This window comes from Cuculus canorus, chromosome 37 (genome assembly GCF_017976375.1).
Source record: "Cuculus canorus isolate bCucCan1 chromosome 37, bCucCan1.pri, whole genome shotgun sequence".
Lineage (NCBI taxonomy): Eukaryota > Metazoa > Chordata > Aves > Cuculiformes > Cuculidae > Cuculus > Cuculus canorus.
In genome coordinates this window covers 371899-507530 of record NC_071437.1, presented here as the reverse complement: position 1 = coordinate 507530, position 135632 = coordinate 371899, and the positions used below count along the sequence as shown (strand labels likewise).

Sequence of the window (135632 nt, the reverse complement as noted above, 5' to 3'; positions counted from 1 at the left end):
CCCAGCCAAGGAATTCTGGGATTCTCCCTCCACACCAGGGACCTCGTCCGTCCCGGCAAAGCCGCGGCACCTCCACCGAAAGCCTGGTGAGATGTTCCTCACCGACACCGCGTGGCGCAAACCCCCCAACGCTGCTCCGACCACAGAGGAAATCGGCGTTTCCCAACTTCCTCACGGAGCTCTGCAAGAAACTGGATGGAGAAACCCCAACGGAGCGGCTTCTCCCACGGCTTCTCCGGCATTTCCACCTTCTCGAAGCCGGAGGATTGCGTATCAGCTCTCAAAACTCATGGATTTGGACACAGAGTTGGTCCAAACCATCTCCAGCCCCGAGAGGGTGGGTGGGAAAACGCCGATGGAGAAGGAAACCCAACCCTGGGAAGGTTCCAAATGCTCCGATGGCCGGAGGAGCGATCCGGAGCGTGGGAAGATGGGATAAAGGTGGGATTTGGTGTCTCCACCCATCAGCCAACGCCAAAGAAGAGTGGAACCACCTCTCCGCTCACCTTCGGGATGGAAAATCCATCCCAAGAGGTGTGGGATCAGCCAAAGGTTATGGAGCTCCCATTCCAGAGGGGTGGAATTCCATGAGGGAAAAGAGAGGAAGCCCACCAGCCGCCACCCCGGTCGCTCACCTGGCTCCGCGCCGGTGCCGCCGCGTTTGCCGGAACCGAGGAGGCGGCATCGAAGGGTTTATGGGGAGGAAAAGAGGAAGCGAGGCCGGAAAAGGAGGGGAAGAGGCGGAAATGAAGAAGGAGACGGGTGCGGAGCTGAGCTGAGAATGTTCCGGATTGGGGTGATCAAAGCCAGAAGAGACGCAACCGCTCCGGATCCGGGAGATCGGAGCAAAACCGCTCCAGAGCGGAGAGATCGGAGTTGGAAACTCCTTCCCGGCACCAAAAAGAGTTGGAAAATGGAGGATCAAAAGGGCATTATTGGGAGTGGAATCAGATTCACTCTGGATCCAGGAGTTCAGAGCCAAGACCGCTCCAGATCCAGGAGATCGGAGTTGGAAACTCCTTCCCGGCACCAAAAAGAGTTGGAAAATGGAGGATCAGCCGCCAAAAGGGTATTATTGGGAGTGGAATCAGATTCGCTCCGGATCTGGGAAATCGGAGTTGGAAAATGTGGGCTCAGCCCCCAAAATGGCCCGATTAGGAGTGGAATCGGATTCACTCCGGATCAGGGGCGGTGACGGGAGAGCCTGGAGAAGGGGGAAGAGGAAACACCAGTCCCAAAGCCGCTTTGGATCTTTATTTTCCACAGATCCGATGGGATTTGGGAGCCCGAGGGTTGGTTGGGATGGAAACAAGACCTCCACCTTCCTCCGAATTCCAAAGGGTGGGAAGAAGGGGACCCTAAAATTCCCTTCTCCGCTTCCAAGCGTCCCACGGCTCCTTCCCACCAGCACAGAGGGAATTCTGGGACTCCCCCAGGACAGAATTCCCAGGTTCCCACCCCATTAAGGGCAGAATTCCCAGATTTCCACCCTCCCCTGCCTTCTCCCGGGCTCAGTCCCGGCTCACAGTCTCTAGGAAGTGGAATTCACGGTGGGAATGCCTCAGGATCCGATCCGGAATGGTGGGATGCCTGTGGGAAGGAGAAAAAAAGGAGGCAGCGTCATAGCAGTCATCGGAAAAAACTTGGGAATACCGTGAATCTGATCCTAGCGGTGCGGCCTGTGGAGCCGCACGGAGCCAGAGCTTCGCTTCCCGCCTTTTTCCCCCAATTCCGAGTGTTTTCCCAGCTCGGTGAGCGGGATTCCCAGGAAAAACAAGGCCCTCGGATCACTTGGGATGGGTTTAATCCTGGCTGGACAGACGGCATCCGGAATTCCGAAGGCAGAAGCGCAAGCAGAGCGACTCCGGAATGGAGAGTCAGTCTGGAAGCGGGAAGTCTTGGAGCCGGGAAGGACAGACGGACAAGAACCCGGAGCGTGCGGCATTCCCAGCTTAGCCGGATGATTGGGACGGGAATCGGTTCATCCAGGACGGACAGACGACTATTGAAGCCCCAACCAACCAAGTCGGAATTCCGAAGGCGGAAGCACAAGCGTAGCGAACGCGGAATGTTTCGGAAGTAGAGTCAGTCCGGTAGCAGGAAGCGGAAAGGACAGACAGACGGACAAAAAGCCCGGGGCATTCCCAGCTTAACGAGCCGCCGGGGAAGGCGAATTCTTACGGAAACGCACCCGCTGGAAGTCCGTGATCTCCACAGCGTCGGGAGCGGGCGCTTCCGCTGGGAACGCCGCGGCTCCTGGGAGAAGGGAGGCGGAGAAAACAGAGCGTAAGCGCTGCCAAGCTCGCGGGAGACGGATTCCCGCTCCGGATTTCCCCCTTCCTCACCTTGCATCCCATTTTCTGCCGGATTTTCCACCGCTTCCAAATGTGGATCTGCGTCTGGAATTGCTTCTTCCCGGGGTGGGGATCCCTCCGGATGCGCCGGGCTCAGCCCTGGGGGGAAAAGAGAGTGTGGTCAAATCCTGCTCGGAGTCTTCGCTCCTGCTTTTCCGGCTCCACAACCCAAATCCCAAGTTTAGGGCCCTAATTTGGGAATAGTTTCCCCTCCGTTTTACCTGGAATCTCGCCGGAAGCCCCTCCCGACTTGGGAAAAACGGGCCCTGGAAGGGGATTGTCCCCTACGCTGCTGCGGGGAGAGGTCAGTTCCATCTCCTCGCCCCAATCCGAGATGGGCCGGCGATATTCCAAGTGGGAAAAGGGGCTCGGGGGGGAGCCACCCCCTTGGATTGGGGCTGGGGGAACGCGCGGAGCGGGAGCCGCATCCTGCCCGGATACGGGAGACGCACTGCGAGGTGCTTCCTCCTCCTCCTCCTCCTCCTCCTCTTCCTCGCTCAATGATCCCGGACTTCCGTCTTCATCCTCGCTGACGTCTTCCCACTGATCCTCATCCTCTTCGGGATTCTGGGAAGCAGGAGGATCGGAAAGGGCTCCACTTGATGCTTCCTCCGCCTGCGGGGATGGGAAGAGCAGGATCGGACAACGGGAATGGCACCAGAGCGCAGCCAAAATCCCATCGGATCAAGAATTCCACCTTCTGGGTCTCGGATTCCTCTGTTGGTGGCGGCGGCTCCTTCTCTTCCCAACGGTTGTCGTGCATGCTGGAAGGGAAAAGGAGAGGATGACGCCAGGATGAGGGGTGGAGCTGCCACAGAGGAAGGACGGGATGTCATCCAGAGGGACCTGGTGGAGGAGTGGGGTTGGAGAACCTCCGGAGGTTCAACAAAGCCAAGAGGGGCCTGGATGAGGCGAGGAAGTGGGGCTGGAGAACCTCAGGAGGTTCCACCAGGCCAAGAGGGACCTGGATGAGGTGGAGAAGTGGGGTTGGAGAACCTCAGGAGGTTAAACCAGGCCAGGAGGGACCTGGATGAGGTGGAGAAGTGGGGCTGGAGAACCTCAGGAGGTTCCACCAGGCCAAGAGGGACCTGGATGAGGTGGAGAAGTGGGGTTGGAGAACCTCAGGAGGTTAAACCAGGCCAAGAGGGACCTGGATGAGGTGGAGAAGTGGGGCTGGAGAACCTCCTGAGGTTCAACCAGGCCAGGAGGGACCTGGATGAGGTGGAGAAGTGGGGTTGGAGAACCTCAGGAGGTTCAACAAATCCAAGAGGGACCTGGATGAGGTGGAGAAGTGGGGTTGGAGAACCTCCTGAGGTTCCACCAGGCCAAGGGTGAGGTCCTACCCCTGGGTGGGGGCAATCCCCGGTCCCAATCCAGACTGGGGATGATGGAGAGCAGCCCTGAGGAGAAGGACTTGGGGCGCTGGGGGAGAAGAACCTCGAAAGGAGCCGTCAATGAGCACTCACAGCCCAGAAACCAACCGCGTCCTCGGCTGCGGCAGAAGAAGCACCGAACTTCTCGTGGTTATGGGGAGTTTGTGAGGGGATTCGGGATGAAAGTCGTGTTTTTGGAGTATTTGTGAGGGGATTCGGGGTGAAAGTTGCATTTTCGGGGAGTTTGTGAGGAAAAATTTGAGGTAAAAATCACATTTTTAGGAGACCGTGAGGGGATTTGGGAGGAAAAAAAAAAAAAAATCACATTTTTGCGGAGTTTGAGGGGAAATTTGAGAAGGTTTGAAGTGAAAGTTGTAATTATGGAGAGTCTGTGAGGGGATTTGGGGTGAAAGTCGCATTTTTGAGGTATTTGTGTGGGGATTTGGGGCAAAAGTCGCATTTTTGAGGTATTTGTGTGGGGATTTGGGGCAAAAGTCGCATTTTTGAGGTATTTGTGAGGGGATTTGGGGCAAAAGTCGCGTTTTTGAGGTATTTGTGAGGGGATTTGGGGCAAAAGTCGCATTTTTGAGGTGTTTGTGAGGTGATTTGGGGCAAAAGTCGCATTTTGGAAGTGTTTGTGAGGGGAGTTGTGGCAAAAGTCATATTTTTGAGGTGTTTGTGAGAGGATTTGGGGCAAATGTTGCATTTTTGAGGTGTTTGTGAGGCATTTTGGGGTGAAAGTCTTGGTTTTGCGGTGTTTGTGAGGGGATTTGGGGCGGAAGTTGCATTTCTGGGAACGTTGGGAGGAGAGATTTGAAGTAAAAGTCACTTTTTTTGGCAACTGTGAGGGGATTTGGGGTAAAAGTCACATTTTTGCCCAGGGAAGTTATGGCTGCCCCATCCCTGGAGGGGTTCCAGGCCAGGTTGGACGGAGTTTGGGCTCCGTGACCTGGTGGGATGTCCCGGCCCATCGCAGGGGGCGGAATTGGATCATCTTTAAGGTCTCTTCCAACCCAAACTATTCTACGATTCTATAATTCCCAACAGTTCGGAAGGAAAGAGAATATTCCCAGTGGTTCTAAAGAGGAAAGATGATTCCCAACAGCTCCGAAGGAGAAAGGGAAGATTCCCAAAGGCCTCAGTGAACACAATCCATGGAAAACCAGGCTCAGAGAAGAGCACTGAGCTAAATCCAGGCTGGAACACAATCCCACCCACCTGTAGGCCTTGGTCCCTGCTCCCTGGCGGCGTTCCCGGCCTTTTTTCCGCCGCTGAGTCCGATGCGGAGTCAGGAATTCTCCGAAGGTTGGAGGTTTGGGAAGAGGACGCTTGGATTCCTCCCCGCCACTCGCTTCCAAGCCAGCAGCCACCGGTGAGCCCTCTTTGAACCTAAAACCAGGAAGAAGTGACCCCGGGAACACCGGGAAAACTGCAATCCTGACAGATTCACCTCGTTTACGTACATGCTCTCCGATTTTTCCGCATCCCATTCCCGACGCCACTGCCCGGTGGGTTTCCGATGCCGGGCCAAGCGCTCCTGGTCGATTTGATCCCGTTCCTTTTTCCAACGGACGTATTCTGCTCGCTCCCGCCCCGTCATGGAGAGCGTCATGTCCAGCGGCGTCCCAGATTTTGGGCTGGAATGCCGTCCCTGAGGAAAAATCTGGATCAAGGCCAGTCCAGCCACTCATCCCAACCCAATTTCTAAACCACCATTCCCAGATTTCAAGAAAATATGGCTCCAACCCTGTCCCAGCCGCTCAATCCCAACCCCAAACCACCCCAGAATTCCTAGTATTCCCAAAATAACCCAAACTCACCGGGCTTTTTCCGCCTCCTTTCCAGCTCTTTTCCCTTTCCATTCCCGTTTTGACCCGGTCGAAGTCGGTTCCGCCCCAATTTCGGACGTGGCGCCGACTTCCTTCCTTCCGATCAGAATCTTGGAATGGGCCACTCCGGCGTGGATCATCCAGGAAATTCCGCACCGGATTCTTCTCGTGGAGCCCATCCTGAGAGGGGGAAAAGCAGGAACAGTGTCACTTCCAGGGGGGTAAAACCAGGATCATTCCCCCCCGATTCGGATCCTGTTTCTCCCCGCACCCGCTGGTTCCGCTCATATTCCGCGATCTTTTCCATCTCCTCATTCATCTTCTCGATGTTCTGCCGTCTGCGCTCTTCCCATTCCTGGAAAAGAGGAATTAGTGGGATGCACCCCAAGAAAACACCAGGAATTTGCCCCAACACCGTGGGAATCAGCCCCAAAACACCCCAAAATGTCCCAAATTCCATCCTGACTCCCAAATTCCACCCCTAGATCCCAACTTCCCACCCCAAAATGTCCCACATTCCACCCTGGCTCCCAAATTCCACCCCTAGATCCCAATTTCCCACCCCAAAATGTCCCACATTCCACCCTGACTCCCAAATTCCACCCCTAGATCCCAACTTCCCACCCCAAAATGTCCCACATTCCACCCTGACTCCCAAATTCCACCCCTAGATCCCAATTTCCCACCCCAAAATGTCGCACATTCCACCCTGGCTCCCAAATTCCACCCCTAGATCCCAACTTCCCACCCCAAAATGTCCCACATTCCATTCTGGCTCCCAAATTCCAGCCCTAGATGCCAATTTCTCTCACCTTAGACTTCCGATTGGATCCGGTGTCGCCCCCCATTCCCATCCCGGCCACGCCATGGCCCCGTGAGCGCCTATTCCGACTCCCTCGCTCCGCTGGGATGGCATCTCCTCCTCCTCCTCCTTCCCAGAGTGCTTCACTGTGATATTCCCGATGCCCGTAATGCCGTACGCTGGAACGTCCGGATCCACGGGATCCACGGGAAGCGGCACCGCGTCCTGATTTAGCCATTCCCGACACCTTCCTGTCCTTCCCAATTCGCTTCTCCTACAGCGGAGGACACGGATTCAGCGCCGTTCCCAACGGATATCCCACTATTCATGGAATGGGTTGGGTTGGGAGGGTCCTCAAAGACGATCCAAGGATACCTTCCACCGGATCCAGTTGCTCCAAGCCCCACCCAACCCATCTCGAATCCCCTTCGAGCTCTCCAAAACCACGACTTTCACCCCAAATCCTCTCAGAAAGGGGTCAAAACCATGACCTTCGCCCCAAATTCCCTCACAAATGCCCCCAAAACACGACTTTAAGCCCAAATCCCCTCCCAAAATACCCCAAAAAGCAAAATTACACCTCAAATCGTCTCAAATTTCCACTCAAACGCCACAAAAATGTGATTTTTATATTTTTTTACCCCAAATCCCCTCACAAATTCCCCCCAAAAATGCATCTTTCACTCCAAATCTCTAAACAGCCCTCCTCAAACTCTCCAAAACCACGACTTTTCACCTAAAATCTCCTCATCAACTCCCCAAAACCAAGACCATCACCTCAAATCTTCTCAAATTGCCCCACGAACTCCCCAAAAATGTGGGGTTTACCCCAAATCCCCTCATGGTCTTCCAAAAATGCGATTTTTACCTCAAGTCTCTCCTCAAAAACTCACCAAAAACGCAACTTTCATCTTGAATCCCCCCACAAATACTCCAAAACCGCAACTTTCATCCCAAATCCCCTCACAAATACTCCAAAAACGCAATTTTCACCCCAAATCCCCTCACAAATACCCCAAAAACACAATTTTCACCCCAAATCCCCTCACAAATACTCCAAAAACGCAACTTTCACCCCAAATCCCCTCACAAATACTCCAAAAACGCAATTTTCACCCCAAATCCCCTCACAAATACTCCAAAACCGCAACTTTCACCCCAAATCCCCTCACAAATACTCCAAAAACGCAATTTTAACCCCAAATCCCCTCACAAATACTCCAAAAATGCAACTTTCATCCAAAATCCCCTCACAAATACCCCAAAAACGCAACTTTCACCCCAAATCCCCTCACAAATCTCCAAAAATGCAACTTTCACCCCAAATCCCCTCACAAATACTCCAACAACGCAATTTTCACCCCAAATCCCCTCACAAATACTCCAAAAACGCAACTTTCACCCCAAATCCCCTCACAAATACTCCAAAACCGCAACTTTCACCCCAAATCCCCTCACAAATACTCCAAAAACGCAATTTTAACCCCAAATCCCCTCACAAATACTCCAAAACCGCAACTTTCATCCCAAATCCCCTCACAAATACTCCAAAAACGCAACTTTCACCCCAAATCCCCTCACAAATCTCCAAAAATGCAACTTTCACCCCAAATCCCCTCACAAATACTCCAACAACGCAATTTTCACCCCAAATCCCCTCACAAATACTCCAAAAACGCAACTTTCACCCCAAATCCCCTCACAAATACTCCAAAAACGCAACTTTCACCCCAAATCCCCTCACAAATACCCCAAAAACGCAACTTTCACCCCAAATCCCCTCACAAATACTCCAACAACGCAATTTTCACCCCAAATCCCCTCACAAATACTCCAAAACCGCAACTTTCACCCCAAATCCCCTCACAAATACTCCAAAAACGCAATTTTCACCCCAAATCCCCTCACAAATACCCCAAAAATGCAACTTTCACCCCAAATCCCCCCAAATACTCCAAAAATGCAACTTTCACCTCAAATCCCCTCACAAATACTCCAGCAACGCAACGTTCACCGCAAATCCCCTCACAAATACTGCAACAACACAACTTTCACTCCAAATCCCCTCACAAATACTCCAAAAATGCAACTTTCACCCCAAATCCCCTCACAAATACTCCAAAAACGCGACTTTCACCCCAAATCCCTCCACAAACTCCCCATAACCACAACTTTCATCTCAAATTTCCCCTCAAACACGTGACTTTTTTTTGCCCCAGATCCCCTCAGAGCCTCGTGTGGAGCTTCTCCTCCGCCATCCGCCCAAATCTTTCTCCTCACGGATCCATTTCCCACTCAGCCTGGATTTGGGATTGTTCCCACCCAGGTGGAGGCCTTTGCCTTTGGCTTCGCTGAACCTCATCAAGTTCTCATGGTCCCACCTCTCCGTTCTCTCCAGGTCCTTCCTGTTGCCATCCCATCCCTCCAGATCCGTCCTATCCCTTTCCTCCCGATCCACCCATCCCTTCCGATCTCTCTGGATCCATCCCATCCCAATCCCTCCAGACCTCTCCTATCCCTTTCAAACCCTCCAACCCCATCCTATCCCTTCCAATCCCTCTGGATCCATCCCTTCCCATCCCTCCAGATCTGTCCCGTCCCATCCAATCCCTCTGATTCCATCCTATCTCTTCCCTCTGGATCCACCCCTTCCCATCCCTCTGGATCTGTCCCTTTCCTTCCCATTCCTCCAGATCCATCCCTCCGGATCCATCCCTCCGGATCCGTCCCTTCCCATCCCATCCCTCCAGATCTGTCCTTTCCCATCCAATCCCTCTGGATCCATCCTATCTCTTCCCTCTGGATCCACCCCTTCCCACCCCTCTGGATCCATCCCTTCCCTTCCAATCCCTTCAGATCTGCCCCATCCCTCTGGATCTGTCCCATCCTTTCCCATCCCTCCGGATCCACCCTGTCCCTTCCAATTCCTCTGGATCCATCCCCTCCGGAACCATCCCCTCCAATCATGGATGACAACATTAAAGCAGCACTGGTCCCAGTATGGATCCCTGAAGGACATTCCCGTTATTCCTGGAATTCCGGACTCACTCCAGGAGCGACAGCGACCTGGACGGTTACGGACAAATCCTTCTCCACCCATCGCCGTTCCCATTCGGAATCACGCGCCTTCCGGAACGCCGTCACCGCAATTCCTTCCTGTTCCGCTTTCTTCCGATCCTCTTCAATCTCCTGTTGGGATTTTGGGAATTCTGGGATCAATCCCAGATGGATTTGGGGGGGGGAGCAGGATGGGGGCACACCCTTCGCACAACACCACTGCATCCCTGCATTAGGTTGAGCGCTGGGAAACGGAGGGATAAACTGGGATGAATGGACTGGGAATGGTGGTGGGATGAAGAGGGGGAATATTATGGAGATTTGGGGGCTTGTGGGGATCCTGAGGGGTTTGGGGGTTCAGGGGGGACCCCCAAACCTGGTAGCGCTTGATGAGGGCCTCGTTCTTCTTCCGAAGCGCCTCGATCCGTTTATCCAGCTCCGCATCCTTGTCCTCCTTGGAGCGTAGATCCAGGGCGGCCGACTACGGATAAGAGGTGGGGGGCGCATGGGAATTGGGGTCCCCCTCCAAAGCTGCACCCCAAAACCAACCCCACCGCACCCCAAATCGCCCCCTGCGCCCCCAAAACCACCCCAACCTCCTCCTGACCCCCAAAAACATCTCTAAATCACTCCCTACAGCCCAAAAATCTCTTCCTGCACCCCCAAAAACACCCCATGGGACCCCCAAAACTCCCCTATAGGAAACCAACACCTCCCAAACCCCAAACTCACCCATGGGACCCCAACCCCCCCCCCAAAGGGCCCCAAACTCCACCTGTGGGAGCCCAAAACCCCCGTATGGGTCAAAACCCACCATAGAGCCCCAAAATCAACCTATGTGACCTCAAAATCCATCATAGGGCCCCCCCTTCTCCTGCAGGACCTCAAAACTTACTATAGAGCCCCCAAAATGCCCCTATGGGTCCCCAAAATCCCCCTATAGGACACCAAATCCCTCCTATGTGACCCCTAACCTCCCTATAGGGCCGCTAAACCCCCTTACGAGGCCTCAGACTACCCCTACGGGACCCCAAACCCCCCTGTGGGACCTCAAAATCTACTGTAAGGCCCCCCCAAACCCCCGTATGGGATCGCTAAATCCACTACAGGACCCCAAAATCCACTCTTGGGCCCCAAACCCTCCCCACGGGACCCCCAAATCCACCTATAGGGTCACAATCCCCCCCCCCCTCCACCCCCCGGACTTCAAACCCCTTCTGTGGGACCCCAAAACCAGCCATAGCGCCCCAAAATCCACTTCTGGGGCCCCAAACGCCGCCTATAAAGGCCAACACGCCCCCCCCCCTCCGCCTCACCATGGCGGCAAAGCCCCGGGTACCGGTTCCTCCTGCCCTTCAGGGCCACTTCCGCTTCCGGTGGCTGAGGGAGGGATGGGGGGGAGGGGGAATTAGCCTTAAAAGGGCGATGGCGGCGGGTGCGTCCCACAGGGGCTGTCAGCGTGTCTCGCTGTCCCCTCGTCCCCCGTGTCCCTCTGTCTCCGCGTCCCCTGTCCGTGGGTCACCATGACCCCCTGTCCCTGGGTCCCAGTGTCCCCTCCATCGCCTCGTGACCCCCTCACCCCACCCGCCCCCCCATTTTGTCCGCCTTTTCCTCCCCGTTCCTTCCCCGCGCGGTGGGCGTGGCCTGAGCCCCCAGCGGGCGTGAGCATGCGCGGGTGGGCGTGGCCCGAGTAGTGGTGGGCGTGGTTCGTGGGTGAGCGCTCGCGGTTAAGGGCGAGAGTGGGCGTGGCCTCGTTATGGCCCCGCCCCTCGGCTGTCTCCATGGCAGCTGCGGCTCTGGCCGCGGCGCCGCGAGGTGATTGGCTGAGCGGGGGCGGGGGGCGGGGCCTGAGGGGGCGGGGCGCTGGGACTGAGAGGGGACCTGGGCGGGGGGGGGAGTGAGGAGTTGGGGGGGGTATAGGGGCTATGAGGGGCCTATAGGAGCTATGGGGGAGCTATAGGGGGGCTCTGGGGGAGCTATAGGTGACTATGAGGGGCTATAGGGGTCTACAGGGGGGCTCTGGGGGAGCTATAGGGGTCTACAGGTGAGCTATAGGGGCTATGGGGGAGCTATAGGGGACTGTGAGGGGCTATAGGGGTCTACAGGGGGGGTATGGGGGAGCTATAGGGGTCTACAGGGGACTATGAGGGGCTATAGGGGAGCTATAGGGGACTATGAGGGGCTGTAGGGGTCTACAGGTGGGCTACGGGGGAGCTATAGGGGACTATGAGGGGCTATAGGGGAGCTATAGGGGACTATGAGGGGCTATAGGGGTCTACAGGGGGGCTATGGGGAGCTATAGGGGTTTGTATAGGCAGATATACAGGGAGCTATGGGGTACTATGAGACTATAAGAGAGATGGGGGCTGGGGGGAGCTATGGGGGCTATAGGGGGCTATGGGGGTTTATATAGGCGGAGCTATGGGGCTATAGGGGAAGCTATGGGGGAGCTATAAGGGACTATGGGGGCTATATAAGCAGATATAGAGTGAGATATGGGGTGCTGTGGGGCTATAGGGGAGCAATAGGGGCTATGGGGGCAATAAGGGAGCTATAGGGGGCTTATGGGGGTCGATATAGGCTGATATAAAGGGACATATGGAGTGCTGTGGGGCTATATGGGAGCGATGGGGGATATGGAGGGCTATATAGGTGGATATAGAGAGAGCTATAGGGTGCTATGAAGTTATAGAGGAGTTATAGAGGCTGTGGGAGCTATAGGGGGCTATGAGAGCTGTAGGGGACTATGGGAGTTTATATAGGCAGATATAAGACAAGCTATGGGGGAGCTATATAGGCAGATATAATGGAAGTTATGGGGTGTTATGGGGCTATATGGGAGCTATGGGGGGCTCAGGGGGCTATAGGGGAGCTATAAGGAGACCTGTAGAGGGGTGTATAGGGGCATCTACAGCAGGCTGCGGCTATGGATACAGCTATAAGTGGTACACATGGCTGTAGCTCTACATCCCCTATAGCTGCCCCCTACACCCTCACAGTCACACGGTACCTATAGCTGCCCCTATGGATGCCCTGATGTCCTTATGGCTCTAATGATACCCCTATTGATCCCCCCACGTTGCTATGCATACCCCTGTATCCCTATGGATGCCCCTATGGAAGCCCCTGCACCCCTGTGGACACTCCTATGGCCCCGTATCCCTATGGATGCCCCTATACCGCCAAACCCTGCGGATCCCCCCCGCCGTGGATGCTCATATACATCCTAACCCTATTGATGCCCCCGTGTCCCTATGGATGCCCCTATAACCCCTAACTGTGTGGATACCCCATAACCCTCGGGATGCTCCTGTATCCTTATAGACACCCCTATGTCCCCATATCCCCCTGGATGCGCCTGTACCCCATGGACTCCCCTGTACCCCTATAGACATCCCTAACCTATGGATGCCCCTATACCCCTATAGACACCCCTATGTCCCCATACCTCCCTGGATGCCCCTGTACTCCTCTGGATGCTCCTGTACCCCTATAGACATCCCTATGTCCCCATACCCCTATGGATGCCTCTGTGCCCCTATAGACCCCCCTATGTCCCCATACCCCTATGGATGCCTCTGTGCCCCTACAGACCCCCCTATGTCCCCATACCCCTATGGATGTCCCCATACCCCTATGGACGCCCCTATGTCCCCATCCCCCCCCGGATGCCGGTGTCTCCTTGCAGACCCCCCTGTGTCCTCATACCCTATGGATGCCCCTATAGACCCCCCCCCCCGCCCCGGGTTCCCGCGCGCTCCGCTGGAGACAGCGAGGCGGTCGCCGCCGATTGGCTGCGGGGCGCGCTCCCCCCCCCTCCCCGACAGCCAATGGGAGCGTCCGGCGGGGCTGGCGCGCGCTCCCCCCACCCCCCCACCCCCCTCCTCGACAGCCAATGGGAACGCCCGGCGGGGCTGGGGGCGCGCGCGCGGGAAAACCATAAAGGGGGGGGGGGGGGGGGAGAAACACCGGAGGGGAAAGGGGGGAAACCGGTGTTTGGGGGCGAGGGGGGGGGTAAGGGTTAAGAGATCATAAAGGGGGGGAGCCCGGAGGGTCCCGTGAGGAAGCGGGTGGGGCGTCGAAAGCGCCTGGTTGGCCCCTTCCCCGCTGTTACCGGGGAGGCGGCAGCGCTCAAACCTTCCCCTGGAAACGGGCGGGAGGCTCCTCATTGGCTGCGGCGCCGCAGAGGCGTTTCCCCATTGGCTGAGCGCTCGAGGGGTCCCGCCTTGGACACGCCCCCTCAGGGTTTAGCCCCGCCCACCCCGCACGGGGATCCCCGGCCGTACAAGCCCGAACTTGCCCGAGGAGGGGCGTGGCTTAATCCCCAAAGAGGCGTGTCTCATGACGTCACGCGAGGGGGCGTGGTCGGGAAGCTCAGAGCGCGGCAGCAACCGGTGCCGAACGCGACGCGCCCGCCCCGCACGGTTCATGCAGCGGCAGTGAGTGAGGGGGGGCGAAGGGAGGGAGGGAGACCCCCCAAAGTGTGGGGTGGGGGGAGCCGTGGCACCCCCAAAATGTGTGTCTGTGGGGAGATCTATGGGGTGGGGGGGGGCAGGTGGGGCGTGGGACCCCCCCCTAGTGTGGGGGGGGTGTATGTGGAGGGGGAATGGGGGACCCCTAAAATGGGGAGGGTGGGGAGGGGACTGGGGGCGCCGTGGGAACCCCAAAAAGTGTGGGGTGAGGGGGATATATGGGGTGTGGGGGGAGCGAGGGACCCCTCAAATATAGGGGGGGCATGTGGAAGGGGGGCTCGTTGGGGCGTGGGAGCACCCCAGAATGTGTGCGGGGATCTGTGGGGCGTGGGACCCCTAAAATGTAGGGGGAGCACGTGGAGGGAGGACTCGGTGGGGCGTGGGACCCCCCAAAATGGGGGGGGCACGTGGAGGGGGGGGCTCGGTGGGGAGGGCCCCCCCCCAAAGTGTGGGGTGGGGAGTGAGGGCGCTGTGGGAACCGCAAAATGGGAGGGGGGCAGGTGGGGCGTGGGACCCCTAAAATGTAGGGGGAGTACGTGGAGGGAGGACTCGGTGGGGCATAGGACCCCCAAAATGGGGGAGTGGAGGACACGGTGGGGGGGGCTCGGTGGGGCATGGGACCCCCCCAAAGTGTGGGGTGGGATCCGGGGGCGGGGGGGAGGGAGTGTGGGTGCCGTGGGAACCCCCCAAAGTGTGGGTGTGGGGGGATCTGTGGGGCGTGGGACCCCCAAACTCGGGAGGGGGGGGCAGGTGGGGGGGGACTGGGGGTGCTGTGGGGTGTGGGGACCCCCATAGTGTGTGGGGGGTATCCCTGAGGCGTGGGAACCCCCAAAGTGTGGGGTGGAGGACCCCCCCATAGTGTGTGGGAGGGGATCCCTGAGGCGTGGGACCCCCCAAAGTGGGGGGGGGGATCCTTGGGGGGGGGGGGAATGTGGGCGTTGTGGGGCGTGGGGACCCCCCAGAGTGTGTGTGTGAATCTCAGGGACCCCCAAAATGGGGGGGGAGGGCAGGTGGGGCAGGAACTGGGGGTGCTGTGGGGCGTGGGACCCCCCTCAAAGTGGGAGGAAAGGGGCTCGTTGGAGTATGAGAAACCCCCCCCAAAATGTGGGGTGGGGAAAAAATAGAGGGGGGGGGCCTCCGTGGGGCATGGGACACCCCCAAAATGTGGAGGGGAAATGTGGGGTGTGGGACCCCCAAAATGGGAGAGTCCCCCGTGTGTCCGCGGGGGGGTTGAATAGTGAGGATCCCCCCCCTACTTGTGGGGTAAGAGGGATTGACGGGGGTCCTATGCAGATCTGTGGGGTGGATATTGGGGGGTGCCCCCCTAGAAGCAGCCCCCCCCACACACACACACTTCTGGGGTCCCCCGCGTGTCCGTGAGAGGGGTTTGTTTACAAACAGCGCCCCCTCCCGAGCCCCCCCTGGCGGCCACGGGGGGGAAGAACATAAAGGTGGGGGCAATTTGGGGGGGGTGGGGGGGTGACCCCCAGTTTGTTGCTCCCCTTTCTCACCCCACGCGTGGTTTTGCACCCCCCCCCGCAGGGCCCCCCCGTTGCGATGGCGAAGCCGCTGCGGGAAGGGAGTCCCCCCCGCCGCCTGCACCCCCGCCTGAGCTGCCGCATCTATGGCTGCGGGGCCCCCCCCCGCCCACGGTGAGTTGGACTGGGAGAACTGGGAATACTGGCGGGAACTGGGACTACTGGGGGGACTGAATGGACTGGGGAGCAGAACTGGGAACACTGGGTGGCACTGGGAACACTGGGCGGAAACTGAGGAGACTGTGGGGGAGAACTGGGAATACTGGGAGGCACTGGGACTACTGGGGGGACTGAATGGACTGGTGGGGGGGGAACTGGGAGGCACTGGGGGGAACTGAGGGGACTGGGGAGGAGAACTGGGAACACTGGGTGGCACTGGGAGGGAACTGGGACTACTGGGGGGACTGAATGGACTGGTGGGGGGGAACTGGGAGGCACTGGGGGGCAACTGAGGGGACTGGGGAGGAGAACTGGGAACACTGGGTGGCACTGGGATGGAACTGGGCGGAAACTGGGGGGAGAACTGGGAATACTGGGAGGCACGGGGCGGGGTGGGGGTGTGCTGAGGAGAACTGGGAATACTGGGAGGGGTTGGCACAAACAAAGGGGGGGGTCTGATAACGGAGGTCTGATAACTGGGAGGGGGGGGCATGATTATGGAGGAGATGTCTTAATTAGAGGGGAGGTCCTAATAACGGGGGGGGGGTGTCCTGATAAGGGGGGGCATCATGATAAGGAGGTATCATGATAAGGGGGGGGTGTCCTAATAGCTGGGGGGGTGCTTTTGGGGTCCCACAAGCTGCACAGCTCCCCCCCGATTAAACTCCCCTTCTCCCCCCCCCCCGCAGGTGATTTCCCCCCCCCAGAAGCCGGGGAGCCCCCCCAGAGCGAGGGGGGGTCTCTGGGAAGTGGGGGTGACGCTGTCACTGTCCCCAATGGCCACGGGCCCCCCCCCAGCGCCGAACGCGAGTTGGGCGCCCGTCTGCGCCGCCTCGGAGACGCCTTCCAGCGCAGCCACGAGCAGGTGCGGGGGGGGCACCCCAAAATGGGGAGGGGTCCAAAGGGGGGGCACCCCAAAATGGGGAGGGGTCCAAGAGGGAGAAGAATGTGGGAGACACCATCCAGCACAGCCATGAGCTTGAGGGGGGGGCGCACCCCAAAATGGGGAGGTGACTAAAGTGCGGGGGGGGGGAAACAAAAATAGCAAGAAGGACCCCAAAAATGGGAGGAACACCCAAAACTTTGGGCTTCCCAAAGTGGGGGGGGGGTGTGCACCCAAAATCCACTCCCTGTGCTGTTCACACACGCTCACAACGGGTCTTTTGGGAGTGGGGGGGGTGGTCCAACACCCCTAAACTCTCTCCTAATTATTTTCCTCCTGCTAATTAACCCCCCCATTAATTGCAGCAACAACAGCAGCGTGGGCTCTTTTGGGGTCCCCTCTATCGCCTGGTCTCGCAGCTCCTTGGAGCCGTTCCCGTCCTGCCTGCAGCGAGGGGGGGGATCTGATAACCCCCCCCAAAAAATCCTATTTATTTAACTTATTTTGGGGGTGGGGAACACCCCTAGGGCCCCCCCCCCCCAGGTTCTGTATATAATGTATATTGGGGTGTATAGAGGAAATGTATGGGGGGGTTGTAAATAAGGGGGGGGGGCTGCATATAGGGCTGTAAATATTGGGGGGGGCTGTAAATGGGGACTGTGAATAAGGGGGGGCTGTAAATTCGGGGGGGCAGCGGCTGTAAATGATCAGTGATTTGGTTTTTGTACGTTTGTTTGCAATAAAATGGATTTTAATTGTTGAGGGGCAGGATTTTGGGGGGGGGTACAGGGTTTGATGGTGAAAAGGACTGGGGTGCAAGGGGGGGTTGGGGGTGTCCATGGTGTCTGGGGGATCCATTGTTTGGTGGGGGGGGGGCGCAGTTTGGGGAGATCTAGGGGTCCATTTGGTCTGAGAGGCAGTTTGGGGGGGTGTCCATAGGGTCTGGGGGGTGAAATTTGGGGGGTCCTTTAGGTCTGGGGGGGGGGGCAGTTTGGGGAGATCGAGGAGTTCTTTTGGGGGGGGGGGGGGGGGGGGGCTTCCATCGGGTCTGGGGGGTGAAATTTGGGGGGTCCTTTGGGTCTGGGGGGACACAGTTTGGGGAGATATAGGGGTTCATTGGGTCTGGGAGGCAGTTTTGGGGGGGGGGGGGCGTGTGCAGGGGGGTGAAGTTTGGGGTGTCCTTTGGGTCTGTGGGGGGCAGTTTGGGGAGATCGAGGGGGTCCATGGGGTCTGGGGGGTGAAATTTGGGGGGTCCTTTGGGTCTGGGGGGGCAGTTTGGGGGTCCATGGGGCCTGGGGGGCAGTTTGGGTGAGGGTTTGCTCCCCCCTTCCAAGAAAGCACATTGTACAAATTCACTTTTATTAACCCAAATCGCCCCCCGAAGGGGGTGGGGGCCGGCCTCACCCCCCCCTCGCCCCATTCCTGACCCCATTCCCCGCCCCCCCCATTCCCAATCCCAATCCCGCCCCCATTCCCGCTTTATCCTGGCCCCAATCGCTCCACGATTCCATTTCCTTTGATGCCATCGAAGAAGAAGAAGTTGTTGTGAGGGGGATCCCGCTGGGAAAGGGCCTGGAATTTGGGGGGTGGGAGGGGAGGGGGGAAATGGGAATTCCATTAGGGCTGGGAAAATCCCAGATGCAGGCAGGATTCCCAGTGGGATTTTGGGAAACAAAGCCCACCCGGAGCCCCAAGTCCCAAACTCTGGTACCTTGACCACCTCTTGGCCCAGGACGCCTCCCACCACGGCGCAGACCGGAGCCATTTCGGAGAAGCAGTAGCTGGAAAAGAGAAAAAACGGGAATTTTAATGGAAAAGCTGAAGTTTCTGCATAATAAAACACTAAAATCCCAAGTTTTCAACCCAAAAGGAGCCAGTTGGGACATGGGTTTCATCCTTTCCGGCTAAAATAAGCACATTCCCAGCGTTTCCGGTGGGCAGCGATCCATCCAGGATTGCTCCTGATCTGGATTGCTGTGGATTTGGATCCACAACTGGAGTTGCTCCAGATCCAGAACGTGGCTGGGATTGCTCTGGATCTGGATCCACAACCAGAGTTGATCCGGATCCAGAACGTGGTTGGGATTGCTCAGGATCTGGAAAGGATCCAGAATGGATTGCTCCGGAGCCAGAATGCATCCGAGATCGCTCCAGATCTGGAATTGCTCCGGATCCATAATCCCAAACCCAGAGCACAAAAGGCCTCACAGATGATCCGGATGCAAAGCATGGAGCCACGACGGCTCTGGTCTGCTTGAAAATGAGGTCGGGACATGCCGGAAGCTTCTCTGGCTCCGGTTAATCCATCGGGATCCGTACCTGACAAACTCCTCTGGGAGGATCTCGGTGCTCACGCCCAGAGCGTCAAGGACGTCGTGGCGGATCTGGAGCAGCAGCTCTGAATCCTCAGCAAAGCGTGGTGGGGATGGATCCCGCCCGTTATCCGTCCGGAATTTCAGAAGCACTGGGAAAAGAAAGGATTTATCCGGCTGCCGGCACTGGGATTTCCTTGGGAAGAGCCATCGCGGAGCCAAAAGCAAATGGAAAGTGGAGCAAACAGAGCCACATGGCGCTTCCATCCACGTTCCTGGACTTCCCAGGAATTCTGAGCTTCCTGTTTTTCCAGCTGGGAAAAGCAGGAATGAGGAGGATTTACCTTGGAGAAGGAAATAATCCGGAGTTGTGCGTTTCAGTGCCGTCTTCGCCTTCTCCGCCCTCCAATTGACTTCCAGGGCTTCCTTCAGCTGACAGAACCCCACGTGCTGTTGAAGAGACGGAACGCCCGGAATGAGGGGCAGGATTCCCACCAGGATGTAAATCCCTTGGGATTGTGCTCCTGCAAAGCTTATCCCAATGAGAACTGGCCTTGGAAATGCGCTCTCCTAATTAAAAGGTTGGAATTGTGGGCGGGATGGGCGTCGCTCAGCTTGGGAAAAGTGGGAATCTCCGAGGGGTCAAACATGGCAGTGGGAAATTCAGAGAATGGGGTGGAAGGACCCAAAAATGTAACTTTGACCTCAACTCTCTCCTCACAGCGTTCCCAGAAATGCAACTTTCACCCCAAATCCCCTCACAAACACCTCAAAAACGCGACTTTCACCCCAAATCCCCTCACAGACTCCTCAAAAACACAACTTTCACCCCAAATCCCCTCACAGACTCCCCATAACCACAACTTTCACCTCAAACCTTCTCAAATTTCCCTTCAAACTCCCCAAATATGTGATTTTTTTTTCTCCCAAATCCCCTCACGGTCTCCTAAAAATGTGATTTTTACCTCAAATTTTTCCTCACTAACTCCCCGAAAATGCAACTTTCACCCCGAATCCCCTCACAAATACTCCAAAACCGCGACTTTCACCCCGAATCCCCTCACAAATACTCCAAAACCGCGACTTTCACCCCAAATCCCCTCACAAATACTCCAAAACCGCGACTTTCGCCCCGAATCCCCTCACAAACTCCCCATAACCACGAGAAGTTCAGTGCTTCTTCTGCCGCAGCCGAGGACACTGTTGGTTTCTGGGCTGTGAGCGCTCGTTGATGGCTCCTTTCGAGGTTCTCCTCCCCCAGCGCCCCAAGTCCTTCTCCTCAGGGCTGCTCTCCATCATCCCCAGTCTGGATTGGGACCGGGGATTGCCCCCACCCAGGGGTAGGACCTCGCCCTTGGCCTGGTGGAACCTCCGGAGGTTCTCCAGCCCCACTTCTCCACCTCATCCAGGTCCCTCTTGGCTTTGTTGAACCTCCTGAGGTTCTCCAGCCCCACTTCTCCACCTCATCCAGGTCCCTCTTGGCTTTGTTGAACCTCCTGAGGTTCTCCAGCCCCACTTCTCCACCTCATCCAGGTCCCTCTTGGCCTGGTGGAACCTCCTGAGATTCTCCAGCCCCACTTCTCCACCTCATCCAGGTCCCTCCTGGCCTGGTTGAACCTCCTGAGATTCTCCAGCCCCTTTTCCACCCCATCCAGGTCCCTCCTGGCCTTGTTGAACCTCCTGAGGTTCTCCACCCTGTCCAGGTCCCTCTGGATGACAATTCCAACGGGAATCCCGCCTGCACCAGCAGGCAGACAGGAAAAGGCTTGGCCTCTCTCGGCATGTGAGCTCCGGCATTCCAGAAATGGCTCCAAAGGAATCCGCCACGCGCTCGGAATCGCTGCCCTCCCTCAGGGTGGCAGCTGGCTTGGATCGGAATGCCGGGAATATTCCCAGCCCTTCCGAGGGGAAGCGAGATGAAAAGGGTGAAAGGGTCACAAAAGGGCGTTATCCCACCAGATCAGCTCTGGGGGTTTCCACTCCTCCGTCAAAATTCCAGCTGGGAAGCAGAAACGCCCAGGACGGAGGCATCAGAATGGGAAAAGGTTTTGCTTCGGAGCAGATTTTGCCCCTTAAAGACATGGAAAATATTCCCACTCAGAACCGGAGCAGCTTTATGGATACATAAAAAGCTGGAGCTTCCCAGTTCTGGCTTGCCCAATTCTCCTTCTCCCAGTAAAACCAGTATAAACCACTTTCCACCACTATAGCTTCCGGGGAAAGAAAAGGCAGGGAGGTGGGAACACCAAGAATTCTGGAGAGAGGGAAGTGTATCCCTCCAAAAAATCCCCTTCTGGGATGAGGAAGCTTCTTGCTCCTCAAGGAGGAGGGATCAGCGGCTGGGAAGAGGCCACAATCCCACCCGGAAGCCGATGGGATTGTGGAGCACCAGGGAATCTCCAGAGGGTTTTCCCACTCACCTTTTTCACCATGGTGGTCTCCGAGGAATCCACTTTGGCTTTCTTGGTGTCTGGTCCATCTTCCACACCCGGATTGACCTTGGCGACCTTGGGTTTCTCCCTGCCGAGGGAAAACCAGAGCGCACGTTGGGAAAGCGCCATTCCCACTTGTGCTGGTGGTGGAAAATCCCAAAATCCCAAAGTGTGGGGCCCATGCGAGCGGGAAAAGGCAGCCGGAACCCTGAACCTTTTCTCCCACTCACAGTTCTCTTCCCATTCTCCTGCTCCTGGTACTCCTCCTGCTCTTCATTCTCTTCCCATCTTCCCAGTTCTCCTCCTACTTCCCATGATCCTGGTTCTCTTCCCGCTCCCAGTTCTCCTTCTGGTTTCCTGCTCCCTGTTCTCCTGCTCCTGGTTCTCCTCTCACTTTCCACGATGCTGATTCTCCTTCTGTTCTCCCAGTCCTGGTTCTCCTCCTCCTTCCCGTGCTCCCTGTTCTCCTGCTCCTGGTTCTCCCGCTTCCCACGCTCCCAGATCTCCTTCTGTTCTCCCCACTCCCAGTTCTCCCCCTGCTTCCCATGCTCCCTGTTCTCCTTCTGCTCCCGGTTCTCCTTCTGTTCTCCCAGTCCTGGTTCTCCTGTTCTCCCGCTCCCGGTTCTCCTGTTCTCCCGCTCCCGGTTCTCCCGACTCACTCCACGAACTCGTGTTCCCCGAGGTCGGCAAACATGTAGCCGTGGTATCCAAAAACATCTCCCGTGAAGAACTTGATGCTGTTCCGGTGGCAAATCTGGTCAATCCGCACCATCACATCCCGGGAACAGCACGTCAGGCAGACCTGCAGGTGGAGAGCGGGAACGTTCAAGTCTGCTTCCCTCCTCCGGTGATTTTTGGGAAGGAAGGAATACTCCTGGTTTTCCTGGGGCAGCGGGAGCTTTGCTGTTTCATTCCTGGCGACGCACAGCATTCCGGGTAATTATCCCAGCCTAACTCCAGCAACTTGGATCATTAGGAGGTGAGGGGACCCCATTCTTGGATAATTCCAGTGGGAACTGGGGCAAAAATTGGATTTTCCACCCTCCACCCAGAACCCAAGTTGGGAAGTGGCACTGGAGGCAATTCCAACCCCAGAATTCCCAAAAAAACAGTTCCTACCCCTGCCAGCCCCAGTATTCCCCCCAAAAAACAGCTCTCATCCTAATCCCCGTTCTCTAAGACCTGGATGCGTTCCTCCTCCCCTCACTTCCCAAAGAATTCCACCCTCCATCCAGAATGCCAAGTTGGGAAGCGGCGTCAGATGCAATTCCAATCCCTGCCGGCCTCAGAATTCCCAAAAAAATCCAGTTCCTACTCCTGCATTCCCCAAAAAAAGCCTTACACACCCTCTGGAGATGGTTGGAAAGGGAACTAATGCTGTTTGGGAACAGCCAGAAAGCTCAACACAGAATGAAGAAGGAATTAAGGCGGAAGCTTGGGAAAAAGTCATCCAACGCTTTCTTTTCCTACTTTTCTCTCCCATTTCTGTACATACGGCATCAAACTGGGTGAAGAAATCCTCGGATTTGCTCTCCACACTCTCCGGATCCGCTTTGACATCCACCATGGGATTGAGGTTCTGCGCCCGCTCCAGCGAAGCTTCCGCTCGGTTCCGGCCTAAGGATCCCACGGGAATGAGGAACTGAGCACGCGTGTCCTCTTGGGAAACCTGGAATGGGAGGAAAACAGAGAGTTGTTTTCCCACGGAAACAAGAAGAGCCCCCAGGGGAGAATCCCAAGCGGGAATTCCAGCCTGGAAGGGAAAAGCACACAGGAAAATTCATCCAGAGAAAACCAGAGGGGAAAAGGCTCCAGGTATTCCATGCTTTTATTGGGAATTTGTAGAGCGCTTTTCCCAGCTCCGGAGGGAATTCCCACCCTCTCATGGGAATTCCAGCTCTGAGAGGGATAGGAACGGCAACCAAAGCCACTTCCCAAGTTGACATCCCAGCCAGAACGTGGGAAATGTCTGGAAGTGAGGAAGGAGGAAGACAACTTGGTTCTGGAAAAGCAGGATTGGGGATTGGAGATGTTTTTTTTGGGAATGCCAGGGCTGACAGGGGTCTGTTTTGGGGATTGTGGGATCCACGAGGAAAAGGAGATGGACAAAGACAGGGTGAGCTAAGGCCAAATCCACGGGATCTGGAGGCTTCTCAGAGCCGGATGCAGCACCTGGAACGCAACGGGGAAAGGCCGTGCTTTGGGTCCAGGGTGGAAAAACACAACCTGGAATTCTGCTGCCAAGGAAATAACTGGGAAACGCAGCTGGAATGGAAAAACTTCAGCCGAAACGGAGCTTTTATCCCCCAAAAAAATGAGCGATTGGGAAGGTGCGGAAGGGCCTCACCCGCTCGTGGTCCAGCATGGTCAAAGCTTTGACTCCCGCCAGGATGAGGTTCTTGGCTACTTCCGCTCCGAGTCCTTTCATTCCCACCAGGAGCACCCGGGACGCACGCAGCCTGCGCAAGAGGCGGGATGAGGGGGGGCTCCTATAGGCACCCCCAGGCCCCCTATAGCACCCTCACAAGCCCCTATAGCCCCTGCGCCCCATATTTCAGGCCCCCATAAGCCTCTGTGGGGTTCCTACAGCTCTTATAGGACACCAGAAGCTCCTATAGGACCCCTCCAAGCTCCCATAGGGCACTCATAAGGTCCTATAGGGGCCCCTGAAAGCCCCTGTAGGGCTTCTGAAGCTTCTGTAAGGTCCCTGCAACCTCCTATAGAGCTCCACAAGCTCCTATAGCTCCCCCACAAGCTCCTATAGGGGCTCCTAAGTTTCTATAGGGTTCCCATAAGCCCTTACGGAGTCCCTCAAGTTCCTATAGGGGACCCACAAGCTCCATAGGGCTCCATAAGCTTCTAAAGGGCCCCATAAGTCCCTATGGGGTCCCTCCAAGATTTTACAGAGCTCCATTACCTCCTATAGAGCCCCCTCCAAACTCCGTTAAGGGCCCCATAAGCTCCTATAGGGCTTCATAAGCTTCTGTGGGGTCCCTCCAAGCTCCTATAGGGCTTCATTAGTTTCTATAAGGTCCCTGCAAGCTCCTATAGAGCCCCACAAGCTCCTTTAGGGACCCATAAGCCCCTATAGGGGTCCACAAGCTCCTACAGTGCCCCCACAAGCTTCTACAGGCGCTCATAAGTTCCCACAGGGATTCCATAAGCCCCTATGGGGTCCCTCCAAGCTGCTATAGGGGCCTCATAAGGCTCTATAAGGGGCCCACAAGCTCCATAGGACTCTATAACCTCCTATAGAGCCCCTCTCAGCTCCTGTAGGGGCCTCAGAAGCTCCTAGAGGGCTTCATAATCTTCTGTGGAGTCCCTCCAAGCTCCTATAGAGCCCCACAAGCTCCTATAGGGGCTCATAAGTTCCTATAGGGGCTCCACAAGCCCCTACAGGGGTTCAGAAGCTCCCATAGGGGCCCCACTACCCCTATAGGGCTTCTGCATGCCCTAGAGGGGCCCTATAAGCTCCTATAGGGCTTCTGCACGCCCCTACAAGGGTCCCATAAGCTCCTATAGAGCCCCACAAGCCCCTACAGGGGATCATAAGTTCCTACAGGGCCTCTGCATGCCCCTATAGGGGCCCCACAAACTCCTATAGGAGTCCCATAAGCCTCTATAGGGCCTTACAAGCTTATACAGGGGCTCATAAGCTCCTACAGGGCCCCCACAGGCCCCTATAGGTGCTTATAAGTTCCTATTGGGACCCCATAAGTTCCTACTAGGACCCCATAAGCTCCTATAGGGGCCCCACAAGCTCCTATAGGGGCCCCACAAGCCCCTCATATGCCGCCCCCCGCCCTTTCCCTCCCCTCCCGCAGCCCCCGTTCCCCCCCAGACCGTTTCTGGGCCTCCAGCCCCCAGAGCCGGATCTGTCGGTCATACTGCGCCGCCTCCTCCTCGCTGATGCCGCCAGGGCCGCCTTCCTCCTTCTCCACCATCGCCGCCTCCGCCTCCTCCTCCTCCTCCTCAGAGCCGGCGCCCCCTGCGCCCGCGCAAACGCCCGGCACCAACCAAGTCCTCCCGGAGGGGGAGGATCCACCCGTGGTACTGTGGGGTCTCTTACCCCTACTACCTCTCCCCAGCGGCAAAACCACCCGAATTCATTCCTTCGCACCATTTTATCGCCTCACAGGTCGGTCGCATTGCCTTTTTCAGCCTCAGAAGCTCCCCATAAGCTTTCAATGACGCCCCCTCTCCCCCCCCGAGCCCTCAAATGGACTCGTCCCCCCCTCCGCTCTTCGGCCCTTCCCGCCTTCTCTCCTTTCGGCAACTTCCGCCGCCGGTCGCTGGGAGGCGCTCGGGTATTTCCGTCCTCGCTCGGGTCTTTCCGCCCACGTTCGTGCTTTCCCGTTCCCGTTCGGGTCTTTCCAGTCACCGCTCGGGTGTTTACGCCCAACTTCGGGTCCTTCCGTGCATTTCCGGCCGCTTCCGGAGCCGCCTTCGGCTCTTTCCACCGCCGCGCTCGGCTCCGCCCGTCACCCTTCGTGCGTCTTCGCCTCCCCTTCGTGTATTTCCGCCTCCCCTTCGGGTATTTCCGCCTCCCCTTCGGGTGTCTCCGCCTATCTTCGTGCCTCTCCGCCCTCGGTGCCGGGGCGCTGCCTCGGCGCGTCTGCGTGCCGCCGGGCGCCATTTTGTGTGCCTGCCCGTAGAGAACGCTGGGGCGGGCGGGCGGAGAAACCGACCCCCCTACGCTGTGAACAGTGACTGTGCCTCACTCCTTATTCACCCCACCGACCCCTCGGCCCTTTCTTTCTCTCCCCCCGACACCCCTTAATCCCCACAATGGCCGTGGAGAGCCCGAGTGTCCCCCCCGCCGCCGCTGCTTCCCCCCCAAGCCCGCACTGCACCCCCCAATCTCCGTCCTGCCACGACAGCGGCAGCTGCAACCTCCCCCGGCTCCAACACCACCATCACGGCCCGGACGAAAGGTCCAGTAACCGCCTCTTCCCGAGAGCCTCTCTGTCTGTCTTGTGTCTGTCTGTCCGGCTCGCCGGACCAGGTTTGGGGAGGGGGGGGAGGACTGGGGAGGGGGGGAGAGGAGGAGGAGGGGGTTTGGGGTGGAAAAAGGGGGTGTTGGGAGAGAGGAGGTGGAGGACGGCGGGGGGGGGGGGTGAAATGGGAGCCCAGGAGGTTTTGGGGTGAAAAAAAGGGGGTTTTGGGGAGTGAGGAGGTGAAGGAGGAGGGGGGAGAGATGATGAAGAGGAGGAGAAGGGGGGGAGAGATGAAGGGGAGGGGAGAGGAGGAGGGGGAGAGGAGGAGGGGGGGGGGGTTTGGGGTGGAAAAAGGGGGTTTTGGGAGTGAGGAGGGCGAGGAGGGAGGAAGAGGAGAGTGGAGGAAAAGGAGGAGGGGGGAAAGAAGAAGAGGAGGAGAGAGGAAGAGGAGAGGGTTTGGGGTGGAAAAGGGGGGGTTTGGGGAGTGGGGGGGCGGGGGGGGAGAGGAAGAGGAGGAGGGGGTGAAATGGGAGCCAAGGGGGTTTGAAGTGGAAAAAAGGGGGATTTTGGGAGCGAGGAGGTGGAGGTTTGGGGTGGGGAAAAAGGGGGATTTGGGGAGCGAGGAAGGGGAAGGAAGAGGAGGAGGAGGGGTGAAGGGAGCCCGGGGGGGGGGGTTGGGGTGAAAAAGGGGGTTTGGGGAGCGAAGGAGAGGGGAAAAGAAGAAGAAAAAGGGGGGAATGAGGAGGAGGAGAAAGAGGTGCCTGGGGTAGACGGGGAGCCTAGGGGGTTTGGGGGGAAAAAATGGGGTTTTGGGGGCGAGGGGCGGGCGACTGGTTGTGAAGGGGGGGGTTGTGTGGAGGAAACGGTTTCTGGGGTGAAAGAGGAGCCCAGGGGGGTTTGAGGTGAAAAAAGGGGGTTTTGGGAGTGAGGAGGAGGAGGAGGTAGGGCTATTGGGGGGGGCTAAAAGGAATGAAGGCTTGGAGGAGGTGGGGGGGGGGGTTGGGGGTCCCCTCAGCTGTTTTTTATGGGGGGAGGGTCCTTAATGAGGTCTTAATTAACGCTGGGCTTGCTTAATGTCCCGATTTTGCCTTCATTAATGCCCCCTTTTGCCTTCCTGCTGCTTCCTTGGCGCAGGAAAGGGTGAGGTACGGGGGGGTTTTGGGGTGCCACAACCTCCTTTTCCCCCTTTTGGCCAAGAAAAACTCAGCTCCAGGTACTAAAAAGTGTAAAAAAAAGTGTAAAATCTATATATTTATATCTCCAGAACCCTTTATATTCTCTCTAAAGCACCTTCTCCCCCCCCCCACCATAACCATAGCCGTTTCCTTCCTTAGCGCTTCGTTTTCATAGTTGAAACCCTAAAAGCCAGGAAATATCAGCAAAAATATACAGTTAAGGGGGGAAAAAAAGGCAAAAAATAAGAGATTTTGGTGCCTTTTCCTCTCTCCAAGAGGGTAAATGTGCGGCAAAGCCGCTCTGCGGGCCTCGGTCTCTGAGGAGTTTTGTTTGCCAGGGTTGGGTTGGTAAGTAAGTTTGTTTATTGAATAATTAAATTATGCCTTTTCCTGCCTTTTTTTCCCACCACCAACCGAATCCCGAAGCCACCGGCAGGGTCTCTTGTGCATAAGCAGGGCTCCAAGATAAGTTCTTCCCCCTTTTAACCCCGATGTGAGTGTCTAAAAGACAAAAGCAGTCACAAAAGCACACAGTTTACCCCCTACCCTCCCAAAAAAAAATATCTGTTGTGATGTTTCCTACCTTTGTCCGGCAAAACTTCATCCTCATCCCATTCCGGTGAGCAGAAAAACCCGGCTGCCCGCCGGGTTTAACGAAAAGATGTTTAAAAGTCTTCTTAAATCACTCCGAATGTGTCAAAAAAGAAAAAAAAAGTGAAAAAATCAGGTGGCAAAAAGCACCGATTCCCAAATATCATCACACATTCCCCCCCGGCCCATCCCAGTGTACGGATAATTAGAGAAACAGAATTAACGATGTACAGTTTAAGCACCCAGTTCTGAACAAACCTCCTTAGCCTCCTCGCTTTTCCGTCCCCCTTTTCCCATTCCCTCGCGGCTCAGGTTGGGAAAAGCTCCGGTTTCACACACTGTCCAAGTAAAAAACACCACGTGCAGTGTTGGTTCTTCCCTTCCTCATCCCAAAAATGGGAATTTCTTGGGATTAAATGTTCGCAGAGACCCAAACCCACACACTATCGCCCTGTTTTAGCCGCTCGATGTCATTCCCAGGTGGAAAATCCTGCACTGTTCCCACTAAGCACACTGAAACTGTGGTGGGTTCTTCCCCTCTTTGTTTTTATTCCCTAAAAAAAAAAGAAGGAAAAAGGTGTAAAATCAGGCAAGCACTCAGAATAGCAAATTAGAGGCCTCCTCATTAGGGAGTTCATCGCATTCCCAAAGGGTTTTCTGCAGGAAACAATTCCCACTGATGTCTTTTAGCCCTGTTCTTAAGTGGTTGTGATGGGACCTGAACCTCCTGTGGCTTCAATTTGGCCACGGAAGCATAAAACCGGGATATTTCCCCCCCCAAGAAAACCATAAACCCGGGATATTTTCCCCCCAAAACCCCATAAATCGGAGATATTTTCTCCCAAACCCCATAAAACTGGGGTATTTTTCCAAAAAAAAACCATAAACCCGGGATATTTCCCCCCCACAACCCCATAAACCTGAGATATTTTCCTCCCAAATCCCATAAAACCGGGATATTTTTCCAAAAAAACCCATAAACCTGGGATATTTTCTCCCAAACCCCATAAACCCGGGATATTCCCCCCAAAAAACCCATAGAACTGGGATATTTTTCCCAAAAAAACATAAAGTGAGGATATTTTTTGCCTCAAATCCATAATACTGTGGTATTTTTCCCCTGGAGTAACACATAAATAATAATGTAAACTTCTATTTTTCCCTCAAAACCATAAAACTGGGATATTTTCCCCAAAAACCATAAAGCTGGGAATATTATCCATGTTAAGCTTTATCTCCCTCCGAATCCTGGAAAATTCCATTCTGTATGGCTTAAATGAGTTTTTTTTTTCTATACCCACGTGTTTGTTCATTCCCTCCCTTTTGGGGATGGGAAGAACCAGGAATTCTTGGAGCATTTGAAGTTTTAGGGATATTGTGGCTGGATTTGCCGGAGTTGAGTGGTTCCGTTAAGCGAATAGGGAATTTTTGCTCCCCGAAGTTGGACTCAGACTTCTTTTCCTTGCGTTTTACTCCCCATTTTTCATGGGAATCAACCCCAGCACTCACTTTTTTCCATAGGGAATGACCTCTTCCATAGGGAATGACCTTTTCCATCCTGCAAATTCGCATTAAACAGCCCGGAAAACTGGAGTAACTCCCAATAGCAACAGGCCCAACCAGGATTCGCTTTGGAATGTTCTTTTCCAAGGGTGGAATTGTTCCTTGGGTCTTGTTTAAAGCAAATCTCAGACTCCAGTTTGGTTTTCCGGGCTTTGGGATGTTTCCTGTTGCTGCGGCCTTGAGGATGTTGGGATTTCAAGGAGTGGGAAGATTTGGGATTAGCATTCCCAGAAAAATCTTGAGCTGTGACCACAAGCTTCATCCTTCCTTAAAAAAATGGAATTTTAGGGAGGCGAAAGCCCAGTGATGGGCTAACGGGATCGTTTTCCTACTTTTTTCTTCCCGTGGTGGCAAAATCCAACGTCAATTATGGCAAAGGTCGAAAAAGCCGATTCATTCCCATGACTTTTGCCCCATTCCGCACGGCTGGAATGAGGCCCCGCTGCTTTTAAAGCCGAGCTGCCTTTATTTCTTGATTGATGGCTTCGGAATCAAACACGAGGAGGGCTGGAGAACTCCTTTCCCTTGGGATTAATCCGGAACGATCCGTATTGTGGGAGAAAGACCAGGGATCACGGGAATTGGCATCTCTGGGGTGATGCTGGGGTAGGATCCAGCTCCTCTGAGCAAGATCTTAGCCCTAAACTTCTCCCGGGATGTTAAATCCAGGTTGGATCCCCTTGAGCTGGAAAAACCTCGCCTTGGGTTTTCCGTGGAAAGGCAGCGAATGCGAAAAAATGACATTTCTGCCCTAAAAGGAGCAGAATTCCGCTTAACTCAGCACCATAGGGGTTTAAATCCTGCTGGGAAAGAGGTCATGGAAGGTTGTTTCCTGCTGGGATGAGTGACTCCTGCCTGAATTTCACTCCAAATCCACCTTTTCTGGGTGTTTTGTGGTTAATTTTCCTTTTAAAGTTGATTTTTCTACCTTTTTGCCCTCTGCTCATTCCCTCCATCCCTAAAATTCCACTTAAAACTCTTGTGTTCACCCACTTTTGAGGCAGAGAGTGTAAATCCCAAAGATCTTCACACGTGGTTTCCATTCCTATGATACATATTCCTCAAAATCCCATAAAACTCCCAAGTCAGCGTTTGTTTTCCTGGGATTAAATCCCAATCCAGAGCTTTTGCGCTTGAATTTGCTGCATAAAAAGGCCTTTTCACCCCTCCACAATCCAAAAACCAACCCTCTCCCTTCTCTCAGCATACACGGATCCGCTCCGGCATCCCGGCTCGCGTTCCGGGGTGGCGGATTTCACGGTCGGCTGCACCCCTTGTGCCAAAAACCCTTAGATTTTCACACAGGTCAAGGCTTAAATCCATTTTTTTTAGAGGAAAAAGGGACTCCCTGGGTTGCGTCTCCGGATGCAGAGCGTCCAAAACCTCCTTTTATCCCTAAAAATGGGAAAATCCACCTGTTTTCCTGCGTAGTGGCTTCGTTTTGCCAGAGTTTCTTCCCAAGGAATGATTAATACCTTGATTAACAGCTCCAAGTGCTGGTAAAGCAGCTCATTCGTCCCTTCCTTGTGCTCATTCCCAAACTGAAGCTGTAAAAAGTGGGATTATTTCTTTCCAGAGAATATTCTGCCCCCAAATCCCTCTGGAATTCTCTCACCCCTCCTTTTTCCTCCCTAGCAACGCATCCCTGTGGTCTGAACAGCGGGATAACCATCAGGAAAGAAGGGTTTTCCATGCCAAGCATCGTTGCGGCCGCCTTTTATCATTCCCACTGCCTCATCCCATCATTCCCATGCCTATATCCTGTCATTCCTGTGGTCCTGAGGCCACACAAGCTGCTTCCGGGAGGATTCCAGCTCTAGCAATAGGCCGGATTGTTTATTAAAGTATTTATTGGAGTGGAATCACCATGATTTCTTGGGAACGTTGAGCACCGGAATGTTGGATTCGTTGTTTCCATCTTGGCTTCTTTGCCATCTTTAACTCCAGGTTGAACCAATTCCAGAATAGGATAAGTGAAACTGGGAATCTGGGAGCCGAGGAGTGGAGCAAGTAGGGATTCTTTTGCTTTTTTCTTGGAATAATGGGAATTTACGGATGTTGTCTGCTTTACAGGGAGGATGGAGAGCTGGAAGAAGGCGAGCTGGAAGACGATGGAGGAGAGGAGGTGCAGGATCCTTCTGAATCCCAGGAGCGAGGTCGGAAGGAGAAAGCGGAAAAGCACCACAGCGATTCCGACGAGGAGAAAGCCCATCGGCGGATGAAACGGAAACGTCGGAAAGAGCGGGAGAAGGAGAAGAGGAGATCCAAGAAGAAAAGAAAATCCAAGCACAAGGTGAGGCTTCCAGCTCTTCTGCCATCAGGCATATCCCAGGAATTCCTCCTCCAATTCCAGGGAGTTGGAGACTCTTCCTCCGAGGATAATTCCGAGTTTTCTTGGGATTTGGCTCCTTAAAGTCTTCCTCCGAGCCGACTCCAAGGTCCACGGGTCGGATAAAAACCTGGATGAGCTTGCTTATCTGTCTGAAAGGAGCGGGAAGACAACAGGTCCCAAGTTAGGGAATGGCTTTGGAGTTAGGGAATTCATTTGGAGTTAGGGAATGGCTTTGGAGTTGGGAAATGGAGTTAGGGAACGTCTTTGGAGTTGGGGAACGGCTTTGGAGACAGGGAGTTAATTTGGAGTTAGGGAACGGCTTTGGAGTTTGGTGTTTACCTTAGAGAGGATTCCCAGCTACCGTTTTTCCAAAATCAGGGATGCTTATGCCTTTAATTCCAAGAATTTGGGGAGCGCAGGCAGTGTTCCACGTTTGTCCCCAATGGATAACCGGCTCACATGTTGTAATTCCCCGAGCACTGTGGATTTTGTGAAGGAAAATGCAGTTTTCTAGGAAAAAAGAGGCCGTAAGGAAGTGGTGTCATACAGAAAAGCTGGAATTCCGGCAGAATCCATAATGGAATCCCACCAGGGTTTTTCCTTGCCTTGCAGCGCCACGCGTCCTCCAGCGATGACTTCTCCGATTACAGCGATGACTCGGACTTCAGTCCAGGAGAAAAGGGACACCGAAAATACCGGGAATACAGCCCGCCCTACTCTTCTGTAAGTACCTCCTGGTGGGTGGGGAAGCGCCTCTCCGGTTCCATCTGCCTTCAAACCGGGCGATGGGACAACTCAAAGGGTCACGTTGGGATGGCGATCGTCCCTTGTGGCGTTCCGCAGGGATCCATCCTAGGCCCAGGGCTCTTTAACGTCTCCGGAAATGACCTGGATGCAGGACTTAGAGGTTCAGTAACCAGATTCATGGAGATGTTGGTGCTCCTGAGGACCGAGAGGTCCTGCGGAGGGATCTGGATGAGTTGGAGAGTTGGGCAATCGCCAACCTTATGGGCTTGAATGAGGGCAGGAGCCGGTTTGGCGTCTGGGATATGGAAACCCCGGATGGACGGAGAGGTCGGAGAGCCGGAGATCAGCCCTATGGGATGGGATCTTGGCGTTCTAGTTGACCATGAGTTCCCAGTGTGGTCACCAAGTTGTCCTGGGTTGCATCCAGGGCTGAGGGTGTGGATTGTCCTACTCCGCTCCACCTTGAGCGCTTGGGGCAGGTTGGACACCACAGGAGAAAAAGGATCTAAAGCTCCTGAAGAGCGTCCAGAAGAGGTCATGGAGTTGGAGAGGGTTTAGAGGTGAAGCCATGTGAGGAATGGCTGTGTCTGTTCAGTCTGGAGAAGAGATGGACAGGAGACCTCATCACACGCTCCCACAGGGAGGAGGAGGAGCTGAGCTCCTCTCTCTGGACCTGAGGGAATGGCAGGAAGATGCCAGAGGAGGCTTAGGTTGGACATTAGGAGAAGGTTCTTCACCCAGAGGGCGGTGGAGCACCACATGGAGTTCTCCAGCGAAGAAGACACATCTGCATGAGGTGAATGGTGGGGTGTCTTGTGCAGCGAGAGGAGCTGGACTTGATGATCCTTGTGGATCCCTTCCAACTCAAGACATTCCATGACTGGATGAGTTTTGGGGTTGTCCTGTGGGACAGGGGTTGGACTCGATGACCTTCCAACTGAGGCCATTCCATGATTTAGGGCTGGGATCGAAAGGGTTTGTATTAATGAAGATCTTGGGTTTGATAGATTCCATCCTCACTAACTTCTCTTGTCTTTCCCAAAGTCCCACCAGCAGTATTCGTCCTCTCACGGCGCTCCCATGCCAAAGAAGAGCTATTCCAAAATGGAAAGCAAGAATTATGGGATGTACGAGGAGTACGAGAACGAGGAGTACGGGCAGTACGATGTGGAGGACGACGAAGAGATGGGAAAAGAGGATTATGATGACTTTGCCAAGGAGCTCAACCAATACCGGCGAGCCAAGGAAGGCTCCCACCGTGGCCGAGGTACATCCGGATGTTCCCATTCCCACACACTCGTTATCCACAGCTCGTTAGGCCAAGTGGGACGATTCTGGAGGAGACACATCCTCATGGAGGGGTTGGAAAAGGCCATTCCTGGAGTTCCTGTCCTCATGGGTGGGTTGGAGGGGTTGGAAAAGGCCATTCCTGGAGATCCCATCTTTATGGAGGGGTTGGAAAAGGCTGTTCCTGGAGATGACATCCTCATGGAGGGGTTGGAAAAGACCATTCCTAGAGGTCCTATCCTCATGGATGAGGTTGGAGGGGTTGGAAAAAGCCATTCCTGTAGGACACATCTTCATGGAGGGGTTGGAAAAGGCTGTTCCTGGAGATGACATCCTCATGGAGGGGTTGGAAAAGGCCGTTCCTGTAGGACACATCCTCATGGAGGGGTTGGAGGGGATCAGCTGATCTCATCCTGTCTGGTGTGCCAGGAGGACGTGGCCGAGGCCGAGGCTACCGTGGGCGCGGTGGCCGAGGTGGAATGCGTGGTGGACGTGGAATGGGCCGAGGAAACCGCGGGCACGGCCGAGGCGACCACCCCGAGGATGACGAGGAAATGTACGAGGAGGAGATGGAAGTAAGCGTACGGATCCATTGGCTTGGGAGGTGGGAATGTTCTCCGGGATGAGGAGGATGCTTCATCACTAACGCCCCGGTTCTTCTCGTTTGCAGTACGGTGATAACGAGGAGCCCATGGGCGATGAGGAGTATGATGATTATTCCAAGGAGTTGAACCAATACCGGCGGAGCAAGGAGAACCGCGGCCGCGGTGAGCGGCATGATGGGATTGGAGATGAGAGAGGAGATACGGGATGAGAGGGATGGGATGGAATATGAGAGGTGGGATGTGGGAGATAAGAACTGTGGGATACGCGATGAGATGGGATACGGGATGAGGTGGGATACGGGATGAGGTGGGATATGGGAGGTGATACAAGATGTGGGATGAGATGTGAGATGAGATAAGAGGGAGACCAGAGATGAGAGAGACAGGAGATGAGAGATGGGATGGGAGCTTCCCACTCCTTCCCACCTTCTAGAGAAGGAGTGGAATTAAGGAGAAGCCATTCTCCAGGTTTAAACCGAGGTCGCGGCCGTGGTCCCAGAGGACGAGGGAATAAAGGAATGGGCAGAGGACGAGGCAGAGGTGGAAACCGGAAAGGAGGCGGAATGAACGATGATGATGACTACTACGATGAGGATATGGGAGTGAGTAGCTCTGTGTCGGAGTGGTGGATGCATCCCTTGCCCAATCCATTGCCATTCCTGGGCACCACATCCTCATGGAAGGGTTGGAGGGGTTGGAAAAGGCTGTTCCTGGAGGACACATCCTCGTGAAAGGGGTCAGGAGTGTTAGGAAAGGCCATTCCCGGGCGCCACGTCCTCATGGAAGTGTTGGAGGGGTTGGAAAAGGCCGTTCCTGGAGGACGCATCCTCGTGAAAGGGGTCAGGAGTGTTAGAAAAGGCCATTCCCGGGCGCCACATCCTCATGGAAGTGTTGGAGGGGTTGGAAAAGGCCGTTCCTGGAGGATATGTCCTCATGAATGGGGTCAGGAGGGTTAGAAAAGGCCACTTAGTAAATCCCATCAGGCTCCGAAGAAGCGAGGAACCCAAACAGATCTTCCCTAGGATCCGTAAGAGTTGTCCCACCTGGGAATAGGATGGATGGTTTGGATTCTGGTCCCTTGAGGTTCTCAGGAGCTTCCTAGGCTTCATTCCCATCCCAAATCCCGGTGGTGTTCCCTCTTGGAAATGGCTCTGAAGGACATTTCGACGTTGCTTTGGTTTCCAAATTTCTTATCCGCTAACACAAGGTCCTTCTGATAGGATGGAGGAGGCGGTGGGAATTACCGTCGGAATGACCACGACAAACCCCACCAGCAGTCGGATAAGAAAGGAAAAGTCATCTGTAAATACTTTGTGGAAGGCCGATGTACCTGGGTAAGGAGATGATTCCTGAAGAAACCCTTTGGCCTTCACCCGAAGATCCTCGGTTTAATGAATTCCGGGGTGGGATTCATCCTCAAAAAGGGTCTTCTGTGAAGATTCCTCATCTTCCTGTCCATCCCACCTGTATTCCAGGCTATGGATGACCACGATTGCTTTCCTGCTCACCCGTTATCCTGTTGTTTTCCCACCAGGGCGACCACTGCAACTTCAGTCACGACATTGAGCTACCAAAGAAACGGGAATTGTGCAAGTTCTACATCACCGGCTACTGTGCCAGGGCGGAAAATTGTCCCTACATGCACGATATCCTTCCGGAATTCACCGTTCCGTCAGGTCACGTGGGAGTTCTCTATGTAGAAGGGTCTGGAGAGGTTGGAAAAGGCCATTCCTGGAGGCCACGTCCTCCTGGATGGGGTTGGAAGGCTTGGGAAAAGCCATTCCTGGAGGCCACGTCCTCATCGATGGGGTTGGAAGGCTTGGGAAAAGCCATTCCTGGAACCCACGTCCTCATGGATGGGGTTGGAAGGCTTGGAAAAGGCCATTCCTGGAGGCCACATCCTCCTGGATGGGGTTGGAAGGCTTGGGAAAAGCCATTCCTGGAGGCCACGTCCTTATGGATGGGGTTGGAAGGCTTGGGAAAAGCCATTCCTGGAGGCCACGTCCTTATGGATGGGGTTGGAAGGCTTGGGAAAGGCCATTCCTGAAGGCCACGTCCTCGTAGAAGGCTTGGAAAAGTCCATTCCTGGATGACACAATCCTCCAGGTCCTGCTGACCATCTCGTGGTGCTACAGCGTCTTCCAGTTGAGTTTTAGTCCTTAACAGCCGTACGGGATTTCCCGTGTAAGCTCTTCCACACCACGGGCAACTGCATCAACGGAGATGACTGCATGTTCTCCCACGATCCGCTCACCGAGGAGACACGGGAGCTTCTGGATAAGGTACCTCAGAGCAGGACCCTTTTTCCATGCCTGGAAGATGGGATGGAAAGGTTCTTCCATTGCTCCTCACTCCGTTGTCTCCTCAGATGCTTGCAGATGACGCAGAAGCCGGCGCCGAGGACGAGAAGGAGGTGGAAGAGCTGAAGAAACAAGGGATCAACCCTCTTCCCAAACCACCTCCAGGTGTCGGTTTGCTTCCCACACCTCCTCGTCCTCCTGGTCCACCAGCTCCGACATCTCCCAATGGAAGACCGATGCCGGGAGGGCCTCCTCCACCTCCACCGCCGCCGCTTCCACCTCCGGGGCCACAGATGCCACCACCGATGCACGAGCCGCTGTCTCCGCAGCAGCAGGAGATGTACAAGAAGATCCCGTCGCTCTTTGAGATCGTTGTGCGTCCGACCGGGCAGCTGGCGGAGAAGTTGGGAGTCAGGTGAGGGCTGGAGAGCGGGAATGGTGGGATTTGGGGTGGAAATGTCCCTTCCAACCCAAACCTTTCCATGATTCGATGATCTTCAACCTCCCTCCCAACCCAAACCTTTCCATGATTCCATGATCTTGGAGATCTCTCCCAACCCAAACCTTTCCATGATTCCATGATCTTGGAGATCCCTCCCAACCCAAACCTTTCCATGATTTGGTGGTCTTGGAGATCCCTCCCAACCCAAACCTTTCCATGATTTGGTGGTCTTGGAGATCCCTCCCAACCCAAACCTTTCCATGATTTGGTGGTCTTGGAGATCCCTCCCAACCCAAACCTTTCCATGATTTGGTGGTCTTGGAGATCCCTCCCAACCCAAACCTTTCCATGATTTGGTAATCTTGGAGATCCCTCCCAACCCAAACCTTTCCATGATTCCGTGATCTTGGAGATCCCTCCCAACCCAAACCTTTCCATGATTCCGTGATCTTGGAGATCCCTCCCAACCCAAACCTTTCCATGATTCAAAGATCTTTGAGATCTCATCCAACCCAACCCATTCCATGATTCCATGATCTTGGAGATCCCTCCCAACCCAAACCTTTCCATGATTCCGTGATCTTGGAGATCCCTCCCAACCCAAACCTTTCCATGATTCCGTGATCTTTGAGATCCCTCCCAACCCAAACCTTTCCATGATTTGGTGATCTTGGAGATCCCTCCCAACCCAAACCTTTCCATGATTCAAAGATCTTTGAGATCTTATCCAACCCAACCCATTCCATGATTCCATGATCGTTACGGTCCTTCCAGAAGCAGGGAGAGGGATGGCAATGCCAATTTTTGGGCTGACAATGGCAGATTTTGGGGTCCAGCAAAGATTTTGGACCTAATGCAGCCATGAAAAAGTGGTTTCACTCCGGTTTTTGGGATCTGGCGGCTGTGTTTGTCCATGGGGATCGCAGGAAGTGCAACTAAAAGTGGATTTTTATCCTCCTCAGGCATCCAGGTCCTCCTCCTCCACGATTTCCCGGCCCAGGAGGTCCTCCAGGAGCGATGCCGGGCCCGATGCATCCTGACATGCATCCCGACATGCATCCCGACATGCATCCCGACATGCATCCTGACATGCATCCTGACATGCATCCCGACATGCATCCCGACATGCATCCCGACATGCACATGGACATGCCGATGGGTCCAGGAATGAATCCCGGCCCTCCTATGGGTCCTGGCCCTCCCATGATGCCGTACGGTCCAGATGATTCCCCACATTCCGGAATGATCCCACCTGGTCCTCCTCAACAAGGATTTTACGACAACTTCTACCAACAACCAGAAGGTTTGGAGATGGATCATGGGATGATGGGAGATCCAGGTAGGTCATGAGGAGCTTTGACGGCTCCAAGATGTTCCAGGAAGCCAAAAGTGGGGAAACACAGGATACTTTGGGATTTGATTAACGTGGAATGCTTGAGGGGTTTGAGGTTCTCCAAAGGGATCTGGACAGGTTGGATCCATGGGGTGAGGTCAGTGGGATGAGGTTCAGCCAGACCAAACTCCAGGTCCTGCTTTTGGGACACAACAGCAGCTCCAGACCAGGGGGAGAGTGGCTGGAGGTTTGGAGTCCCCATCCCTGGAGGTTTGGAGTCCCCATCCCTGGAGGTTTGGAGTCCCCATCCCCGGGGGTTTGGAGTCCCCATCCCTGGAGGTTTGGAGTCCCCATCCCTGGAGGTTTGGAGTCCCCATCCCTGGAGGTTTGGAGTCTCCATCCCTGGAGGTTTGGAGTCCCCATCCCTGGGGGTTTGGAGTCCCCATCCCTGGGGGTTTGGAGTCCCCATCTCTGGGGGTTTGGAGTCCCCATCCCTGGAGGTTTGGAGTCTCCATCTCTGGAGGTTTGGAGTCCCCATCCCTGGGGGTTTGGAGTCCCCATCCCTGGGGGTTTGGAGTCTCCATCCCTGGAGGTTTGGAGTCCCCATCTCTGGAGGTTTGGAGTCCCCATCCCTGGAGGTTTGGAGTCTCCATCTCTGGAGGTTTGGAGTCCCCATCCCTGGAGGTTTGGAGTCTCCATCTCTGGAGGTTTGGAGTCCCCATCCCTGGAGGTTTGGAGTCCCCATCCCTGGGGGTTTGGCGTCCCCATCCCTGGAGGTTTGGAGTCTCCATCTCTGGAGGTTTGGAGTCCCCATCCCTGGAGGTTTGGAGTCTCCATCTCTGGAGGTTTGGAGTCCCCATCCCTGGAGGTTTGGAGTCCCCATCCCTGGGGGTTTGGCGTCCCCATCTCTGGAGGTTTGGAGTCCCCATCCCTGGAGGTTTGGAGTCCCCATCCCTGGAGGTTTGGCGTCCCCATCTCTGGAGGTTTGGAGTCCCCATCCCTGGAGGTTTGGAGTCCCCATCTCTGGAGGGGGTGGAGAACCCATCCCTGGAGGTGATGGAGAACCCATCTGGAGGTGTTTAGAGGACAGTGGAGGAGGTGCTCAAGGCATAGTTGGACTCGATGACCTCAGAGATCTTTTCCAACCTGATGATTCCCTGATTGTAGAGGACTACGGTGCCTACGAGGACATGGAAGGACCTCCAGGAGACCACATGTTCCCAGATCCATCCCTAGATCCTGAAGCTTTGTGTGAAGGAGGTCCGGGGGGTTTGCCGAAGGCTCCAGGCGGCGTTCCCGACTTCATGCCGTCGGCACAACGAGCTCTTTACCTTCGGATCCAACACAAGCAACACGAGGATGAGGAACGTGCGCGGAGGATGGCGGAGAGCGGCAAGCAGGACCGGGAGAACGAGGAAGGCAAGTGGGCGGCCACCACCTTATCCCGACAAAAAGTGGGATAACGGGGATCTGATTCCATTTTTATCTATCCTGGAGGGGTCGTTGCTGGAAAAGAGGGAGAAATTGGGGTGGAATTGGGGGATTTTAGGGGGAATTTTGGATATTGGGGTGGAATTGGGGGATATCGGGGTGGAATTGGGGGTATCGGGGTGGAATTAGGGAATTTTAGGGGGAATTTGGGAATATCAGGGCGGGATTGGGAAATATCAAGGGGAAATTTGGGAATTTGAGGGGGAATTAGGGAATTTTACGGGGGAATTAGGGAATAGTAAGGTGGGATGGGGGAATATTGGGGTGGGATTGGGGTCGATTGAGGAATACAGGGTGGAATTGGGGGATATTGGGGTGGAATTGGGGGATATTGGAGTGGAATTGGGGGATATGGGGGTGGAATTGGGGGTATTGGAGTGGAATTAGGGGATATGAGGGTGGAATTGGGGGTATTGTGGTGGAATTGGGGGATATTGGAGTGGAATTGGGGGATATGGGGATGGAATTGGGGTATATCGGAGTGGAATTGGGGGATATGAGGGTAGAATTGGGGGATATGGGGGTGGAATTGGGGGATATTGGAGTGGAATTGGGGGATATGAGGGTGGAATTGGGGGATATGGGGGTGGAATTGGGGGTATTGGAGTGGAATTGGGGGATATGAGGGTGGAATTGGGGGATATGGGGGTGGAATTGGGGGATATGGGGGTGGAATTGGGGGTATTGGGGTGGAATTGGGGGATATGGGGGTGGAATCAGGGACTTATTGTCATCGGAACAGCTCGGTTGGTCTGGAATTCCTCTTAATCCGCCTCTTCCTCTTCTCTGTCCTCGCAGGCGACACCGGGAACTGGTATTCCAGCGACGAGGATGACGGTGGAAGCAGCGTCACTTCTATCTTGAAGACTCTGCGGCAGCAAAGCTCAGGCCGCCCTCATTCCCAGTCTTCCCACGGCGACGTCGGAGCTCCCTCCGGAATGGGCGACCCTCGCCTCCAGAAATCCCAAGCGGGAGGCGGCGGGCGGCCTGCCGATCCGCGTTTACGCGATCCCAGGCTTTCCCGTCCCTCGGATCTTTCCGCTTCGTCTCTCCCTGGCGATTCGGGCCCCAGCGACCCTCGTCTCACGCGACACATTCCCACTTTGGCTCCCAAAGCGGATGCTCCTCATTCCGCCGGCGTTCCCAAAGCCTCTCTACTTCCCGAGGAGGACGAAGGAGAACGTATTCTCCGGGATAAACCCATCAACATCCCCTTGGATCCTCTCCCGGGTCATTCCCTGCGGGATCCGCGTTCCCAGCTCCAACAATTCAGCCACATCAAGAAGGACGTCGTCCTCCACAAACCCAACTTCTCCCGCATGATCCTGTGGAGCCCGGAGGATCTCATCCCGCTTCCCATCCCAAAACAAGAGTTTATCCCTATCCCGGCTGCTCTCCAATCCATGCCGACCCTCGATCCGCGTCTCAGTCGATCCCAACCAGCTCTTTCCGATCCCAGACAGCGAGCGGGAGCGGCGCAGGGCGATCCCGGCTCTTCTTCGGCCTCCAATATCCCGGATTTTGAGCTCCTTTCCCGGATTTTAAAGACTGTCAACGCCGCCGGCAGCCCGAGCGACAAACCCAGCGACCCCCGGGTGCGGAAAGCTCCCTCCGATCCCCGGTTACAGAAATCCATGGACACAGGAGGTTCTAGAGCTTCCAAACCTTCGGAAGCGGCATCTGACGACAGTGATTCCGGCCCGGCTATCGCTCCGTACGATCCGCGGTTGAGCAAAGGCAGCGGACAAAGCAGTGTCCTCAGCGCCATCAGCCTTTACGATCCCAGGACTCCGAGTTCGGGAAGCAAAGCTTCCGATTCTCCTAACGAAGGAGCCTCAAAATCCGCAGATCCCGGGAAGAACCCCGCTAAATCCAAGGAACCGCTTTTTATTCGCCGTTCCGCTTTGGAGCAACCGGAATCGGAGAAGGCCGGTGCCGAATCTGCTACGGACAGGTATAACAGCTACAATCGCCCTCGACCCAAAGCTCCCGCTTCGGATTCCGCTTCCCAACCCGGTGTCCATAATCTTCCAGTCCCTTCCGTATATGGAATGGTTAAACCGAGTTCTAAATCCGGAGCGGGAAGTCCGTTTGCCGGGAATAGTCCGGCTCAGGACAGCGAACAACAAGATGCCGCATCCCTCAAAGATGTCTTCAAGGGCTTCGATCCTACGGCTTCTCCTTTTTGCCAGTAAGGATTCCATGAAATCCCAGTCTGGCATCGCTCCGCGCATCCCAGCGTTGGGATCTCGGTGGATTCCGGGTTTCTTTAGGCCCTCTGGGATCCCGTTTCGGCCTAGAAGGCCTCGAGTCTCCGTTTGCGCTCAATCCGCGGGGACGGCTGCGCCGTTTTCCTTCCTTTTAGCGCTTTTTTCCCCCCCTCCAAAAATCCACATCCGGAGGGAAAAATCATGTGGAATCCGATTCGCTTCAGCTCTGAAAGGAAAACCTTCGCCCTTCTTCATCCCTCGCTTCAAAATCTTGCGCCGCCGGAGTGATTTTTACACCGGAAAATCTTTCTATTCAGTGGTTTTCTACAATTTTCGGGCAAACGGGGGAAAAAAAAAACCATGGAAAAGCATCAAATCCCCCCAAAATCCACCCTGGGAAGGGGGGGGGGCGCATTCCTGCTTTGCTTTTGTTCTTTTTTTTTTGGAAAATTCCAGGTTTTGATGCCATTTTGCAGGAAAGTGGGAGTTTGGAATCCCGGAGGCGGCGCTGAAATAAGCTCAGCGCCCAAAATTCCAAGAAAAAAAAACAGGAAGAAATGAAAAATTTATATTCTTAGTATTTAATTATTCTTCTTAAATCCCATTTTTTTGTCCTAAAAAGGGATATTTTTTTTTTTTCCCAAAATAAAGCACTCAGAGATGGTTTTTTGTTCCATATGGGAAGATTTTCCATCCCCAGACGGGAAAAAAGGAGAGAAAAACCTCATTCCCGGCTGGAAAATTGCCTCAAATCCTTATTTTTCCGCTTATTTTATCGCTCCTTCTTATCCAAACGGGATTTTCCCAACTTTTCGCCCCCCCCCAGGACCTTTTCCTGCCACGTTCCGAGGGGTTGGGACCGGAATCTTTTTGTAAAAGGCTTTATTATTTGATTTTTTAGGGCTATTAAACGTGGAAAAATCCCGGATTGGGATGTTGGGGGGGGGTTGGGAATTCCGGGGGGGGGAAAAGGAGCGGTTGTAATAAAGGTGTAAATACGGAGCGGGAACGCCGAGATTTGGGCCCAAAAGGGGAATTTTGGGGGGTGAATGCCCTTTTCTGCCGCGTTTGGAGGGGGAATTTGGGGAGGGAGAGAGTTGGGGGGCAGGAAGGGGTTTAGGGGGGCAGAGCGGGCAGTTTGGGGGGGGCAGAGGGGCAGTTTGGGGGGGCAGAGGGGCAGTTTGGGGGGCAGGTAGGGGGCAGTTTGGGGGGCAGGTAGGGGTTTGGGGGGACAGAGGAGGCAGTTTGGGGGACAGAAGGGGCAGTTTGGGGGGACAGAGGGGGCAGTTTGGGGGGACAGGAAGGGGTTTGGGGGGATTTAGGGGTGCAGGGGGCAGTTTGGGGGGACAGGAAGGGGTTTGGGGGGATTTAGGGGTGCAGGGGGCAGTTTGGGGGGCAGGAAGGGGTTTGGGGGGATTTAGGGGTGCAGGGGGCAGTTTGGGGGGCAGGAAGGGGTTTGGGGGGATTTAGGGGTGCAGGGGGCAGTTTGGGGGGCAGGAAGGGGTTTGGGGGGCAGGAAGGGGCAGTTTGGGGGGGCAGAAGGGGCAGTTTGGGGGTTGTGTTCATTCCGCCCCCCCAGTATTCCCAGTACCCCCCCCCCGGATATCCTCGTTGCTCCCCAGTTCCACCAGTTTCTCCCTCAGCAACCCCCACCCCTCCCAGTCCCCCCAGTTCCCCCCACTCCACTCCCAGTTCCCCCCATTAGTCCCAGTCCCCCCCAGTCCTGCTAAAACCCTCAGTCCTCCCCCAGCATTCCCAGTTCCCCTCCCCAGTCCCCTCAGTTCCTCCCAGTATTCCCAGTTCTCCTTCCCAGTATCCTCAGGTCCCCTCCAGTTCCACCCAGTTCCCTCCCAGTATTCCCGGTTCTCCTTCCCAGTATCCTCAGTTCCCCCCAGTTCCCTCCCAGTATTCCCAGTTCCCTCCCAGTATTCCCAGTTCCCCTCCCCAGTCCCCTCAGTTCCCCCCAGTTCCCTCCCAGTATTCCCAGTTCGCTCCCAGTATTCCCAGTTCCCCTCCCCAGTCCCCCCAGTTCCCTCCCAGTATTCCCAGTTCCCTCCCAGTATTCCCAGTTCCCCTCCCCAGTCCCCCCAGTTCCCTCCCAGTATTCCCAGTTCGCTCCCAGTATTCCCAGTTCCCCTCCCCAGTCCCCCCAGTTCCCTCCCAGTATTCCCAGTTCGCTCCCAGTATTCCCAGTTCCCCTCCCCAGTCCCCCCAGTTCGCTCCCAGTATTCCCAGTTCCCCTCCCATTCTCCCCTTGTCCTGAATGCTCTCCTGCCTATATAAGGCACCGGCGAATGCGGGGGGGGGGGGGGCTCGTTTTTGGGGGCTCCCCTGCCTTTCAGGGGGGGTCCCCAAATTCGAGGGGGGGTCCCCACGATTCAGACCCCCCCAGAGGTTCAGCACAGTGAGCTTTTATTGGGGGGGGCACAGGATTTTGGAGGGGGGACCCCCAAAATTTGAAGGGGGAAAGGGCTTAAATACTGTATGGGAGCGGGGGGGGGGGATGGTTTTGGGGGGCTCCCCTGCCTTTCAGGGGGGGTCCCCAAATTCGAGGGGGGGTCCCCATGATTCAGCCCCCCCCCCTTCTTCCAGAGGGGGTGTTATGGGGGGGTCTCATCCGGATTGGGGTGCTGCAGGACCTGTTGTTTCGGGAGCCCTTTCAGTTGCGGGAGAAGCTCCTGGATGAATTCCTGGGGGGGGGGGGGTTGGATTTTAGGGTCTCTCCCCAAAAATTAACCCCCCCACCCCCCCAAAATCAACCCCACACCCCCAAATCCACCCCCCCCACCCCAAAATCCACCACCTCCCCCTCCCTAAGCAGCCGCTACCGGATGGAGTGGGGAGGAAAAGGCCCCCCCGGGAATCACCCGGCGTTGAATGTTTTGCCCTTTTAAAGCCTTGGTTGGAGCAAGAGGAGTCTGGATATGGCCCAGTTGCCACCAGTGCTCCCAGTAAGCCCCAGCTCCCCCCTCCCAGGGGTCCCAGTACCCCCTCAGTATCTCCAATCCCCCCCTCAGTATCTCCAGTTCCACCCACAGCATCTCCAGTGTCCCCCCAGTATCCCCAGTGTCCCCCCAGTATCTCAAATCCCCCACCAGTGCCCCCCAGTACCCTCCCCAGTGCCCCCCAGTACCCTCCCCAGTAACCCCAGTACCCTCCCCAGTTCCCCCCAGTATCCCCAGTCACCCCCCTTAATATTCCCAGCCCTCCCAGTACCCCCCCCCAGTAACCCCAGTTCCAAACAAACTCCTCCCAGTACCCCCCAGGTCCCCCTCCAGAGTCTCCCAGTATCCTCAGCCATCCCCAGTATTCCCAGTCCTCCCAGACCACCCCCCCCCCAGTTCAACCCAGTTTCCCCCCCGTCCTCCCCACTACTCCCAGTTCCTCTCAGTTCTCCCAGTCCCTCCACGGGCCTCTCCCAGTGCTCCCAGTACCCCACAGTTCCCCCCCAGTGCTCCCAGTTCCCCCAGTCTAGCCCCCCCAGTGCTCCCAGTTTCCCTTCCCAGTATCCCCCAGTGCTCCCAGTCACCCCTAGTTCCCCCCCACTACTCCCAGTTCCCCCAGTCTAGCCCCCCCCAGTGCTCCCAGTCCCCCCAGTGCTCCCAGTTTCCCCTCCCAGTGCTCCCAGTTCCCTCCCAGTGGCTCCGCACCTCGATGCTGGTGGTGCAGGATTTCAGGATGGCCTGGATGGACGGAAAGGGGGTGAGGGGGGGGCAAAACCCCCTATTTACCCCCCCCCAAAACCCCCATTCGCCCCCTCAAACCCTTATTTGCCCCCCAAGACACACATTTGCCCCCCAAACCCCCATTTGTCCCTCCCCAAACCCCTTATTTGCCCCTCAAACCCATAATTTGACCCCCAAACCCCTATTTGTCCCCCCAAGACATGTGTTTGCCCCTCCCAAAAGCTTATTTGCCCCCCAAAACCCTTATTTGCCCCCCAAAACACACATTTGCCCCCCAAACCCCCATTTGTCCCTCCCTAAACCCCTTATTTGCCCCCTCAAACCCCTTATTTGCCCCCCAAGACACACATTTGCCACCCAACCCCCCATTTGTCCCTCCCCAAACTCCTTATTTGCCCCCCAAACCCCTAATTTGTCCCCCAAACCCCTTATTTGCCCCTCAAACCCCTTATTTGCCCCCTCAAACCCCTTATCTGCCCCCCAAGACACGCGTTTGCCCCCTCAAACCCCTATTTGCCCCCCCAAAACTCCTTATTTGTCCCCAAGATACACGTTTGCCCCTCCCAAAACACCTATTTGCCCCCCAAACCCCTATTTGCCCCCCTCAAACCCCTATTTGCCCCCCTCAAACCCCTATTTGCCCCCCTCAAACCCCTTATCTGCCCCCCAAGACACGCGTTTGCTCCCTCAAACCCTTATTTGTCCCCCTTCAAACCCCTATTTTTCCCCCCCAAACCCCTTATTTGCCCCCCAAAACACGCGTTTGCCCCCCAAACCCCCCTTTGCCCCCACCTGCAGCGCCTCTGCCCGCTCCGTGTCCGTCTCGAGCTCCAGGAGGGCGTCAATGTCCACCTCGTCCGGCATCTCCTCCTCCTGCCGAGGGGACCCACGCGTGTCCCCCCCAAACCCCCACCAGGGGTCCCCCAAACCCCCCCAGGGGTCCCCAAACAACCCCCCCCCCAGGGCCTTCCGACCATTCCTGGTGCCACTCCTGTTCCCAATCCTATTTCCAGGCCCAATCCTATCCCTGGTGTCACTTCTGGTTCCACTCCCAATGCCATTCCTGCTCCCGTTTACACTCCCAATGCCATTCCCAGTGTCACTCCTCTTCCCACTCCCATTCCCACTTCCATTTCCACTCCCAATCCCATTCCTGGTGTTGTTCCCATTCCCATTTCCACTCCCAATCCCATTCCCACTCCTGTTTCCACTCCTGCTCCTCTTCCTGCTCCCATTTCCACTCCCAATCCCATTCCTGGTGTTGTTCCCATTCCCATTTCCACTCCCAATCCCATTCCCACTCCTGTTTCCACTCCTGCTCCTGTTCCCACTCCCATTTCCATTCCCAATCCCATTCCTAGAGTCACTCCCGTTCCCACTCCCATTCCCACTCCCGGTGCCAATCCTGCTCCCGTTCCCACTCCCAATCCCAATCCCATTCCCATTCCCACTCCCCATCCCATTCCCAATGTCACTCCCATTCCTGGTGCCATTCCCACTCCCATTCCTGCTCCTGTTCCCACTCCCATTTCCATTCGCACTCCCAATCCCATTCCCGGGGTCACTCCCGTTTCCACTCCCAATCCCATTCCGGGGTCACTCCCGTTTCCCAGTCCCGGTCCCGAGCATCCCTGACTCTTTCCCACCAGGATTCGCTCCCCACGCTCCCTCTCATCCCGATTCCCCTCCCGTCCCGGTTCCCCTCTCCCGGTCCCGGTGCTGCTCCGGAGCCCTCTCCCGGTCTCCCCCCATCCCGGTTCCGTTCCCGATCCCCTTCCCGTTCTCTCTCCCGATCCCTCTCCTCCTCCCTCTCCCAGTCCCGTTCTCTCTCTCCCGGTGCCCCTCCCTGTCCCATTCCCGGTCCTCCTTCCCGGTGCCGCTCCCTCTCCCGTCCCGGTTCTGCTCCCATTCCCTCTGCTTCTCCCGGTCCCCCCGAGCATCCCGCTCCCTCTCCCGCTGCCCCATCCCCGTCCCGAGAATCCCGGGCGCTCTCGCCCTCCCGGTGCCGCTCCCGATCCCTCTCCCGGTCCCCGGTCCCAGTCCCGATCCCTCTCCCGGTCCCCGTTCCAGTCCCGATCTCTCTCCCGGTCCCCATTCCCAGTCCCGATCCCTCTCCCGGTCCCCATTCCCAGTCCCGATCCCTCTCCCGGTCCCCGTTCCCGATCCCGATCCCTCTCCCGGTCCCCGTTCCCGGTCCCGATCCCTCTCCCGGTCCCCGTTGCCAGTCCCGATCCCTCTCCCGGTCCCCGTTCCCAGTCCCGATCCCTCTCCCGGTCCCCGTTCCAGTCCCGATCCCTCTCCCGATCCCCGTTCCCACTCCCGATCCCTCTCCCGGTCCCCGTTCCCAGTCCCGATCCCTCTCCCGGTCCCCGTTCCCGGTCCCGATCCCTCTCCCGGTCCCCATTCCCGGTCTCGATCCTTCTCCCGGTCCCCGTTCCCGATCCCAGTCCCGATCCCCAGTCCCGACCCCTCTCCCGTACCCTCCCCCGGTAGAGCTCCTCGAGCCTCCGGTCGATCCACTGCTCGGTCTCGAGGCGCCGCTGCAGTTCCCTCCGGTTGTATTTGACCGTTACCCTCGCCGGGCGCCGCTGCAGCCCCGGGCTTCGACCCGGGGACTGAGGGGAGCGCCGGGACCCCGGGGAGCCCCCGCCCCGGCCCGGCCGCCGCCACCACCGGTTCGCGGCCATCGCGGGGGGCTGCGGGGCGGCGGCGGGGATAGGGGCGAGGGGGCGTGGCCACGAGGGGCGTGGCCAACAGAAGAGGGCGTGGCCAAGGAGACACGCGGCCAATGGGGCGCGGGAATAGGATAGAGGGGCGGGGCCAAGGCGAGGGGCGCGGCAAAGAGGGGCGTGGCAAAGGAGACACGTGGCCAATGGGGTGCGGGGATAGGATCGAGGGGCGGGGCCAAGGCGAGGGGCGTGGCAAAGAGGGGCGTGGCAAAGGAGACACGCGGCCAATGGGGAGCGGGGGGAGCGGTGAGGGGCGGAGCAATTCGATTGGGGCGTGGCCAACGGAGACAGGCGGCCAATGGGATTCAGGGGATGGAGTGAGGGGCGTGGCCAAGAGGGGGGCGTGGCCAAGAGGGGACGAGGCCAAGGGAAGGCGTGGGGCCAATGGGATTTGGGGATGGATGGAGGGGCGTGGTCAGGGATGGAGGCGTGGCCAGAGAACGAGGCGTGGCCAAGGGGGGGCGTGGTCTAAGGACAAACGCGGCCAATGGGATGAAGGGATAGACACTAGAGGCGTGGCCAATGTGATTGGGGCGTGGCCAAGGAAAGGGCGAGGCCAATGCAGAGCGGAGATGGAGGCAAGGGGCGTGGCTAAGGCAGGCAAGCGGCCAAAGGGATTCAGGGGAAGGGACGATCGCCGGGGCCAAGAGCGAGGGGGCGTGGCTTGCTGAGCTCACCTGGCGGGGGGCAGTGGGCGTCGCTTGACAGGAGAGGCTTGGGCGTGGCTTAGCGAGTGGGCGTGGCTTGGCAGACGCACCGCGCAGCGATTGGACGAGGCGTGGGGAGGGCGCGGGGGCGTGGCTTCGAGCTGGGCTCCTGTCTCACCTGTGTGACGTCACCGGGGCAGGCGGCGGCGCACCTGTGTGACGTCAGCGGGCGGGCAGGCGGCCACCATGGCGGGCGGGCGGCTCCTCCCGCCGCTGCTGCTGCTGCTCCTGCCCGTGGCTGCCGCCAACGACGGCCCCGACGGGCTCCGCGCGATCGGTAACGGCCGAGGGGGGCGGGGGGAGCGGGGCCGGGGTTGGGGCGAGGCCTGAGAGGTGAGAGGGGTGATGGGAGGAGTTTGGGGGGGGATCACAGCATTGAACGGGAGCCCTGAGGGCATCCTGACCTTGGGGGGTGTGGGGAGAGGTGTGGGGAGGCCTCGAGTGGAGTTTGGGGGGGTCCCAGCATTGGGGGGGCCTGAGTGCGGTTTGGAGGGGGGGTCAGAGCATTTGGGGCGGGCCTGAGTGGGGTTGCGGGGGTTCCAGCATTGGGAAGGTCTTTCAGGGGGGCCCTGAGGGGATTGGGGGGGTCTTTGAGGGGGTCCCTGAGGGGTTTAGGGGGGTCTCCCAGCATTTGGGGGGTCTTTGAAGGGAGCTCTGAGGGGTTTGGGGGAGTACCCAACATTGGGGGGTCTTTGAGGGGGGCCCTGAGGGGTTTAGGGGGGTCCCAGTATTGGGGGGTCTTTGAGGAGAGCCCTGAGGGGTTTTGGGGGGGCTCCCAGCATTGGAGGATCTTTGCGGGGGGCCCTGAGGAGTTTGGGGTGGCTCCCAGCATTGGGGGGGGTCTTTTGGGGTGGCCTGAGTGGGGTTTGGGGAACCCTGAGGTGTTTGAGGGGGTCCTGAGTTTGTTTTTAGGGGGTCACAGCATTTTTGGGGGGTCCTGGGAGGGGTCCCAGCATTGAGGGGTGGGGTTGGAGATCCCTGTGAGGTTTGGGGGGCCCCGAGATTGGATTTTGGGGGGACCACAGCATTTGGGGAGATTTGAGGGGACCCTGAGTGGAGTTTGGGGTGAGGCCCAGCACTAGCAGGGGTCTGAAGAAGCTTTTGGGGGGCACTGGGGGATTTGGGGCAGAAAGGGCCCCATTTTGGGGGCAGAAATGGCCTTTTTTGGCTGCCAGTTGCAGAAATGGCCTTTTTTGGCTGCCAGTTGCCCATTTTTGGGGCAGAAATGGCCTTTTTTGTCTGCCAGTTGCCCATTTAGGGGCAGAAATGGCCTTTTTTGGCTGCCGGTTGCCCATTTTTGGGGCAGAAATGGCCTTTTTTGGCTGTCGGTTGCCCATTTTTGGGGCAGAAATGTCATTTTTTGGCTGTCAGTTGCCCATTTTGGGGCAGAAATGGCCTTTTTTGGCTGCCAGTTGCCCATTTTTGGGGCAGAAATGGCCTTTTTTTGGCTCAGTTGCCCATTTTTGGGGCAGAAATGTCATTTCTTGGCTGCCGGTTGCAGAAATGGCCTTTTTTGGCTTTCAGTTGCCCATTTTTTGGGCAGAAATGGCATTTTTTGGCTGTCAGTTGCCCATTTTTGGGCAGAAATGTCATTTTTTGGCTGCCAGTTGCCCATTTTTTGGGCAGAAATGGCCTTTTTTGGCTGCCAGTTGCCCATTTAGGGGCAGAAATGGCCTTTTTTTGGCTCAGTTGCCCATTTTTTGGGCAGAAATGGCATTTTTTGGCTGCCGGTTGCAGAAATGGCACTTTTTGGCTGCCAGTTGCCCATTTTTTGGGCAGAAATGGCCTTTTTTGGCTGCCAGTTGCCCATTTAGGGGCAGAAATGGCATTTTTTGGCTGTCCGTTGCCCATTTTTGGGCAGAAATGTCATTTTTTGGCTGCCAGTTGCCCATTTTTGGGGCAGAAATGGCCTTTTTTGTCTCTCAGTTGCCCATTTTGGGGCAGAAATGGCCTTTTTTGGCTGCCAGTTGCCCATTTTGGGGGCAGAAATGGCCTTTTTTGGCTGCCGGTTGCCCATTTTGGGGGCAGAAATGGCATTTTTTGGCTGCCGGTTGCAGAAATGGCCTTTTTTGGCTGCCAGTTGCCCATTTTTTTGGGCAGAAATGTCATTTTTTGGCTGCCGGTTGCCCATTTTGGGGTAGAAATGGCCTTTTTTGGCTCAGTTGCCCATTTTTGGGGCAGAAATGGCCTTTTTTGGCTGCCGGTTGCCCATTTTTTGGGCAGAAATGGCCTTTTTTGGGTGCCGGTTGCCCTTTTTGGGGTGGAACGTCTGTGTTTTGGGGGTGATTTGGGTTTGGTCTCTCGACAGGGCTGTGCTCGCTGCCGCGGGCGAGTGGCGACTGCCGGGCTTGGATCCCGCGTTGGTGGTTTAACGCCTCGTCCGGCGTTTGCCAGAGCTTCGTTTACGGCGGCTGCGACGGCAACGCCAACAACTTCAACACGGAACAGGAATGCCGGGAACGCTGCGGCACTGCCGGTACAGCACTCACCCCAAAAATGACCAATTCCAGGTCTTCTGCCCCAAAAAGAACCCAATTCCAGGGAGGATTCGGTGTCGAGTTTATTGGTTTGGCATCAAACAGCACAAAATTACCCAATAAATCATTTTTTTTTTGGCATTTTTAGTTGTTTTGGTGCAAAACAATCCCATAAATTGGAGGTTTTGGGGTCATTTTGGGGGGAGGTTAATAATTTTGGTACCAGAACCCTCCCCGATAACCCAATAAATCGGATTATTTGGAGTCTTTTAAAAGGTTTTGGCACCAAACATCTCAAAAGAAGCCAATTTTGTGGATTATTGGATTTGGTTTTATTGTTTTGGCATCAAACGCCCCAAAAAGACCCAATTTTGTGGATTTCTTGGGGTTGATGTTATTATTTTGGCCTCTGTTGCCCCTCCGCCCCACAGTAACTCAATAAATTGGGTTATTTGGGGGTATTTTGGTGATTTTCATTTGTTTTGGCGCCAAAATCCCCAAAATAATCCAATAAAGAAATTGTTTGGGATTATTTGGGGATATTTTTTCATCATTTTGGGGACAAAACTTCCCAATTATCCACTAAATCGGCTCATTTGGGGCTCATTTGAACTGCTTTCCTCCTTTTTTTTCCCACCTGTCTCCAGCTCTTGGGAATTCCAACCGCCTTCCGGAGCAGCCGGCTGCCGTCAACGCTCCGGATGGCAACCTCGGTGCTTTCCGGGCTTCCGCGGTTGCTCCGGATCCTTGCGGCGCTCCCGCTCTCACCGGTCCATGCCGAGCATCCTTCCCACGTTGGTTCTACATCCCGGCCAACGGAACGTGCCGGATTTTTACCTACGGAGGTTGCCGGGGCAACGGGAACAACTTCCAAAGCCACCAGGAGTGCCTAAGCCGTTGCCAACCCAGAAAAGGTGGGAATTGGCACCCATTCCCTCCCGGATTCCGGGATTTCCTTGCATCTCTCCAAGCCTCACTTATTCCCATTCCGCAGGTGATGCCGAAGCGGATTTTACCAGCAGCTTCTTCTCTTCCAAAGGTGAGAACCCGGCATGGAGACATTCCCACCCTTCCAGGCCCCATTCCTGCTCTTCCCGAGGCATTTGAGTCCCGAAGAGTCAGGAATATTAGCGTTTGGATCATCCTGTCTTTCCCAGGATCCACTCCCTGCCCTCGTTCCCCACCCTTCGCTTTCTGAGGCCCCAAAAAGTCGGGAATAGCGACATTTGGATCATTCCCTCCATTCTCCCTGTCATTCCCACTCTTCCTGAGGCTTTTGAGGACCACCAAAAGTTGGGAATTGCACCATCGGGATCATTCCCATCCTCAATTCCCATCCTCATTCCCTGGGACCATTCCCACCCTTCCCAAGGCATTTGGGGCACCCCAAAAAGTCGGGAATAGCAACATTGGGATCATCCTGTTCTTCCCGGGATTTATTCCCACCCTTTCCAGGCCATTTGGGGACCCCAAAATGTTGGGAATAGTGGCCTTGGGATCATTCGCGCCATTCTCAAATGCCTCAGGAAAGGCAGGAATGAGGCGGAGAATGGCGGGAATGATCCCAACACTGCTATTCCCGTTTTTTTGGGGTGCCCCAAGTGCCGCAGGAAGGATGGGAATGGGTAGGGAATGTTGGAATGAGGGCGGGAATGGATCCCGGCAAGGACAGGATGATCCCAACGCCACTATTCCTGACTTTTTGGGGTGCCAAAAGGCCCTGGGAAGGGTGGGAATGTTCTCAGGGAATGAGAACGGGAATTGAGAGGAGAAAAGGGTGGGAATGATGCAATTCCTGACTTTTTAGGGTCTTCAGGTGCCTCAGGAAGAGCAGAAATGAGGGAGAGAATGGCGGAAATGATCCCAACACCGTTATTCCCCACTATTTGGGGCGTTCAAAGGGTGGGAATGAGCCTGGGAATGGTGGGATGAAGGCAGAAATGCTGGGATGAGGGTGGGAATGGATCCCAGGAAGGACAAAATGATCCCAAAAAGTCAGGAATCGCGGCGTTGGGATCATTCCTGCCATTCTCCGCCTCCTTCTGAGGCATTTGAGGCACCCAAAAAGGTTGGAATCGCACCCTCGGGATCATCCCCATCCCACCATTCCCAACTTGTGGAATTCCGTCTCCTTTTCCGCCCCTCAGTGCTCGCTCTCGGGATCCTCTTGGCCGTTTTGGCTGCCCTCGTGCTCGTCTCCGGTATGGATTTGGTGCTCAAGTTGTGCCGGAAAAAGGCGGAAGTGCCAGGAATGCCGCTGGGATGGAGCCCCGGAGACGACAAGGAATACCTGATGAGCAACGCTTACACCCTCTGAGGGGGAATTTAACCCCAAAACCACTTTTCCGGCGGGAATGCCGGCAATTCCCGACTCTTTTTTCTCTTTTCCAAGCGTTTTTTTACTACTCCTTTGGGGAAAAATGGGATATTTGGCGATGGGGGGGGGGCAGAAGCGCCCCAAAATACCAATTTACCCCTTTTTTGGGGGGGATTCAACCCCTTTTCCATGGATTTTTCCGGCTTTGGGGAGGGGGGGGAAGTCAGGACCGGAATTTGGGGGCGTCCCGGTGATTTTGGGGATAGAAATCAGGTTTTTTGGGGTCACACAGAGATTTGGAGGGGGGGAACCTCCGAGTTTCGCAAAGGTCCGAATGATTTGGGGGCAGAATCCCGGATTTTTGGGGTCCATTCCTGATGTTTCAGGGAAGGCAGTGATTTTTAGGGATGATTTGGGGGGGAAATCCCTTTATTGGGGTCCCTCTGGCTGATTTTTGTGGGATCCCAGTGATTTTTTTTGGGGGGGCAGTGATTTTTAGGGATAATTTGGGGGGGGCAGTGATTTTTAGGGATGATTTTAGGGTGAAATCTCTTTATTGGGGTCCCTTTGGCTGATTTTTGTGGGATCCCAGTGATTTCTTTTGGGGGGGGGCAGTGATTTTTGGGGGCGCCCCAGTGATTTGCGGCATCCCAGTGCTTTCAGGGTACCCCCCATCTTTTTTTGGGGGGGCTGTTTGTGATCTTGGTGCCGAATCAGTCGGATTTAGGGTTCAAGGATGAATTTTTTTGGGGGGGTTTCTATGTTTTTTGGGGTTTGCCTGAATAAAGGGAAACGTGAAACTATTTTGGGGGGGTCAGGGGTTTTTGGGGGGTGGGTGGGGGAGCTCCTTAGAATTGCCCCCCCCCAAATTGGGGGGCCCTGCACCTCAAGACCCCCCCCTTCCCCCCAAAACTGCCTCTCCCAACCCTGGGGACCCCAAACTTCCAGGATACCCCCCCCAAAGTGAAGGAAGAGCCCCCCCAAATCAACTTGGGGGGACCTTTGGACACCATCTCCCCCCAAAGTGAAAGAAGAGCCCCCCCCAAATCAACTTGGGGGGACCTTTGGACACTACCTCCCCCCAAAATGAAGGAAGAGCCCCCCCCAAATCAACTTGGGGGGACCTTTGGACACCCCCTCCACCCCAAAAGTCAAAGAAGAGACCCCCAAATTAGGTGGTTTCACCCCCAAAAGTGTGTGGGGACCCCCCCGTGCTGTGTTTATTGAAGGAGCTGAAGGGTTTTGGGGGGCACGCCGATTGATTTTGGGGGGTCCTTGCTGTTCGAGGGGGGGGGAGGCAAGGATTTTGGGGCCCCCCCTCAGCATCAGGGGGGTTGGGGTGGTGGGAAAAGGGGCGTTTTGGGTGGAAACGAAGTGGTTTGTGGATTCCCCCTTGGTTTGGGGTTGATCGGATCAGGAGTAGTCGGGGGCGGGTCAGGGATTTTTGGGGGTGTCCAGGGGATTTTGGGGGCCCCCCCCTCAGCATCAGGGGGTTGTGGGGGTGGGAAAAGGGGCGTTTTGGGTGGAAACAGAGTGGTTTGTGGATTCCCTTTTGGTTTGGGGTTGATCGGATGGCGTTGGGGTGGATCCTGGGGAGGGTCAGGGATTTTTTTGGGGGTGTCCAGAGGATTTTGGGGGCCCCCCCCCCAGCAGCAGGGGATTTTGGGGGCCCCCCCCTCAGCATCAGGGGGTTGTGGGGGTGGGAAAAGGGGCGTTTTGGGTGGAAATGGAATGGTTTGTGGATTCCCTCTTGGTTTGAGGTTGATCGGATGGGGTTGGGGTGGATCCTGGGGAGGGTCAGGGATTTTTTTGGGGGGTGTCCAGAGGGTTTTGGGGGTTCCCCCCTCAGGTGAGGAGGTGCCGAGTGAGGCCGTACATGAGGAGGGGCTGCGCTCCGGCCATGCCCATCGTCAGGTACATCCGAAGCTGATTCCGCGCCCCCCGAACCGGCACAGCCTCAGCCGCCGGCTCCGACAGCAGCTTCAACCGGAGACTGCGGATCTGGGGGGGGGGGGGTAACAAAATAGAGGTGAGCTCCTCCCACCCTGATCCTAATTAACACCCCCCGCGCTAATTAATGCCCTCCTAATGAACGCTGCTTTACCATGAAGATGAAGATGGTGAGGCAGCACCAGCTCAGCACCGCCAAGTAACCGGCGTGGCCGAAGAGGAGCCCGGCCAGAAGAGCCAGGATCATGCTGGGAGGGGGGGAGACACGAAATCAGACTGGGGGGCCACCAAATCCCACCTCGGGGCCACCAAATCCCACCTGGGGCCATGAAATCCCACCTGGGGCCACCAGATCCCACCTGGGGGCCACCAAATCCCACCTGGGGGCCACCAAATCCCACCTGGGGGCCACCAAGTCCCACCTGGGGCCATCAAATCCCACCAGGTGGTCACCAAATCCCACCTGGGGCCACCAAATCCCACCTGGGGCCATCAAATCCCACCTGGGGGCCATCAAATCTCACCTGGGGGCTACCAAATCCCACCTGGGGCCATCAAATCTCACCAGGTGGTCACCAAATCCCACCTGGGGCCATCAAATCCCACCAGGTGGTCACCAAATCCCACCAGGTGGTCACCAAATCCCACCTGGGGCCATCAAATCCCACCAGGTGGTCACCAAATCCCACCAGGTGGTCACCAAATCCCACCAGGTGGTCACCAAATCCCAGGCCTGGTTGCAGCATCCTCAAATCCCACCTGAGGGCCACCAAATCCCACCTGGGGGGTCACCAAATCCAAGTCCTGGTTGGGGCACCCCCAAAACTCAGTCCTGGGACCCACTAAATCCCACCAGGTGGCCACCAAATCCCACCAGGGGGCCACCAAATCCCGGCTGGATCCCTTCTATGGGGCAGAGCTGCCCCATAACCACTCCCCCCAGCGCTATGGGGCACAGAACTCCCCCCACCTCAGGCTGTTTTCACCCCTGTGCTGCTCTGAGCTCCTCTCTATGGGGCAGAGACACCCCATAACCCCCTCTCCGACGCCGCTATGGGGCAGAGCCGCCCTCCAACCCCTTCCCTGCCCCTTCTATGGGGCAGAGCTGCCCCCCAACCACTCCCCCCAGCGCTATGGGGCACAGAACTCCCCCCACCTCAGGTTGTTTTCACCCCTGTGCTGCTCTGAGCCCCTCTTCCACGGGGCAAAGACACCCCGTAACCCCCTCGCCGACGCTGCTATGGGGCAGAGCCGCCCCATAACCACTCACCCGACGTATTTATAGCCGGCGAAGGCCAGGAGGTCTGCGGGGGCGAGCGCCGTGGGGCCGGCGCCCAGGTAGAGCGCGAGGAGCTGCGCCAACACCTCGAGGAGCAACCAGGCCAGCGCCGAGCTCGCCTGCAGCCCCAGGCTGTCGGGGGAGAACCTGCGGGGGCATTTCGGGGGGTACGGGGGGAGTTTGGTGAGGAGGGGGTCCCTTAATGCCCCCCCTCGAAAGGGAAAGAAGGGTTACGTGGCAAAAAACCCAGGGCGTTCCTCACTTATTTTGGGTGCCAAGAGCCAATCCCGCGACGAGGACGTAGGTGATGAAAGCCATGGCTGGGGGGGCAAAACAGGGGGATTAGGGGGTAAAAAGGGGGATTGGGGGGTAAAAAGGGGGATTGAGGGGGTGGAAAGGGGGATTGGGGGGTGGAAAGGGGGTAAAAAGGGGGATTAGGGGGGCAAAAAAGGGGGATTGGGGGGTAAAAAGGGGGATTGGGGAGTTAAAAAGGGGATTGGGGGGTAAAAAGGGGAATTGGGGGGGTAAAAAGGGGGATTGAGGGGGTAAAAAGGGGGTAAAAAGGGGGATTGGGGGTAAAAAGGGGGTAAAAGGGGGATTAAGGGGTTAAAAAGGGGGATTGGGGGTAAAAAGGGGGATTGGGGGTAAAAAGGAGGATTGGGGGGTGGAAAGGGGGTAAAAAGGGGGATTGGGGGTAAAAAGGGGGTAAAAAGGGGGATTGGGGGTTAAAAAGGGGATTAAGTGGGTAGAAAGGGGGATTGGGGGGGTTAAAAAGGAGGATTAAGGGAGTAAAAAGGGGGATTGGGGGTAAAAAGGGGGATTGGGGGGGTTAAAAAGGAGGATTAAGGGAGTAAAAAGGGGGATTGGGGGTAAAAAGGGGGATTAAGGGGGTTAAAAAGGGGGATTAAGGGGGTTAAAAAGGGGGATGGGGGTAAAAAGGGGGATTGGGGGTAAAAAGGGGGATTAAGGGGGGTAAAAAGGGGGATTGGGGGTAAAAAGGGGGATTAAGGGGGTAAAAAGGGGGATTGGGTGGAAAAAGAAAGGGGGATTGGGGGGTAAAAAGAAGAATTGGGGGGTAAAAAGGGGAATTGGGGGGCGTTTAGGAGTTAAAAAGAGAAAAAAGGGAAATTAAAAGGGGGTATTTAGGGGAGGGCGTGAAATGGGGGAATAAACGGAGAGGGAGAAATGGGGGAGAAGGGAGGAACTCAAGGGGATTTGGGGGAGAAAAGGGGTAAAAAGGAAGAAGAGGCTTTAAGGGAGGATTAAAAGGAGAAGGGAGAAAAATAGGGGGTGGAAAAGGGAAGGGGGAGCTTTTAGGGGTAAAAAGGGGAAAAACGGGTTAAGAAGGGAGGAATTGAAAAGGATTTGAGAGGAAAATAGGGGTAAAAGGGGGGGGAGGGATTTAAGGGGGGGAAAAAGGAAAGGGGGGGGAAAAGGGGGTTCCGAGTTGCCGCCGTACCCGGGATGTAGAGATCGGGGGCGTTAACGTCGAAGCGAGGGGCGACCGGAGTGTCCTGGAAGCGGACCTGCCAGTCCTGGGGGGCACCGAGAACTCCCCATTGGCCCCCCCGGACCCTTTATTGCCCCCCCACCAACCCCTTTATTGCCCCCCACCAACCCCTTTATTGCCCCCCAGACCCTTTATTGCCCCCCTCCAACCCCTTTATTGCCCCCCAGACCCTTTATTGCCCCCCTCCAACCCCTTTATTGCCCCCCAGACCCTTTATTGCCCCCCTCCAACCCCTTTATTGCCCCCCCAGCCCCTCTATTGCCCCATTAACACACATTACCCGACTTTATTGCCCTTTTAACCCCCCAATTACCCCCTCCAGCCTCTCTCTTGCCCCCCGCCAACCCCTCTATTGCCCCCTTACCTCCCTCATTGCCCCATTAACCCTCCATCACCACTCCCTCTCCCCCCATTACTCCCTCCGACCCCTTTATTGCTGCATTAACCCCTCTTTATTGCCCCTCCATCCCCTTTATTGCTCCTCCATCCACTTTATTGCCACATTAACCCCTCTTTATCGCTCCTCTATCCCCTTTATTGCCCCTCCGTCCCCTTTATCGCCCCCTCCGTCCTCTTTATTGCCCCTCCGTCCCCTTTATCGCCCCCTCCGTCCCCTTTATTGCCCCTCCGTCCCCTTTATCGCCCCTCCGTCCCCTTTATCGTCCCTCCGTCCCCTTTATCGCCCCCTCCGTCCCCTTTATCGCCCCCTCCGTCCCCTCTATTGCCCCTCCGTCCCCTTTATCGCCCCCTCCGTCCCCTTTATCGCCCCTCCGTCCCCTTTATCGCCCCCTCCGTCCCCTTTATCGCCCCCTCCGTCCCCTTTATTGCCCCCTCCGTCCCCTCTATTGCCCCCTCCGTCCCCTTTATTGCCCCCTCGTCCCCTTTATTGCCCCCCCATCCCCTTTACTGCCCCTCCATCCCCTTTATTGCCCCCTCCATCCCCTTTATTGCCCCCTCCATCCCCTTTATTGCCCCTCCATCCCCTTTATTGCCCCCTCCATCCCCTTTATTGCCCCCCCATCCCCTTTACTGCCCCTCCATCCCCTTTATTGCCCCCTCCATCCCCTTTATTGCCCCCTCCATCCCCTTTATTGCCCCTCCATCCCCTCTATTGCCCCCTCCATCCCCTTTATTGCCCCCTCCATCCCCTTTACTGCCCCTCCATCCCTTTTACTGCTCCTCCACCCCCTTTATTGCCCCTCCGTCCCCTCTATTGCCCCTCCGTCCCCTCTATTGCCCCCCCGTCCCCTTTCTTGCCCCATTAACCCCTCATTCCCCCCCAGCCCCCCTTTTGCCCCCCCGTACCGGGTGCAGGAAGGGGAACACGAGCAGTCCCAGTTTCCGCCCCACGTATACGGTGTCGACGGCGAAATAATACTTGAGGCGTCCCACGGGCAGGAACCGATCGAGCTGCGGCACCGGCAACGCTCCGGTAACGGCCCCGGCCACCAGCCCGGGGACACTGTGGCCACCAACGCCAGCCCAGGGGCCACCACCCCAACCTCTGGGGACACTGTGGCCACCAACGCCAGCCCAGGGGCCACCACCCCAACCTCTGGGGACACTGTGGCCACCAAAGGGGCCACCAAAGCAATCTCTGGGGACACTGTAGCCACCAAAGGGACCACCAAAGCCAGCCCAGGGGCCACCAACACCAGCCCAGGGGCCACCAACATCAGCCCAGGGGCCACCAAACCAACCTCTGGGGACACTGTGGCCACCAACGCCAGCCCAGGGGCCACCAAAGCAACCTCTGGGGACACTGTGGCCACCAAAGCCAGCCCAGGGGCCACCAACCCAATCTTTGGGGACACTGTGGCCACCAAAGTCAGCCCAGGGGCCACCAACCCAACCTCTGGGGACACTGTGGCCACCAAAGGGGCCACCAAAGCCAGCCCAGGGGCCACCAACACCAGCCCAGGGGCCACCAACCCAACCTCTGGGGACACTGTGGCCACCAAAGTCAGCCCAGGGGCCACCAACCCAACCTCTGGGGACACTGTGGCCACCAAAGGGACCACCAAAGCAATCTCTGGGGACACTGTAGCCACCAAAGGGGCCACCAAACCAGCCCAGGGGCCACAAAACCAATCTCTGGGGTCACTGTGGCCACCAAAGCCAGCCCAGGGGCCACCAAACCAGCCCAGGGGCCATCACCTTAGGCCCTGGAGACACTGTGGCCATTGAATCCAACCCAGTGGCCACTGAACGCAGCCCAGGAGACTCCAACCCACACCCTGAGGACACTGTGGCCACAAAAGCCAACCGAGTGGCCATCACACCACACCCTGTGGCCGCTAAGACCAACGCAGCGGCCGCCAAGCCAGGCTCTGGGGGCTCTGTGGCCACCAAAGCCAGTCCGGGGGCCACCAGAGCCAATCCAGAGGTCACCAGAGCCCATCCGGGGCCACCAGAGCCAATCCAGAGGTCACCAGAGCCCACCCGGGGACCACCAGAGCCAATCCAGAGGCCACCAGACCCAACTCAGAGGCCACCAGAGCCAATCCAGAGGCCACCAGAGCCCACCCGGGGCCACCAGAGCCGACAGAGGGGCCCCCCCGTCGGGCCCTGAGGACCCCGTGGCCATAAACGGAGCCGCGGGACCACCGCGCCGCTTCCCCCCAGCGCTGCGCCGCCACTCACGTTCCTGTCCACGATGTCTCGTCCCTGCGTGGCCAGAGAGGCCCCATAGGCGGCGGCGAGGCTGGACACGGGCTCGGCGAGGAAAGCGGCGGCGGCGGCGGCGGGGGGGGCGGCGAACGGGGCGGGCGGCGGCGCTCGGTAACCGCGCTCCGCGCTCGTGTCATCGAACAGCGGGTGCGGCTCGGCCATGCGCGGCGGGACGCGCCGTTTGGGGGCTGCGAGGAACACGGGGGGGATGGGGGTGAGGAAAACCGGGGTCAGACGGCCCCGGTTCGCCCTCTCCCCCCCCCGTTCTACCCCCGCCGCTCACGGTGCCGCGAAGCCCCGTCAGGCTCCATGGCGGCCGCCGCGCTTCCGCGTCACGTGCGGTGAGACAGGAAGTTGTTGGCGAGGACGTGAAGCCGTGCCCGGTTTCAAGATGGCGGCGACACCAGGTTCAAAGATGGCGCCACACCCGTCTGCAAAATGGCGGCTTCCTGGCGTCAAAATGGCGGCCGCCCCGCCTCAAGATGGCGGCGAGCGGCTTAAAAATTTCGCTGGGCCCGACCTCAAAATGGCGGCTTCGCCGCGTCAAGATGGCGACTGCCCAACCTCAAAATGGCGCTGTGCCAGATCTCAAAATGGAGGCCTCGCGGCGTCAAAATGGCGACTGCCCAAACTAAAAATAGTGACGCGTGCCCGGTCTCAAAATGGCCACTTCGCCGCGTCAAAATGGCGACTGCCCAACCTCAAAATGGCGCCGTGCCAGACCTCAAAATGGAGGCCTCGCGGCGTCAAAATGGCGGCTGCCCAACCTCAAAATGGTGACGCGTGCCAGACCTCAAAATGGCGACTTCTGCGCGTCAAAATGGCGGCTGCCCAACCTAAAAATGGCGACGCGTGCCCGACCTGAAAATGGCGACTTCGCTGCGTCAAAATGGCGGCTGCCCAACCTCAAAATGGCGCCGTGCCAGATCTCAAAATGGAGGCTTCTCCGCGTCAAAATGGCGGATGCCCAACCTAAAAATGGCGACGCGTGCCCGACCTCAAAATGGAGGGCTCGCGGCGTCAAAATGGCGGCTGCCCGGCGTCGCTTTCGCCATGGCAACAGCGTCAGGTACGCCCGGGCGGGGCCTGCGAGGACGAGCGGGCCTCGAAGGGGCCCCTGGGCTGGGGAGTGAGTGGCCACAGTGACCCCTGGGCTGGATTTGGAGGCCCCAGAGCCGGGGTTGGTGGCTACAGGGAAGGTTGAGGGGTCCGCAGGGCCTGGGTTGGTGGCCACTGGGCTGCATTTAGTGGCCACAGGTTGTGATGTGGTGGCCCCTGGGATGTGTTTACTGGCCATGGTGGCCCCGGAGCCCCGGTTGGTGGCCACAGGGAGGGTTTGGGGCTCCCCAGGGCGACGGTGGCCCCAGACCCTGGCTTGGTGGCCCCTGGGCTGGATTTAGTGGCCACAGGGTGTGGTGTGGTGGCCCTAGGGCTGGGGTTGGTGGCCACAGGGGGGGTCCCCAGGGGCTGGTGGCCACAGGGGGTTCCCCAGGGGTAGTGGCCGCGGGGACAGTGTTGGTGGCCACAGGGGGTTCCCCAGGGTTTGGTGGCCACTCCCCGGCGTTGGTAGCCACGCTGCCCCCCGCGGTGGCCCCGCTGCGGTCCCGAGGGAGCGTGTGACACCCCGTGACCGTCACACCACCGCCGCGCCCAGACGGGGCTCCTCGCCCTCTTACTGGGAGGCTCCCAGTTGCCCCTCCCCGTTACTGGGGTCCCCCCCCAGTCGCATCCCAGTATGGGCACCCAAATCCGCCGCCTCACTGGGCAATCCCAGTGCCCCCCAGTATCAGCCGCCCCTTTACTGGTCGCACCAGTCTGGGCACCCCAGTTGCACCCCAGTGCCCCCCAGTTACACCCCAGTATGGGCACCCAGTCGCACTGCCTTACTGGGAGCCCCAGTTCATCCCAGTTGCCCCCCCCCCCAGTCCCTCCCCTCGGGGCGGGTCCCACTGGGACCAGTACGGATACTGGGACTGGGACCAGTACAGATACTGGGACTGGGACCAGTACGGATACTGGGAGGCTCGGTGAGGGACTGGGACCAGTACAGGAACTGGGAGGCACAGTTAAAGGCTGTAACTGGGACCAGTACAGGGACCAGTGACCCCAGTGGGGGTCCGGGGGGGGCTGTAACTGGGACCAGTGACCCCAGTGGGGGAGCGGGGGGGGCTGTAACTGGGACCAGTGACCCCAGTGGGGGACTGGGGGGGCTGTAACTGGGACCAGTGACCCCAGTTGGGGACCGGGGGGGCTGTAACTGGGACCAGTGACCCCAGTTGGGGTCCGGGGGGGCTGTAACTGGGACCAGTGAGGTTGGTACTGGTCGGGGTCCCAGTGGCGATGCGGTTGGCACTGGGAGCACTGGTTCTGGGGGCACTGGTGGCACTGGGGGCGTTGGGGCTTTGGGCGCTCGAAGGGTCCCCCCGGACCCCCCCGCGGGATTTGGGCAGCGCTGTGCTCGTCGCCACCACTCTGATCACCACTGTGGGTGAGGGACCCCCCAGAAACCCCCCTGAGCCCCCCCGAACCCCCAACCCCCACATAACCCCCCTATAACCCCCCCATGACCCCCCCGAACCCCCCTGAGACCCCCCCGAACCCCCCAACCCCCCTATAACCCCCCTATAACCCCCCCATGACCCCCCCGAACCCCCCTGAGCCCCCCCAGAACCCCCCAACCCTCCCAGAACCCCCCAGAGACCCCCCCATGACCCCCCTATAACCCCCCCATGACCCCCCAGAACCCCCCTGAGACCCCCCGAACCCCCTAACCCCCCCATAACCCCCCTGAGACCCCCTATGACCCCCCAGAACCCCCCATAGCCCCCCATGACCCCCCATAACCTCCTTGAGACACCCCCATAACCCCCCAGAGACCCCCCAGAACCCCCCAAACCCCCCTGAGACCCCCCCAGAACCCCCCCCGAACCCCCCTGAGACCCCCCCATGACCCCCTATAACCCCCTCCAGGACCGCCCCCATAACTCTCCCCATAACCCCCCAGGACCCCCATAACCCCCCCAATAATGCCCAATAACCCCCATAACCCCCTCCGGGACCACCCCTGGACCCCCCATAACCCCCCCATAACCCCCCATGACCCCCCCATCACCCTCATGACCCCCCCAAGATCCAGGACCCCCCCCTACACCCCCCCATCACCCCCATGACCCCCTCATGACCCCCCGCATGACCTCCTGGACCCCTCCCATGACCCCCATGACCCCTCCATAACCCCCATTACCCCCCCAAGATCCAGGACCCCCCTTGCACCCCATGACCCCCCCATCACTCCCCCCATGACCCCCCCATAACTCCCATGACCCCCCCAAGATCCAGGCCCCCCCCTTGCACCCCATGACCCCCCCCATGACCCCCCCGACCCCCAAAGACCTCCTGGACCCCCCCATGACCCCCATGACCCCCCAAGATCCAGAACCCCCATGACCCCCCCCCATGACCCCCCCCAAGATCCAGGACCCCCCTTGCACCCCATGACCCCCCCCATGACCCCCCTGTGACTCCCCCCGAAAGACCTCCTGGACCCCCCCCCATGACCCTCCATGACCCCCCCATGACCCCCCAAGATCCAGGACCCCCCTGCACCCCATGACCCCCCCCAGACCCCCATGACCCCCCTGTGACCCCCCCCCAAAGACCTCCTGGATCCCCCCATGACCCCCATGACCCCCCAAGATCCAGAACCCCCATGACCCCCCCCATGACCCCCCCCATGACCCTCCCAAGATCCAGGACCCCCCTTACACCCCATGACCCCCCCCAGACCCCCATGACCCCCCTGTGACTCCCCCCCAAAGACCTCCTGGACCCCCCCATGACCCCCCATGACCCCCCCCAAGATCCAGGACCCCCCTTGCATCCCAAGACCCCCCCCATGACCCCCCTGTAACCCTCCCCCCCGACCTCCTGGACCCCCCCATGACCCCCCATGATCCCCCCCATGACCCCCCAAGATCCAGGACCCCCTTTGCACCCCATGACCCCCCCCATGACCCCCCTGTGATCCCCCCCCCCGACCTCCTGGACCCCCCCCATGACCCCCCCCATGACCTCCTGGACCCCCCCATGACCCCCCATGACCCCCCCAAGATCCAGAACCCCCCATGACCCCCCTCATGACCCCCCCCATGACCTCCTGCACCCCCCCATGACGCCCCCCATGACTCCCCCGACCCCCCAAGATTCAGGACCCCCTTTGCACCCCATAACCCCCCCCATGACCCCCCTGTGATCCCCCCCCCCGACCTCCTGCACCCCCCCATGACCCCCCATGACCCCCCAAGATCCAGAACCCCCCATGACCCCCCCCATGACCCCCCAAGATCCAGAACCCCCCATGACCCCCCTGTGACTCCTCCCCAAAGACCTCCTGGACCCCCCCATGACCCCCCCATGACCCTCCCAAGATCCAGAACCCCCCATGATCCCCCCCATGACCCCCCCCAGACCCCCATGACCCCCCCATGACCCCCCTGTGACTCCCCCCCAAAGACCTCCTGGACCCCCCCCCCATGACCCCCCATGACCCCCCCCATGACCCCCAAGATCCAGAACCCCCCATGACCCCCCCATGACCCCTGTAACCCCCCCCAAAGACCTCCTGGACCCCCCCATGACCCCCCCATGACCCTCCCAAGATCCAGAACCCCCCTGCACCCCATGACCCCCCCCAGACCCCCATGACCCCCCCCATGACCCCCCTGTGACCCCCCCCCAAAGACCTCCTGGACCCCCGCATGACCCCCCCCATGACCCCCCAAGATCCAGAACCCCCATGACCCCCCCCCATGACCTCCTGCACCCCCCCATGACCCCCCTCATGACCTCCTGGACCCCTCCCATGACCCCCATGGCCCCTCCATAACCCCCATGACCCCCCCAAGATCCAGGACCCCCCTTGCACCCCATGACCCCCTGCTATGGCCCCCCCATGACCCCACCCAGACCCCCATGACCCCCCCCATGACCCCCCTGTGACCCCCCCCCAAAGACCTCCTGGACCCCCGCATGACCCCCCCCATGACCCCCAAGATCCAGAACCCCCATGACCCCCCCCCATGACCTCCTGCACCCCCCCATGACCCCCCTCATGACCTCCTGGACCCCTCCCATGACCCCCATGGCCCCTCCATAACCCCCATGACCCCCCCAAGATCCAGGACCCCCCTTGCACCCCATGACCCCCCGCTATGGCCCCCCCATGACCCCACCCAGACCCCCATGACCCCCCCCATGACCCCCCCATGACCCCCCCCATGACCTCCTGGACCCCCCCCATGACCCCCCATGACCCCCCAAGATCCAGAACCCCCCATGACCCCCCCCATGACTGCCCCCATGACCTCCTGGACCCCCCCATGACCCCCATGACCCCCCCCATGACCTCCTGCACCCCCCCATGACCCCCCATGACTCCCCCGACCCCCAAAGACCTCCTGGACCCCCCCCCCATGACCCCCCATGACCCCCCAAGATCCAGAACCCCCCATGACCCCCCCCATGACCGCCCCCATGACCTCCTGGACCCCCCCATGACCCCCCATGACCCCCCCGATGACCCCCCAAGATCCAGGACCCCCTTTGCACCCCATGACCCCCCTGTGATCCCCCCCCACGACCTCCTGGACCCCCCCCCATGACCCCCCCCATGACCCCCCCAAGATCCAGAACCCCCCATGACCCCACTGTGACTCCCCCCCAAAGACCTCCTGCACCCCCCCATGACCCCCCAAGATCCAGAACCCCCCATGACCCCCTGTGACTCCTCCCCAAAGACCTCCTGGACCCCCCCCCATGACCCCCCATGACCCCCCAAGATCCAGAACCCCCCATGACCCCCCCCATGACCTCCCCCATGACCCCCCCCCAAAGACCTCTTGGACCCCCCCATGACCTCCCATGACCCCCCCAAGATCCAGAACCCCCCATGACCCCCCCCATGACCCCCCCCCCATGACCCCCCCTATGACTCCCCCGACCCCCAAAGACCTCCTGGACCCCCCCATGACCCCCCCCATGCCCCCCATGCCCCCCCCATGCCCCCCCATCCCCATTGGTCCCCCCTTTCCCCCGGTGTAGGTTACGGCTCGGGGGCGCCGCGCTCGCCGGCCGGTCGCGCCTTCTGCTCGGCCTACGTTGCGTTGGGCGTCCCGGTGGCCATGGTGGTCCTGGCGGGCGCCGCGCGCCGCCTCGCCGAGCCCGTGGTCCATCGGCCGCGCCGACACCTGCGGGCGCGGTGGGGCTTCAGCCGCCGAGGAGCCGCGCGGCTCCACTTCGCGGCGTTGGTGGCCCTCGCGGCGCTGCTCTTGGTCCTCCTCCCCGCCGCCGCCTTCTCCGCCCTCGAAGGCGCGTGGACCTACTTGGACGCCGTCTACTTCTGCGTCGTCTCCCTTTGTACCGTCGGTTTGGGTGATCTGGTGGCGGCCGAGGCGCCGCAGCAGCCCCTCCGGCAGCTCTACCAGGTGGCCGTGGCCGGTGAGTGACACCTTCCAACTCCGGGAGCCCCAACTCTGGGGGGGACAACGTTGAGTTCTGGATGTCTTTGGGGGTCTTGGATGGCTTCAAGTTGGGTTCTTGGTTGGGCTTTGATGTCTTTTGGGTTCTTGGATGGGTTTTGGTGTCTTGGATGGGTTCAGGTTGGGTTCTTGGTTGGGTTTTGATGTCTATTGGGGTCTTGGATGGGTTCAGGTTGGGTTCTTGGATGGGTCCAAGTTGGGTTCTTGGTTGGGTTTTGGTGTCTATTGGGGTCTTGGATGGGTTCAAGTTGGGTTCTTGGATGGGTTTTGGTGTCTATTGGGGTCTTGGATGGGTTGAGGTTGGGTTCTTGGTTGGGTTTTGGTGTCTTTGGGGGTCTTGGATGGGTCCAAGTTGGGTTCTTGGTTGGGTTTTGGTGTCTTTGGGGGTCTTGGATCAGTTCAAGTTGGGTTCTTGGATGGGTTTTGATGTCTATTGGGGTCTTGGATGGGTTCAAGTTGGGTTCTTGGATGGGTTTTGATGTCTATTGGGGTCTTGGATGGGTTGAGGTTGGGTTGTTGGATGGGTTTTGGTGTCTATTGGGGTCTTGGATGGGTTCAAGTTGGGTTCTTGGTTGGGTTTTGATGTCTTTTGGGGTCTTGGATGGCTTCAAGTTGGGTTCTTGGTTGAGTTGAGGTTGGGTTCTTGAGGTCTTTAAGGTTTTGGATGGGTTGAAGTTGGGTTCTTGATGTCTTTGGGTTCTTGGATGGCTCTCAGTTGGGTTCCTGAAGTCTTTGGGCTCTCGGTTGGGTTCTGGGGTTCTGGGATGGCTCTCGGTTGGGTTCTGGGGTTCTGGGATGGCTCTCGGTTGGGTTCTCGGGTTCTGAGATGGCTCTCGGTTGGGTTCTCGGGTTCTGAGATGGCTCTCGGTTGGGTTCTGGGGTTCTGGGATGGCTCTCGGTTGGGTTCTGGGGTTCTGGGATGGCTCTCGGTTGGGTTCTCGGGTTCTGGGATGGCTCTCGGTTGGGTTCTGGGGTTCTCCGTTGGCTCTCGGTTGGGTTCTGGGGTTCTTTGGGCTCTCGGTTGGGTTCCGGGGTTCTCGGTTGGCTCTCGGTTGGGTTCCGGGGTCCTCCTGGGGCTGTGGGGGTGCTGAGGCCTCCCCGTGCCGCAGCGTACCTGCTGCTGGGCGTGACGGCCGCGCTGCTGCTGGCGCAGACCTTCCACGGATTGGCGGAGCTCCACGGCCTCCCCGGGAGCAGCGCCGCCTCCGCCGAGGAGGAACCCGACGGATTGTTGGAAGGGACGAGGGACGAGGAGAAACCGCCCCGGGAAAGGGGGGGCGCGGGGGCGCAGGGGTAGAACTGGGGGGCACCGGGGGGGGGGCAATAAAAGGTTGGTGACACCATTGGGGGGATCCCAGTCCCATTTTGGGGGGGTCCCAGTTCAAGGGGGGGTTTCCAGTCCCATTTTGGGGGGTCCCAGTATCATGGGGGGGGTACCAGTCCCATTTTGGGGGGGTCCCAGTATAATGGGGGGGTCCCAGTCCCATTTTAGGGGGGGTCGCAGTTCAAGGGGGGGTCCCAGTCCCATTTTGGGGGGGTCCCAGTTTAAGGGGGGGGTCTCAGACCCATTTTGGGGGGGGTCCCAGTATAATGGGAGGGTCCCAGTCCCATTTTGGGGGGGTCCCAGTTCAAGGGGGGGGTCCCAGTCCCATTTTGGGGGGGTCCCAGTATAAGGGGGGGGTCCCAGTCCCATTTTGGGGGAGTCCCAGTATCATGGGGGGGTCCCAGTCCCATTTTGGGGGGGTCCCAGTATAATGGGAGGGTCCCAGTCCCATTTTGGGGGGGTCCCAGTATCATGGGGGGGGGTCCCAGTCCCATTTTGGGGGGTCCCAGTATCATGGGGGGGGTCCCAGTCCCATTTTGGGGGGTCCCAGTATCATGGGGGACTCCCAGTCCCATTTGGGGGGGTCCCCCCAAAAAGAAGGGGGGGGCGCAACAATATCTTTTATATAAAACCTTTATTCTGTAAAAATGTGGGGGGGGGTCCCCAAAAGAGGAGGGGGGGCACAATTTGGGGGGCCCCCCCGGGTCCTTTATGGGGGGTGTGTATTTGGGGGGGTCAGAATCAGCCCCCCCCCCCTTCCCCCCCCCCCCTTTTTCTATATACACAATAAATATGGAGAGAGGGGGGGTGTAAATATTTTGGGGGGGGTCCCCCTTTAAAAGTGGGGGCGCGGGGGGGCGCTCAGGCACTGGAAGGAGCCGGGGGTGTTGCGGCAGCGCCCGGGGGGGCACGGGGGGTCCACAGAGCACTCGTCCACGTCTGGGGGGGGGGGACACAAATTTGGGGGGGGGGGTTAGAGATCATGGAGGAGGGGTTTGGGGGGTCCAAAGGGGTTTAGGGGGTCCTGGAGGGGGGTTGGGGAGTCCTGGAGGGGTTTAGGGGGTCCTGGGGGGGGTTTGGGGGGTCCTGGAGGGGTTTAGGGGGTCCTGGGGGGGGGGTTGGGGGGTCCTGGAGGGGTTTAGGGGGTCCTGAGGGGGGGTTAGAGATCTGGGAGGGGGGGTTGGGGGGGGGCCCTGGAGGGGTTTGGGGGGTCCTGGAGGGGGGGTTTGGGGGGTCCTGGAGGGGGGTTAAAGATCATGGAGGGGGCGTTTGGGGGGGTCCAAAGCGGTTTAGGGGGTCCTGGAGTGGGGTTGGGGAGTCCTGGAGGGGTTTAGGGGGTCCTGGGGGGGGGCTTGGGGGGTCCTGGAGGGATTTGGGGGGTCCTGGAGGGGAGGTTGGGGGGTCCTGGAGGGGTTTAGGGGGTCCTGAGGGGGGGTTAGAGATCTTGGAGGGGGGGTTGGGGGGGGCCCTGGAGGGGTTTGGGGGTCCTGGAGTGGGGTTGGGGGGTCCTGGAGGGGGGTTTGGGGGGGGTTAGAGATCATGGAGGGGGGGGTTGGGGGGTCCTGGGGGGGGGGTTAGGGGGTCCTGGAGTGGTTTGGGGAGTCCCGGGGGGGGGGGGGTTGTCTCAGGGTGGATTTTGGGGTCCCCCGGGTGGATTTTCAGGTCCTTGGGGTGGATTTTGGGGTCCCAGACTGGGATTTGGGGTTCTCAGGGTGGATTTTGGGGTCCCAGACTGGGATTTGGGGTTCTCAGGGTGGATTTTGGGGTCCCAGTGTTGGATTTTGGGGTCCCAGGGGTGGGATTTTGGGGTCCCAGCATTGGATTTTAGGGTTCAGGGTTGGGATTTTTGGGTCCTGGTGTTGGATTTTGGGGTCCCTGGGGTGGGATTTTGTGGTCCCAGCATTGGATTTTAGGGTTCAGGGTTGGGATTTTTGGGTCCTGGTGTTGGATTTTGGGGTCCCTGGGGTGGGATTTTGGGGTCCCAGCGTTGGGATTTTGGGGTTCGGGGTTGGGATTTTTGGGTCCTGGTGTTGGATTTTGGGGTCCCTGGGGTGGATTTTGGGGTCCCGGGGTGGGATTTTGATGTCCCTGGGGTGGGATTTTGTGGTCCCAGCATTGGATTTTGGGGTCCTGGGGTGGATTTTGGGGTCCCAGCGTTGGATTTTGATGTCCCTGGGGTGGGATTTTGTGGTCCCAGCATTGGATTTTGGGGTCCCAGGTTGGGATTTTTGGGGGTCCCCGGGGTTGGGATTTTGGTGTCCCCGAGGTTGGGATTCTGGGGTCCCGGTGTTGGATTTTGGGGTCCCGGCGTTGGGTTTTGATGTCCCTGGGGTGGGATTTTGTGGTCCCAGCATTGGATTTTGGGGTCCCAGGTTGGGATTTTGGGGTCCGAGGTTGGGATTTTGGGGGTCCCCGAGGTTGGGATTTTGGGGTTCGGGGTTGGGATTTTGGGGTCTCACCCCTACAATCCATGTGCGCGGGGTCGAGGCGGAACCCGGGGTCGCAGACGCAGGTGAATCCGTCGCCGAGGCGAACGCAGCGGCCGTTGCGGCACCCGCTCAGCACCCCACATTCCTCTTGTCCCCCTGTTTCATTTTTGGGGGGATCGGGGGGGGTCACCCCCTTATTTCCACCCCCCACCCCCCCCTTTTTTTCTTTTGCACCCCCTTTTCCAACCTCACCTTCATCCTCGTCCTCCTCTTCTTCCTCTCTCATCCCATGAGGTTGGAAAGTCCAGGGGGGCGCGGGGTGGGGGGGCTCAAAACGGGGTCCCCGTGTGCGAAGGGGTGGGGGGTCCCCAAAATCTGACCCCCCTTCATAACGAGGGGGGGAATAAATGGGGGGTCCCCCCCCTCCTCCGAAAGGATACGGATCGTAATCGGAACGGTAAGAAGGAAGAGGGGGGACACGGGGTCCCCCGAAAGGTTCGGGGTAAAAAAAAGGGGGGGCAAAAGGGGGGGCGAAGGGGGGGGCGGAGTTGTAAGGGGGGACCCCAAAACTTGGGGTGCGCAGAGCGTTGCAGAGGAAATCGAAGTCATCTGTGAAGGGAGGGGGGGGGAAAAGAAGGAAAAGAAGGTTTTTGGGGGGTCCAAAAGGAAAAAGGGGGTTCACAGCATTCAGGGGGGGGGATATGAGGGGACCCCAATAATTTTGGGGGGGGGGAGGTGGTTATTATGGGATGCAGCGGCCGTCAGGGCTGTCAGGGCTGGTGGGACCCACGTTGTTAGGGATGCAGGGGGTCCCCGTTATGGGGGTTTGGGGGGGTCCCCAAATTAAAGAGGGGGGACTGGGGGTCATTATGGGTTATTAGGAGTATTATGGGATGCGGGGGTTGCTATTATGGGATGCAGAGGTCCCCGTGTCCCTGGGATGGTGATACCCACATTGTTAGGGATGCTCAGGGATGTAGGGGGTCCTCCATTATGGGGGTTCGGGGGGGTCCCCAAATTAAAGAGGGGGGACTGGGGGTCATTATGGGTTATTAGGAGTATTATGGGATGCGGGGTTTGCTATTATGGGATGCAGAGGTCCCCGTGTCCCTGGGATGGTGATACCCACATTGTTAGGGATGCTCAGGGATGTAGGGGGTCCTCCATTATGGGGGTTCAGGGGGGTCCCCAAATTAAAGAGGGGGGAACTGGGGGTCATTATAGGTTATTAGGAGTATTATGGGATACAGGGGGTTGCTATTATGGGTTGCTATTATGGGATGCAGGGTTCCCCGTGTCCCAGGGATGCTCAAGGATGGTGGTACCCACGTTGTTAGGGATGCTCAGGGATGTAGGGGGTCCCCCATTATGGGGGCTCGGGAGGGTCCCCAAATTAAAGAGAGGGGCCTGGGGGGGGTCACTATTATGGGATGCAAGGGTTGCTATTATGGGATGCATGAGCTCCCATCCCAGGGGTGCTCAGGGATGGTGGCACCCACGTTGGTCGGGATGTCTGCGGATGCTCAGGGATGCAGGGGGTCCCCATTACTTGGGTTCAGGGGGGGTCCCCATAAAATAGGAGGGTTCGGGGGGGGGTCACCTGAGTTGGGGGCGGGGCAGAGGGCGCAGTCCATGCCCCAGGCCTGCCCGGAGAGGCAGCAGCACTCGGTGTAGGTGAACTGACGATCCAAGCGAGGTTTTCCGCACACCAAATCCACCCCAACCTCCTGCCAGCAAACGGCTTGGGCGTCCTCTGAGGGTTTTGGGGGGGACACACACGTGGTTAGAGATTTTGGGGGTCCCCTACAGTGCCCAAAGGTGGGGGGGGGCTCACCCAGGTGGGTGTCGTTGGCCACGCAGCGGCGTTGGGAGGCGTCGAGGACGAGGCCGGCGGGGCAGGAGCAGAGGTACGAACCCAAAGTGTTGGTGCAGCGGCCGCCCTGGCACGGGTCGGGGTCCTGCGCCCCACATTCGTCGTGGTCTGGGGGGACACGGGGCTCAGGGGCAGCTTTTGGGGTGCAGGGAGGGATTGGGGGGTGCGTTTGTGGGTTCTGGGGTGTTTTTGGGGTGCAGAGAGGGATTGGGGGTGGGTTATGGGGTGGTTTTGGGGTGCAGGGAGGGATTGAGGGGTGGTTTTGGGGTGCAGGGAGGGATTGGGGGGTGCGTTTGTGGGTTCTGGGTCGTTTTTGGGGTGCAGGGAGGGATTGGGGGTGGGTTATGGGGCAGTTTTGGGGTGCAGGGAGGGGTTGGGGGGTGCATTTGTTATGGTTATGGGGTGGTTTTGGGGTGCAGAGAGGGATTGGGGGTGCGTTTGTGGGTTATGGGGCGTTATTGGGGTGCAGGGAGGGATTATGGGGTGGGTTTGGGGTGCAGGGAGGGATTGGGGGGTGCGTTTGTGGGTTCTGGGGCATTTTTGGGGTGCAGAGAGGGATTGGGGGTGGGTTATGGGGTGGTTTTGGGGTGCAGAGAGGGATTGGGGGGTGCATTTGTGGGTTATGGGGCATTTTTGGGGTGCAGGGAGGGATTATGGGGTGGTTTTGGGGTGCAGAGAGGGATTGGGGGTGCGTTTGTGGGTTATGGGGTGGTTTTGGGGTTCGTTTTGGGGGCTCAGTTTTGGAGGGTCAGTTTGGGGGTTCCCTTCGGAGGTGTTCAGTTTTGGAGGGTCAGTTTGGGGGTTCCCTTTGAGGGGGTTCAGTTTTGGAGGTTCAGTTTTTGGCGTTCAGTTTGGGGGTTCCCTTTGAGGGTTCCCTTTGAGAGGGTTCAGTTTGGGGGGGGTCAGTTTTGGGGGGTCAGTTTAGGGGTTCAGTTTTGGGGGATCAGTTTTGGGGGTTCCCTTTGAGGGGTTCAGTTTGGGGGGGGTCAGTTTGGAGGGTCAGTTTAGGGGTTGAGTTTTGGGGGTTCCCTTTGAGGGGTTCAGTTTGGGGGTGTTGAATTTGGGCGTTCAGTTTTGGGGGGTCAGTTTGGGGGTGTTGAGTTTGGAGGGTCAGTTTGGGGGTTCCCTTTGAGGGGTTCAGTTTGGGGGGGGTTCAGTTTGGAGGGTCAGTTTGGAGGGTCAGTTTTGGGGGTTCCTTTGAGGGGTTCAGTTTGGGGGTGTTGAATTTGGGGGTTCAGTTTGGAGGGTCAGTTTGGAGGGGTCAGTTTAGGGGTTGAGTTTTGGGGGTTCCCTTTGAGGGGCTCAGTTTGGGGGTGTTGAATTTGGGGGTTCAGTTTTGAGGGGTTCAGTTTGGGGGTGTTGAATTTGGGGGTTCAGTTTTGGGGGGTCAGTTTGGGGGTGTTGAGTTTGGAGGGTCAGTTTGGGGGTTCCCTTTGAGGGGTTCAGTTTGGGGGGGGTTCAGTTTGGAGGGTCAGTTTAGGGGGTTGAGTTTTGGGGGGGTGAGTTTGGGGGTGTTGAGTTTGGAGGGTCAGTTTGGGGGTTCCCTTTGAGGGGTTCACTTTGGGGGGGGTTCAGTTTGGGGGTTCAGTTTTGGGGGGTCAGTTTGGGGGTTCCCTTCGAGGGGTTCAGTTTGGGGGGGGTCAGTTTAGGGGTTCAGTTTTGGGGGTTCAGTTTGGAGAGTCAGTTTGGAGGGTCAGTTTTGGGGGCTCAGTTTTGGGGGCGTTCAGTTTGGAGGGTCAGTTTAGGGGTTGAGTTTTGGGGGGTTGAGTTTGGGGGTGTTGAGTTTTGGGGTTCAGTGCGGGGGTCCCTCACCCACGCAGTGCAGCCGCTCGGGGTCGAAGTAGAATCCGGAGGGGCAGAAACAGGCGAAGGCGGAGGCCATGTTGCGGCAGAGCCCCCCCCGGCACAGCGCCGGCCCGAACAGAGAGCACTCATCCACGTCTGGGGGGGGGACACCCCAAAAGTGAGGGGGGGAACCCCAAAAATGGGGGGGAGCCCCAAAAGTGAGGGGGAGAGGCCCAAAAGTGAGGGGGAGAGGCCCAAAAGTGAGAGGGAGGGGACCCCAAAGTGAGGGGGAGAGGCCCCAAAGTGAGGGGGGACACAAAGGTGAGGAGAGGGGACCCCAAAAGTGAGGGGGGGAACCCTAAAAGTGAGGAGAGGGGACCCTAAAAATGGGGGGGAGCCCCAAAAGTGAGGGGGGGAGCCCCAAAAGTGAGAGGGAGAGCCCCAAAAGTGAGGGGGAGAGGCCCAAAAGTGAGGGGGAGGGGGGGGAAAAGTGAGGGGGAGAGGCCCAAAAGTGAGGGGGGGGACACAAAGGTGAGGGGAGGGGACCCCAAAAGTGAGGGGGGGAACCCCAAAAGTGAGGAGAGGGGACCCTAAAAATGGGGGGGAGCCCCAAAAGTGAGGGGGAGAGCCCCAAAAGTGAGAGGGAGGGGACCCCAAAGTGAGGGGGAGAGGGCCAAAAGCGAGGGGGAGAGGCCCAAAAGTGAGGAGAGGGGACCCCAAAAGTGAGGGGGGAACCCCAAAAGTGAGGGGGGAACCCCAAAAGTGAGGAGAGGGGACCCTAAAAGTGAGGGGGGGACAAAGGTGAGGAGAGGGGACCCCAAAAGTGAGGGGGGGAACTCCAAAAATGGGGGGGGCACCCCAAAAGTGAGGGCGGGAGCCCCAAAAGTGAGGAGGAGAGGGGAAAAAGGTGAGGAGAGGGGACCCCAAAAGTGAGGGGGGGACCCCAAAAGTTAAGGGGGAGGGGGGTAATGGGGAGGGGGAGAGGCCCAAAAGTGAGGGAGGGGGAACGAAGAAGAGGAGAGGGGACCCCAAAAATGGGGGGGAGCCCCAAAAGTGAGGGGGGAATGAAGGTGGGGAGAGGGGACCCCAAAAGTGAGAGGAGGGGGGGCAAAAGGTGAGGAGAGGGCACCCCAAAAGTGAGAGGAGGGGGACACCAAAAGTGAGGGGAGGGGGGCAAAGGTGACGAGGGGACCCCAAAAGTGAAGGGAGGGGGGGCAAAGGTGAGGGGGGGACCCCAAAAGTGAGGGGAGGGGATCAAACGGTGAGGAAGGGGGGACCCCAAAAGTGAGGAGGACCCCAAAAGTGAGAGAATGGGGCTCAAAGGTGAGGGGGGAACCCCAAAGATGGGGGGGCAGAAATAAGGGGATAAAGGAGAGGAACCCCAAAAGTGTGGGGAGGGAAATGGGGGGTCAATTGGGATGGGGGGGGCGGATTGGGGGGGTCCCAGGATGGGGCGGGGGGGCTCTCACCTTCGGGGATCCCCTCGGGGGTGGAGGGGGCGCGTCCGGGCCCGTGGGGGCACAGGGTGAGGTGTTCGTCTGGGGGGGGACACCCCAAAAATGAGCTGATCAACACCCTCCCCCCCGCCCCCCGAAAGGGCCCCCCCAAAACCAGCCCCGCACCCCCAAAGCTGCCTCGGAACCTTTAAACTGCCCCCCCAAAACTGCCCCCCCAAACTGCCCCAACCCCCCAAAATGCCCCCCCAAACTGCACCCCAAAACTGTTCTGCCCCCCAAGTCCTGCACCCCAAACCCTGCTCTGCCCCCAAAATGCTACTCTGCCCCCCAAGTCCTACCCCCCAAACCCTGCTCTGCCCCCAACTCCTGCACCCCAAAACTGTTCTGACCCCCAAGTCCAGCACCCCAGACCCTGCTCTGCCCCCCAAACCCTGCTCTGCCCCCCACGTCCTGCACCCCAAAACTGCTCTGCCCCCCAAGTCCCACACCCCAAACCCTGCTCTGCCCCCCAACTCCTGCACCCCAAAACTGTTCTGACCCCCAAATCCTGCCCCCCAAACCCTGCTCTGCCCCCCAACTCCTGCACCCCAAAACCTCTCTGCCCCCCAAGTCCTACCCCCCAAACCCTGCTCTGCCCCCCAACTCCTGCACCCCGAAACTGTTCTGCCCCCCACGTCCTACCCCCCCAAACTGTGCTCTGCCCCCCAAACCCTGTTCTGCCCCCAAGTCCTGCACCCCAAAACTGCTCTGCCCCCCAAACTCTGCTCTGCCCCCCAAGTCCTGCACCCTGAAACTGTTGTGCCCCCCAAGTCCCGCACCCCAAACCCTGCTCTGCCCCCCAAGTCCTACCCCCAAACCCTGTTCTGCCCCCCAAATCCTGCCCCCAAACCCTGCTGTGCCCCCCAAACCCTGCTGTGCCCCCCAAGTCCTGCGGGCAGGTCCCCCGTTACCGGAGCCGGCCGTGGGGCAGAGCCCGTGGGCGCAGTGTTCGCCCCACGCGGCGCCGACGGAGCAGCAGCACTGCGCGCGGGTGACGTTGGGCGCCATCTCCTCGCAGGCGCCGTTGAAGCAGACGCCCAACGACGGATTTGGGGGTTCGACGGAGGGATTTGGGGGTTCGACGAAGGGATTTTGAGGTTCGACGAAGGGAATTTGAGGTTCGACGAAGGGACTTTGAGGTTCGATGAAAGGACTTTGGGGTTCGACGAAGGGATTTTGAGGTTCAACGAAGGGAATTTGGGGTTCAACGAAGGGACTTTGAGGTTCAGCGAAGGGAATTTGGGGTTCGACGAAGGGAATTTGGGGTTCGGGCGGTTGCGGGGGGATGAGGGGGAGGCAGCGCCCCGAAACCGGATCGAATTCCTGGCGGGAATCGGGGCAGAGACACAGGAAAGAGCCGTCCACGTTCTCGCAGCGCTCAGAGCCGCAGACGCCGCCCAGAGTCCGGCACTCATCCACGTCTGCGGGAGAGGGGGAATGGGATTGGGGTTGGGATGGGGTTGGGATAAAGTTGGGATGAGGTTGGGATAAGGTTGGGATTAGGATGGGATGGGGTTGGGAGTATCATGGGGACAGCGATGGGAATGGGAGTTGGGATTGGGATGGGATTGGTATTGGGATTGAGAAGGGATTGGGATGGGATTGGTATTGGGATGGGATTGGGATGCAGTTGGGATTGGGATGGGATGGGATTGGGATGCGGTTGGGATTGGGATGGGATGGGATTGGCATGAGATGAGATTGGGATGGGATGGGATTGGGATGGGATGGGATTGGGATGGGATGGGATTGGGACTGGGATGGGATTGGGATAAGGTTGGGATTGGGATGGGATTGGGATGGGATTAGTATTGGGATTGAGATGGGATTGGGAGTATCATGGGGACACAGCGATGGGAATGGGAATGGGGATTGGGGTGGTATTAGGATTGGGATTAGGGTTGGGAGTGCCATGGGGCAACAGGGATGGGAACTGGGATGAGGACTGGGATCAGGATGGGGAGTGGGACACGCGGATTGGGACTGGGATCAGGATTGGGAGTGTCATGAGGACACAGCGATGGGAATTGGGATTGGGATCACCATGGGGACAACAGGGATGGAGACACAGCGACGGGAATGGGAACTGGGATGAGGATTGGGATTGGGAACACGGGGATCAGGATGGGGATTGGGACACTGGGATTGGGGTGGGGATTCAGACTGGGATTGGGACACAGGGATTGGGATGGGGATTCAGACTGGGATTGGGATGGGGACACTGGGATTGGGACATTGGGGGGATGATTGAGACAATGGGGATTTGGTTTGGGATTGACACAGGGATTGGGATGAGGACTGGGATTGGGGACACAGGGGGGAGACACGGATGGGGATGGGAATTGGGATCAAGCCTGAGATCATGGAGATCAGGATGGGGATTGGGATAGGGATTAGGACAGTCCTGAGGGGACACAGTTGGAACCACAGGGACTGGGATGGGAATTGGGATCAGGACTGGGAATACGGGGACCGGGATGGGGACGGTGTTGTCCCCTCGGCCGCACCGACGCAGTGGTTTCCGTCGGGAGCGGTTTCATATCCGGGGTCGCAGGCGCACTGGAAGGATCCGGGGAGGTTATGGCACGAGGCGTGAGCGCCGCACAACGTCCGGTTGGAGCACTCGTCCACGTCTGCGGGAATGGCGGTACGGATGGAACCGGGCGGACAACGCCTCTCCCGCGGCCGGAAGATCCGCCCGATCCCCACCTCCATCCCAGTTGCCATTCCCATCCCAGTCTCCACTCCCATCCCAGTCCCATTCCCATCCTAGTCACCATTCCCATCCCAGTCACCATTCCCATCCCATCCTCCACTCCCATCCCAGTCCCATTCCCATCCCAGTCCCATTCCCATCCCAGTCCCATCCCACTCCCAATTCCCATCCCAGTCTCCATTCCCATCCCAGCCCCATTCCCATCCCAGTCCCAATTCCCATCCCAGTCTCCATTCCCATTCCCATCCCATCCCCATCCCAGTCTCCATTCCCATCCCAGTCCCCATTCCCATCCCATCCCCATCCCCATCCCAGTCCCCATTCCCATCCCAGTCCCCATTCCCATCCCAGTCCCCATTCCCATCCCAGTCTCCATTCCCATCCCAGTCCCCATTCCCATCCCAGTCTCCATTCCCATCCCAGTCCCCATTCCCATCCCAGTCCCATCCCAGTCCCATCCCATTCCCATCCCATTCCCCATGTCCATCCCGGTTCCCGGTTCCCATCCCGTTCCCGTTCCCCTCACCGTGGCACTCTCCGGACTCTCCGGGCCTGAAGCCGTGTTGGCACTCGGAGACGCAGCGATACGATCCGGCGATGTTCTCGCACCGTTGCGCTCCGCAGAGCGCCGCTCCGTACTCCTGGCACTCATCCACATCTGCGGGAAGGACAGACGGACGGACGGACACGGTGGGCGTGAGTGGTCCCTCTCCGGTCCCTCTCCGGCCCCTCTCCGGTCCCTCTCCGGCCCCTCTCCGGTCCCTCTCCGCTCCCTCTCCGGTCCCTCTCCGCCCCCTCTCCTGTCCCTCTCCGGTCCCTCTCCGGCCCCTCTCCGGTCCCTCTCCGGTCCCTCTCCGGTCCCTCTCCGCTCCCTCTCCGGTCCCTCTCCGGCCCCTCTCCGGCCCCTCTCCGGTCCCTCTCCGCTCCCTCTCCGGTCCCTCTCCGGCCCCTCTCCGGCCCCTCTCCGGTCCCTCTCCGCTCCCTCTCCGGTCCCTCTCCGGCCCCTCTCCGGTCCCTCTCCGCTCCCTCTCCGGTCCCTCTCCGGCCCCTCTCCGGTCCCTCTCCGGTCCCTCTCCGGTCCCTCTCCGCTCCCTCTCCTGTCCCTCTCCGCTCCCTCTCCGGTCCCTCTCCGGTCCCTCTCCGGTCCCTCTCCGGCCCCTCTCCGGTCCCTCTCCGGCCCCTCTCCGGTCCCTCTCCGCTCCCTCTCCGGTCCCTCTCCGGCCCCTCTCCGGTCCCTCTCCGGTCCCTCTCCGGCCCCTCTCCGCTCCCTCTCCGGTCCCTCTCCGGCCCCTCTCCGGCCCCTCTCCGGTCCCTCTCCGCCCCCTCTCCGGCCCCTCTCCGGTCCCTCTCCGCCCCCTCTCCGGTCCCTCTCCGGTCCCTCTCCGCTCCCTCTCCGTTCCCTCTCCGGTCCCTCTCCGGCCCCTCTCCCGTCCCTCTCCGCTCCCTCTCCGGTCCCTCTCCGGCCCCTCTCCGGCCCCTCTCCGGTCCCTCTCCGCTCCCTCTCCGGTCCCTCTCCGGCCCCTCTCCGCTCCCTCTCCGGCCCCTCTCCGGCCCCTCTCCGGCCCCTCTCCGGTCCCTCTCCGCTCCCTCTCCGGCCCCTCTCCGGTCCCTCTCCGGTCCCTCTCCGGCCCCTCTCCGCTCCCTCTCCGGTCCCTCTCCGGTCCCTCTCCGCCCCCTCTCCGGCCCCTCTCCGGTCCCTCTCCGCCCCCTCTCCGGTCCCTCTCCGGTCCCTCTCCGGTCCCTCTCCGCTCCCTCTCCGTTCCCTCTCCGGTCCCTCTCCGGTCCCTCTCCCGTCCCTCTCCGCTCCCTCTCCGGTCCCTCTCCGGCCCCTCTCCCGTCCCTCTCCGGTCCCTCTCCGGTCCCTCTCCCGTCCCTCTCCGCTCCCTCTCCGGTCCCTCTCCGGTCCCTCTCCCGTCCCTCTCCGGCCCCTCTCCGGTCCCTCTCCGGTCCCTCTCCGCTCCCTCTCCGGTCCCTCTCCGGTCCCTCTCCGCCCCCTCTCCGGTCCCTCTCCGGCCCCTCTCCGGTCCCTCTCCGGTCCCTCTCCGGCCCCTCTCCGGTCCCTCTCCGGTCCCTCTCCGCCCCCTCTCCGGTCCCTCTCCGGCCCCTCTCCGGTCCCTCTCCGGTCCCTCTCCGGCCCCTCTCCGGTCCCTCTCCGCCCCCTCTCCGGCCCCTCTCCGGTCCCTCTCCGGCCCCTCTCCCGTCCCTCTCCGGCCCCTCTCCCGTCCCTCTCCGGTCCCTCTCCGGTCCCTCTCCGGCCCCTCTCCGGTCCCTCTCCGCCCCCTCTCCGGTCCCTCTCCGGTCCCTCTCCGCTCCCTCTCCGGCCCCTCTCCGGTCCCTCTCCGGTCCCTCTCCGCTCCCTCTCCGGCCCCTCTCCGGTCCCTCTCCGCCCCCTCTCCGGTCCCTCTCCGCTCCCTCTCCGCTCCCTCTCCGGCCCCTCTCCGGTCCCTCTCCGGTCCCTCTCCGCTCCCTCTCCGCTCCCTCTCCGGCCCCTCTCCGGTCCCTCTCCGCTCCCTCTCCGGTCCCTCTCCGGTCCCTCTCCGCCCCCTCTCCGGTCCCTCTCCGGCCCCTCTCCGGTCCCTCTCCGGTCCCTCTCCGCTCCCTCTCCGGTCCCTCTCCGGTCCCTCTCCGCCCCCTCTCCGGTCCCTCTCCGCTCCCTCTCCGGTCCCTCTCCGCCCCCTCTCCGGTCCCTCTCCGGCCCCTCTCCGGTCCCTCTCCGGTCCCTCTCCGTTCCCTCTCCGCTCCCTCTCCTGTCCCTCTCCGCCCCCTCTCCGGTCCCTCTCCGCTCCCTCTCCGGTCCCTCTCCGGTCCCTCTCCGCCCCCTCTCCGGTCCCTCTCCGGCCCCTCTCCGGTCCCTCTCCGGTCCCTCTCCGCTCCCTCTCCGGTCCCTCTCCGGTCCCTCTCCGCCCCCTCTCCGGTCCCTCTCCGCTCCCTCTCCGGTCCCTCTCCGGTCCCTCTCCGGTCCCTCTCCGGCCCCTCTCCGGTCCCTCTCCGGTCCCTCTCCGGCCCCTCTCCGCTCCCTCTCCGGCCCCTCTCCGCTCCCTCTCCGCTCCCTCTCCGGTCCCTCTCCGCCCCCTCTCCGGTCCCTCTCCGCTCCCTCTCCGGCCCCTCTCCGGTCCCTCTCCGGTCCCTCTCCGCTCCCTCTCCGCTCCCTCTCCGGTCCCTCTCCGCCCCCTCTCCGCTCCCTCTCCGGCCCCTCTCCGGTCCCTCTCCGGCCCCTCTCCGCTCCCTCTCCGCTCCCTCTCCGGTCCCTCTCCGCCCCCTCTCCGCTCCCTCTCCGCTCCCTCTCCGCTCCCTCTCCGGTCCCTCTCCGGCCCCTCTCCGCTCCCTCTCCGCTCCCTCTCCGGTCCCTCTCCGGCCCCTCTCCGGCCCCTCTCCGCTCCCTCTCCGGCCCCTCTCCGGTCCCTCTCCGGTCCCTCTCCGCCCCCTCTCCGCTCCCTCTCCGGCCCCTCTCCGGTCCCTCTCCGGTCCCTCTCCGGTCCCTCTCCGGCCCCTCTCCGGTCCCTCTCCGGTCCCTCTCCGGCCCCTCTCCGCTCCCTCTCCGGTCCCTCTCCGGTCCCTCTCCGCCCCCTCTCCGGTCCCTCTCCGGCCCCTCTCCGGTCCCTCTCCGGTCCCTCTCCGGTCCCTCTCCGGCCCCTCTCCGGTCCCTCTCCGGCCCCTCTCCGCTCCCTCTCCGGCCCCTCTCCGGTCCCTCTCCGGCCCCTCTCCGGTCCCTCTCCGGTCCCTCTCCGGCCCCTCTCCGCTCCCTCTCCGGTCCCTCTCCGGCCCCTCTCCGGTCCCTCTCCGGTCCCTCTCCGGCCCCTCTCCGCTCCCTCTCCGTTCCCTCTCCGTTCCCTCTCCGTTCCCTCTCCGGTCCCTCTCCGGCCCCTCTCCGGTCCCTCTCCGGCCCCTCTCCGCTCCCTCTCCGGCCCCTCTCCGGTCCCTCTCCGGCCCCTCTCCGGTCCCTCTCCGGTCCCTCTCCGGCCCCTCTCCGGTCCCTCTCCGGCCCCTCTCCGGTCCCTCTCCGGTCCCTCTCCGCTCCCTCTCCGCTCCCTCTCCGCTCCCTCTCCGGTCCCTCTCCGCTCCCTCTCCGGCCCCTCTCCGCTCCCTCTCCGCTCCCTCTCCGCTCCCTCTCCGGTCCCTCTCCGTTCCCTCTCCGGCCCCTCTCCGTTCCCTCTCCGCCCCCTCTCCGGTCCCTCTCCGGTCCCTCTCCGGCCCCTCTCCGGTCCCTCTCCGGCCCCTCTCCGGCCCCTCTCCGTTCCCTCTCCGGTCCCTCTCCGGTCCCTCTCCGCTCCCTCTCCGGTCCCTCTCCGGCCCCTCTCCGGCCCCTCTCCGGTCCCTCTCCGCTCCCTCTCCGGTCCCTCTCCGGCCCCTCTCCGCTCCCTCTCCGCTCCCTCTCCGGTCCCTCTCCGCTCCCTCTCCGGCCCCTCTCCGGCCCCTCTCCGCTCCCTCTCCGGTCCCTCTCCGGTCCCTCTCCGGCCCCTCTCCGGTCCCTCTCCGGCCCCTCTCCGGTCCCTCTCCGGTCCCGCTCCGGCCCCTCTCCGGTCCCCCTCCGGCCCCGCTCCGGCCCCGCTGCGGCCCTCACCGCGGCATCGCGCCCTGTCGGGGTCGGTGCGGAATCCCGCCGGGCAGCGGCACTCGAAGGAGCCGTCGGTGTTGAGGCATCGACCGCCGGCGCAGACGGCACCACCGGAGCACTCATCCACATCTGCCGGAGACACCCGAGTGGCAACGGGAACCGGGACCGGACTGGGAGGGACTGGGAGGGGACTGGGAGGGACTGGGAATGTGGGAGGGGACTGGGAGGGGACTGGGAGGGGACTGGGAGGGACTGGGAGGGGACTGGGAGGGGACTGGGAGGGGACTGGGAGGGACTGGGAGGGACTGGGAATGTGGGAGGGGACTGGGAGGGGACTGGGAGGGACTGGGAGGGGACTGGGAGGGGACTGGGAGGGGACTGGGAGGGACTGGGAGGGGACTGGGAGGGGACTGGGAGGGGACTGGGAGGGACTGGGAGGGACTGGGAATGTGGGAGGGGACTGGGAGGGGACTGGGAGGGACTGGGAGGGGACTGGGAGGGGACTGGGAGGGGACTGGGAGGGACTGGGAGGGACTGGGAGGGGACTGGGAGGGGACTGGGGATATGGGATGGGACAGGGATGGGACTGGGATATGGGATGGGACTGGGAGGGGACTGGGCGGGGACTGGGAGGGACTGGGAGGGCACTGGGAGGGCACTGGGCTGGCACTGGGCGGGCACTGGGGGGCACTGGGAGGCACTGGGAGGGCACTGGGCGGGCACTGGGAGGGCACTGGGCTGGCACTGGGCTGGCACTGGGCTGGCACTGGGAGGGACTGGGGGGCACTGGGGGGCACTGGGAGGCACTGGGAGGGCACTGGGCTGGCACTGGGCTGGCACTGGGGGGCACTGGGAGGCACTGGGAGGGCACTGGGCTGGCACTGGGAGGCACTGGGAGGCACTGGGGGGCACTGGGCTGGCGGCACCGAGACAGGCGTCTCCGGCAGCGGATCGTTGGTATCCGGGCGCGCAGAGACACGAGAAGGAGCCGTCGGTGTTGAGGCATTCGCCGCCCGGGAAACAGAAATCGCCCTCCAGACACTCATTGACGTCTGAGGGGACAGCACGGGGGTCACCACGGGGTCACCAACGCTCACAGGGGCCACCACGGGGGTCACCCGGAGGGTCCCCATCACTTTGAGGTCACCACAGGGGTCACCCGGAGGGTCCCCAACGCTCACAGGGGCCACCACGGGGGTCACCTGGAGGTTCTCCATCGCTCAAGGCCACCATAGGGGTCACCACAGGGGTCACCCAGAGGGTTCCCATCACTTTGGGGTCACCACAGGGGTCACCCGGAGGGTCCCCATCGCTCAGGGTCACCACAAGGGCCACCACGGGGGTCACCTGGAGGGTCCCCATCACTTTGGGGTCACCACAGGGGTCACCCGGAGGGTCCCCATCGCTCAGGGTCACCACAAGGGCCACCACGGGGGTCACCCGGAGGGTCCCCATCACTTTGAGGTCACCACAGGGGTCACCCGGAGGGTCCCCATCGCTCAGGGTCACCACAAGGGCCACCACAGGGGTCACCTGGAGGTTCTCCATCACTTTGGGGTCACCACAGGGGTCACCCGGAGGGTCCCCATCACTTTGGGGTCACCACAGGGGTCACCCGGAGGGTCCCCATCATTTTGAGGTCACCACAGAGGTCACCTCAAGGTTCTCCATCACGCAAGGCCACCATAGGGGTCACCACAGGGGTCACCTGGAGGGTCCCCATCACTTTGGGTCACCACAGGGGTCACCACAGGGGTCACTCGGAGGGTTCCCATCACTTGGGGCCACCACAGGGGTCACCTGGAGGTTCTCCATTGCTTGGGGCCACCACAGGGACCACCACAGGGGTCACCTGGAGGGTCCTCATTGCTCAAGACCACCACAGGGGGTCACCCAGAGGGTCCCCATCACTTGGGGCCACCACAGGGGTCACCTGGAGGTTCTCCATGGCTCAGGGCCACTACAGGGACCACCACAGGGGTCACCTGGCGGTTCTCCATGGCTTGGGACCACCACAGGGGCCACCACGGGGGTCACCTGGAGGTTCTCCATGGCTTGGGGCCACCACAGGGGTCACCACAGGGGTCACCTGGAGGGTCCCCATTGCTTGAGGCCACCACAGGGGTCACCTGGAGGTTCTCCACGGCTCGGGGCCACCACAGGGACCACCACGGGGGTCACCTGGAGGTTCTCCACGGCTTGGGGCCACCACAGGGACCACCACGGGGGTCACCTGGAGGTTCTCCATGGCTCGGGGCCACCACAGGGGCCACCACAGAGGTCACCTGGAGGTTCTCCATGGCTCGGGGCCACCACAGAGACCACCACAGGGGTCACCTGGAGGTTCTCCATGGCTCGGGGCCACCACAGGGGCCACCACAGAGGTCACCTGGAGGTTCTCCATGGCTCGGGGCCACCACAGAGACCACCACAGGGGTCACCTGGAGGTTCTCCACGGCTCGGGGCCACCACAGGGGCCACCACAGAGGTCACCTGGAGGTTCTCCATTGCTCGGGGCCACCACAGGGACCACCACAGGGGTCACCTGGAGGTTCTCCATGGCTCGGGGCCACCACAGGGGCCACCACAGAGGTCACCTGGAGGTTCTCCATTGCTCGGGGCCACCACAGGGACCACCACAGGGGTCACCTGGAGGTTCTCCATGGCTTGGGGCCACCACAGGGGCCACCACAGAGGTCACCTGGAGGTTCTCCATGGCTCGGGGCCACCACAGGGGCCACCACAGAGGTCACCTGGAGGTTCTCCATGGCTCGGGGCCACCACAGGGACCACCACAGGGGTCACCTGGAGGTTCTCCATGGCTCGGGGCCACCACAGGGACCACCACAGGGGTCACCTGGAGGTTCTCCATGGCTCGGGGCCACCACAGGGGCCACCACGGGGGTCACCTGGAGGTTCTCCATGGCTCGGGGCCACCACAGGGGCCACCACAGGGGTCACCTGGAGGTTCTCCACGGCTCGGGGCCACCACAGGGACCACCACAGAGGTCACCTGGAGGTTCTCCATGGCTCGGGGCCACCTGGAGGGTCCCCGGGGTCACCTGGAGGTCCGCACTCACCCACGCAGGGCCCTCCGGTGGTTTCCGCCCGGTATCCGTCGCGGCAGTGGCAGCGGAAGGAGCCGTCGGTGTTGACGCAGCGTCCGTGGTGGCCGCAGGGAGATCCCCCCTGGCACTCGTCCACATCTGAAGGAGATTGGGGTCACGGAGGGGGTTCCTCCTCGTCCTCCTCCTCGGGGGTGGCCCATGGGGTGGAGGTACCTGCGCAGCGCCCGCGGTGCAGCCGGAAGCCGTCGGCGCAGGGTTGGCAGCGGAAGGAGCCCGGAGTGTTGAGGCACTCCTGGCCGGGACAGGCGAGGCGGTGCTCACACTCATCAATGTCTGCGTGGAGACACCACCAGGAGAGAGCGTGGGGCCATGGGTGGGACAACCGCGGGACCTCACGGCAAAGGGGGCGCGACCGGGTGGCACTGAGGGACCACCGGAGGAGACACGGGGAGACGAGAGCACGGGGGGGCGACCTCGAGGCACGGGGAGAGCACGAGATGTTGACCTCTCATCATGGAGAGACCACGAGATGTTGACCTCAAGGGATGGGGAGACCACGAGATGTTGATCTCAAGACATGAGGAGACCATGAGACATTGACCTCTCATCATGGAGAGACCATGAAACGTTGACCTCAAGGCATGGGGAGACCGTGAGACGTTGATCTCAAGGGATGAGGAGACCACGAGATGTTGATCTCAAGGGGTGAGGAGACCATGAGATGTTGACCTCAAGGCGTGAGGAGACCATGAGACGTTGACCTCTCATCATGAGGAGACCATGAGATGTTGACCTCAAGAAATGGGGAGACCATGAGATGTTGGCCTCAAGGGATGAGGAGACCATGAGATGTTGACCTCAAGGCATGAGGAGACCATGAGATGTTGACCTCAAGGGGTGAGGAGACCATGAGATGTTGACCTCAAGACATGAGGAGACCATGAGACGTTGATCTCAAGGGATGAGGAGACCATGAGATGTTGACCTCAAGGGGTGAGGAGACCATGAGATGTTGATCTCAAGGGATGAGGAGACCATGAGATGTTGATCTCAAGGGATGAGGAGACCATGAGATGTTGATCTCAAGGGATGAGGAGACCACAAGATGTTGACCTCAAGGGATGAGGAGACCACGAGATGTTGACCTCAAGGGATGAGGAGACCACGAGATGTTGATCTCAAGGGATGAGGAGACCATGAGATGTTGACCTCAAGGGATGAGGAGACCATGAGATGTTGACCTCAAGGGATGAGGAGACCATGAGATGTTGACCTCAAGGGATGAGGAGACCATGAGATGTTGACCTCAAGGGATGAGGAGACCATGAGATGTTGACCTCAAGGGATGAGGAGACCATGAGATGTTGGCCTCAAGGGATGAGGAGACCATGAGATGTTGACCTCAAGGGATGAGGAGACCACGAGATGTTGACCTCAAGGGATGAGGAGACCATGAGATGTTGACCTCAAGGGATGAGGAGACCACGAGATGTTGACCTCAAGGGATGAGGAGACCATGAGATGTTGACCTCAAGGGATGAGGAGACCACGAGATGTTGACCTCAAGGGATGAGGAGACCATGAGATGTTGACCTCTCATCATGGAGAGACCACGAGATGTTGACCTCAAGGCATGAGGAGACCACGAGATGTTGACCTCAAGGGATGAGGAGACCATGAGACATTGACCTCTCATCATGGAGAAACCACGAGACGTTGACCTCAAGGCATGAGGAGACCATGAGGTGTTGATATCAAGGGATGAGGAGACCATGAGACATTGACCTCTCATCATGGAGAAACCATGAAACGTTGACCTCAAGGCATGGGGACACCATGAAATGTTGACCTCGAGGCATGAGGAGACCACGAGATGTTGACCATATGGTGTGGAGAGACCATGGGATGAGGAGACCACGAGACGTTTGACCTCAAGACATGAAGAGACCACGAGATGTTGACCTCTCATCATGGAGAGACCATGAGACGTTGACCTCAAGGCATGGGGACACCATGAGACATTGACCTCTCATCATGGAGACACCACGAAACGTTGACCTCAAGACATGAGGAGACCATGAGAGGTTGACTTCTCATCACAGAGAAACCATGAAACGTTGACCTCAGGGCATGGGCACACCATGAAATGTTGACCTCAAGGCATGAGGAGACCACGAGACGTTGACCTCTCATCATGAGGAGACCATGAGATGTTGACCTCAAGGGATGGGGAGACCATGAGATGTTGACCTCAAGGCATGAGGAGACCATGAGACATTGACCTCTCATCATGGAGAGACCATGAAACGTTGACCTCAATGCATGGGGACACCATGAGATGTTGACCTCAAGGCATGGGGAGACCACGAGATGAGGAGACCATGAGATGTTGACCTCAAGGCATGAGGAGACCACGAGATGTTGACCTCTCATCATGGAGAGACCATGAAACGTTGGCCTCAAGGGATGAGGAGACCATGAGATGTTGACCTCAAGGAGTGAGGAGACCATGAGATGTTGACCTCAAGGCATGAGGAGACCATGAGATGTTGACCTCAAGGGATGAGGAGACCACGAAATAGTGACCTCAAGGCATGAGGAGACCACGAGACGTTGACCTCAAGGGATGAGGAGACCATGAGATGTTGACCTCAAGGGGTGAGGAGACCACGAGACATTGACCTCCCTCCATGATGATCTCCCGCCCCGCGGCGGCCATAGCGGAGGTCCCCCCCCCCCCGTTGTCCACTCACCGCGGCAGCGCCCGTCGGGCTCTGAGCTGCGGTATCCGGAGGGACAGACGCAGCGGAAGCTTCCGGGAGTGTTCTCGCAGCGGCCGTGGGCGCAGGGGGAGGGGCTCTGCGAGCACTCGTCCACGTCTGAGGGGGCGGGGCCGGGGGAGAGGGGGAGGGGTCAACAAGGAGGTCAGTTGGGGTCATGGAGAGAAGAGTTGGGGTCAATGGAGAGGTGGTTTGGGTCATGGAGAAGGTCGGTTGGGGTCAAGGAGAGGTGGATAGGGGTCATGGAGAGGTCAGTTGGGGTCATGGAGAAGGTTCGGTCCATGGAGAGATGGATTGGGTCAATGGAGAAGGTTGGGGTCAAGGACAGATGGATTGGGGTCATGGAGAGGTCAGTTGGGGTCAAGGAGAAGGTTGGGGTCATGGAGAAGGTCAGTTGGGGACAAGGAGAGGTGGTTTGGGTCATGAAGAAGGTTGGGTCCATGGAGAGGTGGGTTGGGTCAATGGAGAAGATCAGTTGGGGTCATGGAGAAGGTTGAGGTCAAGGAGGAGGTTGGGTTGGGGTCATGGAGAGGTCAGTTGGGTTCAAGGAGAAGGTTGGGGTCATGGAGAGAAGAGTTGGGGTCAATGGAGAGGTGGATTGGGGTCATGGAGGAGGTCGGTTGGGTTCAAGGAGAGGTCAGTTGGGTCAATGGAGGAGGTTGGGGTCATGGAGAGAAGAGTTGGGGTCAATGGAGAGGTGGATTGGGGTCATGGAGAGGGTCGGTTGGGGTCATGGGGAAGTCAGTTGGGGTCAAGGAGAAGGTTTGGGTCATGGAGAGGGTGGTTTGGGTCAATGGAGAAGGTCAGTTGGGGTCATGGGGAGGGTCGGTTGGGTCAATGGAGGAGGTTGGGGTCATGGAGAGAAGAGTTGGGGTCAATGGGGAGGTGGATTGGGGTCGTGGAGAAGGATGGGTCCGTGGAGAAGGTCGGTTGGGTTCAAGGAAAGGTCGGTTGGGGTCAAGGAGAAGGTTTGGGGTCATGGAGAGATGGGAGAATGGAGAGGGTCGAGGGGACGGAGAGGGTCGAAGAGATGGAGAAGGTCGAGGGGATGGAGAGGGTTGTGGGGATGGAGAGGGTTGAAGGGACGGAGAAGGTTGAGGGGACGGAGAGGGTTGAGGGGACGGAGAGGGTTGAAGGGATGGAGAAGGTCGAGGGGACGGAGAAGGTCGAGGGGATGGAGAAGGTCGAGGGGATGGAGAAGGTCGAGGGGACGGAGAGGGTTGAAGGGATGGAGAAGGTTGAGGGGACGGAGAAGGTCGAGGGGATGGAGAAGGTTGAGGGGATGGAGAAGGTTGAGGGGATGGAGAAGGTTGAAGGGATGGAGAAGGTCGAGGGGATGGAGAAGGTTGAAGGGATGGAGAAGGTTGAAGGGATGGAGAAGGTTGAAGGGATGGAGAAGGTTGAGGGGATGGAGAAGGTTGAGGGGACGGAGAAGGTTGAGGGGACGGAGAAGGTCGAAGGGACGGAGAGGGTTGAAGGGATGGAGAAGGTTGAGGGGATGGAGAAGGTCGAGGGGACGGAGAAGGTCGAAGGGATGGAGAAGGTCGAGGGGACGGAGAGGGTTGAAGGGATGGAGAAGGTTGAGGGGATGGAGAAGGTCGAGGGGACGGAGAAGGTCGAAGGGATGGAGAAGGTCGTGGGGACGGAGAAGGTCGAAGGGATGGAGAAGGTCGAAGGGACGGAGAGGGTTGAAGGGATGGAGAAGGTTGAGGGGATGGAGAAGGTCGAGGGGACGGAGAAGGTTGAGGGGATGGAGAAGGTCGAGGGGACGGAGAGGGTTGTGGGGATGGAGAAGGTCGAGGGGACGGAGAAGGTTGAGGGGACGGAGAAGGTTGAGGGGACGGAGAGGGTTGAAGGGACGGAGAAGGTCGAGGGGATGGAGAAGGTCGAGGGGATGGAGAAGGTTGAAGGGATGGAGAAGGTTGAGGGGATGGAGAAGGTTGAGGGGATGGAGAAGGTTGAGGGGACGGAGAAGGTTGAGGGGATGGAGAAGGTTGAGGGGATGGAGAAGGTTGAGGGGATGGAGAGGGTTGAGGGGATGGAGAAGGTTGAAGGGATGGAGAAGGTCGAAGGGATGGAGAAGGTCGAGGGGATGGAGAAGGTCGAGGGGACGGAGAAGGTTGTGGGGATGGAGAAGGTCGAGGGGACGGAGAAGGTTGAAGGGACGGAGAAGGTTGAAGGGATGGAGAGGGTTGAAGGGATGGAGAGGGTTGAAGGGATGGAGAAGGTTGAGGGGATGGAGAAGGTTGAAGGGATGGAGAAGGTCGAAGGGATGGAGAAGGTCGAAGGGATGGAGAAGGTTGAAGGGATGGAGAAGGTTGAGGGGATGGAGAAGGTCGAAGGGATGGAGAAGGTTGAGGGGATGGAGAAGGTCGAGGGGATGGAGAAGGTTGAGGGGATGGAGAAGGTCGAAGGGATGGAGAAGGTTGAAGGGATGGAGAAGGTTGAGGGGATGGAGAAGGTCGAGGGGACGGAGAGGGTTGAAGGGACGGAGAAGGTCGAGGGGACGGAGAAGGTCGAGGGGACGGAGAAGGTTGAGGGGATGGAGAAGGTCGAGGGGACGGAGAAGGTCGAGGGGATGGAGAAGGTCGAGGGGATGGAGAAGGTCGAGGGGACGGAGAAGGTCGAGGGGACGGAGAAGGTCGAGGGGACGGAGAAGGTTGAGGGGATGGAGAAGGTTGAAGGGACGGAGAAGGTCGAGGGGACGGAGAAGGTCGAGGGGACGGAGAAGGTTGAGGGGATGGAGAAGGTCGAGGGGACGGAGAAGGTCGAGGGGACGGAGAAGGTCGAGGGGACGGAGAAGGTTGAGGGGATGGAGAAGGTCGAGGGGACGGAGAGGGTTGAGGGGACGGAGATGGTGGCGCTGCGCTTCTCTCACCGAGGCAGTGAGTGCCGCGGGGGCCGAGGCGGAACCCGGAGTGGCAGAGACACAGAAACCCCCCGGGACGGGCGACGCAGCGCCCGCCGACGCCGCACGGCGACGGGGAACCATCGCAGCCCAACGCCGCGCCTGCCGGGGGGAACGGGGACGGGGACGGACACACCGCAACCACGCATGGAATGCGCCTCTGCGTGCACGGAATGCACCTCTGCATGCACGGAATGCGCCTCTGCGTGCATGGAATGCACCTCTGCGTGCATGAGACGCTCCTTTGCATCCACGAATCACTCCCCTGCATGCACGGAATGCTCCTGCGCATGCACGGAATGCTCCCGTGCATCCAGGAGGTGCTCCTCTGCATGCACGGAACACTCCTGTGCATCCCTGAATGGCTTCCATGCATGCACGAGATGCTCCTGTGCATCCAGGAGATGCCATGTATGCAGGAGGTGCTCCTGTGCATGCACGAAATGCTCCTGTGCATCCAGGAGATGCTCCTGTGCATGCATGAAATGCTCTTATGCATCCATTAGACACCCCTGTGCATGCACGAAATGCTCCTATGCATCCAGGAGGTGCTCCTGTGCATGCACAGGATGCTCCTATGCATCCATTAGACACTCCTGTGCATGCATGAAATGCTCTTACGCATGCATGAGACGCTCCCGTGCATCCATTCGATGCTATGCATGCACGAGATGCTCCGATGCATCCATCAGACACTCCTATGCATGCATGAGATGCTCCTGTGCATGCACGAGACGCTCCTGGGCGCGCGTGAATCAATCCTCGGCATGCACGGAATGCCCCTCTGCATGCGTGAGACACTCCTATGCACGCCTGCAGCCCCCGCGTGCATGCATGAAGTGCTCCTATGCACGCCTGCAGCCCCCAAATGCACGCAGCCTCCTGCCTGCCTGCGTGGAACCCTCCTGTGCATGCATGAAACCTCACATGCATGCACCAAACCCTCACGTGCATGCATGAACCCCCCCGTGCATGCATGAAACGCCCCCATGCATGCACCGAACCTCCCGTGCATGCATGAAACCCCCCCGTGCATGCATGAAACCTCATGTACATGCACGAAAGCCCCCCCTGCATGCACATGACCCTCCCGTGCATGCACAAACCCCCTCCTGTGCATGCAGGAACCCTCCCCATGCATGCACCAAACCCTCCCGTGCATGCACGAACCCCCCCCGTGCATGCACCAAAGCCCCAATGCATGCATTTCCCCCCCCCCCCGCATGCATCCCCCCCCCCGTTGGGTTCCGGCGCATCGGTACCTGCGTCCCCCCCCGGGCCGGGGGTGGGGGTGGGGGTGGGGGGCGCTGTGGGGCGTCGCACAACGATGACTTCGGGGCCCGGGGGGGGGCAGCGGGGGGGGCGGCTGCGGGGGGGGACCCCGAAAGTGAGGGGGAGGACCCCAAAAGTGAAGGGGGGGGAATCCCGAAAGTGGGGGGGGGGGGGACTTCAAAAGTGAGGAGGGGGCTATGGGGTGAGGGGGGGGTCAGAGAGGACCCCAAAAGTGAGGGGGGGGCTATGGGGTGAAGGGGGGGTCAGAGGGGACCCCAAAAGTGAGGGGGGGCTATAGGGTTAGAGGACACCCCAAAAGTGAGGGGGGACCCCAAAAGTGAGGGGGGGGGCTATGGGGTGAGGGGGGGGGGTCAGAGGGGACCCCAAAAGTGAGGGGGACACCACAAAAGGGGGAGGAAGGGGGGAGTCAAGGGGGGGACCTCAAAAAGTGGAGGGGGGAGGGGGGGTGATGGGGGACCCCAAAAATGGGGGGGTATGGGGGGGTCAGGGGGGACCCCAAAAGTGAAGGGGGGAGGGGGGTGTGAGTTCAGGGGGTCCCCAAGAGTTTAAAGGTGGGGTCAGGGGGTCCCCAAAGAGTTCAGGGGATCCCCAAGGGGTTGGGGGGGACAACAGGGGGTCCCCAAGGGTTCAAGGGGGGGGTCAAGGGGGTACCAAGAGCTCAGGGGGTCCCCAAGGGTTCAAGGGGGGGGGTCAGGAGGTCCCCAAGGGTTCAAAGGGGGGGTCAGGGGGTCCCCAAGAGCTCAGGGGGTCCCCAAAGAGTTCAAGGGGGGGGGGTCAGGAGGTCCCCAAGGGTTCAAAGGGGGGGTCAGGGGGTCCCCAAGAGCTCAGGGGGTCCCCAAGGGTTCAAGGGGGGGTCAGGGGGTCCCCAAGAGCTCAGGGGGTCCCCAAGGGTTCAAGGGGGGGGTCAGGGGGTCCCCAAGGGTTTAAGGGAGGGGTCAGGGGGTCCCCAAGGGTTCGGTGGGGGGGGTCAGGGGGTCCCCAAGGGTTCAAAGGGGGGGTCAGGGGGTCCCCAAAGAGTTCAAGGTGGGGGTCAGGGGGTCCCCAAGAGCTCAGGGGGTCCCCAAGGGTTCAAGGTGGGGGTCGGGGGTCCCCAAGGGCTCAAGGAGGGGGTCAGAGGGTCCCGAAGGGTTTTGGGGTGCTCACGGGTGCCGGGGGGAGCAGCGGTGCCCGTGGGGGGGGTTCCAAGGGGGATCCGCGCCGGATCGTGTCCCACAAAGCGGGTGTTGAAGCGCAGATCGGAAGCGGAATAATGATATCCGGGACCGGCGGGACAGATCTCCCGGAAACCCTCTGGAATGGGGGGGGGGGGGGGTCACCCCAAAATCTGCCCCCCAACATCCCCCACGCAGCATCCTGGGAGCATCCCTTGGGATTGGGGGGCACTGGGAGGGGTCCCAGTTATCCCAGTTTGGGGGACTGGGGGGGGGGAGAAGCTGTGGAACCCCAAATTTGCCCCATAGCACCCCAAAATCTACCCTATAGCACCCCAAAATCTACCCCCGGACCTCCAAATCTGCCCCCCAATACCCTCCACAGAGCATCCTTGGAGCATCCCTTGGGATTGGGGGGCACTGGGAGGGGTCCCAGTTATCCCAGTTTGGGGGACTGGGGGGATAAGCTGCGGAACCCCAAATTTGCCCCATAGCACCCCAAAATCTACCCCATAGCACCCCAATATCTGCCCCCAGACCCCCAAATCTGCCCCCCAACACCCCCCATGGAGCATCCTGGGAGCATCCCTTGGGATTGGGGGGCACTGGGAGGGGTCCCAGTTACCCCAGTTTGGGGGACTGGGGGGGAGAGAAGCTGCGGAACCCCAAATTTGCCCCATAGCACCCCAAAATCTGCCCTATAGCACCCCAAAATCTGCCCCCAGACCCCCAAATCTGCCCCCCAACATCCCCCACTGAGCGTCCTTGGAGCATCCCTTGGGATTGGGGGGCACTGGGAGGGGTCCCAGTTATCCCAGTTTGGGGGACTGGGGGGGGGGGAGAAGCTGCGGAACCCCAAATTTGCCCCATAGCACCCCCAAATCTGCCCCCAGACCCTCAAATCTGCCCCCCAACCTCCCCCATGGAGCATCCTTGGAGCATCCCTTGGGATTGGGGGGCACTGGGAGGGGTCCCAGTTATCCCAGTTTGGGGGACTGGGGGGGGGGGGCGAAGCTGCGGAACCCCAAATTTGCCCCATAGCACCCCCAAATCTGCCCCCAGACCCTCAAATCTGCCCCCCAACCTCCCCCATGGAGCATCCTTGGAGCATCCCTTGGGATTGGGGGGCACTGGGAGGGGTCCCAGTTATCCCAGTTTGGGGGACTGGGGGGGGAGAAGCTGTGGAACCTCAAATTTGCCCCATAGCACCCCAACATCTGCCCCCAGACCCCCAAGCCTGCCCCCCAACCTCCCCCCCGGAGCATCTCCATGGCCGATGGGACGGGACGGGAGGTGGGGTGGCGGTTGCCGGAGGAGGCGTTTTGGGGTCCCACCAGAGCCGAAGGGGGGGCAGCGGGTGCAGGCGTCCCCCCAGGCTTTGCCGACGCGGCTGCAGCAGCAGATCTGGCGGGTGATGTTCCTCAGGGTGGGAAGAGCACAACGGCCTTCCCGGATGATCCGATAGCACGGCCCCCGCGCCTCCGAGAGGACCTGGTGGGCTGGGGGGGGCGTGCCGTGAGGGGCATCCATCCCATCCCATTCATCCCCATCCATCACATCCCATCCCATCCCACACACCATCCATCCCATCCATCCCCACTGCATCCATCCCAACCATCCCATCCATCCCCACCCCATCCATCCCATCCCATCCATCCCATCCCATCCATCCTCATCCATCCCATCCATCCCCACCCCATCCATCCCATCCCATCCATCCCCATCCATCTCCATCCCATCCATCCCATCCATCCCCATCCCATCCATCCCCATCCATCTCCATCCCATCCATCCCATCCATCCCCATCCCATCCATCCCCATCACATCCATCCCATCCATCTCCATCCCATCCATCCCATCCATCCCCATCCCATCCATCCCCATCCCATCCATCCCATCCATCTCCATCCCATCCCATCCATCCCCATCCCATCCATCCCCATCCCATCCATCCCCATCCCATCCATCCCATCCATCTCCATCCCATCCATCCCATCCATCCCCATCCCATCCCATCCCATCCATCCCATCCCATCCCATCCATCCCATCCATCCCCATCCCATCCATCCCATCCATCTCCATCCCATCCATCCCCATCCCATCCCATCCCATCCATCCCCATCACATCCATCCCAACCATCCCATCCCATCCATCCCATCCATCTCCATCCCATCCCATCCACCCCAACCATCCCATCCCATCCATCCCATCCCATCCCACCCCATCCCATCCATCCCCATCACATCCATCCCATCCCATACATCCCCACCCCATCCCATCCATCCCATCCATCCCATCCCATCCCATCCCATCCATCCCCATCCCATCCATCCCATCCATCCCATCCCATACATCCCCATCCCATCCATCCCATCCATCCCATCCCATCCATCCCATCCCATTCCCATCACATCCATCCCCATCCCATCCATCCCATCCCATCCACCCCAACCATCCCATCCCATCCCATCCATCCCATCCCATTCCCATCACATCCATCCCCATCCCATCCATCCCATCCATCCCATCCATTCCATCCCATCCCATCCCATCCACCCCAACCATCCCATCCCATCCCATCCATCCCATCCCATCCATCCCATCCCATCCATCCCCATCCCATTCCATCCCATCCCATCCACCCCATCCATCCCATTCCATCCCATCCCAATCCCCAATCCCCAATCCCACCCCAATCCCCCAATCTCTACCCTAATCCCCCCAATCCCCCCCAATCCCCCCCCAATCCCCCCTCATCCCACCCCAATCCCACCCCAATCCCCCCCAATCCCCACCCCAATCCCACCCCAATCCCCCCAATCCCTACCCCAATCCCCCCCAATCCCCCCCAATCCCCCCCAATCCCCACCCCAATCCCACCCCAATCCCCCCAATCCCTACCCCAATCCCCCCCAATCCCCCCAATCCCCACCCCAATCCCCCCAATCCCCCCCAATCCCCCCTAATCCCACCCCAATCCCTACCCTAATCCCCCCCAGTCCCCCCCAGTCCCCCCCTAATCCCCCCAATCCCCCCCAATCCCACCCCAATCCCCCCCAATCCCCCCAATCCCCACCCCAATCCCCCCAATCCCCCCCAATCCCCCCGAATCCCACCCCAATCCCCCCCAATCCCCCCAATCCCCCCTAATACCCCTGAATCCCCCCCAATTCCCCCCTAATCCCCCCCTAATCCCCCCCCAATCCCCCCCCAGTCCCCCCCAATTCCCCCCTAATCCCCCTATCCCACCCTAATCCCACCCCAATCCCCCCTAATCTCCCCCAATCCCCCTGAATCCCCCCCAATCCCCCCAATTCCCCCCAGTCCCCCCAGTCCCCCCCAGTCCCCTCACAGATGCAGGAGGCGCGGGAGGAGTCGAGCAGGAAGCCGGGGGGGCACAGACAGGCGAAGCTGCCGCGGGTGTTGGTGCAGACGCCGCGCTGGCACAGAGCCCCCCCCCGGCACTCGTCCACGTCTGGGGGGGCACGGGGGGGGCACAGGGGGGGTCACACTCCCACACCGACCCCCAAAAACACCCCCCGGCCCCATAGAACCCCCCCCCCGACCCACAGAGACACCCCCAGATCCTCAGAGACCCCCATAGACCCCCTTTGACCCCCATAGACCCTCTATAGACCCCCATGAGCCCCCCCAGACCCCCCAGTCCCCCCCTTTGACCCCCGTAAGTCCCCCCAGACCCCCATAGACTACCATAGATCCCCCTCTGACCCCCATAGACCCCCCAAGATCCTCACAGACCCCCCCAGACCCCCATGGACCCTCCTCTGATCCCCATAGACCTCCCATGAGCCCCCATAGACCCTCTATAGACCCCCATGAGCCCCCCCCAGACCCCCCAGTCCCCCCCTTTGACCCCCGTAAGTCCCCCCAGACCCCCATAGACTACCATAGATCCCCCACTGACCCCCATAGACCCCCATGAGCCCCCCCAGACCCCCCCTTTGACCCCCATAGACCCCCCCAGACCCCCATGGACCCTCCTCTGATCCCCATAGACCTCCCATGAGCCCCCATAGACCCTCTATAGACCCCCATGAGCCCCCCCCAGACCCCCCAGTCCCCCCCTTTGACCCCCGTAAGCCCCCCCAGACCCCCATAGACTACCATAGATCCCCCTCTGACCCCATAGACCCCCCAAGATCCTCATAGACCCCCCCAGACCCCCATGGACCCTCCTCTGATCCCCATAGACCTCCCATGAGCCCCCATAGACCCTCTATAGACCCCCATGAGCCCCCCCAGACCCCTCCTTTGACCCCCATAAGCCCCCCCAAAACCTCATAGACCACCCTCTGAACCCCATAGACCCCCATAAGCCCCCCCAGATGCTCATAGACCCCCCCAGACCCCCATAGACCCCCCTCTGACCCCCACAGACCCCCATAGACCCCCATAGACCCCACCAGACCCCCCCTTTGACCCCCCATAAGCCCCCCAGACCCTCATAGACCCCCCCAGACCCCCATAGACCCCCCATGAGCCCCCCCAGTCCCCCCCCTTTGACCCCCATAAGCCCCCCCAGACCCTCATAGACCCCCACAGACCCCCATAGACCCCCCTCTGACCCCCATAGACCCCCATGAGCTCCCCCAGACCCCCCCAAGTCACCGCCTTTGACCCCCATAAGCCCCCCCAGACCCCCATAGACTCCCCATAGACCCCCATAGACTCCCCCAGACCCCCTCTAGACTACCATAGACCCCCCTCTGACCCCCCTGAGCCCCCCCAGATCCCCCCAGTCCCCCCCCTTTGACCCCCATAAGCCCCCCCCAGACCCTCATAGACCCCCACAGACCCCCATAGACTACCACAGACCCCCCTCTGACCCCCATAGACTACCATAGGACCCCCCCAGAGCCCCCCCCGGACCCCCATAAACTACCATAGACCCCCCTCTGACCCCCATAGACCCCCATGAGCCCCCCCAGTCCCCCCCTTTGACCCCCATAAGCCCCCCCATACCCCCCAGACCCCCCTCTGACCCCCATAGACCCCCCCCAGACCCCCCTCTGACCCCCATAAGCCCCCATAGACCCCCCAGACCCCTCTCTGACCCCCATAGACCCCCATAGACCCCCCTCTGACCCCCATAGACCCCTATGAGCCCCCATAGACCCCCCCAGACCCCTCTCTGACCCCCATAGACCCCCCCCAGACCCCCCCGGACCCCTCTCTGACCCCCATAGACCCCCCCTCTGACCCCCATAGACCCCTATGAGCCCCATAGACCCCCCAAGACCCCTCTCTGACCCCCATAGACCCCTATGAGCCCCCATAGACCCCCCCCCAGACCCCCCCGGACCCCCATAGACCCCCCCCCTCTGACCCCCATAGACCCCCCCCAGACCCCTCCGGACCCCTCTCTGACCCCCACAGACTCCCCCCAGACCCCCATGAGCCCCCATAGACCCCCCCAGTCCCCCCCCTTTGACCCCCATAGACCCCTCTCTGACACCCATAGACCCCCATAGACCCCTCCAGACCCCTCTCTGACCCCCATAGACCCCCCCCTCTGACCCCCATAGACCCCTATGAGCCCCCATAGACCCCCCCAGACCCCTCTCTGACCCCCATAGACCCCCTCTCTGACCCCCATAGACCCCTATGAGCCCCCATAGACCCCCCCAGACCCCTCTCTGACCCCCATAGACCCCCCTCTGACCCCCATAGACCCCTATGAGCCCCCATAGACCCCCACAGACCCCTCTCTGACCCCCATAGACCCCTATGAGCCCCCATAGACCCCCCCCAGACCCCCCCAGACCCCTCTCTGATCCCCATAGACCCCTCTCTGACCCCCATAGACCCCTATGAGCCCCCATAGACCCCCCCAGACCCCTCTCTGATCCCCATAGACCCCTCTCTGACCCCCATAGACCCCTATGAGCCCCCATAGACCCCCCCAGACCCCTCTCTGACCCCCATAGACCCCCCTCTGACCCCCACAGACCCCCCCGGACCCCTCTCTGACCCCCATAGACCCCCCCTCTGACCCCCATAGACCCCTATGAGCCCCCATAGAACCCCCAAGACCCCTCTCTGACCCCCATAGACCCCTATGAGCCCCCATAGACCCCCCCCCCAGACCCCCATAGACCCCCCCCTCTGACCCCCATAGACCCCCCCCAGACCCCCATGAGCCCCCATAGACCCCCCCCAGTCCCCCCCCTTTGACCCCCATAGACCCCTCTCTGACACCCATAGACCCCCATAGACCCCTCCGGACCCCTCTCTGACCCCCATAGACCCCCCCTTTGACCCCCATAGACCCCCCTCTGACCCCCTCTGACCCCCATAGACCCCTCCCCAGACCCCCCCCCCCCCCACTGACCCACACAGGACCCATTGACGTTGTGGAAGCCCTGCGGACACGACCCCTCGCGCTGCTCCACACCTCGAGGAAGGATTTGGGGGGGTTAAAAATGAGCTGTTTCCACACCCCCCCCCCCCTCCTCCCAGTTCCCCCCCAGTCCTTACTGGGATGCCCAGTGCAGGGGTGGCACTCGCGGACCCCCCAGGCCACACCGGCCCCGCGGCAGCAAACGGCTCGAGTGCGGAGACCGGGGAGGGGGGAGCTGCACTGGGGGGGGGGAAAGGGTTAGAGACCCCCCCTGAACCCCAAAACCCTCCCCTGCACCCCAAATATCCCCCCGGACCCCAAAAACTCCCTCCACAGCCCCCCAAATCCCCACCTCCCCCCAGCACCCACAGACCCCTCAAAGTCATAGAGCTGCACTGAGGGGGGGGAAAGGGTTAGAGACCCCCCCTGCACCCCAAAACCCTCCCCTGCACCCCAAATCCCCCTCTGAATCCCAAAAACCCCCTCCACAGCCCCCCAAATCCCCACCCCCCCCAGCACCCACAGACCCCTCAAAGTCATAGAGCTGCACTGAGGGGGGGGGGAAAGGGTTAGAGACCCCCCCTGAACCCCAAAACCCTCCCCTGCACCCCGAAGCCCCCTCCAGAGCCCCCCCAGATCACCCCCAGCACCCCAAAGCCCCCTCCAGAGCCCCCCCAGATCCCCCCAGCACCCCAAATCCCCCTTCAGAGCCCCCCCAGATCCCCCCATCACCCCAAATCCCCCTCCAGATTCCCCCAGCACCCCAAATCCCCCTCCAGAGCCCCCCCAGCACCCCAAATGCCCCTCCAGAGCCCCCACAGATTCCCCCATCACCCCAAATCCCCCCCATAACCCCCCCAGATCCCCTCCAGCACCCCAAATCCCCCTCCAGAGCCCCCCAGCCCCCCAAATCCCCCTCTAGAGCCCCCCCAGATCCCCCCAGCACCCCAAATCCCCCCTCATAACCCCCCCAGATCCCCTCCAGCACCCCAAATGCCCCTCTAGAGCCCCCCCCGAGCCCCCCCAGCACTCCAAATCCCCCTTCAGAGCCCCCCCAGATCCTCCCAGCACCCCAAATCCCCCTCCAGATTCCCCCATCACCCCAAATACCCCTCTAGAGCCCCCCCAGATCCCCCCAGCACCCCAAATCCCCCCTCATAACCCCCCCAGATCCCCCCCAACACCCCAAATCCCCCCCATAACCCCCCCAGAGCCCCCCAGCACCCCAAATCCCCCTCCAGAGCCCCCCCAGATCCCCCCCAGCACCCCAAAGCCCCCTCCAGATCCCCCCAGATCCCTCCAGCACCCCAAATCCCCTTCCAGAGCCCCCCCAGATCCCCCCATCACCCCAAATCCCCCTCCAGATTCCCCCATCACCCCAAATCCCCCTTCAGAGCCCCCCAGATCCCCTCCAGCACCCCAAATCCCCCTCCAGAGCCCCCCCAGCACCCCAAATGCCCCTCTAGAGCCCCCCCCGAGCCCCCCCAGCCCCCCAATTCCCCCCCCCGGGTGGGGGTCTCACCTCTCCCCCCCTCAGTTCCCTGAAGCAGTAGCCGTACCCCCCCCCTTCCTCCTGGGGGGGCACTCGGGGGCTGCTCTGGGCCAGCACGCGGTACCCCCGGGGGGCTGGGGGGGCCCCTTTGGGGGGGGCCGGGGGGGGGTCCTCCTCCTCCTCCTCGCCCCCCCCCCCGCACCCGTTCCACTTGGTGGATGAGGATGGAGGCTTCGGGGGGGTGTTCCACGTGGATGCTCACCATGGACTGCACCCCTGGGGGGGCACGGGGGGGCTGAGGGGGGGCTGAGGGGGGGCTATGGGGGGGGCTAAGGGGGCTGAGGAGGGGGCTGTGGGGCTATGGGGGGGCTGAGGGGGGGCTACGGGGGCTGAGGAGGGGGCTATGGGGGGGCTATGGGGGGGGCTATGGGGGCTCAGGAGGGGGCTATGGGGGCTGGGGGGGCTGAGGGGGGGCTATGGGGGCTCAGGAGGGGGCTATGGGGGCACGGGGGGCTATGGGGGGGCTATGGGTGCTGAGGGGGGGCTATGGGGGGGCTATGGGTGCTGGGGGGCACGGGGGGGCTCTGGGGGGGCTGAGGGGGGCTATGGGGGGCTATGGGGGCTGGGGGGTGCTATGGGGGGGCTGTGGTGGGCTGAGGAGGGGGCTATGTGGTGCTATGGGGGGGCTGAGGGGGGCTATGGGTGCTGGGGGGTGCTATGGGGGGGCTATGGGTGCTGGGGGGGCTCAGTGGGGGCTATGGGGGCTCAGTGGGGGCTATGGGGGGGCTTAGAGGGGGCTTATGGGGGGGCTGGGGGTGCTATGGGGGGGCTGATGGGCGGCTATGGGTGCTGAGGCGGGGACTGAGGGGGGGCTATGGGTGCTGAGGGGGGGACTGAGGGGGGGCTATGGGTGCTGGGGGGCACTGGGGGGGACACTGGGGGGGCTATGGGGTGCTATGGGGGGGCTGAGGAGGGGGCTATGGGTGCTGGGGGGGCTATGGGGGGGCTATGGGGTGCTAGTGGGGGGCTATGGGGGCTGGGAATAGGAACTGGGAACACTGGGAATGGGAAGTTGGTGCTGGGAATGGGGAACTGGGGGCACTGGGAATGGGGATGGGGACACTGGGAATGGGGAGAGGAGGGGCTGTGGGAACTGGGAATGGGAACTGGGGGCACTGGGAATGGGGAACTGAGGGGGATGGGAACTGGGGGCACTGGGAATGGGATGTTGGTGCTGGGAATGGGGACTGGGAGCACTGGGAATGGGATGTTGGTGCTGGGAATGGGGACTGGGAGCACTGGGAATGGGATGTTGGTGCTGGGAATGGGGACTGGGAGCACTGGGAATGGGATGGGGACACTGGGAATGGGAAAATGGACACTGGGAATGGGAAAAGGGACACTGGGAATGGGGACAGGAGGGGCTGTGGGTGCTGGGAATGGGACAGGATACTGGGAATGGGAACTGGGGGCACTGGGAATGGGACAGGATACTGGGAATGGGAACTGGGGGCACTGGGAATGGGAACTGGGGACACTGGGAATGGGACAGGATACTGGGAATAGGGAAAGGGACACTGGGAGTGGGGATGGGAGAGGATGTGGGTGCTGGGAATGGGAACTGGGAGCACTGGGAGTGGGAATAGGGACACTGGGAATGGGAACTGGGGGCACTGGGAATGGGAATAGGGACACTGGGAATGGGGAACTGGGAGCACTGGGAATGGGGACACTGGGAATGGGAACTGGGAGCACTGGGAATGGGAACTGGGGACACTGGGAATGGGACAGGATACTGGGAATAGGGAAAGGGACACTGGGAGTGGGGATGGGAGAGGATGTGGGTGCTGGGAATGGGAACTGGGAGCACTGGGAGTGGGAATAGGGACACTGGGAATGGGAACTGGGGGCACTGGGAATGGGAATAGGGACACTGGGAATGGGGAACTGGGAGCACTGGGAATGGGGACACTGGGAATGGGAACTGGGGGCACTGGGAATGGGAATAGGGACACTGGGAATGGGAACTGGGGGCACTGGGAATGGGAATAGGGACACTGGGAATGGGGAACTGGGAGCACTGGGAATGGGGACACTGGGAATGGGAACTGGGAGCACTGGGAGTGGGAATAGGGACACTGGGAATGGGAACTGGGGGCACTGGGAATGGGAATAGGGACACTGGGAATGGGGAACTGGGAGCACTGGGAATGGGGACACTGGGAATGGGAACTGGGGACACTGGGAATGGGGGTGTCCTCACCGTCCTCCTCCTCGCGGTGGTTGGCCAGCGGCAGCGTGTAGACCGACTGCATGAGCTCCTGGGGTCCCCCCTGGTTTTGGGGCCCCCCCTGGTTTTGGGGCCCCCCCGGGTTTTGGGGTCCCCCCCGGGTGCCGTTGACCGGGAGGTGACAGAATTTTCCGGTGAATTGGGGGGGACAAACGCAGGTGTCGCGGCGGGAGCAGAGCCCCCCGTGGAGGCAGAGCAGCGGGCAGAGCACTGCGGGGAGACGGGGGGACCCCAACAGCTGGGGGGGACCCCAACAGCTGGGGGGGAACGGGGAGATGGGGGGACCCCAACAGCTGGGGGGGAACGGGGAGACATGGGGGGGACCCCAACAGCTGGGGGGAATGGGGAGATAGGGGGGACCCCAACAGCTGGGGGGAACGGGGAGATGGGGGGACCCCAACAGCTGGGGGGGAACGGGGAGATGGGGGGACCCCAACAGCTGGGGGGGAACGGGGAGATAGGGGGGGACCCCAACAGCTGGGGGGAATGGGGAGATAGGGGGGACCCCAACAGCTGGGGGGAACGGGGAGATAGGGGGGGACCCCAATAGATGGAGGGGAACGGGGAGACATGGGGGGACCCCAATAGATGGAGGGGAACGGGGAGACATGGGGGGACCCCAACAGCTGGGGGGGAACGGGGAGATATGGGGGACCCCAATAGATGGGGGGGAACAGGGAGATATGGGGGACCCCAATAGATGGGGGGGAACAGGGAGATATGGGGGACCCCAATAGATGGAGGGGAACGGGGAGACATGGGGGACCCCAATATCTGGGGGGGACCCATGGAGATGGGATGGGAGCCAAACATCTGGGGGGGTCTTAAGGACCTGGAATGGGACCCAGAGGTTTTGATGGGACCCAACGGTCTTGGTGGGACCCATGGAGATGGGATGGGATCCATGGAGATGGGATGGGATCCATGGAGATGGGATGGGATCCACGGAGATGGGATGGGATCCGTGGAGATGGGATGGGATCCATGGGGTTGGGATGGGATCCATGGGGTTGGGATGGGACCCATGGAGATGGGATGGGATCCTGGGGTTGGGATGGGATCCATGGGGTTGGGATGGGATCCGTGGAGATGGGATGGGACCCATGGGTCTTGATGGGACCCACGGAGATGGGATGGGACCCACGGAGATGGGATGGGACCCATGGGTCTCGATGGGACCCATGGAGATGGGATGGGACCCACGGAGCTGGGATGGGACCCCGGGGTCTTGATGGGACCCATGGAGCTGGGATGGAACCTATGGAGATGGGATGGAACCCAGGGGTCACGATGGGAACCCATGGAGCTGGGATAGGAACCAGGGGTTGGGATGGGACCCAGGGGTCTCCATGGGACCCAAGGAGCTGGGATGGAATCCAGAGGTCTTGATGGGACCCACGGAGCTGGGATGGGACCCATGGGTCTCCATGGGACCCATGGAGATGGGATGGGATCCACGGAGCTGGGATGGGACCCAGGGGTTGGGATGGGGCCCAGGGGTTGGGATGGGAGCCTGGGGTCACGATGGAACCCATGGAGCTGGGATGGGAGCCTGGGGTCTCCATGGGACCCACAGAGCTGGGATGGGATCCAGAGGTCTTGATGGGACCCACGGGTCTCTATGGGACCTATGGAGGTGGGAAGGGATGGGATGGGATGGGACCCATGGGTCAGGAAGGGACCCAGACATCTGGGTGGGACCCGCGGAGCTGGGAAGGGACCTATGGAGCTGGGAAGGGACCTATGGAGATGGGATGGGACCCATAGAGCTGGGATGGGACCCAGGGGTCTCCATGGGACCCATGGAGCTGGGAAGGGACCCAGAGGTCTCCACGGGACCCATGGAGGTGGGATGGAACCCAGGGGTTGGGATGGGACCCACAGAGGTGGGATGGAACCCAGGGGTCTCCATGGGACCTATGGAGGTGGGGTGGGACCCAGGGGTCTCCATGGGACCCATGGAGCTGGGATGGAACCCAGGGGTCTCCATGGGACCCATGGAGCTGGGATGGAACCCAGGGGTCTCCATGGGACCTATGGAGGTGGGATGGAACCCAGGGGTTGGGATGGGACCTATGGAGGTGGGATGGAACCCAGGGGTTGGGATGGGACCTATGGAGGTGGGATGGAACCCAGGGGTTGGGATGGGACCCACGGAGGTGGGATGGAACCCAGGGGTCTCCATGGGACCCATGGAGCTGGGATGGGACCCAGGGGTCTCCATGGGACCCACGGAGGTGGGATGGAACCCAGGGGTTGGGATGGGACCCACGGAGATGGGATGGAACCCAGGGGTCTCCATGGGACCCACAGAGCTGGGATGGGACCCATGGGTCAGGAAGGGACCTATGGAGGTGGGATGGGACCCAGGGGTCTCCCTGGGACCCATGGAGGTGGGATGGAACCCAGGGGTCTCCATGGGACCCATGGAGCTGGGATGGGACCCAGGGGTCTCCATGGGACCCACGGAGGTGGGAAGGGATGGGGTGGGACCCATGGGTCGGGAAGGGACTCAGCCGCCTGGGTGGGACGGCCGGAGCCGGGCAGGGCCCCAGCGGGCGAGTGCCAAACTTTCTGGGGGCCCCAGTGTTTACGTCTCTGAATTCCCGGCGTTTTCCAGCCGGGATGGGATGAGCTCATGGGCTGCGTGGGTGGGATGGGGCCCCACCTTCCCCTTCCCCCCCCCCAGCACCCAGCACCCCCCCAAGTGTCCCAGAGCCCCCCCAGAGCCCCCCCAGCACCCAGCACCCCCCCAAGTGTCCCAGAGCCCCCCCAGAGCCCCCCAGAGCCCAGCACCCCCCCAAGTGTCCCAGAGCCCCCCCAGAGCCCCCCCCGCACCCCGAGTGTCCCAGAGCCCCCCCCGAGCCCCCCCGCACCCCGAGTGTCCCAGAGCCCCTCCAGAGCCCCCCCCGCACCCCGAGTGTCCCAGAGCCCCCCCAGAGCCCCCCCCGCACCCCGAGTGTCCCAGAGCCCCCCCAGAGCCCCCTCTGCACCCCGAGTGTCCCAGAGCCCCCCCAGAGCCCCCCCCGCACCCCGAGTGTCCCAGAGCCCCCCCAGAGCCCCCCAGCACCCCCCCGAGTGTCCCAGAGTCCCCTCAGAGCCCCCCCAGAGCCCCCCCGCACCCCGAGTGTCCCAAAGCCCCCCAGAGCCCCCCCTGCACCCCGAGTGTCCCAGAGCCCCCCCAGAGCCCCCAGTTCCACCGGACCCCCCCCCATCCTCAGGGTTCCGGACCTCCTCTAATTACCGGACACCCCCTTTAATTACCGGACCCCCCCTCTAATTACCGGACACCCCCTCCCCAGAGTTCCAGCCCCCCTCCCATCACCGGACACCCCCTCCCCGGGGTTCCAGACCCCCTCCCGTTACCGGACACCCCCTCTCGGGGGTTCCAGACCCCCTCCCGTTACCGGACACCCCCTCCCATCACCGGACACCCCCTCCCCGGGGTTCCAGACCCCCTCCCGTTACCGGACACCCCCTCTCGGGGGTTCCAGACCCTCTCCCGTTACCGGACACCCCCTCCCATCACCGGACACCCCCTCCCCGGGGTTCCAGACCCTCTCCCGTTACCGGACACCCCCTCCCCGGGGTTGCACCCCCCCTCCCCGCACTGACCGAGCCTGAACCCGGCCCCCCCGGGCGGGGGGCGGCCGCTCTCCAGGACAGTGCCGTTATCGGCGGGGCAGAAGCGGCCGCAGCGACCCCCGGAGCAGCGGAGCCGACACCGGGGGGGGTCGAGGAGCAACCGGAGCCGCGGGGGACCGGGACCGGGGACCGCCAGGGCGGCGGCGGCCACGGCCAAGAGCAGCGCGGGGCCCATCGCCGCGAGTCGGGGCTGCGGCTGCGGCTGCCGCGGGGGCGGGGCTAAAGGCAGGGGGCGGGGCCGACGGCACCGCCTCATTCATAGAGGGGCCACGGGGGGCGTGGCTTAGGGAGGGGGGCGTGGCAAACGGCACTGCCCCAGGCACTGAGAGGCTTTGGAGGGCGTGGCTTACGGTGGGGGCGTGGCTTGGGGGCGTGACAAACGGCACTGCCCCATTCATAGGGGGCTTTGGGGCGTGGCTTAGGGAGGGGGCGTGACAAACGGCACCGCCCCATTCATAGAGCTGGGGGTTGGGGGCGTGGCCTCGCGGAAAGGGGCGTGGTCTTAGGGGCGAGGGGGGGTGGACAAAGGTACTGTCCCGTTCGCGGAGGGGGGCGAAGGGCGTGGTCTCATGGAAGGGCGTGGCCTTTGGGCCCCCCCGAAACCCCCAATGACCCCCCAAAACCCCCCAATGACCCTCAATGACCCCCAAAACCCCCATTGACCCCCAACCCCCCCAAAGCCCTCAATGCCCCCCATTTCCCACCCCCCCAATTGCCCCAAATGACCCCAATTGCCCCCAATGACCCCCCAAAGCCCTCAGTGCCCCCCAATTGCCCCCCAATGTCCCCCAATTGCCCCCCCAAAGCCCTCAATGCCCCCCAATTCCCCCCCAATGTCCCCCAATTGCCCCCCCAAAGCCCTCAGTGCCCCCCAATTGCCCCCCAATGTCCCCCAATTGCCCCCCCAAAGCCCTCAATGCCCCCCCCCCCGTGTGGGGGGGCAGATTCAGGGGTGTCCCCCCCTTTATTTTGGGGGGGTTCGGTGCAGTGGGGGTTTATTACATTTCTACAGTCACAGCGCGGCAATGGGGGGGACCCCAAAAATATTGGGGGGGGGGGGACGGAGGGGGGGGGGAGTGCTTGAGGGAGGGTTGGGTTTTTTTGGGGTGATTTCCCTGGATTTTGGTAAAGGCTTCAGAAATACATCGTTTAATCCCCCCCTCCCCCCAAATTTGGGGACCCCCCCCCCCCCCGGGTTAAATTGATAGGACCCCCCCCTTAATTAATGGGAACCCCTCTAATTCATGGGGACCCCCCCCTAATTGATAGGAACGCCCCTAATTAATGGGAACCCCTGAAATTAATGGGACACCCCCTAATTAATGGGGAACCTCCCCTAATTCAGGAGGACCCCCCAAATTAATGGGAACCCCTCTAATTCATGGGGACCCCCCAACTAATAGGACCCCCCCCAATTAATGGGAAGCCCCCCTAATTAGTGGGGAACCCCCCCTAATTAATGGGGACCCCCTAATTAATGGGGACCCTCCTAATTAATGGGGAACCCTGAAATTAATGGGAACCCCCCTAATTCATGGGGACCCCCTTTAATTAATGGGGAATCCCCCTAATTAATGGGGACCCCCCCAAATTAATGGGAACCCCTGAAATTAAGGGGAACCCCTCTAATTCATGGGGACCCCCCCTAATTAATGGGGTCCCCTCCTCGATATTGGAGACCCCCCCCAGCTCTATGGCTTTTGTATGGGGGGAAAAGGGGGGGCTGAGGGGGGACCCCAATATCGAGGGGAGGGCACAAAGCTTTGGGGGGGACCCCAGATTTGGGGAGAGAAACCTGGAATTTGGGGGTCTCCAAGATTTTTGGGGGGTCACAAGTTTAGGGGGACCCCGAAAATGGGGTGGGGGGAGGTCCAAAAGTGGGGGGGGACCCCAAAAGTGAGTGGGGGGACCCCAAAAGTGAGGGGGGGCCAAGATTTGGGAGGTCCCACCACCTTTGGGGTCACCAGGTCTGAGGCGGTTCCTCTCTATTCTTGGGGTGGGGGGACCCCAAAAGTGGGAGGGACCCCGAAAATGGGGTGGGGGAGGTCCAAAAGTGGGTGAGGGACCCCAAAAGTATGTGGGGGACCCCAAAAGTGAGTGGAAGGACCTAAGATTTGGGAGGTCCCACCACCACCTGATGTTCCCACCACCTTTGGGGTCACCAGGTCTGAGGCGGTTCCTCTCTGTTCTTGGGGTGGGGGGACCCCGAAAGTGGGGGGGACCCCAAAAATGGGATGGGGGAGGTCCAAAAGTGGGTGAGGGACCCCAAAAGTGGGTGGAAGAACCTAAGATTTGAGAGGTCCCACCACCACCTGATGTTCCCACCACCTTTGGGGTCACCAGGTCTGAGGCGGTTCCTCTCCGTTCTTGGGGTGGGGGGACCCCGAAAGTGGGGGGGACCCCAAAAATGGGGTGGGGGAGGTCCAAAAGTGGGTGCTGGGGGCGTCACTTCCTCCGGGTGGAGGCGCTGGGACGTCGGTCGCCCTCGCGCCGGGGAAGTCCCTCGTCGGTGGAGGAGGTGGTGAGGAGGCCCTGACTCCATCGCGCCAGCTCGGCGTGTTCCTGCGCCGAGGACGCCAGCGCCTGCAGCCACCCCCGCATGTCCTCCTGCGGGGCAAAGGGCAGCGTCAGGTCACCCCAAAACCACCCCTACCCCACTAACATCTCCAGAGCCCTCAAAACCACCATAAGGTTCCTCAAAACCACCATAAGGTTCCTCAAAACCACCTCCAGATCCCTCAAAAACACCATAAGGTTCCTCAGAACATCATAAGGTTCCTCAAACCATCTCCAGATCCCTCAAAAACACTGTAAGGTTCCTCAAAACCATCTCCAGATCCCTCAAAACATCATAAGGTTCATCAAAACCATCTCCAGATCCCTCAAAAACACCGTAAGGTTCCTCAAAACATCATAAGGTTCATCAAAACCATCTCCAGAGCCCTCAAAACCACCTTAACGTTCCTCAAAACCACCTCCAGATCCCTCAAAAACACCGTAAGGTTCCTCAGAACATCATAAGGTTCCTCAAAACCACCATAAGTTTCCTCAAAACCACCTCCTGATCCCTCAAAACCACCATAAGGTTCCTCAAAACCACCTCCAGATCCCTCAAAAACACCGTAAGGTTCCTCAGAACATCATAAGGTTCCTCAAACCATCTCCAGATCCCTCAAAAACACTGTAAGGTTCCTCAAAACCACCTCCAGATCCCTCAAAAACACCGTAAGGTTCCTCAGAACATCATAAGGTTCCTCAAACCATCTCCAGATCCCTCAAAAACACTGTAAGGTTCCTCAAAACCATCTCCAGATCCCTCAAAAACACCGTAAGGTTCCTCAGAACATCATAAGTTTCCTCAAACCATCTCCAGATCCCTCAAAACATCATAAGGTTCATCAAAACCATCTCCAGATCCCTCAAAAACACCATAAGGTTCCTCAAAACATCATAAGGTTCCTCAAAACCATCTCCAGATCCCTCAAAACATCATAATGTTCCTCAAAACATCATAAGGTTACTTAGAACCATCTCCAGATCCCTCAAACCCCTCACCAGGTCCCTCAAAAACACCATAAGCGTCCTCAAAACCATCATTTGGTCTCTCAAAACCATCTCCAGATCCCTCAAAACCATCCACCCCCCCTCAGAACCACCTTCAGGTCCCTCAAAACCATCATAAAGTCCCTCAAAAGCACCTTCAGATCCCTCAAAACTATTATAAGGTCCCTCAAAACCACTGTCAGGTCCCTAAAAAACACCATAAGGTTCCTCAGAACCACCTTTAGGTCCCTCAAAACCACCATAAGGTTCCTTAGAACCACCATAAGGTTCCTCAGAACCACCTTCAGGTCCCTCAAAACCACCATAAGGTTCCTCAGAACCACCATTCTGTCCCTCAGAACCACCTTCAGGTCCCTCAAACCCACCTTCAGGTCCCTCAGAACCACCATAAGGTTCCTCAGAACCACCATTCTGTCCCTCAAAACCACCTTCAGGTCCCTCAAAACCACCTTCAGGTCCCTCAGAACCACCATAAGGTTCCTCAGAACCACTATTCTGTCCCTCAGAACCACCTTCAGGTCCCTCAAAACCACCTTCAGGTCCCTCAAAACCACCATAAGGTCCCTCAGAACCACCATTCTGTCCCTCAAAACCACCATCAGGTCCCTCAAGAACACCATAAGGTTCCTCAAAACCACCATAAGGTCCCTCAGAACCACCATTCTGTCCCTCAAAACCACCTTCAGGTCCCTCAAAACCACCTTCAGGTCCCTCAAAACCACCATAAGGTTCCTCAGAACCACTATTCTGTCCCTCAGAACCACCTTCAGGTCCCTCAAAACCACCATAAGGTTCCTCAGAACCACCATAAGGTTCCTCAGAACCACCATTCTGTCCCTCAAAACCACCTTCAGGTCCCTCAAAACCACCTTCAGGTCCCTCAGAACCACCATAAGGTTCCTCAGAACCACCATAAGGTCCCTCAGAACCACCTTCAGGTCCCTCAAAACCACCATAAGGTTCCTCAGAACCACCATTCTGTCCCTCAAAACCATCCACCTCCTCAAAGCCATCACCAGGTCCCTCAAAGCCATCATTTGGTCCCTCAAACCCATCATTTGGTCCCTCAAAGCCACCACCAGGTCCCCTCTGAAACCCCACCGGGTCCCTCAAGGCTGTAGACCCCTTACCTCATCCTTGGCTTGCAAGAGGAACTCGCTTCCATCGCTGGTCCTACAAGAGAAAGACCTTCTCCAGGTGGCCACCAGCAGAACCTCGAGGTGGGACCTCCCAGAGCCACGAGCACCTCCACTTACTTGAGCTTGAAGACGTTCTTCTTCTTCTTGTAGTCGTTGGCCACTTCGCTGCTGGAGTTGTGGAGGTTGAGGAGAGGTTCTCCACCGTGGGTGGTGCCGGTGGTTGGGCCTTTGGAGTCCTTGTAGAAGCCGAGGTCACCTTTGCTCAGGACGCAGTAGAGGTTCACCCACGACCTGTGAGGTGACCCCAGAGGAGGACTCGACACTGCGCTGTGTGGACCTTCAAAGCCCCGGTGAAGGCCCTCCAGCGATGGACCACCGCCCACCTCTGGGGTTCCTCCAAGAACTTATGAACGTCCCATAGTGATGGATCTCCATCTTTGGAGAACGTTCTCCATTGATAGAGCTCCAAACCCTGATGAACCTTCACCGTTGATGGACCTCTCCTGATGGATCTCCATCTTTGGAGAACGTTCTCCATCGATAGAGCTCCAAACCCTGATGAACCTTCACCGTTGATGAACCTCTCCTGATGGATCTCCATCTTTGGAGAACGTTCTCCATTGAACCTCTCCTGATGGATCTCCATCTTTGGGGAACGTTCTCCATTGAACCTCTCCTGATGGATCTCCATCTTTGGGGAACGTTCTCCATTGAACCTCTCCTGATGGATCTCCATCTTTGGAGAACGTTCTCCATTGAACCTCTCCTGATGGATCTCCATCTTTGGAGAACGTTCTCCATTGAACCTCTCCTGATGGATCTCCATCTTTGGAGAACGTTCTCCATTGAACCTCTCCTGATGGATCTCCATCTTTGGAGAACGTTCTCCATTGAACCTCTCCTGATGGATCTCCATCTATTGGCGAACGTTCTCCATTGAACCTCTCCTGATGGATCTCCATCTTTGGAGAACGTTCTCCATTGAACCTCTCCTGATGGATCTCCATCTTTGGAGAACGTTCTCCATTGAACCTCTCCTGATGGATCTCCATCTTTGGAGAACGTTCTCCATCGATAGACCTCCAATTCCTCATGAACCTTCACTGTTGATGGACCTCTACTGATGGATCTCCACCTATTGGAGAACCTCCTCTCCTGATGGATCTCCATCTTTGGAGAACCTCCTCTACTGATGGATCTCAAGTGTTGGTGAATCCCTTCTGCTGATGGATCTCCATCTTTGGAGAACGTTCTCCATCGATAGACCTCCAAACCCTGATGAACCTTCACTGTTGATGGACCTCTACTGATGGATCTCCATCTTTGGGGAGTGTTCTCCATCGATAGACCCCCAAATCCTGATGGATCTCCATCTTTGGGGAACGTTCTCCATTGAACCTCTCCTGATGGACCTCCATCTATTGGAGAACGTTCTCCATTGAACCTCTCCTGATGGATCTCCATCTATTGGCGAACGTTCTCCATTGAACCTCTCCTGATGGATCTCCATCTTTGGAGAACGTTCTCCATTGAACCTCTCCTGATGGATCTCCATCTTTGGAGAACGTTCTCCATTGAACCTCTCCTGATGGATCTCCATCTTTGGGGAACGTTCTCCATTGAACCTCTCCTGATGGACCTCCATCTTTGGGGAACGTTCTCCATTGAACCTCTCCTGATGGATCTCCATCTTTGGGGAACGTTCTCCATTGAACCTCTCCTGATGAACCTCCACCTTTGGAGAACGTTCTCCATTGAACCTCTCCTGATGGACCTCCATCTTTGGAGAACGTTCTCCATTGAACCTCTCCTGATGGATCTCCATCTATTGGAGAACGTTCTCTATTGAACCTCTCCTGATGGATCTCCATCTTTGGAGAACGTTCTCCATTGAACCTCTCCTGATGGATCTCCATCTTTGGAGAACGTTCTCCATTGAACCTCTCCTGATGGATCTCCATCTTTGGCGAACGTTCTCCACTGAACCTCTCCTGATGGATCTCCATCTTTGGAGAACGTTCTCCATTGAACCTCTCCTGATGGATCTCCATCTATTGGAGAACGTTCTCCATTGAACCTCTCCTGATGGATCTCCATCTATTGGAGAACGTTCTCCATTGAACCTCTCCTGATGGATCTCCATCTTTGGAGAACGTTCTCCATTGATGGATCTCAAGCGTTGGTGAACCCCTTCTGCTGATGGACCTCCATCTTTGGGGAACGTTCTCCATTGAACCTCTCCTGATGGACCTCCATCTTTGGGGAACGTTCTCCATTGAACCTCTCCTGATGGATCTCCATCTTTGGAGAACGTTCTCCATTGAACCTCTCCTGATGGACCTCCATCTATCGGAGAACCTCCTCCACTGATGGATCTCAAGTGTTGGTGAATCCCTTCTGCTGATGGATCTCCATCTTTGGAGAACGTTCTCCATCGATAGACCTCCAAACCCTGATGAACCTTCACCATTGATGGACCTCTACTGATGGATCTCCATCTTTGGGGAGTGTTCTCCATCAATAGACCCCCAAATCCTGATGGATCTCCATCTTTGGCGAACGTTCTCCATTGAACCTCTCCTGATGGACCTCCATCTTTGGGGAACGTTCTCCATTGAACCTCTCCTGATGGACCTCCATCTTTGGAGAATGTTCTCCATTGAACCTCTCCTGATGGACCTCCATCTATTGGAGAACGTTCTCCATTGAACCTCTCCTGATGGATCTCCATCTTTGGAGAACGTTCTCCATTGAACCTCTCCTGATGGATCTCCATCTTTGGAGAACGTTCTCCATCGATAGAGCTCCAAACCCTGATGAACCTTCACTGTTGATGGACCTCTCCTGATGGATCTCCATCTTTGGAGAACGTTCTCCATCGATAGAGCTCCAAACCCTGATGAACCTTCACTGTTGATGAACCTCTCCTGATGGATCTCCATCTTTGGAGAACGTTCTCCATTGATGGATCTCAAGCGTTGGTGAACCCCTTCTACTGATGGACCTCCATCTATTGGAGAACGTTCTCCATTGAACCTCTCCTGATGGATCTCCATCTTTGGAGAACGTTCTCCATTGAACCTCTCCTGATGGATCTCCACCTTTGGAGAACGTTCTCCATTGAACCTCTCCTGATGGATCTCCATCTTTGGGGAACGTTCTCCATTGAACCTCTCCTGATGGATCTCCACCTTTGGGGAACGTTCTCCGTTGAACCTCTCCTGATGGACCTCCCCCGCTGGTGGCTCTCCGCCGTGGTTGGTGCCCCCTCCGTTGTCTTCTCCTCACCTGTTGGACGCCTTCTTGTTGGGTCCATCCAACTCGTGCTTCCGGAAGAGGAACCCCTCGTGGTGGACGGTGTGGGCGGGGGGCGGGGCCGGGGGGGGGACACTTCCCTGCGCCGGCGCCGACCGCGACCTCCGAGGGTCCCCCGGAGCGGTGTCTTTGGGGCGCGGCCGCCGGCGCGGTTTGGGGCGATCGCGAGCGCGGGGGCGCTCCGGCCGAGGGCTCCGATCCGGGAGGGCCTCCGGACCCATCGGCAGCCGAGACGGAGACGGACGCTCTGGGGGCTGAGCGGGAAACGGGCGGGAAACGGGGGAGGAAACGGGGGAAGAAGAGGGGGGGAAACGGGGGGGGAAACGGGGAGAAAGAGGGGAGGGAATGGGGAGGAAGAGGGGAGGAAGGGGGGAGGAAGGGGGGAGGGAATGGGGAGGAAATGGGGAGGAAGGGGGGAGGAAGAGGGGAGGAAGAGGGGAGGAAGAGGGGAGGAAGGGGGAGGAAGGGGGAGGAAGGGGGAGGAAGGGGGGAGGAAGGGGGAGGAAGGGGAAGGAAGAGGGGAGAAAATGGTGAGGAAACAGTGAGGAAATGGGGAGAAAACATGGAGGAAGAGGGAAGAAAATGGGGAGGAAGAGGGGAGGAAGGGGGAGGAAGAGGGGAGGGAATGGGGAGGGAATGGGGAGGAAATGGGGAGGGAATGGGGAGGAAATGGGGAGGGAATGGGGAGGAAATGGGGAGGAAGAGGGGAAGAAACAGGGAGGAAATGGGGAGAAAGGGGGGAGGAAACAGGGAGGAAACAGGGAGAAAATGGGGAGGAAACAGTGAGGAAACGGGGAGAAAACAGGGAGGAAGAGGGGAGGAAATGGGGAGAAAATGGGGAGAAAGGGGGGAGGAAATGGGGAGGAAACGGGAAGGAAACAGGGAGGAAGAGGGGAGGAAATGGGGAGAAAGAGGGGAGAAGACGGGGAGGAAACGGGGAGGAAACAGGGAAGAAGAGGGGAGAGGGAGGAGGGAGGAAGGGGAGAGGAAATGGGGAGGAAGAGGGGAGGAAGTGGGGAGGAAAAGGGGAAGAAAGAGGGAGGAAAAGGGGAAGAAAGAGGGAGGAAAAGGGGAGGAAATGGGGAGGAAGGGGGAAACCAAGGAGAAGCCATGAGGACGCAAAGGGGACACCAAAGGGACATCAAGAAGAAACCATGGGGACACCATGGGGACACCAAGAAGAAGCCATGGGGGCACCAAGGAGAAGCCAAGGGGTCATCAAGGGGACACCAAAGGGACACCAAAGGGACACCAAAGGGACACCAAGGGGACACTGAGGGGAGGCCATGGGCACACCAAGGGGGCACCAAGGGGACACTGAGGAGAAGCCATGGGGACATCAAGAAGCAGCCATGGGGGAACCAAGGAGAAGCGACTCCAAGGAGAAGCCATGGGGACACTGAGGAGAAGCCATGGGGACAGCAAGGGGACACCACGAGGACACCAGAAGGACGCGACGGACTGACCGGCGCTGGGGCGGGCGCCGCTGCCTCCTTCTCCTGCAGCTGCTCCACGATGTCGGCCAGAGTGGCTTTGCTGTCAGCGTTGGGAAGGAGAGGCCGTCAGTCCCGGAGCCACCACCGTCCCTGGTGGGGCCACCACCGTCATCCGACCATGGGGCCACCACCATCCCCAGGGCCACCACCATCATCCGACCATGGGGCCACCACCATCCCCAGGGCCACCACCATCATCCAACCACGGGGCCACCACCATCCCCGGGGCCACCACCATCATCCAACCACAGGGCCACCACCATCATCCATCCCCGGGGCCACCACCATCATCCAACCACAGGGCCACCACCATCATCCAACCATGGCGCCACCACTGTCATCCAACCACGGGGCCACCACCATCCCCGGGGCCACCACTGTCATCCGACCACAGGGCCACCACCATCCCTGAGGCCACCACCATCATCCAACCATGGGGCCACCACCATCATCCGACCATGGGGCCACCACCATCATCCGACCATGGGGCCACCACCGTCATCCATCCCCGGGGCCACCACCGTCGTCCCCCGTCCCCGCGCTCACGCGCCGCCTTTGCCGTTGTGCCGCGGCGGCTCCGCTTCGCTCGACTCCTGTCTCTCCAAGCGCCGCTCGCGCCGCTCCCGGCGCCGTTCCAGAAGTGCCGCTCTCCCCTCTCCGGGTTCTTCCGTCTTGGGGGGCACCGGAGCGGCGTCGGCGGTGGAGGGCGGAAGAGGGTCCCCATCGGGAGCGCCGTCGCCAGGAGGGCCGTGGAGGCGGTCGAGCGCCGGTTGGAGGCGTTCGGGGTGGAGTTGGTGGCGAACGTAGGCGACGCGCGGCTCCGGGCGGCGGCAGACGGGGCCTCCCGGCAACGGCCCAACCGGAGGGTCCACCAGGAATTTACGGGTCAGGAGCGGCGTCGGCGGCTGTTGGTGCTGCTCCGCTTTGAGCTTCTCCAGCTGCGGAGGGGGAGGGGGAGGGGGAGATGGTGGAGGGGGAGATGGTGGAGATGGTGGAGATGGTGGAGATGGTGGAGATGGTGGAGATGGTGGAGATGGAGATGAGATGGAGATGAGATGGAGATGATGGACGTGGAGATGATGGACATGGGGATGAGATGGAGATGAGATGGAGATGGGGATGATGGAATGATGGAGATGGGGATGATGGAATGATGGAGATGATGGAGACGGGGATGGAGATGGGGATGGAGATGGAGACGGAGATGGAGATGGGGATGAGATGGAGATGGAGATGGGATGGAGGTGGAGATGGGGATGATGGAAATGGGGATGAGATGGAGATGGAGATGGAGATAGGGATGAGATGGAGATGATGGAGATGGGGATGAGATTGGGATGAGATGGAGATGGAGATGGAGGAGATGATGGAGATGGGGATGAGATGGGGATGGGGATGAGATGGAGATGGAGATGGAGATGGTGGAGATGGTGGAGATGGGGATGAGATGGAGATGATGGAATGATGGAGATGATGGAATGATGGAGATGATGGAGATGGGGATGGAGATGGGGATGGAGATGAGATGGGGATGATGGACATGGGGATGAGATGGAGATGGGGATGAGATGGAGATGGGGATGGGGATGGAGATGATGGAGATGATGGAGATATGATGGAGATGATGGAGATGATCGAGATGATGGAGATGAGGATGGAGATGAGATGGAGATGGACATGAGATGGGGATGGGGATGGAGATGATCGAGATGGGGATGGAGATGGGATGGAGATGGGGATGGAGATGACGGAGATGGAGATGGGGATGAGATGGAGATGGAGATGGAGATGGAGATGGAGATGGCGACGGGGATGGAGATGGGGATGAGATGGAGATGGAGATGGAGATGGGGATGGGGATGGGGATGGAGATGGAGATGGGGATGAGATAGGAATGGAGATGAGATGGAGATGATGGAATGATGGAGATGATCGAGATGGGGATGGAGATGAGATGGAGATGGAGATGAGATGGAGATGGGGATGAGATGGAGATGGAGATGGAGATGATGGGGATGGAGATGGGGATGGAGATGGGGATGGGGATGGAGATGATGGAGATATGATGGAGATGATGGAGATGATAGAGATGATGGAGATGGGGATGGGGATGAGATGGAGATGGAGATGAGGTGGAGATGAGATGGAGATGGAGATGAGATGGAGATGATGGAGATGGGGATGGGGATGAGATGGAGATAAGATGGAGATGAGATGGAGATAAGATGGAGATGGAGGTGGAGATGGGAACATGGATGGGGATGGAACGGAGATGAGGATGAAATGCAATGGGTACAGGGATGGAGGTGGAGGTGTGGATGGAGATGGGGTGAGGACGGAGACGAGGACAGAGTTTGGGGGAGGATGGAGAAGAGGATGGAGATGAGGATGGAGAAGAGGATGGAGAAGAGAATGGAGAAGAGAATGGGATGGGGATGGAGATGAGGACGGGATGGGGATGGAGAAGAGGATGGAGATGAGAATGGAGAAGAGGATGGAGATGAGGATGGGATGAGGATGGAGAAGAGGATGGGATGGGGATGGAGAAGAGGATGGAGAGGAGAATGGGATGGGGATGGAGATGAGGATGGAGAAGAGGATGGAGAAGAGGATGGAGATGAGGATGGGATGGGGATGGAGAAGAGGACAGGATGGGGACGGAGAAGAGGTTGGAGAAGAGGACAGGATGGGGATGGAGACGCGGTGAGAATGGAGGTGGGGAAACGGATGAGGATGGATTGAAGACAGGGATGGAACGGGATGGAGATGGACACCACGTTGGGGATGGGAACCCGTGCGGAGATAAGGATGGGATGGACACCAGGATGGAGACGCTGAGCCGGCGGCTGCCGTGGCCCCTCGGGAAGAAGCAAAGAGGGGGCGCACAGGGTCGGGTGGTGGTGGTGACCTCGAACCCCCTGGAGACGACGGCCGTACCGTGGTGAGACGCCGCAAGGAGCTGAACCTCTCCTCCCAGGCGGCGGCGGCTTTGCGGAAGGCCTCGTGCCGCCGGATGAGCTGCTCCACCTCGTCCACGCTGCTGCCCAACTCCTGGCTCTTCAGCAGAGGCTCCTGCGCCGTCAGCCAAGCGTCGGCCACCACGGCCTCCTGGGCAAACTGGTGGACCTCCAGCACTGCCGGACAGAGGGACGACACGGAAGGACGGACTCATGGCGGTACCCCCCCAAGAACATCCCAACCCCATCGTGGTGGTGGTGGTGGTGGTGGAGGACCCTTCCCGAGATTGACCCCCCCGAGGTGGGACTCACTCTGCTGCAGCCGCTCCCAGTGGTTGTCCCACTTCTCCAGCATCTCCTTCTTCTTGGCCAACAGCTTCTCCACGTGGGCTTTGATCTGCGGCGGTGGAGGAGATGGGTTGGGACCTCCAAGAGTTGAAGGTCAACCCTTCGTTGAGCGTCCACCATTCCCCTCCCGCCGCCGCGGCACCTCGTCGGCCGCCGGGCTCTTGCTGAGGAGAAGGCTCTTGCCCAGCTCCAAGCAGGCGGCGATGCTCTTGCCGCGGGCCTCGATCTCGCTCTTCAGCCCTTGGTGGTCGTTCATCAGCAGCTCCACCGAGGAGACGTCCCTGCGGGTGGGGACGGAGATGGACGGGGGTGGAGAGGCCCTCCAGCGGCTGTGGGGTGGGACGGGGGTCCTCCTGGTGGAGGGGGATGGGGGTCCACCAAAGAGGAGAGAACTTGGGGTGAGGATGAGGCCAAGAGGACCGTTTTTGGCTTCGTGGGTGGGTCAAGACGTGAGGCCTTAAGGTGGGGACAAGACTCGAGTCCTTGGGGTGGGGGAGAAGACAACTCCTTGGCTTCGTGGGTGGAAAAGAGCGCGAGATCTTGGGGTGAGAGAGGATACAACTCCTCCAGATGGGACACGGGACACCGAGGTGGGACAGAAGGTCTTTGGGCTTAGGGACGATCAGGACGTGGGTCATGGACCTCAGATGTGGGTCATGGACCTCGGACTGAAGGTCTTTGGTCTTAGGGATGGGTCAAGACGTGGGTCATGGACCTCAGATGTGGGTCATGGAGGTGGGACAGAAGGTCTTTGGTCTTAGGGATGGGTCAGGACATGGGTCATGGAGGTGGGACAGAAGGTCTTTGGTCTTAGGGATGGCTCAGGACATGGGTCATGGACCTCGGACTGAAGGTCTTTGGTCTTAGGGATGGGTCAGGACGTGGGTCATGGAGGTGGGACAGAAGGTCTTTGGGCTTAGGGACGGGTCAAGATGTGGGTCATGGACCTCAGATGTGGGTCACGGAGGTGGGACAGAAGGTCTTTGGGCTTAGGGACGGGTCAAGATGTGGGTCATGGACCTCAGACTGAAGGTCTTTGGGCTTAGGGATGGGTCAAGATGTGGGTCATGGACCTCAGATGTGGGTGATGGAGGTGGGACAGAAGGTCTTTGGGCTTAGGGACGGGTCAGGACGTGGGTCATGGACCTCAGACAGAAGGTCTTTGGTCTTAGGGACGGGTCAAGATGTGGGTCATGGACCTCAGATGTGGGTCATGGACGTGGGACAGAAGGTCTTTGGGCTTAGGGACAGGTCAGGATGTGGGTGATGGAGGTGGGACAGAAGGTCTTTGGGCTTAGGGACTGGTCAAGATGTGGGTCATGGACCTCAGATGTGGGTCATGGACCTCAGATGTGGGTCATGGACCTCAGACAGAAGGTCTTTGGTCTTAGGGATGGGCCAAGATGTGGGTCATGGACCTCAGATGTGGGTGACGGAGGTGGGACAGAAGGTCTTTGGTCTTAGGGACGGGTCAGGACGTGGGTGATGGAGGTGGGACAGAAGGTCCTCGTCTTCATGGGTGGGACAGAGTGAGTCAGGACAGAGGCCTTTGGCACCAGAGATGGTTCAGAGGCTGCAGGAGCTCCTCACCACCCCCGGTTCCCTCTACCTCGGCTTCTCGCCGGCGCCAATCTGGCAGAGGACACCGTCCATCCAAGCCAGAAGGTCTCTGACGGTGCCGACGAAGCGGATCTTCTCGGCGACGCTCGCCACGTGGAGCCGACACTCCTCGCACGCCGCCAGGAGCTCCTTCCACGCCCGTAACACCTCCTGCTCCCTTCCGGCGATGGCTTCGGCGTTGTCCCCAGCGTAGAGGGTCCTCAACTGCGCCGCCCCTTCTTGGAGCTGCCGCACTTGGGTCACCAGGACCTCCACGTCGTGCTCGAAGGCCCCCAACGCCCGCTGCAGGGCGGTGGCCGAGGTCCTGCCCTCGCGAGCCGCCAGCTCCGGCAGACGTTGCCGTTTCTCCTCGATTTGACCCAAAACCTCTTTGCAGTCGTTGAAGAACTTGTGGAGCTCGTGAGAAGCGGCCAACATCTGCGCCCGCGTCTCCATCAGCTCCAGAAGATCCGCCCAAGCTTCGTTGACGCCGTCCTTCCACTCGGCAATGGTGGCGGCGTCGGCGTGGCCGTAGTCGATGAGTTCGTCCACCATCTGGTTGACGGCGGCGATGCGCTCCTGCCCGACGCTGCCCGTCTCGCTGGCGAACTCCAGGAACTTCTCCTGGAGGAGCTGCGGTGGGACAGGACCTCAACACGGAGCTGTGGTGCTGCCCAAGACCCCAAAACAAAGATTTGATGGCGCCCAAAACCCCAATGTGGAGCTGTGATGGTGCCCAAAACCCCAATGTGGAGCTGTGATGGTGTTCAAAACCCCAACGTGGAGCTGTGGTGGTGTCCAAACCCCCAATGTGGAGCTGTGATGGTGTCCAAAACCCCAACGTGGAGCTGTGATGGTGCCCAAAACCCCAACGTGGAGCTGTGATGGTGCTCAAAACCCCAATGTGGAGCTGTGATGGTGCCCAAAACCCCAATGTGGAGCTGTGATGGTGTCCAGAACCCCAAAATGGAGCTGTGGTGGTGCCCAAAACCCCAATGTGGAGCTGTGATGGTGTCCAGAACCCCAAAATGGAGCTGTGGTGGTGCCCAAAACCCCAATGTGGAGCTGTGGTGGTGCCCAAAACCCCAATGTGGAGCTGTGATGGTGCTCAAAACCCCAATGTGGAGCTGTGGTGGTGCCCAAAACCCCAACGTGGAGCTGTGGTGGTGCCCAAGACCTCAAAATGGAGCTGTGATGGTGCCCAAAACCCCAACGTGGAGCTGTGGTGGTGCCCAAAACCCCAACGTGGAGCTGTGGTGGTGCCCAAGACCTCAAAATGGAGCTGTGATGGTGCCCAAAACCCCAACGTGGAGCTGTGGTGGTGCCCAAAACCCCAACGTGGAGCTGTGATGGTGCCCAAAACCCCAAAATAGAGCTGTGATGGTGCCCAAAACCCCAACGTGGAGCTGTGGTGGTGTTCAAAACCCCAACGTGGAGCTGTGATGGTGCCCAAAACCCCAATGTGGAGCTGTGATGGTGTTCAAAACCCCAACGTGGAGCTGTGGTGGTGTCCAGAACCCCAATGTGGAGCTGTGGTGGTGTCCAGAACCCCAATGTGGAGCTTTGATGGTGCCCAAAACCTCAATATGGAGCTGTGATGATGTCCAGAACCCCAATGTGGAGCTTTGATGGTGCCCAAAACCCCAAAGTGGAGCTGTGATGGTGCCCAAAACCCAACATGAAGCTTTGATGGTGCCCAAAACCCCAACGTGGAGCTGTGATGGTGCCCAAAACCCCAAAATGGAGCTGTGATGGTGCCCAAGACCCCACCGTGGGGCAGGAACCACATCCAGACCCTCCGGATATGGGACAGGGACTGCACAAACCCCTCTCCCCCCCTGCAGGACCTTCACCAAAAGCCCTCAACAGAGGTTGGAGGCAACCTCCGAACCTCCAGGTCACGGCCAACCCCTTCCTTGGCCCCGGATGGGGCCAACGCTAAAGCCCTCCAAGCCCTGGGTGGACCCAACTGACCGTGACGTGCTCGAAGTCCTGCCCCAGCTCCGGCGAGCCGGCCACCACCTCCTTCTCGGCGATCCAGTGCTCCAGCTCGTCCACCTCGCGGTTGAGCTGGTAGAGCCAATACTGCTGCTCCAACTTGGCTTTGCGTTCCTCCACCAGGTCCTTCAGAGACACGTAGAGTCGGTCAACCTGCGACTGCCGCCTGCTGACCTGTTCGCTGGCCAAGGGACACAGTGCCCGGTGAACCTCCAGGACCTCCAGCAGAAGCTCCAAGCGGTGGGCGCTGGAGGAGCTTCACCCACCTTTGAGGGTGGCCGAGCTCCAGAAGCGCCCGGCATTGACGGGACAGTTGACCGATGGTCTCCTCGTAGTTCTCCACCGTCTGTTCCGTCAGGAGGTGTTTCTTGAGGAGTTGGAGAGTGCTCTGCTCGTCCTTGGAGGGAGGAGGACACACGTTGGGTGGGTGAGAACCTGGAGGATCTCCACGGGCTTCTCCAGCTCCAACCGACCCATCCGCACCTTCCCCTTCTCTTCGCTCATCAAGAGAAGCTCCTGCTCGCCCAACCACGACTCCACCTCGGCCACGTCGAAGTAGTACTGCTCCAGCTGGTAGGTGGCATCCAAGGTCTGCTGCCGGAGCTCGGTCTGCTCTTGGAGCTCCCCCCACGTCGTCTCCAAGTGCTCCAGAAGACGTCGGACTCCTTCAGCCTCGGGGCTTTTGATGGAGGCCACAGCTCGGGCGCGTTCCAGAACCTCCTCCACGCGAGGTCGGTGGACCTGGATCTCCCGGCGGAGGTTCTAAGAGGACGTGGAGAGGAGGTGGGTGTGGAGGACGTGGTTGGGGTGTCCCACCACCCGCTCCGCTGTGGGGCCTCACCTGGTTCTTCTTGATGAACTGCTGGACCGTCTGGAGGTTGGTGCCGTGGTCCTTCAGCGTGGCCAAGGGCAGGCGGTCCTGCACCCACAGCTGCAGCCAACGGAGGGACCTCAGCGTCGAGGCCGTCACTGTTCCTGACCCCATTCTGTCTCCATCCCGGCCGACCTCATCCCCATCATCTCCATCTTCATCCCCATTCCAACCCCAACCCTCTCCCCATCCTCATCCCCATCGTCTCCATCCTCATCATCTCCATCACCATTCCAACCCCATCTTCATCTCCATCTCCATCTCCGTTCCAACCCCATCTCCATCTCCATCGCCATTCCAACCTTACCCCCATCTCCATTCCAACCCCATCTCCATCTCCATTCCAACCCCATCTCCATCTCCATCTCCATTCCAACCCCATCTTCATCTCCATCTCCATTCCAACCCCATCTTCATCCCCATCTCCATTCCAACCCCATCTTCATCTCCGTCTCCATCTCCATTCCAACCCCATCTCCATCTCCATTCCAACCTCATCCTTATCTCCATCTCCATTCCAACCTCATCTTCATCCTCATCTCCATTCCAACCCCACCTTCATCTCCATCTCCATTCCAACCCCATCTCCGTCTCCATTCCAACCCCATCTCCGTCTCCATTCCAACCCCATCTCCGTCTCCATTCCAACATCATCTCCATCTCCATTCCAACCCCATCTTCATCTCCACCTCCATTCCAACCTCATCTCCGTCTCCATCTCCATTCCAACCCCATCTTCATCCCCATCTCCATTCCAACCCCATCTCCATCTCCATTCCAACCCCACCTTCATCTTCATCTCCATTCCAACCCCATCTCCATTTCCATCTCCATTCCATCCTCATCTCCATCTCCATTCCAACCCCATCTTCATCTCCATCTCCATTCCAACCCCATCCCCATCTCCATTCCAACACCATCTTCATCCCCATCTCCATTCCAACCCCATCTCCATCTCCATTCCAACCCCATCCTCATCTCCATCTCCATTCCAACCCCATCTTCATCTCCATCTCCATTCCAACCCCATCTTCATCCCCATCTCCATTCCAACCCCATCCTCATCTCCATTCCAACCCCATCTTCATCTCTGTCTCCATTCCAACCCCATCTTCATCTCCATCTCCATTCCAACCTCATCCCCATCTCCATCATCTCCATCACATCCCCATCATCTCCATTGCTATCATCCCCATCTTCCCCACCATCTCCATCCCCACCACCATCTCCATCCCCACCATCGTCTCCATCCCCACCATCTCCATCCCCACCATCGTCTCCATCCCCACCATCTCCATCCCCACCATCTCCATCCCCACCACCGTCTCCATCCCCACCACCGTCTCCATCCCCACGTACTCACCACCTCGTCCTCCAGCTCGTGGCTGACCTGATGGACCTCCTTGGAAGCCAGGAGGATCCTCCTCCGTTCCTTGAGGGGTTCGATGAGGCGGACGATGCGCGTCCCCACCGCGTTCTGCCGCTCTCCCACCGCCTCGGCGCCCACGGCCTGGGCCGGCAGTGCCGCCGCCGCCGCCTGCAGCTCCCCCACCTCCTTGGACCACTCCTCCACCTGCGACTCCATCGTCTGTGGGGCAAAGGGACACTGGGGTGGGGCTCTGGAGACCGAGATGGGGGAGGAACCCAATTCTGGGACCTCCAGCGCTGGAGATGGCCCTCAAACACTGGTGGCTCCTCAGATCCTGGTGTTCCTCAGAACCTCACGTCTCTCCATAACCTCATGTCTCTCCGTAACCCGATGCTCCCCAGAACCTGGTGGCCCCTCGTCACCTGGTGTCCCTCCAGAACTTGGTGTCTCTCCGTGACTCAATGTCCCCCAGACCCTGGTGACCCCCACAACCTCCCATCTCTCCATAACCCGATGCCCCCCCAGATCCTGATGTCCCCCAGACCCTGGTGTCCCCAGAGAACCTCCCGTCTCTCCATTACCCAATGCCCCCCAGACTCTGATGTCCCCCCAGAACCTCCCATCCCTCCATGACCCAATGCCCCCCCAGATCCTGATGTCCCTCAGACTCTGATGTCCCCCCACAACCTCCCATCTCCCCATGACCCAATGCTCCCTCAGATCCTGATGTCCCCCAGACCTTGGTGTCCCCCCAGAACCTCCCATCTCCCCATGACCCAATGCCCCCCAGATCCTGGTGTCCCCCCAGACTCTGGTGTCCCCCCACAACCTCCCATCCCTCCATGACCCAATGTCCCCCAGACCCTGGTGTCCCCCCAGAACCTCCCATCTCTCCATGACCCAATGTCCCCCAGACTCTGATGTCCCCCCACAACCTCCCATCTCCCCATGACCCGATGCTCCCCCAGATCCTGATGCCCCCCAGACCCTGATGTCCCCCCAGAACCTCCCATCCCTCCATGACTTAATGTCCCCCAGATCCTGATGTCCCCCCAGAACCTTCCATCTCCCCATGACCCAATGCTCCCCCAGATCCTGGTGTCCCCCCAGAACCTCTCATCTCTCCATGACTTAATGTCCCCCAGATCCTGGTGTCCCCCCAGACCCTGGTGTCCCCCCAGAACCTCCCATCCCTCCATGACCCAATGTCCCTCAGACCCTGGTGTCCCCCCAGAACCTCCCATCTCCCCATAACCCAATGCCCCCCAGACTCCGGTGTCCCCCCACAACCTCCCATCCCTCCATAACCCAATGCCCCCCCAGACCCTGATGTCCCCCAGCGCCCACCTGCAGCCGTCGGAGCTGCGTGCTGAGGCTGTGGAGGTCCGGCCCCGCTCCCACGCTCTGCAGCTGCTCCTCCAGAGTGCCCAACTTGGCCTCCATCTCAGCGTAGCTCCGGGCCAGGCGCCGGGCGGCCGCGGCTTCGGCCAAGCGCCGCGTCCGGGCCTGCGTGGAGGCCTCCAACTCCCCCCAACATCGCCGCAGCTCTTCCAGTTGGGCCCCAACGGCCTCGGCCAACTCGGGTTTGGCCTTCAGGAGCTCCGCACCTTCCTGGGGGGTCGGGAAAAGGGGGGGACAGAGATGGGCCAAAGGGCAAAGGGGGGAAAACGGGGGGAAATGGGGGGAAATGGGGGGAAATGGGGGAGAAATGGGGGAGAAATGGGGGAGAAATGGGGAGAAATGGGGGAGAAATGGGGAGAAATGGGGAGAAATGGGGGAGAAATGGGGGGAAATGGGGGGAAATGGGGGAGAAATGGGGGAGAAATGGGGAGAAATGGGGAGAAATGGGGGAGAAATGGGGAGAAATGGGGGGAAATGGGGGGAAATGGGGTAAAAATGGGGAGAAATGGGGGAGAAATGGGGGGAAATGGGGGGAAATGGGGAGAAATGGGGAGAAATGGGGGGAAATGGGGGAGAAATGGGGGGAAATGGGGGAGAAATGGGGGGAAATGGGGAGAAATGGGGAGAAATAGGGGGAAATGTGGGAGAAATGGGGAGAAATGGGGAGAAATGGGGGAGAAATGGGGGAGAAATGGGGGGAAATGGGGAGAAATGGGGGAGAAATGGGGGAGAATTGGGGGAGAAATGGGGAGAAATGAGGAGAAATGGGGAGAAATGGGGAGAAATGGGGGGAAATGAAGAGAAATGGGGAGAAATGGGGGAGAAATGGGGGAGAAATGGGGGGAAATGAGGAGAAATGGGGAGAAATGGGGAGAAATGGTGAGAAATGGGGGAGAAATGAGGAGAAATGGGGAGAAATGGGGAGAAATGGGGAGAAATGGGGGGAAATGGGGAGAAATGGGGGAGAAATGGGGAGAAATGGGGGAGAAATGGGGGGAAATGAGGAGAAATGGGGAGAAATGGGGGAGAAATGGGGGGGAATGGGGAGAAATGGGGGAGAAATGGGGGGAAAATGGGGGAGAAATGGGGGAGAAATGGGGGAGAAATGGGGGAGAAATGGGGAGAAATGGGGAGAAATGGGGGGAAATGGGGGAAATGGGGGAGAAATGGGGGAAATGGGGAGAAATGGGGGAGAAATGGGGAGAAATGGGGGAGAAATGGGGAGAAATGGGGGAGAAATGGGGGAGAAATGGGGGAGAAATGGGGAGAAATGGGGGAGAAATGGGGGAAATGGGGAGAAATGGGGGAGAAATGGGGGAGAAATGGGGAGAAATGGGGAGAAATGGGGGAGAAATGGGGAGAAATGGGGAGAAATGGGGGAGAAATGGGGGAGAAATGGGGAGAAATGGGGGGAAATGGGGGAGAAATGGGGAGAAATGGGGGAGAAATGGGGGAGAAATGGGGAGAAATGGGGGAGAAATGGGGGAGAAATGGGGGAGAAATGGGGAGAAATGGGGAGAAATGGGTGAGAAATGGGGGAGAAATGGGGGAGAAATGGGGAGAAATGGGGAGAAATGGGGGAGAAATGGGGAGAAATGGGGAGAAATGGGGGAGAAATGGGGGAGAAATGGGGAGAAATGGGGAGAAATGGGGAGAAATGGGGGGAAATGGGGAGAAATGGGGGAGAAATGGGGGGAATGGGGAGAAATGGGGGAGAAATGGGGAGAAATGGGGAGAAATGGGGGGAAATGGGGAGAAATGGGGAGAAATGGGGGAGAAATGGGGGAAAATGGGGGGAAATGGGGGAGAAATGGGGGAGAAATGGGGAGAAATGGGGGAGAAATGGGGAGAAATGGGGAGAAATGGGGGAGAAATGGGGAGAAATGGGGAGAAATGGGTGAGAAATGGGGGGAAATGGGGAGAAATGGGGGAGAAATGGGGAGAAATGGGGGAGAAATGGGGAGAAATGGGGGAGAAATGGGGGAGAAATGGGGAGAAATGGGGGAGAAATGGGGAGAAATGGGGAGAAATGGGGGAGAAATGGGGGGAAATGGGGAGAAATGGGGGAGAAATAGGGGGAAATGGGGGAGAAATGGGGAGAAATGGGGGAGAAATGGGGGAGAAATGGGGGAGAAATGGGGGAGAAATGGGGAGAAATGGGGGAAATGGGAGAAATGGGGAGAAATGGGGGAGAAATGGGGGAAATGGGAGAAATGGGGGAGAAATGGGGAGAAATGGGGGAGAAATGGGGGAGAAATGGGGAGAAATGGGGAGAAATGGGGGAAATGGGGAGAGAATGGGGGAGAAATGGGGGAGAAATGGGGAGAAATGGGGAGAAATGGGGGAGAAATGGGGAGAAATGGGGAGAAATGGGGGAAATGGGGAGAGAATGGGGGAGAAATGGGGAGAAATGGGGAGAAATGGGGAGAAATGGGGAGAAATGGGGGAGAAATGGGGAGAAATGGGGGAGAAATGGGGGAGAAAATGGGGGAAATGGGGGAAATGGGGGAGAAATGGGGGAGAAATGGGGAGAAATGGGGGAGAAATGGGGAGAAATGGGGAGAAATGGGGGGAAATGGGGAGAAATGGGGGAGAAATGGGGGAAATGGGGAGAAATGGGGTAAAAATGGGGAGAAATGGGGGAGAAATGGGGGGAAATGGGGAGAAATGGGGAGAAATGGGGGAAATGGGGAGAAATGGGGGAGAAATGGGGAGAAATGGGGGAGAAACGGGGAAATGGGGAGAAATGGGGGGAAATGGGGGAGAAATGGGGGAGAAATGGGGGAGAAATGGGGAGAAATGGGGAGAAATGGGAAATGAGGGAAATAAGAGGGGAGAAATAGGGGATAAAGAGAAAATGGGGTGCAATAAAAGGGGGGCACAGAAAAAGGGGGGGCAGCAAAGGGAAAGGGGCACAAGAGGGCCCCCAAACCACCCCCCAACCCCAATGCCCCCCTTAACCCCCCCTTTCCACCCCCCAACCGGCAAGGAAGGGGTTACACCTCATTTCCCCCCATCAAATCCCCTCAACTCCCCCCAAACACCCCCAAATCCGACCCCCCCAAAGCCCCCCCAATCCAAACTCACCCCATCAAAGCCCCCCCCAACCTCAACCCCCCCTCAACCCCCCCTTTCCACTGCCCCCAAACAGGAAGGAAAGGGTTAAACCCCGTTTTCCTGTCCCAAATCCCCCCAAAATCCCCCCAAACACCCCCAAATCCCTCCAAACACCCCCAAATCCCCTCAAACACCCCCAAATCCGAAGCCCCCAAACGCCCTCACCCCAAATCCATCCCCCCAAAGCCCCCCCCCAACCCCAAACCCCCCCTCAAAGCCCCCTTTCCCCCCTCCCCAACCGGCAAGGAAGGGGTTAAACCTCATTTTCCCCTCCCCAATCCCCCCAAACACCCCCAAATCCCCTCAAACCCCCCAAAACTCACCCCCCCAAAACCCCCCCCAACCCCAACTCACCCTCCAAAGCCCCCCCTAATCCCAACCCCCCCCCCCGCGAACCCCCTTTTCCCCCTCCCCAACGGGCAAGGGAGGGGTTAAACCTCATTTTCCCCCCCAAAATCCCCCCAAATCCCCCCAAACACCCCCAAATCCAACACCCCCAAAGCCCCCCCAACCCAAACTCACCCCCCAAAGCCCCCCCCCAATCCCAACCCCCCCCTCGAACCCTCCTTTTCCCCCTCCCCATCCAGCAAGGAAGGGGTTAAACCTCATTTACCCCCCCAAAATCCCCCCCAAGCACCCCCAAACTCACCCCCCCAAAGCCCCCCAACCCAAATCCACCCCCTCAAAGCCCCCCCAACCCCAAACCCCCCCTCGAAGCCCCCTTTCCCCCCTCCCCAACAGGCAACGAAGGGGTTAAACCTCATTTTCCCCCCCAAATCCCCACAAACCCCCCCAAATCCGACCCCCCCAAAATGTCCTCAACCCAAACTCACCCCCCAAAGCCCCCCCCAACCCCAAACCCCCCCTCGAACCCCCCTTTCCCCCCTCCCCATCCGGCAATGAAGGGGTTAAACCTCATTTTTCCCCCCCCAAATCCCCCCAAACACCCCCAAATCCGACCCCCCCCAAACCCCTCTCAACCCAAACTCACCCCCCAAAGCCCCCACAACCCCAAACTCCCCCTCGAACCCCCCTTTCCCCCCTCCCCATCCAGCAAGGAAGGGGTTAAACCTCATTTTCCCCCCCAAATCCCCCCAAACACCCCCAAATCCCCCTCAAACCCCCCCAAATCCGACCCCCCCCAAAACCCCCCACCCCAAACTCACCCTCTCAAAGCCCCCCCCACCCCCAAAACCCCCCTCGAACCCCCCTTTCCCCCCTCCCCAACCGTCAACGAAGGGGTTAAACCTCATTTCCCCCTTCAAATCCCCCCCAAACCCCCCCAAATCCCCCTCAAACCCCCCCAAATCCGACACCCCCAAACCCCCCCACCCCAAACTCACCCCCCCAGAGCCCCCCCCACCCCCAAATCCCCCCTCAAACCCCCCATTTCCCCCCTCCCCATCCAGCAACGAAGGGGTTAAACCTCATTTCCCCCCCAAATCCCCCCCAAACCCCCCCAAATCCCCTCAAACACCCCCAAATCCGACTCCCCCCAAACCCCTCTCAACCCAAACTCACCCCCCAAAGCCCCCCCCAACCCCAACCCCCCCCTCAAACCCCCCCTTTCCCCCCTCCCCATCCAGCAAGGAAGGGGTTAAACCTAATTTTCCCCCCCAAATCCCCCCAAACACCCCCAAACCCCCCCAAACCCCACACCCCCAAACCCCCCCACCCCAAACTCACCCTCTCAAAGCCCCCCCCACCCCCAAACCCCCCCTCAAACCCCCCATTTCCCCCCTCCCCAACCGTCAACGAAAGGGTTAAACCTCATTTCCCCCCCCCAAATCCCCCCAAACACCCCCAAATCCGACCCCCCCAAAACCCCCCACCCCAAACTCACCCCCCAAAGCCCCCTCCAACCCCAAATTCCCCCTCAAACCCCCCCATTTCCCCCCTCCCCATCCAGCAACGAAGGGGTTAAACCTCATTTCCCCCTTCAAATCCCCCCAAACACCCCCAAATCCGACCCCCCCACCCCAAACTCACCCCCCCAAAGCCCCACCCACCCCCAAACCCCCCCTCAAACCCCCCTTTCCCCCTCCCCAACCGTCAACGAAGGGGTTAAACCTCATTTCCCCCTTCAAATCCCCCCCAAACACCCCCAAATCCCCTCAAACCCCCCAAATCCGACCCCCCCAAACCCCTCTCAACCCAAACTCACCCCCCAAAGCCCCCCCCAACCCCAAACCCCCCCTCGAACCCCCCTTTTCCCCCTCCCCAACAGTCAACGAAGGGGTTAAACCTCATTTTTCCCCCCCCAAATCCCCCCAAACACCCCCAAACTCACCCCCCCAAAGCCCCCCCACCCCAAACTCACCCTCTCAAAGCCCCCCCCACCCCCAAACCCCCCCTCGAACCCCCCTTTCCCTCCTCCCCATCCAGCAACGAAGGGGTTAAACCTCATTTCCCCCCCCAAATCCCCCCAAACACCCCCAAATCCGACCCCCCCAAAACGCCCCCAACCCAAACTCACCCCCCCCAAATCCCCCCCAACCCCAATCTCCCCCTCGAACCCTCCTTTTCCCCCTCCCCATCCAGCAAGGAAGGGGTTAAACCTCATTTCCCCCCCCAAATCCCCCCAAACACCCCCAAATCCGACCCCCCCAAAACCCCCCACCCCAAACTCACCCCCCAAAGCCCCCCCCAACCCCAACCCCCCCCTCGAACCCCCCTTTCCCCCCTCCCCATCCAGCAACGAAGGGGTTAAACCTCATTTCCCCCCCCAAATCCCCCCCAAACCCCCCCAAATCCCCTCAAACACCCCCAAATCCGACTCCCCCCAAACCCCTCTCAACCCAAACTCACCCCCCAAAGCCCCCCCCACCCCCAAACCCCCCCTCGAACCCCCCTTTCCCCCCTCCCCAACCGCCAACGAAGGGGTTAAACTTCACTTTCTCCCCCAAATCCCCCCCAAATCCCCCTCAAACCCCCCCAAACCCGCCCCCCCCCCCCCATCATTTTGGACCTTCTCGATCTTCTCCAACCACTCCTTGCTCTGTTCCAGCTCCACCAGGAACGCCTGAGGCTTCAGCCAAGGTTTGGGGGGGCGCGGGGGGGGGGTCCCTGGTGGGGTCCCCGGCCATTAAGGTCTTCTCCTGCATCCACCCATGCAGCTACGCCACCACCGGGTGAGGAAGATGGGGGGACACCAACCAGGAGATGGTGGAGAACGTCACCCACCAGAAGGTCTCCCCCCCCCTA

General features: G+C 59.3%; 10 protein-coding genes and 1 long non-coding RNA gene across 16 annotated transcripts in view; 3 read left to right on the top strand and 8 right to left on the bottom strand.

The window, feature by feature from the left end:
• Positions 1–1112, bottom strand: part of C5AR1 (complement C5a receptor 1) — a 3598-nt gene extending 2486 nt beyond the window's left edge. The window contains exon 1 of one of the 2 annotated variants that reach the window (XM_054052950.1): positions 43–1112. The gene's annotated coding sequence lies outside the window, so the exon portion shown is untranslated. The remainder of the gene's footprint in view (positions 1–42) is intronic. The other variant, XM_009568505.2, reaches the window with a different exon arrangement.
• Positions 1113–1297: 185 nt separating this feature from the next.
• CCDC9 (coiled-coil domain containing 9) lies at positions 1298–10814 on the bottom strand. 4 transcript variants are annotated; one of them, XM_054052946.1, is made up of 13 exons: positions 10732–10814; positions 9792–9896; positions 9407–9547; positions 6369–6632; positions 5828–5911; positions 5548–5736; positions 5191–5378; positions 4946–5116; positions 3052–3118; positions 2576–2969; positions 2346–2453; positions 2192–2256; positions 1298–1590 (listed from the first exon to the last, which is right to left on the bottom strand). In XM_054052946.1, exons 1-13 carry the CDS (start codon positions 10732–10734, stop codon positions 1546–1548), a joined length of 1824 nt encoding a protein of 607 aa, XP_053908921.1. In that variant the 5' UTR covers positions 10735–10814; the 3' UTR covers positions 1298–1545. The 4 variants fall into 4 exon arrangements, with proteins under 4 accessions (XP_053908921.1, XP_053908922.1, XP_053908923.1 ...); XM_054052948.1 differs by having other exon boundaries at positions 1330–1590; positions 2807–2969; XM_054052947.1 differs by lacking the exon at positions 2192–2256.
• Positions 10815–17910: 7096 nt separating this feature from the next.
• Positions 17911–25206, bottom strand: SAE1 (SUMO1 activating enzyme subunit 1). The gene is made up of 9 exons (XM_009568484.2): positions 25055–25206; positions 23559–23670; positions 22707–22880; positions 21871–22013; positions 21200–21299; positions 19124–19229; positions 18787–18931; positions 18179–18248; positions 17911–18039 (listed from the first exon to the last, which is right to left on the bottom strand). The coding sequence occupies exons 1-9, from the start codon at positions 25153–25155 to the stop codon at positions 17947–17949; spliced, it is 1044 nt and encodes a 347-aa protein (XP_009566779.2). The 5' UTR covers positions 25156–25206; the 3' UTR covers positions 17911–17946.
• Positions 25207–25999: 793 nt separating this feature from the next.
• ZC3H4 (zinc finger CCCH-type containing 4) lies at positions 26000–43155 on the top strand. 2 transcript variants are annotated; one of them, XM_054052892.1, is made up of 14 exons: positions 26000–26145; positions 31551–31770; positions 32422–32532; positions 33601–33823; positions 34273–34418; positions 34514–34610; positions 34917–35050; positions 35669–35782; positions 35983–36094; positions 36621–36730; positions 36817–37163; positions 38153–38529; positions 39691–39942; positions 40813–43155. In XM_054052892.1, the coding sequence occupies exons 1-14, from the start codon at positions 26000–26002 to the stop codon at positions 42207–42209; spliced, it is 3786 nt and encodes a 1261-aa protein (XP_053908867.1). In that variant the 3' UTR covers positions 42210–43155. The 2 variants fall into 2 exon arrangements, with proteins under 2 accessions (XP_053908867.1, XP_053908868.1); XM_054052893.1 differs by lacking the exon at positions 26000–26145 and adding an exon at positions 27251–27816 and having other exon boundaries at positions 40813–43154.
• On the bottom strand, positions 27705–31507 carry LOC128850032 (uncharacterized). The gene is made up of 3 exons (XR_008447533.1): positions 29424–31507; positions 27907–28468; positions 27705–27824 (listed from the first exon to the last, which is right to left on the bottom strand). It is a non-coding gene; the product is annotated as an uncharacterized LOC128850032 (long non-coding RNA).
• A 1480-nt stretch (positions 43156–44635) lies between the features above and the next one.
• PPP1R14A (protein phosphatase 1 regulatory inhibitor subunit 14A) lies at positions 44636–48669 on the bottom strand. Its single transcript, XM_054052934.1, has 4 exons — positions 48391–48669; positions 46703–46783; positions 45875–45907; positions 44636–44914 (listed from the first exon to the last, which is right to left on the bottom strand). Exons 1-4 carry the CDS (start codon positions 48595–48597, stop codon positions 44825–44827), a joined length of 411 nt encoding a protein of 136 aa, XP_053908909.1. The 5' UTR covers positions 48598–48669; the 3' UTR covers positions 44636–44824.
• Positions 48670–49466: 797 nt separating this feature from the next.
• SPINT2 (serine peptidase inhibitor, Kunitz type 2) lies at positions 49467–54319 on the top strand. Its single transcript, XM_054052873.1, has 5 exons — positions 49467–49623; positions 51655–51822; positions 52471–52737; positions 52818–52862; positions 53971–54319. Exons 1-5 carry the CDS (start codon positions 49533–49535, stop codon positions 54138–54140), a joined length of 741 nt encoding a protein of 246 aa, XP_053908848.1. The 5' UTR covers positions 49467–49532; the 3' UTR covers positions 54141–54319.
• Positions 54320–55400: 1081 nt separating this feature from the next.
• YIF1B (Yip1 interacting factor homolog B, membrane trafficking protein) lies at positions 55401–61923 on the bottom strand. Its single transcript, XM_054052874.1, has 8 exons — positions 61833–61923; positions 61523–61737; positions 60185–60289; positions 58829–58904; positions 57632–57689; positions 57361–57516; positions 56245–56338; positions 55401–56141 (listed from the first exon to the last, which is right to left on the bottom strand). Exons 1-8 carry the CDS (start codon positions 61858–61860, stop codon positions 55986–55988), a joined length of 888 nt encoding a protein of 295 aa, XP_053908849.1. The 5' UTR covers positions 61861–61923; the 3' UTR covers positions 55401–55985.
• Positions 61924–63888: 1965 nt separating this feature from the next.
• KCNK6 (potassium two pore domain channel subfamily K member 6) lies at positions 63889–69382 on the top strand. The gene is made up of 3 exons (XM_054052835.1): positions 63889–64037; positions 67649–68044; positions 69195–69382. The coding sequence occupies exons 1-3, from the start codon at positions 63890–63892 to the stop codon at positions 69380–69382; spliced, it is 732 nt and encodes a 243-aa protein (XP_053908810.1). The 5' UTR covers position 63889.
• Positions 69383–70184: 802 nt separating this feature from the next.
• On the bottom strand, positions 70185–109461 carry LOC104057992 (latent-transforming growth factor beta-binding protein 4-like). The gene is given in 26 exon segments (XM_054052834.1): positions 70185–70348; positions 71869–71994; positions 72091–72447; positions 73439–73591; positions 73673–73819; positions 75524–75652; positions 76966–77034; positions 77904–78413; positions 79500–79625; positions 80235–80366; positions 84270–84392; positions 85190–85315; positions 87344–87469; positions 87545–87664; positions 90085–90210; positions 92990–93121; positions 94282–94385; positions 95452–95602; positions 96798–96962; positions 98819–98941; positions 101819–101881; positions 101965–102067; positions 103350–103512; positions 103514–103595; positions 105583–105819; positions 109225–109461. Coding segments are annotated over 26 exon segments (4062 nt in total). The 5' UTR covers positions 109430–109461.
• Positions 109462–111171: 1710 nt separating this feature from the next.
• LOC104058215 (spectrin beta chain, non-erythrocytic 4-like) overlaps positions 111172–135632 on the bottom strand; it is a 48307-nt gene continuing 23846 nt past the window's right edge. The window contains 18 exon segments of the mRNA XM_054052867.1: positions 111172–111861; positions 113949–113991; positions 114075–114248; positions 117246–117526; positions 118739–118808; positions 119315–119706; positions 121706–121902; positions 122038–122122; positions 122216–122354; positions 123683–124305; positions 125647–125851; positions 125937–126067; positions 126154–126432; positions 126512–126601; positions 127905–128129; positions 129258–129521; positions 135397–135489; positions 135491–135544. Coding sequence (XP_053908842.1) covers positions 111700–111861; positions 113949–113991; positions 114075–114248; positions 117246–117526; positions 118739–118808; positions 119315–119706; positions 121706–121902; positions 122038–122122; positions 122216–122354; positions 123683–124305; positions 125647–125851; positions 125937–126067; positions 126154–126432; positions 126512–126601; positions 127905–128129; positions 129258–129521; positions 135397–135489; positions 135491–135544 — 3507 coding nt within the window. The 3' untranslated portion in view covers positions 111172–111699.

What these genes read in the sequence shown, in the direction of transcription:
- CCDC9 (XM_054052946.1), bottom strand. An exon ending in GATCCAATCGGAAGTCTAAG is followed by an intron (nt 5,912 to 6,368) that starts GTGAGAGAAATT and finishes CCTCTTTTCCAG; the next exon opens with GAATGGGAAGAGCGCAGACG. An exon ending in GCGGAAAAATCGGAGAGCAT is followed by an intron (nt 5,117 to 5,190) that starts GTACGTAAACGA and finishes TCCTGGTTTTAG; the next exon opens with GTTCAAAGAGGGCTCACCGG.
- SAE1 (XM_009568484.2), bottom strand. Translation starts at nt 25,155, where the DNA reads ATGGTGGAGAAGGAGGAAGGCGGCCCTGGCGGCATCAGCGAGGAGGAG. An exon ending in GGGGAACACGAGTTCGTGGA is followed by an intron (nt 21,300 to 21,870) that starts GTGAGTCGGGAG and finishes TTCCCTCGGCAG; the next exon opens with GGAGAAACCCAAGGTCGCCA. An exon ending in GGATTATTTCCTTCTCCAAG is followed by an intron (nt 18,932 to 19,123) that starts GTAAATCCTCCT and finishes TTCTTTTCCCAG; the next exon opens with TGCTTCTGAAATTCCGGACG.
- PPP1R14A (XM_054052934.1), bottom strand. Translation starts at nt 48,597, where the DNA reads ATGGCCGCGAACCGGTGGTGGCGGCGGCCGGGCCGGGGCGGGGGCTCC. An exon ending in AGGAGCTCTACCGGGGGAGG is followed by an intron (nt 46,784 to 48,390) that starts GTACGGGAGAGG and finishes TCCCCTCGGCAG; the next exon opens with GAGGAGGAGATGCCGGACGA. An exon ending in AGCGGGCAGAGGCGCTGCAG is followed by an intron (nt 45,908 to 46,702) that starts GTGGGGGCAAAG and finishes CCGTCCATCCAG; the next exon opens with GCCATCCTGAAATCCTGCAC.
- ZC3H4 (XM_054052892.1), top strand. Translation starts at nt 26,000, where the DNA reads ATGGCCGTGGAGAGCCCGAGTGTCCCCCCCGCCGCCGCTGCTTCCCCC. An exon ending in ACTACGATGAGGATATGGGA is followed by an intron (nt 35,051 to 35,668) that starts GTGAGTAGCTCT and finishes TCCTTCTGATAG; the next exon opens with GATGGAGGAGGCGGTGGGAA. An exon ending in GGACCGGGAGAACGAGGAAG is followed by an intron (nt 39,943 to 40,812) that starts GCAAGTGGGCGG and finishes CTGTCCTCGCAG; the next exon opens with GCGACACCGGGAACTGGTAT.
- SPINT2 (XM_054052873.1), top strand. Translation starts at nt 49,533, where the DNA reads ATGGCGGGCGGGCGGCTCCTCCCGCCGCTGCTGCTGCTGCTCCTGCCC. An exon ending in CCGTTGCCAACCCAGAAAAG is followed by an intron (nt 52,738 to 52,817) that starts GTGGGAATTGGC and finishes CCCATTCCGCAG; the next exon opens with GTGATGCCGAAGCGGATTTT. An exon ending in CAGCTTCTTCTCTTCCAAAG is followed by an intron (nt 52,863 to 53,970) that starts GTGAGAACCCGG and finishes TCCGCCCCTCAG; the next exon opens with TGCTCGCTCTCGGGATCCTC.
- KCNK6 (XM_054052835.1), top strand. Translation starts at nt 63,890, where the DNA reads ATGCGGTTGGCACTGGGAGCACTGGTTCTGGGGGCACTGGTGGCACTG. An exon ending in CACTCTGATCACCACTGTGG is followed by an intron (nt 64,038 to 67,648) that starts GTGAGGGACCCC and finishes CCCCCGGTGTAG; the next exon opens with GTTACGGCTCGGGGGCGCCG. An exon ending in CTACCAGGTGGCCGTGGCCG is followed by an intron (nt 68,045 to 69,194) that starts GTGAGTGACACC and finishes CCCGTGCCGCAG; the next exon opens with CGTACCTGCTGCTGGGCGTG.
- YIF1B (XM_054052874.1), bottom strand. Translation starts at nt 61,860, where the DNA reads ATGGAGCCTGACGGGGCTTCGCGGCACC. An exon ending in TGTTCCCCTTCCTGCACCCG is followed by an intron (nt 58,905 to 60,184) that starts GTACGGGGGGGC and finishes GGTGCCCCCCAG; the next exon opens with GACTGGCAGGTCCGCTTCCA. An exon ending in GCCGGCTATAAATACGTCGG is followed by an intron (nt 56,339 to 57,360) that starts GTGAGTGGTTAT and finishes CCCCCCTCCCAG; the next exon opens with CATGATCCTGGCTCTTCTGG.